The 122,085-nt window shown below is 38.4% G+C and overlaps 11 protein-coding genes across 21 annotated transcripts; 8 read left to right on the forward strand and 3 right to left on the reverse strand.

The window, feature by feature from the left end:
* The first annotated feature begins 7,041 nt into the window (after positions 1-7,041).
* LOC306902938 (uncharacterized protein) lies at positions 7,042-9,458 on the forward strand. The gene is made up of 3 exons (XM_079471863.1): positions 7,042-7,177; positions 7,983-8,014; positions 8,156-9,458. Exons 2-3 carry the CDS (start codon positions 8,007-8,009, stop codon positions 9,207-9,209), a joined length of 1,062 nt encoding a protein of 353 aa, XP_079327989.1. The 5' UTR covers positions 7,042-7,177; positions 7,983-8,006; the 3' UTR covers positions 9,210-9,458.
* A 2,381-nt stretch (positions 9,459-11,839) lies between these two features.
* Positions 11,840-22,424, forward strand: mfsd6a (major facilitator superfamily domain containing 6a). The gene is made up of 12 exons (XM_079471364.1): positions 11,840-12,185; positions 12,287-12,347; positions 12,438-12,632; positions 12,784-12,958; positions 13,650-14,092; positions 16,170-17,155; positions 17,726-18,336; positions 19,073-19,170; positions 20,346-20,507; positions 20,737-20,835; positions 21,249-21,532; positions 21,871-22,424. The coding sequence occupies exons 1-12, from the start codon at positions 11,982-11,984 to the stop codon at positions 21,949-21,951; spliced, it is 3,399 nt and encodes a 1,132-aa protein (XP_079327490.1). The 5' UTR covers positions 11,840-11,981; the 3' UTR covers positions 21,952-22,424.
* Positions 22,425-28,675: 6,251 nt separating this feature from the next.
* Positions 28,676-35,935, forward strand: nab1a (NGFI-A binding protein 1a (EGR1 binding protein 1)). 2 transcript variants are annotated; one of them, XM_079472082.1, is made up of 8 exons: positions 28,676-28,812; positions 30,114-30,898; positions 31,007-31,140; positions 31,421-31,472; positions 33,062-33,181; positions 33,875-34,034; positions 34,130-34,267; positions 35,123-35,935. In XM_079472082.1, exons 1-8 carry the CDS (start codon positions 28,710-28,712, stop codon positions 35,197-35,199), a joined length of 1,569 nt encoding a protein of 522 aa, XP_079328208.1. In that variant the 5' UTR covers positions 28,676-28,709; the 3' UTR covers positions 35,200-35,935. The 2 variants fall into 2 exon arrangements, with proteins under 2 accessions (XP_079328208.1, XP_079328207.1); XM_079472081.1 differs by having other exon boundaries at positions 28,679-28,812; positions 33,062-33,190.
* Positions 35,936-38,394: 2,459 nt separating this feature from the next.
* glsa (glutaminase a) lies at positions 38,395-53,072 on the forward strand. 7 transcript variants are annotated; one of them, XM_079471785.1, is made up of 18 exons: positions 38,404-38,781; positions 43,290-43,383; positions 43,849-43,967; positions 44,311-44,440; positions 44,564-44,643; positions 44,723-44,886; positions 45,013-45,071; positions 46,614-46,646; positions 46,741-46,799; positions 47,124-47,190; positions 47,277-47,327; positions 47,596-47,772; positions 47,864-47,995; positions 48,087-48,179; positions 50,763-50,824; positions 50,916-50,992; positions 51,076-51,139; positions 51,483-53,072. In XM_079471785.1, the coding sequence occupies exons 1-18, from the start codon at positions 38,537-38,539 to the stop codon at positions 51,634-51,636; spliced, it is 1,860 nt and encodes a 619-aa protein (XP_079327911.1). In that variant the 5' UTR covers positions 38,404-38,536; the 3' UTR covers positions 51,637-53,072. The 7 variants fall into 7 exon arrangements, with proteins under 7 accessions (XP_079327913.1, XP_079327915.1, XP_079327911.1 ...); XM_079471786.1 differs by having other exon boundaries at positions 43,293-43,383; XM_079471784.1 differs by having other exon boundaries at positions 38,415-38,781; positions 43,287-43,383; positions 51,483-53,071.
* Positions 52,488-61,435, reverse strand: stat1a (signal transducer and activator of transcription 1a). 2 transcript variants are annotated; one of them, XM_079471783.1, is made up of 25 exons: positions 61,269-61,435; positions 60,290-60,434; positions 59,990-60,140; positions 59,767-59,862; positions 59,564-59,653; positions 59,398-59,476; positions 58,592-58,683; positions 58,351-58,502; positions 58,113-58,271; positions 57,917-58,009; positions 57,774-57,833; positions 57,646-57,669; positions 57,200-57,287; positions 57,081-57,122; positions 56,895-56,978; positions 56,697-56,795; positions 56,360-56,495; positions 56,126-56,181; positions 55,908-55,999; positions 55,579-55,718; positions 55,194-55,382; positions 54,446-54,521; positions 54,223-54,292; positions 54,066-54,101; positions 52,488-53,932 (listed from the first exon to the last, which is right to left on the reverse strand). In XM_079471783.1, exons 2-25 carry the CDS (start codon positions 60,415-60,417, stop codon positions 53,924-53,926), a joined length of 2,241 nt encoding a protein of 746 aa, XP_079327909.1. In that variant the 5' UTR covers positions 60,418-60,434; positions 61,269-61,435; the 3' UTR covers positions 52,488-53,923. The 2 variants fall into 2 exon arrangements, with proteins under 2 accessions (XP_079327909.1, XP_079327908.1); XM_079471782.1 differs by lacking the exon at positions 61,269-61,435 and having other exon boundaries at positions 60,290-60,721.
* A 1,040-nt stretch (positions 61,436-62,475) lies between these two features.
* Positions 62,476-64,961, reverse strand: mstna (myostatin a). The gene is made up of 3 exons (XM_079472023.1): positions 64,470-64,961; positions 63,639-64,009; positions 62,476-63,415 (listed from the first exon to the last, which is right to left on the reverse strand). The coding sequence occupies exons 1-3, from the start codon at positions 64,819-64,821 to the stop codon at positions 63,047-63,049; spliced, it is 1,092 nt and encodes a 363-aa protein (XP_079328149.1). The 5' UTR covers positions 64,822-64,961; the 3' UTR covers positions 62,476-63,046.
* A 387-nt stretch (positions 64,962-65,348) lies between these two features.
* ftcd (formimidoyltransferase cyclodeaminase) lies at positions 65,349-70,472 on the reverse strand. The gene is made up of 14 exons (XM_079472022.1): positions 70,329-70,472; positions 69,891-70,074; positions 69,685-69,813; positions 69,494-69,582; positions 68,727-68,906; positions 68,492-68,629; positions 68,255-68,386; positions 68,118-68,179; positions 67,899-68,028; positions 67,661-67,822; positions 67,183-67,226; positions 66,754-66,892; positions 66,556-66,651; positions 65,349-66,400 (listed from the first exon to the last, which is right to left on the reverse strand). Exons 1-14 carry the CDS (start codon positions 70,380-70,382, stop codon positions 66,317-66,319), a joined length of 1,623 nt encoding a protein of 540 aa, XP_079328148.1. The 5' UTR covers positions 70,383-70,472; the 3' UTR covers positions 65,349-66,316.
* A 766-nt stretch (positions 70,473-71,238) lies between these two features.
* Positions 71,239-76,084, forward strand: cnot9 (CCR4-NOT transcription complex subunit 9). The gene is made up of 8 exons (XM_079471508.1): positions 71,239-71,568; positions 72,173-72,355; positions 72,562-72,677; positions 72,760-72,869; positions 72,947-73,056; positions 73,170-73,268; positions 73,372-73,463; positions 73,617-76,084. The coding sequence occupies exons 1-8, from the start codon at positions 71,551-71,553 to the stop codon at positions 73,783-73,785; spliced, it is 897 nt and encodes a 298-aa protein (XP_079327634.1). The 5' UTR covers positions 71,239-71,550; the 3' UTR covers positions 73,786-76,084.
* plcd4a (phospholipase C, delta 4a) lies at positions 75,937-86,572 on the forward strand. The gene is made up of 16 exons (XM_079471507.1): positions 75,937-76,084; positions 77,316-77,366; positions 78,070-78,228; positions 78,639-78,867; positions 79,161-79,290; positions 79,973-80,204; positions 80,311-80,512; positions 80,718-80,862; positions 81,172-81,324; positions 82,365-82,532; positions 84,103-84,259; positions 84,351-84,467; positions 84,603-84,781; positions 84,863-84,995; positions 85,237-85,386; positions 85,479-86,572. Exons 2-16 carry the CDS (start codon positions 77,327-77,329, stop codon positions 85,568-85,570), a joined length of 2,286 nt encoding a protein of 761 aa, XP_079327633.1. The 5' UTR covers positions 75,937-76,084; positions 77,316-77,326; the 3' UTR covers positions 85,571-86,572.
* A 618-nt stretch (positions 86,573-87,190) lies between these two features.
* slx9 (SLX9 ribosome biogenesis factor) lies at positions 87,191-98,090 on the forward strand. 2 transcript variants are annotated; one of them, XR_013787475.1, is made up of 7 exons: positions 87,191-87,529; positions 87,812-87,938; positions 94,148-94,216; positions 95,477-95,642; positions 96,369-96,437; positions 96,784-96,971; positions 97,035-97,503. XR_013787475.1 is itself a non-coding variant. In XM_079471602.1 (6 exons), the coding sequence occupies exons 1-6, from the start codon at positions 87,341-87,343 to the stop codon at positions 96,902-96,904; spliced, it is 741 nt and encodes a 246-aa protein (XP_079327728.1). In that variant the 5' UTR covers positions 87,191-87,340; the 3' UTR covers positions 96,905-98,090. The 2 variants fall into 2 exon arrangements, 1 of the variants encoding a protein (XP_079327728.1); XM_079471602.1 differs by having other exon boundaries at positions 96,784-98,090.
* adarb1a (adenosine deaminase RNA specific B1a) lies at positions 96,894-121,600 on the forward strand. 2 transcript variants are annotated; one of them, XM_079471600.1, is made up of 11 exons: positions 96,894-96,926; positions 110,195-110,221; positions 112,692-112,760; positions 113,654-114,579; positions 115,420-115,534; positions 115,629-115,797; positions 116,248-116,399; positions 116,478-116,646; positions 118,004-118,185; positions 119,072-119,250; positions 119,322-121,600. In XM_079471600.1, the coding sequence occupies exons 2-11, from the start codon at positions 110,212-110,214 to the stop codon at positions 119,496-119,498; spliced, it is 2,148 nt and encodes a 715-aa protein (XP_079327726.1). In that variant the 5' UTR covers positions 96,894-96,926; positions 110,195-110,211; the 3' UTR covers positions 119,499-121,600. The 2 variants fall into 2 exon arrangements, with proteins under 2 accessions (XP_079327726.1, XP_079327725.1); XM_079471599.1 differs by lacking the exon at positions 96,894-96,926 and adding an exon at positions 99,123-99,375.
* The last annotated feature ends 485 nt before the right edge of the window (positions 121,601-122,085 follow it).

Raw genomic sequence — 122,085 nt, forward strand, 5'->3', positions numbered from 1 at the left:
TCTCTCACTCTCTCTCTCTCCACATCTCTCTCTCTCTCTCTCTTTCTCTCTCTCTCTTTCTCTCTCTCTCTCTCTCTCTCTCTCTCTTTCTCTCCACATCTCTCTCTCTCTCTCCACATCTCTCTCTCTCTCTCTCTCTCTCTTTCTCTCTCTGACCCCAGACTTAGGTGTCCGCTCATGTTTGGAAGTGTGGATCAGTTCAGTCATCTCCTCTCCGGGAACCCGCGGGCGCCTGGTTACTGTCCGCAAGACTCTCACGCAAGGCTGTCTGTCACGTTTCCTCCCTGCACACCCCTTAACCCGAGCGAAGCGGGAGAGATTGCCACTGTTTTATGTCGCCCTGCGGTTCATTTACAGGGATGGAAAGTGATGTTTCTACTGAGCCTCTGCTTTCCCAGGCCTGGCATCACTTCATGACGAGTTAACAATCTTACACGGCTATTTATAGTTTTGTTGCCCTATAAATGTGCACACCACAAACCAGTTTCCCAGGCAGAGATTTAGTTTCGTTCTCGATTCTCTTTCGAAAATCCTTCTTGATACAGATCTAGTGTATCACAAATGAGTTGTTTTATCCGTCATGTCTTTCTTGAATTATATATACACGTGAATTAGACCTTCAGTCAACCCAACCCAAACAAACATCACAGAATGTTATTCTGAAATGGGTGTGTTGTGGATGTTTGTTTTCGTATGGAGGTCTCACAGGTAAACCGTTCTCCATTATGAAACCCAGAGGAGATACTAGACACAACTGTTGCTAAGGATTAAGTCATCGTTTAATGTAGCAGACGGTGACCTTATGTTTGTAAACATTTGTAAAACTGTAAGCAGTAAGTAAAGTTGGTTTGCAGGTTTGAACTTTATAACAAGCGGTCTCCAGAGCGACTTTATCGTGTATTTCGAGATGACCTGAAGCAGAATCGGTCGCAGACCAAATTACACGGATAGTAACGGATTGTAAAAAAAGGGATAGTTCACCTCAAAATGACTCTTTGTTCTGTGGAACACAGCAGAAGATATTTTGAGAAATGTTTAAGTGGTTTTGTGGGTTGGTTACCAGCGCTCTTCAAAATAACTTCTTTTGTGTTCTGCAGAGAAATGAAAGTCGTACAGGTTTGAAATGATGTGAACACACACATTTTTTTCATGAGATTCAAGTCTGAAACAACATGGCGGTGAGAATTTGTCAGCTTATGAAAGAACCTTCTACTTAGCAGGGGCTTGGCACAAACAAACACGCACGTAGATCTACACGTCTGTGCCAACCAGAAGAGTCCAGAAGCTGAAAATAACCTGCGATCAATGGAAGTCTCCATGCTGTGGTGTGCAAACCTAACCAAGGCTGGAAGAAACTCCTGCCCGGGCACAGAGAGAGAGAGAGATGTGTGGTGTTTGGAGAATGAAAGTAGAAGCTCAATATGAGAATTTTAGGTGCGTGAAAAGTGTAGAGCAAGTGTGTAAGTCTCTCTCTCTCTCTCTCTCTCTCTCTCACTCGTTGATGGCTTGTCTAGTATGGTACATTAGGGCCTCACTCTCACAGTATGGGGCATGACAGCAGAAGCGGGCGTGCGTGTATGTGGTACAGGGCAGATCTCAAGGGCAAGCCAGGACATTCTGCTCATAATTTGCCCCTACAATGTTTGGTGGTATATCATATCATTTGCGATCACATTAAAATCTACAAAATATACTAAATTAGTTTTTTTATATTTCTGAAAATTCACATAACATCTCAGACAACCCCGTAACGTTTACAATTTATCGGGTACGCTTCAACGGTTAACCCAATCTCTCCCTACTGTACGTTTAAAGGTCAAGCTGTGGATATACATTGACTTCTAAGGTCTCCTGAGATGATGTTATGACGTACATCAGGTGACTATTGGCTTCCAGCTCGTCTCCGTGCCACAACGGCTTCAGTCAGAATTACGGTCTGCCACGTTTCACAGGACACGGTGGAAAAAACGTATATGAAATATTAATCGCCCTACGTCCCAGAGGACATGCCACTCCCACTGACCTGAAAGCAGTTTCACTCCAATTCTTCTAGAAGACTCGGTTTGCTTTTAGGAAGAAAGGGCTGGTTCCAGATCAATGTGAGACCCAAATTTTAAAAAAGACCTTTTTCCAAAAAATGGAAGACAATCTTATATGCTCGATTTTTGTCTGATACAATCGAAATCTTTTGGCACAGTTGCTTTGCCGCGTTTATTCGGTGGTCTTTGCGGATTCCTAATTATGTTTAATAGGATTATTGGTTCCTTCAGTTTCGCCGTAATGAGCGTGTTTTAAACAATGCTGCTGTTCTTTAAAGTAAAGGATTTGAAGAACCCACAAGTTATTAACCTCCTATGGTGTCTGTAAGCAATGAAATGACCAGTTAACAATATACGGTTTAAAAACACTTCCATGAAGTCATGTAAACTTGCGGCCAACTATGTAAAAATAGCATTTTGATACTAGTGTTTCACATTTGTTTTCAGAACGCAAGCAATGACAAAAATCGCATTGATCAGAGCTTTTTTAACGTTGGTTTTTTGCTAGAACGTTTTTGAGAACGTTGAGAGAAGGCCAGAACAACCTGCAAAGAAACGCCCTGCCAATAAATTCAGAAAAAGTAACCATTTTCTCTTCCTTCCCTTTCTTAACTGATACACACAGCTGCACACAAAAGAAACAGTTGGGAAATATTGACATGTTCTGTCAGAGATTTGATTTACTCTCTGTTTACTTCCTTAATGGAGTGACCTGGACTCACCAGACGAGTGAAGCATCATTATTCCCCGAGTGCCCGAAGGACACAGACAAGGGAAGAAATGCGAAGGACTCACTCATAATATTTTGATGGAGCTTCTGGATGTTAACACTCGACTGCACGCATTCGTCCCGGGGACTCCTGGCTCTGTGCGTGTGGGTGGGTGCCCTTGTGTCCTGTACATGAGCAAGAATTGCCCTCTATAAAGATACACTTCATTAGCTAATACGAGATCATATTTTCAGTGATAGTTAACACCTTCACAATTATGGATTAATGAGTCATTTGACTTTTAATCACATAAAGGAGTAGTTCACTTCAAAATGTATCCCCATTGACTTTCCATAGTCATTTTTATTCCTATAATGGGAACGAACATACCCGATTATACAGCCCTTGTGTCCAAACTGATCACACGATAGCGTACAATGTCATCCAATGACGTGGGTGACATTGACAGGCTGCCATGAGAAGCCAAAAATAATGCTCCGATTATACTGTGATGCAGACGGAGTTCGTGCGTGTGTGGTTTATAACATTGAACCTCAAATGTAAAATAAATATCAGCAAAGTATCAATCAAAGGTAGATGGATAGTCTACCCAAAAAATAAAAATGATGTCATCATTTATTTGGCCTCATGTGTTTTAAAACCTGTGCATGACTTCTTCTTCTGTGGAACACAAAGATAGATATTTAGAGGAATGTCTCCGTGGTTTTGTGGGCATACAGTAATAATGTTGTTTTCTTACCATCGTTCTTAAAAAAATTCTTCTTTTGTGTTCTGCAGAAGAAAGAAAGTCATGCAGGTTCCACCACAGTTTCATTACAAATCATGTCCTTTCAGCATGCAACGCCCTTTTCGTTAGTTGTCCAGAATCATTCATCCTGACAAATCTCACCCACACCCTGCGCCGAACTAACCGAGGTCTATTTGTTCCAACTGAGCTCGATTTCTCTCTTAGTCATCTGTGCTGGATTGTCAGGGGGAAACTTTCTGCACAAAAAAACCATTTTGATGGAGAACCTTCCTTAATCGATCCAGCAAATTCCTTGCACAAAAGTAAGAGTTTAATTTCCATGATGATTCATGTTTCTTTTCCTTGTTCTCTGATCTTACTCTTGGGTTGACTGGGAGAAATATGATCTCTAAGTACTCGGCGTCTAGGGCCATGTTTATATAGAAGACAAACAATAGATGGCAAATAAAGGGAAAGCACCAAAATTCAAACAATTTGCGCAGAAATCTCCAGTAAAGATGCAAACTTATCATTTTAAACAAGACACTGCGGCACATAAATTGCGGATAAGCGAACTGATTCCGGCCCGGGCATGTCAAAGGCAAAATGATCAAAACAACAGCATTTAATAATGTTTTCTGCCGTTCATTTTTCAATTAACATGACATGGGAATGATCAAAGCTGTGCTATAAAACATTAAATCAAACTGAAGAAATTGTTTTGCTGTGGATCATCGAATGGCCAGTTGAGTCTCATTTTCTTTATTCGTTTTTTACATATTTATTTATATATATTTGTTTACTTTTATTATTTCTGTATATTAAATATATATTTTTATATATTTTTATAATATGTATTTTGATATATTTCATTATATTTATCAAAAGTTTTATAATTGTATTTATATATTTCGTCTGTTTGATTAGTTATTTTTTAATTTTAGTACATGTATTTATTTGTACTTTATTTGTATTTTTGCGAGGGCATTTCATGCATCTGAGACAAGTACAAAAAAATTACAAATACAACGTTTCATTTTTTCCTAATAAACCATCTCTCCTTTCCACTTGTATGTGTTTATATGGCAGTCAGGTGAAAATGAACTACCGATGGCCCTCGGTTCTCGCACACAGAAGCATTGTTAGCAGGGGCCGTTTCAGGACATCTTAAACCACAGAAATGTCGAGGCTCACGATGAAAACGAATCTCGACGACGTGACGTACTGTGACATCTCAATATGAGCTGCAGATGTAAACAAACGAATCACTGAAATAATGCAGAGGCCAGAAAAACAAGCTCTATCCTGTGAAGTAAACACAGACAGAAAATACCGTAGTTTCTGTTTTAGCCTCCAACCAAACAGATGGGCCGAGTTAGACTCATCGCTTCGTGATGTCACCGCGATGAATGCAGATGCGAGGGAGAGGAGGAAATATAAACATTTGCTCATGATTCATTCGGTCTTTTTCATGACCTTTCTTGCCACTTATTTTAGTCTGTTGTTTATGCATTTCTTACAGTTGTTTTTAGGACCTTCACTGTGGGATTTTCCTTATAAAGCTGATGCATATCATTTCTCTGCAGCAACTTTTGTGTGATCAGACAGGTTTCCCGAACTGTTAAAAAGCCTATATAATGTGTTTATTTTATTATTGATAGTTTTACGTTTTGCACTCGCAGTCACTCATAACTCACTTTGAGCTTGATTGACTTCTGTGTGGTGTGAATAAAAACCCAGATGTGTCCATAAAAGCAAATGAACGTGAGGAAGCAGTAGCCTGTGACGGAAGGTGTGTGTGAGAGAGAGAGAGAGAGAAAAAGAGAGTTGTTCATTGATATATTAAACACTTTATTTCATGACTTGCATGTTTAAAGTTTAAGATTAAAGATTAAAGTTTGATCAAATTATTTAGTGGACACGCTTCTTTGAAACAAAAGAGTTCACTGCTTAATTCTTTGAGTGTCCAATGAAGTGGTTCTCAAAATGGGGGCCGTGCCCCCCTGGGCGGACCCTTATAAACATATTACATCGCTTTATACATACAAACATAAATACAATATATATATATATATATATATATATGATAATCAAATGTCATTGTTATGCTACACTGTTAAAAAACCGGTATTGCATTCCAGTGATGCGCTGTAAGTGCTAAGTAAATGTTGAGCACTGTCTCTCTCTGCTGGTCAGAATATGAACCGCACAGTGACCCATGGGGACCCATGTAGGTTAAATAAGACCTACTATGGGACAACAGGTCAGTAGAATGAACATTTGTGAGCTTTCTTTCTTATTAGCACAAGGGGGACGGCAACATCTCGGCTATCGAGACTTATGTGATCCAGTGAATTCAGGTCAGGGATTGCAACTCTTTCACGCATGCTGCACTTCATTTTTTCACTTATAGATTGCGTGTTCCAACATACCACATCACTCGTGCCCGCATTACGAGCATTGCACATAGACTTGATTCAATTGTAGCTTGGACTGTAAAGATTCTGCACTACAACAAATGTAAGTATTCTACTTTTTTCTTTCTGTCTGACAGTCTATATGATAAAGGTTTGAACTTTTGGAAGAGATAATAGTCTGCTGTTTAACATTCTGTAAAATACACAATTTCGACGAACAGCTGCATATAGGTCAGAGATGTAGTTTATATCAGAGGTCCTAAATGAAACTTAATCCACATAGCCACACAGTTATATGATCTGAGGGACTCGGGTTATTAGAAAGACGGACCACCTGGTGTGTGTATTTACCTGCTATTGAAATGAGGAAGGCAAATTGTGTAAATACAATCGACGCAATACTGGCTGAATAGTTTCAAATGGATTTTAATCCCTAACAGAGATTAAAGACCTACAAAGCATTTTAAAAACACTTTAATACCGTGTTCATTTTAATCTCCAAAGAACCATACAGACGAACAGAAGACCCCTTTAGCTAAAAGATAAAAAAGGGAATGTTTGTTCAGCCTAAATGTTGCAAATTGTATTTGAATAATGTCTATTTTTGACAATAGCCTATTAAAAACACAGTAAAACATTTGTAGTCTGAGAGGAATAAAATAATGCAGGACAAATTGAAGGTTTGGAGAGCTTTTGAGCTTTAGACCTAATCTCACTGTGTTTGTGAAGATGAGTGGAGTAAGAAAGACCGACATGACTTTCCCGGTTTATCCGTCCTGTAATATCCCAGTCGTGAAGAAACAAGCTGGTTTTAACCTTTGATCTTATATGTCTGTCATAGGCATCTATACAGGGTGGACGTATAGACCGCAGTGATGTGTGCAGCTGAGATGGAGTTCTCAGATTAGTTTTTATAATGTGGGTTCAATAGAGAATTTTCGATGTGACCTGTATGTCAGACAGGCAAAAGTCAATATTATTTTCTACAAAAAAAATACTTTGTATATTATGTCATTATGTTCATTGTTGTACTCTCCACATCTGCACCAACTCATCCATACTGTCTGCATGGTCTCCGTGAAATATTTATCACTTTCCTCTTTATCTTTTGTCCTCTCTGCCAACAGCTGCCTCTTTACAATAGAACTTCCCTCCTGCTTTATACACACACACACAAACACACAAACACACAAACACACTCAGCACCTGCGGATGCGGATGCTCTGCAAAAAAACACAGCAGACCTGCTCACAACTAACACAGGTAAGGGTCGAGTTTACTTTACTCTCTGATGAGAACATGTATTTTCAGTGCCAACTGGGACTAAATTGTATGACCTTGCCATTTTATCTGCAAACTTTCAAAATTCTGGTTTGTTTTTGTTTTTATAAAACATTTTTTTTACTTTATGTGCATTAAAATTCGATTGTATATTAAATACATTCAATTCAATTAAAACTACCAATCCGTTATTGATTCTTTGCGGAGGTCTAGCGAAAGTTAACGTTTGTTTATGTTGTTGCTGCTGAAACATTCTATACGTATAAAACCTTGGCAGGGCATCATACATACATTTGTACTTGAAAGATCACAGTTTGTTTGTTTGTACAAAACAACGAATGAGCCGATAAACCCGTCATGGATGTACAACTTGGTACGATAATGATCTAGCCCACATTATGGAAAATACCTAATAGACAAACAATATGGTTTCTGTTACACTTACCTGGAAATCGTATTGTAATGTGGAATAATATCAATATTTTATATTTATTTATTCATAGTTTGATTAATTCAGTTTTTACATAACAAAAACAATTTTTTTTTAAAGATGAGCATTAGTGCAACTAAACGTAATTTTTGTTGAATTGTATGTGATATTGAAGATGCCTTCATATGTTCTTCACAAACATCAGCTGGAGCGACAGAAATATACCGTAGAAGATAAAAGGAAATAGTTTTCCGTTGTCTTGTAAATTTATGGACTTTTTTGCGATTTTACAACTCTTGACTGTATTTCAAAAATAAAATGTAAAAATCCTGTTTAAAAACTGATATTTTCTGGCAGCTGGGGGGCAGCTAAGGCGCCAGAATGAAACGGTAAGTTAACAGTTTTTCCCTGTAAAATGAAATGCTTCCCCCATTTTCTTATAAATTTGCGGTCATTCGGTCTTTGCTGTTTTTCAAAAATACATGAAAAATCTGTAATAAAATAATAATGATAATTTTTATTCTCCACAGAAGCTCCAGAATGCATCTGCTGTTGGTTCTTCCCTTTGTTCTAGAAGTCCAGTCTACAGTCCACAACATCAGCTGCGACTGTAATGTGGCGCTCAAAACCGCCAACTGTACCGGCAGGAATTTCAAGCACCTGCCCGTCTCCGTTCCACCATCTACTGAAGAATTGGACCTGTCCCACAACCACCTGAGTGACATCACGTCCCGATCTTTCCAGACCACACGAAGACTTCACTTACTTCTTCTGAACGACAACCTAATTCGGGTACTGGCCAATGGGGCCTTCTTCCTTCTGGAAGATCTACTAAAACTGGACCTAAGCAGAAACCTAATCTCCTCCTTGAGCGAAGGCTTTTCATTGAGTCTCGGCTCTCTCCGTGAGCTGTCGTTGGCCGAAAACAAGTTGACTGTCTTGGACAGCAATTGTTTTGTCCATTTGGACTCATTACAGAAACTCAACCTGAGCCACAACGGCATCGAGACCATCAAGACGAGAGCTTTCGGGTCCACAAGTACCCTACGGCAGATACAGCTGGACTGGAACAACATCACGGTCCTCACAAATGGGATCTTCTCGATGCTGCGCAATCTTGAGGTGCTGAATTTACGACACAACCAGATTCACTCTTTGGACGTTGGGGCTCTTTCACCGCTGACCAGTCTAGCCTTACTGGACCTGACCAACAACAATCTCTCCTCCATTCAGTTCAAGACCTTCTTGAGTCTAAATACGTACAGCACACACATCATTCTTCGAGGAAACCCGTGGAAGTGCGATTGTGATTTGCAGAGAGTATTTCGAAAGCTTTGTAATGTCGAGAGGTTGTTTTTAGACGACTACGATGACCTTAGCTGCTCCAATTTGGATGAGATACAGGGTTACTCCATGGGGTTCGATACTGAGCTCTGTGTTGTTGAGATGGTGACTGTACTTGTTATTACCCTCACCGTGTTTATTACCGTCGTGGCGGCCATCGTGATGGCAGAGAAAAAGAGGAAAAAGAAAAATCAAGAAAAACATTGGACTGAGGTCAGCAAGATGTCATGCATGTCGTAGGACTTATCGCATTTATGAACTAATATCATTGTCATTTGGACAACATCTGCACTTTTTGGTTATGAGCTGTTCAATTGCTGAAAGAAAATATTAGCTATAACTGGCAGAAATCACACACATTTGTTTTTATTTCTATTTTTAAATATTTATTCAACTGTACAAATAATCAGTTATTTTTAATCAAAACCTTCCAAGCTAAAATTTATTTTGCATGCCTTACCAATTGTTAAATAAAGAACACTACAAATCTAATGGTTTCTAATTTCTAAGGCGACGAAATGTAAAGCGGTCAAAATCAAACCAAATCAAAATATAATTAAATGCGGTTTGAGGCAAGTATAAACAGATGGAGAAGAACTGTACCCAGTGGAAAGATCCAGAACATCCGTTGTCTTAAACCACCAGCAAATGTAAATCTTTAGTATGCATTTTTGTGAAAATTTGCATACAAATAAAATAACTGTATTTTTAAGATTACTTGGAAGACTACATGGTAGAATACTCGGAAGACTACTTGGACGACTACTCGGAAGACTACTTGGGATACTACTTAGAAGACTACTTCAAAGACTGCTTCGAAGACCCCTTGAAAGACAAAGAAAGTAAGACTACTTTTAAAACTACTTCGTAGACAAATAAAACAAATGTATTTTTAAGACTAATTGGAAGACTACATGGTAAAATACTCGGAAGACTACTTGGGATGCTACTTTGAAGACTACTTCGAAGACCACTTGAAAGACAAATAAAGTAAGACTATACTTCGAAAACTACTTTGTAGACAAATAAAACAAATGTATTTTCAAGACTGCTTGGAAGACAAATAAAATAATAATATTTTTATGACAACTATTTGCTATTTTGTTTACACACATTGCTTTGCTTTATAAACACATGGTATAATGTAGGCTATCTTATCTTGTTTGTTGATGGGCTATAGGTCTACCGTAATTAAAACTTGTTCTCAAATTGCGACGAAATTTTAAAAAGCAATGTTTCAACATCATTTAAATAAACAAAATAATGAAACATTCGTTTTTAAGCTTTTAATGAATGGTTGTTTAGTGTAATAGACACACTTTTACTAACATTTAATTAAATAAAATTTGATTACTAAAAGATAATTGACTTAAGGTCATATAGGCTATATATTTAAAGCCCAGACACCAGCCAAAGCAAACAAATGTTCCTCATGTTACTTGCAGCTGCTAAACGATCAAGTCTGGGTTGGGTGCATCAGCAAATACACAATATTACTGATCATTACGTAAGGAACGTGGAACACAAATGCCTCTTTTAGCTTCATTAAAAATTGGATTTGACAGTTTAATTAATACATTATTTAGTCTTTAAAATGTAGGCTATTACATATGTCCTGCAAAGTCTTTTGACCGCCTTCTTCTTAGTTTTAGACTAGTCGACCACATGGTTACAAAACTTTCGTTTAAACGACTGTCAAATGAATCCACATCCTTCATTTATTTGGACACGTTTGCCAAGCTAGTGAAGTGTTTTTATTTAGCTGCTTTTCTTTTGGATGTTTAATTACTATTTGCACTTTAATTTTGAATTAGTGAACTTGTTGTTTTATTTTGCAATTGTTGCCCTGATGCTGCTTTTATAAATAATTCACTAAACTTGTGAACAATTTGTTTGTTATTTTGTTTAACGGGGTTAATCATTGTTTAAGTTGAGCCTGATGCCTTGCACGGTGCATAGAGTTGTTTGTTAAGTAATTCAGTAATTTTAGTATGAGATCAGTATCGGCCAATGCTGAATCTCAGGTATCGGAAGCAAAAATAGTGGATCGGAGCATCCCTAGTTTCTATTAAAAACATCAACATGAGCCATCGCTGTTGACCTTTAGAACCACTACAAATTGATGTTATGTTGTGTTTATTCAAGTAGGATTCAAAGGTGCTCACATCCATTACACTTTCTGTGATTTTTCTACAATGTGCTTTTTTTAGGGAAGAGATTTTACTCAGTTGATTTAATATTATCAGTAAATGTTCCAATGTGTTGTCTTCAGCACATCCAACCGGGGTGGCTCCTAGTGCAGGTACAACACAGTCCAATAGGGGGCAGCAGCTGTTTACAGATAGTCTATAATTAAAAATACCTTGAAATTAACAGTTGCCTAAAATATTGTAGTTATATCTCAAATTACTGAGGTTAAGGATTCTTACAACGGATTGTTAATTTACAACAATTAATCATTTTTATTTCTCATGTAGCCTAATGTCGTTGGTATGTATAATTCCTTAATAACACCGTTATAAAACCGTGATGTCTTGAAAAAATGCATTTGCTTTGTTTTGTGTATCAATAACTTGTAAATGATTTTATTTTACGTTTGGATTATGGCTTTTAAATTGAAAAATCTGTGAAATTACAGAGCGAATCTTACAAAATCGCTCCTTATTGCCTATACAATGCACAAGATAAGTAAATAAACACGTGAAAACATATGCGCAGGCTCAAGAGAAAACACGACCTTAAACACAAAATGTCATAGAAATAATTAACATATATATATATATATATATATAAATTCGGAACGGTCCTGTCACGTGACCGAGGCCCGTCGTTCTTGGACGTCATCAGTAGCGGACGGCGGCGCATTCACTCGGTCGCACAACAATGATGAAAGAATCATTAAATACACGCTTGCCTTTAGTCAACTTGTCCGACAGAAAGCGTTTGTTGATTTAGTTATTTAATGCACACCGAATATTTGACTTATTTTGATATACTATCGCGTGCTGCAGTATGTCGGATCTGCTGCTGGCGCTGGTTCGGGTCTCTGAGAAGGCAGCGAACATCGCCCGAGCCTGTCGACAGGAGGAGACCCTCTTCAGCCAGCTGATCCAAAAGAAGCGAGACGTGGAGAGGAACAATGCCTTTGTGGCGGACTTCAAGACCCTGGCAGATGTGCTGGTGCAGGAGGCCATCAAACATGACATTGGGAAGCAGGTGGATATACTAAAGAAGAAACAAAGCACTTCAGTCGTTTATAGATGCATAGGAGTATAACTGAACATAACACCCCTTGATCTGTCATTCCACCTTTGCAGTTCCCGGACCTTAAAGGTCATATTTACGGGGAAGAAACGAATGAGTTTAAGAACGAGTTAGGTAAAACATTTCACAGGCTTTCTGATTCACAACCAAATCTCATATCAGCATGGATATGCATGCATTTTAAAATATCTTTCTTGTTCTCAGGTGAGAAGATCCAGGTGAGGATGTTTGAAGACGTTGAGGACACTGCTAGGCTGCTGAGTAAAGTTTTAGGTGGCAACATGCGGGTCGCAGAAGTTCTGGCAGTAGCGGCGCATCAGGACGTGCCCATCACAGACCTGCAATGCAACCACGTAGACATCCCAATACGGGGCCTTGGGCTTTGGGTGGATCCCATTGGTAAGTCTAATTTCGGTGCTCTATAATATCACCGTTTCAAATGTTTAATTTTGGTTGACTTCTGTAAATTCTTGTAATTTGTTAGCTTTTAATGTAGTTCATTTTCCTTATCTATTAGGGTTTGTTGTTACTTCTCTTTTGTACATTTCAGATTCAACATACCAGTACATCAAAGGCATCAGTGATGCACATCCTGTTGGCGGATTGTACAGTCATGGTCTGCAATGTGTGACTGTCCTGATTGGTGTCTATGACTCACAGACTGGACTTCCTGTCATGGGCGTTATGAATCAACCATTTGTTACTCTGGATCCAATGACTAACAGGTGGGGTCTTTTTGGAGAACATTTTATTTTGATAAAGGATCCACCGATATGTACAATAACCGATAATTATTCATCATTGGAAGCCGATAAGGGATACATGGCCGATATACAGTATCTAAATATTAATATAAGAGAAACAAAAAGCAAAAAGTGGACAATTGCTTTCATTTGAAAACAAGGTAACCTTTTTTCCCCGTGAAATCATGTACTATTAACCTTCACATTTTTCAAACAAACTAATTATAGATGTTCTTCCAGAGCAACCCAGAATTTTCTTTATTTATAGTCACATGGTCTAAAAACAGACAGCATTCAGACAACAGTTTAATTCAAACAATATGCTTATGTTCCTATAATTTACACTTTTATAAATACTTTATCTACACACTATACCTACATCAAAAATATTTAGCTAATAGCGGAAATTAATGATCACGACAGAAAGAAAGTACTGTACTGTATTTTAACTGTGAGCAGCAAGCAGCTGAAGAAGTTTAACCATAGGAAATAATTGATCGGCTATAATATATCGGGCTAAATTTTTATTTTCAGCCGATATCGATAACATAAAACATTACCATTTATCGGCCGATATCGATATGGCCGATAATTTATCGTGCATCCCTAATTTTTATGCCACAATAAATAAATACGTTTATATTTAAGTATATGCATCTTGTATTATTTACAGATGGACGGGTCAGTATTTCTGGGGCATTTCGTCAGGCTCCATCAACCTCAGTTCTGTTACCCCAGCAGGAGGGGAGCAGAAAGTGTCTGCTCCGTCACGGGAGTCTGGCCTCTCTGCTGTTTTAAGCACGAGCGATTCTGAGCACGTTCGGACTCTCCTTCAACAGGGTTGTGAGGGACGAGTCATTTTCGCAGCAGGGGCTGGTTACAAGTGCCTGTGTGTGATATTGGGCCTTTCTGATGTGTACGTGTTCAGCCAGGACGCCACTTACAGGTGGGACTGTTGTGCACCCCATGCCATCCTCCGGTCACAAGGGGGTGGTATAGCCAATCTAAGAGAGTGCCAAAAAATGAAGCATACTGGGACAATGAAGGAATGGGTGGAGTTGGTGTACAATACCCCTGTGGAAGGTGTTTCAGGACCAGATAAATGGGCGAACAAAGGTGGACTTGTGGCATACAGATCTAAATCTGACCTGGAAATGGTTCTTTCTCTGCTGTCAACGATTAACTTATAAATGTGTAATATTGAATGTGCAGTTCAACCTCCAATTTTATTGTTCACTTTTTATTTATTGAGTATTGTTTGTCAGGTCAGTAATCATCACTCAGAACTCACACCACATAGCAATTCAAATGGCAATCTTAGAAAAATAAAAGTCTAGTTTTATTTTACATTAAGTCATTTTAATTGCTTCACATGATGTGCTGTTATTCGATTTACATGTTATGAAAAGTGGCTTTGAGTACGTCACGGTTACATTATGCAAAACTGACATAAGTTTTGAGTAATTTCGACTTGAGTAGGAAATGAGTTAGACTAGAGATTTTGCTCTAAATTGCACCATTCTAACAACGGGTTGAGATAAAATACTCTTTTGTTTTTTTTAAGAAGATGCACTATGATTAGGGAAACCATTTTGTTTGGGTCAAAGGGAAACTGCTTCATCTGCACTCTGAGAAGCTGAGGAACGGGTTATTTTAACCCGTTTTATTTCTTTTATCCATTTATATCCGCTTTATTTTGTCAAGTCATCAGTGTAAAGATGCGACTTCTTTGGTGTCTTAACAAACATTATTTCTATTTTATTGATCATATGAGAACATCAGTAGGCCATGTAAGCTTCCTTTAAACTAATGCAGTTTATTTTTACATATTTAATGACAAATATAATATGCTCTTCATAATACGTTGTATAGTGAAGGTTTTATTTCTATATTCATAAGGTTATTCCTTCTTATGAATTTAGTTTTGTGACAAAATAACGACACTTATCTAATACAACACGTATTATTCGTAGGCCCCGCCTTTGACGAAACGCGAGCGAGCAACGTCATCGCGTCTAATTAATATTCATAAGTCCAACATCCGCCTTTGTGCAGGTAAACGCTGGACTGTCGCCTCATGCAGTAAACATGTCTTTAGAAACATAAAATAAATAAGGAATTAGACTGACGGAAAAACATGAACACAAACTCAAGAAGCGAATCACACGGGATCGCTGGAAATGGAAGATCTAGTTTTTAATCGATACTTCCCTTCCGGGATAAACAAATAAAACACACACCTGGAAACTCCGAGGCAGGTAAGCGCACGGTTACTGTTTTCATCGTATGTGTATAATTCACAGAGAAAAGCTAGATCGTGTGGGGTTGACAGACTTCTATATATAATACCGGTTTACTAATACCATTTTTTAAAGGAACGATCTTTGATGTGTGAGTGTTTCCGGTTTACAAGACAAACAGAAATATACAAAATATAAAAAACACTAAAGTGAACCAAGAACATAAGTTGAAGTCAATAATATAGCCGCATTATAAAGGAAGCGCAGATACTTCCGCAAGACGCGCAATGAATCGCTGACGTCATTAACAAAACTTTAGGCTACAGTGCCTGAATTTAAGAGCTTTTATTGATGTGTGTAGAACGTATACTTTTTTATCATTTAGCATAATTTGTGCCTTCTTTTAAACGCTATAATGGCAAAGTTATCAATATTATATGTTAAAGCATCTATCATGATCTGGCACATGCTGTTTGCTCACTACGTCTCCGAGATGTCTGCTGTCAGATGTCATATGGACCTCTAGAAGACGTCTGTAAGATGTGTATGATTTAGAATGGATGTACAACCTCTCTTTCTAAGATGCTTAGCAGATGTTTTTACACCGCAGATGTTTTCCAGATCTTTAGCAGACATCTTACAGATGTAGCCGTGCTATCTTGGATAGATGTTTTTGATCGTTTCATCCATGACTTCTGTCTTGCACACGTATTGTTTTTCTGTGTTTGAGGTTTTCTTTTAAAATAAACATGAAATAAAATGTTTATTTTGTCACAAATGCCATGACCAGGCTGATGTTTCGTCTCACTCAAAAATACATACAATTTAAAAAAATAAAATGGACTGATAACTATATTAGTGTCCACACCTGTATTAACGTCCTTGGTGTGAAGAATTTTTTAATATAATTTTTTTACCGAACTGGCTTTTATATGTTTACATTTATCTTTCAGAAACATCAACCACCCCAACAACGATGGCCGACGACCGTGTGGCCATTTTAACAGACGATGAAGAGGAGCTGAAGAGTCAACATCTCGAGCCCTTCGACCGCCTGTCGCTCGAGATTCAGGCAGAACAGCCCGCTCCATCTTCAGAGGCCAATGTCCCGGACCAAACAGCCCCTCAACGCGACATGGGCTGCTGCGAACGCTTATTTCTCCGGGTCAACCCTCACCTTCTGGTCTCAAAAGTGTTTTATTTCTTTTTCTACTCTGCCTACGGTTCTCTTCACCCCCTCCTTGCTCTTTACTACAAGCAGCTGGGAATGAACCCTACCCAAAGTGGTCTCCTAGTAGGAATCCGGTATTTTATTGAATTCTGTAGCGCCCCCTTTTGGGGAATCGTGGCGGATCGTTTCAAAAAAGGCAAAGTAGTGTTATTGTTCTCTGTGTTTTGCTGGCTCATTTTTAATTCTGGAATCGGCATTGTGCCGCCGGCAGATATCAGCTGTAAAGAACAGAACCTTCAGATGACCACGGCTATGGTACCCACCATGCAGACTACCGCATCCAATGAGTCATTCAACCTTAACACCAGTTCCATCACGACAACTAATCGCATTAGACGACGAAGGAATCTGATTGGACGCTACCCTTTGCTTTCCTCAGATCTGTTTGCGGTCTATAGCTCCAGATACAGGTTTAAACGGGCTTCCAACACGAGTTACACTCTGGCGCCCGATGTGCCAACTAACACAACACAATCCAAACAAACATCCACTCTACCACCCACAGAAACAACATCTATCTCAACCTTAGCCCCCAACCGTACAAACACGACAATCGCAAGCACCGCAGGCCCCATAACAACCATTTCAAAGCCAAATTACAACGCGGTATATAACCCGGACCAGGTTCAAGGGATTTTCCTGCTCATTCTGCTGGTCATCATCGTTGGCGAGTTTTTCAGCGCTCCTGCAATTACAATCGTAGATACGGTACGTAACTCGCCTTCTGTAAACAAAGTACATTGTAAGCCTTGTTGTTTGTGTGGACCTATATGGAATTTTTTTAATCGCTTAAAACTCCTCTTTGATCATCAAAATGACATATTGAAACACGTTAATATGCAAGTTTAAAAAAAAAACTTGAAACGTTTGTCCCCGCCTCCATTAAATTACACTTGTGTGATTTAATCAGTTATGACACGCTTGGGGCGTAGAGAACAGTGATGATTTTAATCTGAGATTCTGTCTTTAGTAAATTTAAGGTGAAATTTGGAGAATTTTAAGAAATTGTACATGGTTTGTGTTAAAGCATATTAAAAACACCACACAGATATACAGGCAACGTTGTTTATTGTTCCTTTTTATAGTTATTGTAAAAGTAGTGATATTTTCTAGTTATCGTCAATGTTAGTGGACCACGTGGCAATGTGACAAAAACCTAGCAACTTTGTTTATGAGAATCAAAAAGTTTGACAAGCCTCATTTGGATTGGGTACTTTTTTCATAGTATTTAAACACAAACTTGAATTGTATTTTTCTTGTTGATTTGGATTTTTCTAGGTGACTCTACAATATCTCGGTTTGCACCGTGACCGCTACGGACTCCAGCGTATGTGGGGATCTCTCGGCTGGGCTATCGCCATGCTTTGCGTTGGCATCTGGATCGACCACACCAGTACAGAGCTTTTCATCGAGGACGGACAGGGATGCCTCATGCGCAATTACAAGAACTACAGTATCGCCTTTATAGTGTTCGGAGTTTTAATGGGATTCACTCTGTTTGTTGCCACCCAATTCAAGTTTGATGTTCAGCATCAAACTGAAGCAAAAAAAGATATACGAGAAGTTGGCGGCCAACAAGATGCCCAACCTGGAGGTTCTTCATCCGGTAGAACGGAAAACTCAGAGATGCAGACAAGCGTTCAAGTCGAGGAGTTCCACTTTTGGGACTTAATACGGATGTTTTGTGGGGTACGGTACAGTACCGTGTTGTTCGTAGCTTGGTTCATGGGCTTTGGATACGGTTTTGTTTTTACATTCCTTTACTGGCATTTGGAGGACTTGACTGGGACAACAACGTTGTTTGGTGTGTGTTCTGTTCTGAGTCACATATCGGAGCTCGCCGCCTATTTCACCAGCCACAAATTTATAGAACTGGTGGGACACATCAGGTGAGATGGCTGTCGCTCTGTTCACATTACACTTCACATTGCTTTAGTATTGTATCTGGATTTATCGTAACTTCACTATTTTATATTGCAGTTTTATTGAGTTTAAGTTGACTTGTAATATTTTGTCAATAATCCTGAATCTAATAAGTTAAGTCTGCCACTGTTAAGTCCAGTTCAAGAGCACAAACCTTTAAGTTAATAAACCTGGTAAAATTTCTTACTGAAAGTTGAATGAACTTAGTGAAGGCTTTGTGAATGAGTTACAGGTTCCTGCAGGAGGCAATGAAGTTTTATCATTTATAGATTCTTCCTTAAAACATGTTTTAAAGAAATATAAATGCAGAGATGTTAATGACACATCTGTTAAATCTCAAAGTTTGCCAAATAAGATCATTTTAAAAGTCCAAAGAGTTGGTTTTGGAGGATCTATTGTCAAAAATGCAATATCGTGAATTTAACAATGTCTTGAGAGGTGTATAAAGACCTTACAAAATCAAGCGATATGTTATATTGAGCGATTTATATCTACATACACCGCGGGTCCCCTTACATGGATTTCCCCATGTTGTTTCTACAGTAGCCCTTAACGGACAAACTGCTCTACAGAGAGCGGCAGAGTCGTTGGTTGCAATTTACACTTATGCTGGACCTTTCAAATGAGCCGTCTGAAGCATTTTTAGTATATATACAATTCATAAATGTAATAATTGTAAACTCTCTTTTATTTCTCTCTCAGGGTTCTGTACATTGGACTGGCTTGTAACACAGCACGTTACCTGTACATATCGTACCTGGAGAACGCCTGGACCGTGCTACCCATGGAAGTCCTACAAGGTAGCGGACAGGGGTCAAGTTTGGGAATCCTTAGGGAAATTACTATTAAAAGTATACTTATGTTAAATACACAATGTCAAATATTCTCTGTTCTCTGATTGGCTAAGATAGAAGGGGGCTGCTGGGAAGAGAGGCCACAGAGTTTATTATTGAACGGGAATTCGGTTCAACCACGAAACGATCAAATATATAAAAACGTGGTTGCAGGTGCACTGCTTCTGGAGCATATGTATATGTCTCGCAATGAGATTTAATGGAGAGCAAATGGAGACTCCTGTTTCTTACATTATTGGGCCAAGAGAAATCTCACGCGTCTCCTTTTGGAGTAAATCTAAATAATTTCTCGGACTGTGTTTACCAAAAAGTCTATTAATTAAACGCTAAAATGTATTCCAAACAAATTCCTCAAAAACGAACATAATTTCATAGCATTGTCCTGAAACTGTGAGCAAACTTCATGGGAAAACAAAGTAAATATGTCTGTTATTTCTCCTGAGCTATAACAGATCGATTGTGTTCCTTTGGGTGTGTATGTGTGAGAAGGAATGAAGTCCTCCATCAAGTCTGTTTACATTTTTTTTTATCTGTTTGAAAACATGTCGCTGCTGACGCCTGTTCTGTAAAATAAATGCTTGCAGACAAAACCCTTTATCACGCTCTGAGTAAACCTCTTTTATTATACTAAACAAAGCTGTCTGCAGTGGAAGAGCTTGTCATAGTTTGCACAGTACACTTGTTGTATATTTACTTAGTTTTTCGAAGGGTTCTGTTTGACCATGTGATGCAACGTGTGCATGAAGAGTATGAAATGTATTTCTATACCTTGAGGCTGAAATTGACAGTGTGTTTGGGTCCCTTTGAATGGTTTTGTTCACCTACATGTGGTTCAAAACCTGTATGAATCTTTGTGTTGTGGAACATAAAATATGATATTTTTGAGAAGTATCCAGTGTTTTTGTGTCCAAACAATGAAAGGCCAATTTTGTTTGGTTACACACATTTTTCAAAATATCTACTTTTGTGTTCTGCAAAATAAATAAAGTCATACAGTTAATGATGCAATCATTGTATCTTGGGGTAAACTATCTCTTTAAGATGCCTTAATGTATTTGTTGAAAAGCGATTTCTTTGTTTTTTTTTCTCTTAAATTGTGTTGCGTTTGTGCACCTGTGCAGGTTTGACGCACGCCTCTGTCTGGGCGGCGTGTATCTCGTACTTGAGCGCCGCCGTACCTCCATCACAACGGACGTCTGCCCAGGGCATCCTCCAGGGGGTTCACCTCGGGCTGGGCAGAGGCTGCGGAGCCATGATCGGAGGCATTTTTGTCAACTACTTCGGTATGAAAATGATAATTGCTTTGCTTATTGATGTTCCTATTTGCCCTGCTGAGTTAGCAGCACAAAGTTTGATTCACACAGATTGATAAAAAAAAGAAAGATATATATATATATATATATATATTTATATATATATATATATATACCACTTTGGGCCATCTACAAAATACATTCATATAAATATACGGCAAATGTTGATATTTTTAACAGGGGTTGTCTTGTTTCTCAGGTGTTGCCGAGACGTTCCGTGGATTAGGAATGGCCTCTCTTGTTATTTTACTCATTTTTTCGTTTATTATGTGGCTCACCAGTAAGGATGAGAGGAAGGGTGAGCATTGAAATCATGTTAATCTTTATACGCTGTGCTCCAAACAGAGTTGACTGGACAAATGTCTTCAAATCCTTTAGTCTTAATGTGTCATTTTTTGGGGACAAACTATTGACAGAAATGCAATATAATATGCAAAACTATGTGGAATGGAGTGAGCCATTGGTTGCAATTTGCAACCTCGCCTGTTGATCCTGCCAAATTTAATTCACTGGACCTTTAAAATGATGTGAAATGTTGAAAATATATTTAGGACAGTGCAAAACATATATTGAAACATATATTTAGGATATTGAAATGGATTGCTATAAAAGCATCAATTAATAAATGTAGTAATAATACTATATTAATAACTTCCCCTGTTAGGTTGTATTTTCTCAGTATTTATACGTTTATTGTATTTCTTCATTTAGAGCACAAGATGCTGGCGGAGAACATTCCAGTTCCATCCAGCCCGGTTCCCATAGCGACCATTGACCTTGTTCAGAACACGGCAGACGGGGCACCGCCCGCTCGACCCGAGCCCAAACTTCCCATCCGGAAAGTGCGGCACCAGGAGGAGCAGGAGGACCTGTGCAAGCCCGCCTGGGTCACCTCTGGATCGCCGTGGGTTACCGTTGCGCTCGCCTTTTATCAGATCAGAGAGAAGGTCATCATGGCATCGACAAGCCCACCTGTTGAGGTCCAGCCCCTTCAGGTAGCCAATTGCCAAAAATATGCCCTATATGGACATCAATGTTTTTGTATGATTGCATATTGAGTGTTTGTTGTTACTTTTTTTGGATGCATTCTATGGCAGAAAGGTAAGATAATATACTTGGTTTAATGAATAGAATAAATATTAAACCACATTTTTTTTTATATTTATGTGAAATATTTAAAACAGTGCACCAAAACTCGAAAATACTTTTTGTCATTACCTGATGAAAGTGTAAATCGCAACAGTACAACTAGGATGTGAAATAAAAATATGGATTAGGATAAAGAATTAGTTTTAAGAATTTCACTGACCTCAATGTCTGTGTCGAATAACAGGAAACAGATGAGATCTCTCCAGAATCCCCAGGAGAGGAACAATTACCTCCAGTCTTTGACCGCACCACCCAGCAGGACTGAAATCCCAGTGGACCCCCATCCTAGGAAGTCCCCAGGTCCCTAGAGACCGCTGGAATTTCCAACAGGGCACACGTAAGCCTGTATTACAGTCATGCAACTTTAGACCTCCATCGTGAATTCACAAACCGACCTTTATATAGAGTTTTATGACTTTGTTTGGTATTTTAATGAACTGTTTTACTTTTTAATGAAACTACATGGACATAAATAAGCCAATGAGAATTTTTTGTGGTTCAAGTGGGATATGTATTCATTTTTAAATTATTTTCAGAAGTCTTGCACAAGCTTTGAATAAAGCCTGCTGGTTTAAATGGATGTTTGTGTGTGTGTGTGTACCTTCTACTGCCCATAGAGGGAAGCAGTGTCTGACCAGTTTGTCTGTATACAATTAAGAGTTGTGATCCATGTAATGATTGTGTAAATATGTATATTTAACAAACAAAAAAACATTAAACTACATGCAACGTTTATTTAAATTGGGTTTCTGTATATATTTCAAGTAATTTAAATAATAAAATCATCATTAATTATAAATCATTATTAATTATTTTAATGAATAATGAATAAATAAAAATAAATAACAAACAACAAATAGAAATAAATAATCAAATTAAATAGCCCAATTTAAAATATTTATAAAATATTGACAATTATGAACTTCACATTTAATAATAAATGAAGCTGGTGTGTAAATAAGTAAAACAAATCATAGAATAAATTTGTGATACATTCACAATTGTTAACTTTACATTTAACATTAAATAAATATTACATATAAATAAGTATGAATAAATATACAGTATTTATAATAAATTGACAGTTATTAACATCACATTTAATAATACAAAATTAACATGAAACATTAATAATTCATATACAATAAATAACGTGAAATATGAATGATACATTGACAATTATTAACTTCAGATTTGATAATAAATTTACGATAAATATCAAATATAAGTTATTAAAGAATATGTATAATACATTTGCAATTGTTAACTTCACATATAATAATAAATAAATAAAAAACATAAATGAGTAATAAAGAATATTTATAATACATTTACACTTATTAGCTTCACATTTAAATGAATAAATTGCTAGGTTGCTGCTTGGCCCATATATCTTTATTATATTCAAGTCTGTATGACCCTCTTTTACATTTTTTTTAGATGTATATGAGATTTTAGGAATAAATTGTGAGTTAAACAGCTTTCAGGACATCTTTTCCTAACAAGCAGAAGAATTAAATGTAGGAATTTAAGAGACTCCTTTATTTTACATTTATTACACTTGTTTGCTTCAAAGAGCATATCATCCACCATCTTAAATCAACTCTAAATAATCACTTGATCCACCTGACCTGGTTGATATTTAGTCAACATAAGAGGGCAGACATCTCTCGTTCCTATGGAAACCGTATCATAATGCGTTGCTGGTGCGGGCGACTTCTCTGTAATATTTGACTAGATTGCGAGTTGGGACTTAAATTAGCTCCGGTGGAAACATATTTCCTCTTTCCCAGAATTAATTTCTTCCTTTGAAATCAAACACCTTATTTACAGCACACACCCACTCCTAGCACAGATTGCATCCCCGGTGAGACTCGCTGTCACTAACGCAATATGCCCCGCAACAATGCTTTGTTGGGATTCAATAAAACGCAATTGAAGATATCACAACTACATAACAATTCAAAACAAAACTTGCACTGGAGTGATTATGTTTTGGGTTTGCGGTTTGTGATTTGTTTAGTTTTGTCATAAAGAAAAAGGCTCTAGTTGATAGTATTGCTTTGACTATGTTAGCAGTAGAAAACAAAACAAATAACCCCTAACCACAACACAAAACATATATGATCACAGTGAAAGTTTGTTTTGGTTTCATCGATTTTTATCCTCGTGTCGCTTGAAGCCACACTCTTGCTCGTGAGAAAGGAAAAGAAGATATTTTGAGAAACGTATCAGTGGTTGTGTGACCATACGGAAGTCGATGAGGGCCAGTGTTGTTTGGTTATCAACGTTTTCAAAATATTTGTCTTTCGCCTCTTGGGTTTTTTTCCCGAATAGTAAAATAGGATTTCTGAATGCATACTGTTGTGATCCAAAGAATATTGTGTCGTTCTATGTGAAAAATTCTTCGTTTTTGACCGAGGAACCCACACGCCAGGCCGCGTGTGGGCAGTTAACGCCCATTCTGTAATTCCAAAACCAGATATCCAGCCAAACGACGGGGATGATTCGGGAAAACTAAGGCAAGTTTCCACAAGACAGAGGGGCTGAAGTTTGATATTTCTCAACAGCATTTAAAGTTGTAGTTCAACCACAAATAAACATCTTTCATCATTTACCCAACCTCGTGTTATTTCAAAGCTGAGTGACTTTATTTCTTCTGCAGAACACGAAAGGCGATAGGCCTACTTTGAAGAAAGATTGTGACCGAACAACATTGACTTCCATTGTATGAGCACAAAACCACTAAGACGTTTCTCAAAATATCTTCTTTTGTGTTCTGTTGTGATAAAGAAGTGATATTGCAAGTAAAACATATGTCTGTCTAAACATGCACTGATAAACACCAGGTCAATGTGTTAAATACGAAGTTATTGCAAACGCTTAACAACTGAAAACACTAAATGTGAGTCGTCCTCGCAACGCATTAGAACCGCACAGATCTGCTGCCGTACGGACTTGAGATGTTGTTCGAATAATCGTTGAGTAACATTTCAGTCTGTGGAGATCGAGCTTTATTTTAACACGATGTTCTTTTGAAATTGGTAGCAGTCTGGATTAGATGTTTTTAATACTTCACAGCTGTTGTGGGCTGACGTTGAGTCTCTGCGGAGATGCTTCCTGCATAAAAAAAAGCTTTCAGTTCATCGCCGTGTGGTGAATCACGTCAATTGTGCTGTTTATTTTTCTGCTATTTCGCCCTGATTAATCGACCCGGGAGTTTACCGTGCGGTGGGCGGGACTGTGGGCGGAGCCATTTCTCATGGGCCTCGTTTCTGGAAGCCGAAGGGCCAAACATCAAAGAGTCCTAATGATAATTATCGCACATGAATGTTTACCGCATTTCAGAGACGTGATTGAGTTTATTATCTCCGATCATGGCGCTGATGTGTAATGAGCCCTTTGTCTTGGTGATCTGAGAATTTCCATTGTTGCTTCGCGGATTTATTCATGAGGAAATGTCACATTGTTTGTGGCACGCACCAAAGCTTTCATGTCAAGATAAAACCTTGGATATATTTCAACCGTGGCAGGTTGCGATATTTTGCAGGTTATTAAAATCATTAATGTTGTTGGATGCTTGGATGTTTGTTTAGATTTTTTTAATGCTGCAGAAACGTTGTGAAAACGTTGTGTGAAAGGTTGGTTGTAAAATAACAAAAACATGTTATGGTACTTTGTTCTGGAAAGAATAGTAAAAAAAAAGTTTTTTAAGTTAAGTTCTTTAAACATTTTATATAAATGTACTTGATGAAAACCTGGTGCGTATTTTTAACAATTTTGCGTTTGTTTTGGGTAGTGACAGGGTCGCCAGATCTTTGTATTTCATGGTCTCTGGATTTATTTCTGCTCTTGTCATCATTTTCATTAAAAAAAGCAAAATCGTAATTTTGTTCATAAAAGTACAATCATGCGTGTCCATCGTACAAGGTTTCTGTGTCTATAAGGCCAGGGGTCAAGATCCAAGATACAAAACCTGTGAATATGAGCAATAGCAAAAGTAATGTTTTAGCAATGGTAAATCCCCTAAAAATGGAGAAGATGAGAACAGTCGGGCAATACAAACAGCAGTGGGCGGGCAATGTTGTAGCTTTGACAGTTCGGAGGGGAACAGTATGAGCGTCTCTCTCTGTCTGTCTGTCTCTCTCGCCCACAAACTCTCCCCCCATTGGTTGTAAGCGGGCAGTGAAGGTCACTGGAGGTGGTCTCGCATTTTGCCAGACATAGGGGGCTAATAACCAGGCGCGTGTGTATTTACGTTTGGGCGTATGCGTGTTAATTCCTGTCACCTAATCTGTAGTTAAAGCCCCAACCTGTAATCCATTTCACACCTCGGGCTAAATCACGCAACCTAATCCTGCCAAATAAAGCCATGGTGTTCAGGATACGCACGGCGTAGAGACGTTGACATCGCTGTGGTTATCGTTGACACGTCAGTCAGGGTGCATTTATGTTTGTGTGTTTTGTTTTGTGTGTAGAAATTCATGGAAAATTCATCTTTGTAAATGGCGATGCTATATACACAGTTCAAATCAAAACAAAGACACTTTTGGATGTTAATTGTACTGCAAAGTTTTTTTTTTTTACATATATGAGCGACATTACTAGCTGCGTGGCTTGATGTTTGCTATTATACTGTAAATGTTTATTTGATTATTTCTTATTTTGTTATACATCTTTTTTTTAATACGTGCAATTCCGAAGTTGGACATCACTTTTGACTGAGACTATAGGTCAGAAATGCAGAAAAGCAAAGCCTGAGTCATATTTATTTATATCATTTAGATTTGGAGGTGGAATCTTTTGCAACACCCTAGCAACCACATAGGCTCATATAGCAACACCCCGGTGACCACACTGTTAAAAAACATAATTTTACCAGAAATGTTTTTGAGAATGTTCACGTATATTATAATGTAAATGTCCAAAACTGGAATATATTTAATTTACAAGAAAACTAATCATCTTTAAAAAATCATGTTTATAAAAAACTTTTTTACAGTCTTCTTTTGAAATGCGGTTACAATTACAGTTGAAATTACATTAAAATGATTGCAAAAATTACAGTAAAAAAGTAAGGAAAAGTTTAATTTTACAGGAAAACTGTTATTTTACGCTATATTCCTGGTGCCCCAGCTGTCAGAAATGTTTTATTTTTGGGGGGATTTTTTTACAGTGTGCACTTGTGGGCGGTCGTGATGGTTAGAGAGTCGGACTCGTGACCAGAAGGTTGCTGATTTGATTCTCATGGCCGGCAGGTAACGACTGGATGGGTTAAACGTAGAGGTCACATTTCGGGTATGCGTACTCGGGTATCCGACAAATACGTCACTTTCGCTTTTCTCACTTTTTCCACTTTCATGTGGAAATAAAAATCCTTGAGACTTTTATGAAGAGTTTAAAATACTCCAACATATTTCAACTTTTTTTTGCAATATTAAAGTTGTTTATTAAACATGTAAACCTTTCTTGACATGTGTACCGAAGCAGGAACTTCGGTCTAGGTGTTCAAGCACATTTGTAATAACGAAATGCGCTATGTGAGTGTAAAGTATGCTAAAAGAGGAAGAAAGAGGATTTTCTGAGTAACTGTCGGCTTAACCATTAAAGACCGCAAGCCCACGCATACCCTGTCAACAGCCCTACCCTGTAATGGCAACACCCACTCTGAGCAGGGTGTCTACACACACACACACACACACACACCATTAAGACGTGTTTGCACGTCACAAAGCCTATCCATATATGTGTGTACGTGGGTGACCAAGTGTGTGTGGGCATGTTGCAGTAGGAAGACGTGTTTGGCTTGCATGGTCTCAGCAAATGAAAGGAATCTTACTTTTGTGTGTGCATCATTGTCTCACTTCTCAGGTCTTATTTATGAAGGAACATGCTCAAACACGGTGGGCAAACGTATAAATGGAGAAGCATTCCAGCTGGCATGAGCTGCAAGTTTGTGCAAAACCTCCTTTCCATGTTATCCAAGCATGACTGCTTATACACTAATAGGTACTGTATATTCTGCATGCATGTGACTGACAGCAAAACACTGACAGTGAGTGGCATTCGAGGATCCCTTATGAAACTTTAAGATTTGCTTCTGAGCCCTCGTCATTTTCATCTCACGAAGCGGAAACTAACTTGGAAAAGCTTTTGTTGTGAGTGAGAGAGCAACATGAAAGAGAAAATGACGGCACCCACCACGCACTTCCTCCCAGGAGCTGTATGGCTATGCCCGGCCTCCTACCCAAAATAGCTTGAGATGCTGAGACAGATGGGAGGTGGTCGATGCGGCCCTCTTATCTAAACATCCAGTTTGATTACATTTTGCTTTACAGTTGCACATTTTGAGTGCTATGTAAAGGCTTAAGTGTAAAAATAGATTCCGCTGTGCTGTTGGTTTTGGGGGGCTTATGATTAAACGGAAAGGCAGGACCCTTTTTTGCATTACAAAGTGCTGAAGAGATGAGTGATGATGATGCTCGAAAATGATTTTGCTGTCCACCGATGTCGGTCTGTTGCAGTGTCTTGAGTGGGCTTTGGGGGGATTTTGTCACCTAGTGAGGGTGGGTGCGTGAGCGCATTTACGCACCATCATGATGCAATGCGTACTCCAAACTATCTAAGCCATACGCGTTTCAAAAACTTGTTGTATTTCAATGACAAGAGTTTATTATTGCCACAGTTAGCTACAAAACACATTCACCACCGACGAAGGTCAAACGAAACATCCACCGTGAAAAAAACACGTTCGGTGAAGGTCGTGCGGTAAAAAACGAAAAAGGCACCGAACAACCAATTAATATTTCTCAATATGTCATGGATGTGCGTATCGGTTCAGGTCTCCCCGAGCAGCAGCATCACCGCCCGCGCGGGCTCTCGGTATTCCGTCCCACGCGCTCGATGCCGCCTACGCGAGGATTTGCGTCAAACCGGCGCGTGGGAGTGAGAGAGCAATGCAGCTTACATCGGAATATCCCATCAGAAGAGAGAGAGAAAGAGAGAGAGAGAGAGACGGCAAAGATGAACGTTCAGCGGACTTTCTCTCCGGCGCGAGAGGCGGAGCGCAGCCCCGAGACAACGGCGAGCACCGGGAGCAGTCGCGCGCACCAGCTGCGGAAGAGAGGTAGGTAAAGCGGAGCTGTAATATAAACATTGCATGTAATGTTAAAACAGTGAGAACTTAAATGGGTTTGGTTATAATGGGAATTGCATGGTTTCTTGGAAACTAACGGTCTCTTGTGCCTCTTCTGGGGATCTTGGGTTCTTTTGGTGGGATGTTACCAGTGGTGGATGGGAACCAACCGAGTCCTTCTGGAATAAGACCCAGACTACACAGTGCATTAAGGGTTTAACATCCAATGGTGCATTTGGTTTAATTTGAGTAATGGACATTGGTGTAGCAATATTTAGGGGACGGTAGTTTCCAAAAGAAAGCGGTTCGAGTCTAAAGTCTAAATCGGCATTGTCTGCAAGCATTGGTCTGTCAGAAAGTGCCAGGTGCATGCAAGTGCTAGATCAGGTAAGCTTGCAGGTTGGTACCTGTTCATACATGAACGGAGAGATCTAACAGATTTCGACAGGGCTTTCAATAGTATGATCTTTCAGAAGTTGCAGTTTGATGGTAGGGTGTAAACGTCGAAGGCAATTATTTAACAAGATATTAAAGATATTTAGTTGAAGACCAAACGGCAACTTTAGATGGCATCCCTAAAGTGTGCGAACCGGCACCAAGTTTATTGGTATAAATCTGTATATGTGGAAAGCATTTATACACCAGACCCGGTTTGTCGTAAAAAAGTGACTTAAAACTGTGATTTTCTTTTGTGTCGTGAATTATCATTTAAATTAATTTAGTTATGAGACGTTAAGTCAGTGTTTCTCAAACTTTTTCTGCCATTCCCCGCTTTGGAGGTAGGGGATAGCCAAATAGCCAAAAACAAAATGGTAATAAAATGTAGGTCCACTGTCTGTCTTGGTTTTCTCTGCTGGTGCCGAATCTCCAGTTTTCTTTTCATTCCATGTCACAAACCTCTGACATAAAATCATTCTTGCAATTTATTTGCAAATCTGATTTTTTTTAAGTAAGGCTTACATTAAAATGTCGTTGTTTTGTTTTGACTGTATGGTCAAATAATAAAGTAATTATTAGAGATAAATAAACACAAAAATGACTAAATGTCCACCCATTTGTCGCGCCCCACTTGTCACTATTCCCCACACTTTGAGAAACACTGAAACACTTACGTTAAAACATTAAATTGTGGCTCTGTGGCAAACGTGTGTGACTTTGGCAGTGAGACTTCCCGTTTACTCATTCGCTACAATTATTACAAACCGCGCCATTTAGGTGAAAAGACTATTCTGAATGAATGCCTTTACGATATTTTGTTCTTACTACTTCCTTGTTTTTTTCTGTTGGTGTAGCCATGTCGGTACTGTTGCCACGTTCTTTGGGTGAGCTACAACTGTACCGGATCCTTCAGAGGGCCAACCTGCTGTGCTACTATGAAGCATTCATCCAGCAGGGCGGCGACGATGTCCAGCAACTCTGTGAGGCCGGCGAGGAAGAATTCCTTGAGATCATGGCCCTCGTCGGCATGGCGACTAAACCACTCCACGTCCGACGACTCCAGAAAGCTCTTCGTGACTGGGTGACCAACCCTTCCCTCTTCAACCAACCTTTAACATCCCTTCCCGTTTGCAGTATACCGGTTTATAAGCTCCCCGAAAGCTCACCGGGGGTACAGAGCAACGGCCAACAGAACCAGCTGACGGTACCGAGAGCTATGTTACCCACAAGCCCAAGTCCAGGAAGACTTGACATCAGCAGGGACGGTACTCCAGGGTTCTCTCCGCTACAAGGCGCTAGCGAGAGTCGATTCTGGGGTAGCGAGAGTGAACAGAGCCTATCTCCGTCCGGAGCGTGTTCACCGTGTTCTCCTCACGACGCTCTTGATATCCTCGATGCAACCGCCGTCCAGTGCGTGACAGAGTGCGTCGAGAGACTAGCCCAAACGTTACACAAAAGTGACCCCAGTGAGATCAGAGAACAAGTCCGAGCCAACAAAAAGCTAAGCAAGATGATAGGCCACATTTGCGAGATGAGCGAAGATGACCCCCAGAAGGAAGCGGAGATTCGGAAATACAGCGCCATCTACGGGCGGTTTGATTCTAAGAGAAGGGACGGGCGACAGCTTACGATGCATGAGGTTTGTTTTGCGGACACAAAGATTCCTGTATTATTCATTAGAAATTTCAAGAGGAATGACATTTTGACCTAAAATACCTTTTAATTGTCATTTTACGTATATGTCCAGCTTACAGTAAACGAGGCGTCTGCCCAGCTATGCATGAAAGATCTGTCACTCCTGACCCGAAGGGACGAACTTTTCTCACTAGCTAGGCAGATTTCACGTGAGGTCACCTACAAATACACCCGCAGGAGCAACAGGTAAGACAGAAACCTTGTTTTTTACCTTTTTTAATAAAAAAATAGCTGGGACGTTTAATGTAAAGTTTTTATTAGATTTTGTTATTAGATTCAAATCAATCAATTAAATTGACATTGTTCAATAAACTACTAACTACATATTCTAATAACTATTCTAACAATGATTAATTATGGACTTATTAATATAAACATTTTCATTTGATATAATTGGTTTTCTTTAATGAAACGCATTTGACACAACGCATGTGACACATAGCCAATCCATCTATCTGTCTTTAAGGTCTAACTGCGGCGAAGAAGAGGAACCATCTCCCAAGAGAATCAAATCCGAAGTGAGTTCTTTAAATTCAGTTCACATTTATAATCTCCGCCGCTGCGACACATTACTTCATTTTCCAAGACGGCCACACCTCATCTTTCTAATCATTTTGAGCTCCGGGTGGTTTCTCGGGAGCTCTTTATTACTTTACTTGTTGTGACGTTTATTGCCCGTCGTCGTGTCTAAATTAGAGCGTGTCGCCCTGTTAATAATCTCGGGGGTGTAATTAACGTCATGATTCACTCCGAAATGTTGCCTTCACGTGGCTTCTCCCATGAGCAGAGCTCTGTGCCTCAAGGTGAACATCAAAAAGTAAATGATTGTGCTATCTCTATGGAGCTGTGAGTCAACAAGACTGAAGTCTCGGGAAGTTGAATCGCAGCTCTGCGTGATGAAACTTCAGCATTTAAAAGCTTTTCTATAAAAGGATAAAGAAAACACACAAGCGCACAGGCGGAGAAGTACACGGTGGACTCGAACATAATTTTTTTAATCACCCCGTGGGTGTGTGCAGAATTACCCACGCGTCGCTGCGGCTGTCTCTGCCTGAGTCTAACGTCATACGTGGACACACGCAGACACATAAGTAGTGACCTCAGAGGAAAATCTGGAGGATGTTAATGGGCGAACACAAGGTGACAATTCGTTCAGAGGTGACAAAGTCTGATCTGCTACAGTGACAACTGAAATAACACTGAGAAACGACTGGTAACTGCTACCATGACAAGGAATTGTTTACACTTTGTGGACATTTTCTCCTAAATTTGCTTGAGAGAAATAAAAATATATAAATGAGACATTTTATAAATGTATGTAAAGTGTACACTGTACAGATATTCGGTTTGCCAGTAACTTACTGTAGATTTACATTTATGTAATTTACTGCCAAAGGTCTATGTGGATTTCTGGTTCCCAGAATGCTTTGCACGAGGCTGTTATTTTATCGGTTTTCTTCTGTAAAGATAAAGACTTGTTAATGTTTCATATTCATTTATCTTTGAACAAACTGCCAATAAATGACATAAATATAAATTTGCAGTAAGTTACTGGAAACTAGCAGCATAATTACAGCAAAAAAACGTTGACAGTGTAGAGGTCAATTAAACTGGATGTGGGTTCATTTGAAGAGAAATGTTTGATTTCATGTTGAGATCTTCAGTAATATTGACTTTTGAATGCGGACTTGACAAATCCAATCTCGGTTTGAGACATTGTTGAGACCTCTTCTGAAACTCTCTCACGAGAAATGTCTAAAACACCGGAGACATATGCAAAGGTTTCTATCCGCTCTCCATTTAATCTCATTGGTGTCTAGGTGAAATGTTTAAAATATGAAAGAGATCTCATCTCCCAGTTGTCTGTCTTGGCATCCCTTTGTAATTTTGATCATTCATCTCTCACGAATTGATTTACCTCCACAGCCTCTCTGTGCCCTACAGCGATGAATCACTTTGTACCAACATCTTTCCCAAATGATGCAAATGTCACGTCTCCCCAGAGATGCAAAGAAATGAAGCCACCGTAGAGATATTAAACTCTGCCAGTTCAGCTTTAGTTTTTCATGTTAATCAGGTTTTCCATGATCTCATTTCTTTCTGTTAGGATGGCGTCTACGATCTGCAGGAGGCCCTGCATGTTCTTCACACGCGACAGGAGATGGTGAGAGAGCAGCTCGTGATGGCCAAATCTAAAGGGGATGAATCGATCCGACACAGTCTGCAGGTACGTAGTGTAAGTCTTGGTGACATCTTTTGTGAATCACAAAGTCTGTGTGGTTAAGGTTGAAAGCATGTTTCTTTGAAAATGAAGGTGTTTGAGAAAAGTGTCAAAAGTAAATGTAATTTATTACCAGATTACATTTAGTCATTTAGCAGACGCTTTTTTCCAAAGCGACTTACAGATGAGATCAAAATTGGAAGCAATTGGAACAGCATAAGGAAAACAAAAAGCACAAGTCTTTAAAAGCGCTGTTTTAAATACATTCTGAATGAGAAACATCTCACATCTTCTAAATGTCTATATGACATCTGACGTCTCAGAGACGAAAAATATACGTCTATTAGATGTAAAGGCAGAGATCAAATAGACATCTCCCAGATGGTACAGTATGCTATCAGGGTTTAGTTTGGAAGTCAATTTCACACTTTCCCCCGAAAACACGCATACATCTGGGAAAAGTCTATTTGATGTCTTCATTTACATCTGCAAGACGTATTTTTTGCTGTTTATGAGTTACAATGTATGCAAAACCGCCCTTTCTAACGGATGTTCCCAAACAGCAGATGTTTTTAGATCTCCAGATCTTTAGTGGACATCCTACCGACATACCTGTCCATCCTTGTTTTAATATTCTTTCAAAATGATTGTTTAAATAGTTTTAGACCTTCAATTCACATTCACCGTAACTGTGTGCAGGTTCAGCTTGATTCTCTGTTGGCCAAGCAGGTGGAGCTCTTGCGGGACGCTGCCATCCAGGAGAGACTGAAATCTTTGGACTGGCGGATTCCGACGGCGGCTCTGAAATACCTCACTCCCACACCTCAACACTGCAACAGCGGACTCTCGCAAGTCTCCGGTACGTCGTCTTGACCTTTCTTTCCATCTGCAGCGATGACTCCACCGTGAATCCAATAAAATACAAATGTGTTAATCCAACGTGTTTGAATGCAGGCGAAAGACCCTTGAACCTTCGTTTGACCGACGTTCCGCTGGGCAGGCAGTTGGCCAATGAGCTGAAGCGGCATCATAAACAGATCACGGAGGAAAGACAAAACCAACAGACCTCGGACGAGAGAAAAACGGCCACGGGTTAGTGCCCACAGTCAACAACCCAAAAAACACTTTACTGGTATGACGACATCAAGACCTTAATGTCGTCATGTACTTTTTGGACCTTTGGTGAGAGATCCAGGTTACCGTGTGTGCGTGACCTAGATTAGCACCTTTATCTGAGTATCATCCTCGATGCGTGAGAGCAACTAACATATCCATGAGAAATCTGAGAACTTTGTGTAATGTATGCAATCTGTCATGCAAATGTTATCTATGAAGGTACTGTAGCGTTTTCTCTCTGAAACTCCTACCTGCCTGTCCACACTGCGTTAGCGAGTAGGTGAGGATTTTACTCGTCTTTTTGACGCACTGGGTTTTTTTCTTTCACCACACTGTGGGCAGAACCAGATGTCAGTCGGTGTAATTTACTGATCGTCTTTTGAACGCCGCTTATTTAAATAGCTGAAATATACGTTAAAACATCCGCATTCTTGGTGACACTAAAATGTACACCCCAGATGACTTTTACAGTATCTGTTTGCTTACTGAAAATGCACCGAATGTTAAAAGTATTTCAGAAAAACATTCCAACTTTTTAAGCATTCGCTTATGTTGACCTTTGATAAAATTGACATGAAGTAAATTAAAACATCATACATAAAAAATATGGATTTAGCACAAACATTTCCCTTTTTTTTGCATGAAGAGAGCACAAAGTAGTCAAGGAAAAAGTATTTTCAAAATTCTGAAAATTGCTCCAAAATCTTAAACTGTTACCACCTACCCAAACTTATCTTGAAATCTTAAGATATGCAGAATTAAGTTTTCCTACCCATACAGAAAACTAAAGCATACACAAGTACAAATGTAACTGTTGTGTTTCAATCACAGAAAATGGGTCTTCTCAAAAAGATTCCTGCTTGTTGGACAAGACCACCATCAAATCCGAACCAGAAGACTCCAGATAACATCTTCAACCTCTCAATAAAACTTCTGTTCTGTTTTCTCAGTGGATATCTAGTGTCCACGCTATGTGGCCTTACAAACTGTAAATGCCTAGAGATTTATTTTTATTTTTAAGAATTACTTTGAATTTTAGAGAAACGCCTTGCAGTTTGTGTGCAAATAAAAACCTTAAAGGAGCATTCGTGTGACTGTTTCATTTTGTACATAATCTACGGTTTATTTTATTGCATGTTTTATTTCTAAAGTATTTTTATTTAAGCTATCAAAGGAAGCACTCTGCAGCTGAAGCACAACCTGAGGTTTCGTAGTAAACGGGTCTGTAGTCTACAGATTTGTTCAATGTTAGGTTGCATCGTTCCTTGCCATTTGTAATCGATGACATTCGTCTGTTCGTATTGATCTGTCAGCGTGGGTGTGATCTTTGTTAAATTATACTGAATATGTAGAGATAGCTTTGCCGACATTTTGTGATCTTCGGTACTTAAAAAAGTGTATTGTGCATTCGGTCCAGCTTTAGCCTGTATCATTATATAACAAGATTGTGTATCTTGCTGTCATAAGATGTTAAGTGTCTTTATGTGACTGTAGTTAAAAGTTTGTAAATGTTTTATCACATGTTAGTTGTCTGATGTGCTGGTCTGTTGTGTAACTTTAACTGGTTTTGCTAAACACATCTGTCACGGTTTTCACTTTTTGTATGTTGTCTTTGAAATTGTCGTACAAATAAAACTTAATTGGAAAATGGGGTTCAAGAATTGTTTTTGGCACAATATCCATAGAAAAAAACATTACTTTGCATTTTGAGACGGTACAAAGGCTCTGATGTATTTTAAGATATGTCAGTGCAAGCTGTTTTCAAGTCAAGTCAGCTTTATTTATATAGCGCTTTTTACAATTTTCATTGTTAAAAAGCAGCTGTACAAGAAAACCGTTCAGTTCGGACAGCTCTTACATTTATTTTAGTCTTGGTTTAGTCCCGGGCGGTTTCCCGGACAGGGATTAGTTTAAACCAGGATTAAGTCCTGGTTAAATTATGATATTTAAATAGTTTTTAAAAACATACTTTACAAAAAAAAACATTACTGGTAGCATCTTGAGACAAAACAATGGCACTGATATATTTTAAGATATGTTGTTTCGATTAAGACACCTCTAACATTTAAGGTACTCTGGGACTGGTCTTAACCCTTGTCTAGGAAACTGCCCCGTAGTATATTATATATATATATATATATATATATATATATATATATATATATATATATATATATATATATATATATATATATATATACATACATACATACATATATAATTATGTAAAAACAAACTTTTATTCTGGATGCGATCAATCACGATTAATCATTCAACAGCTCTAATGATAAAACATCACTTGCTTTGTTGCTTAGAATATTGCAATTTTAAAATGAGCCAAAATCACATCGAATCTCCTTGTGAGATAAAACGCAAAATCTTTTCTTAGATCTTTCAATTGCATTCCCAGTTCCACATAAAACCAAAGCACCTACTCACACATATCTTCTTAATCGTCATTAAACTTATCAAGCTATTTATTTATAGAGGCGCCCTGCAAAACAGCTCATAATCTGGAAGCGGTTCATAAATCATGCTGATCCAAGCAGCTTCCTCTTCTGTTTGTGTCACACTTGCGTTAATGCTAAACACCCACATACGCTCACACACACACAAAAGTGCGTTCATCGGTTCTTATATGTTCTGAAGCCCTATACGGGCCTTCCTCAGACAGACGTCACAACACCTACAGAATCTCTCAGTGTGATCACCGTGGTGACCCAGATGTGGGGGCGGTGCCTGAATGTGGGCGGAAACATGTCTCTCAGCGGTGCGGTACTGTGGCTTGCAGAAAACAATTGTATAGACTGTATCATAGAAGAAAGGGTTAAGGTTAGGGTAACCCTTACAAAAAGACAGCTCATGAAGTATACTTACAAATACACTTGAACTTAAGAATACGTAATCAAATCAACTTTTTGTTCATTTATTGTATTTGCTCGGCTGGAAATAGGAAGCAGGGATGAATTAAGTGTTAAAAGTTAGGGAAGTGACACATGTTGAAAGTATAATTCGTAACAGCCTCTTGAACTGTATTTTGGCTTGATGGCATGCTTTCCCACGAGGCCCCTCCTACGCGACTGGGGTTAACCTAAATGTGTGTTTCCTGATCTTAGTTAAACGCGACATGTAAACTTGTCTATATGGAAACATTGGGTATGAAGGTGTGTGTGTGGGTTCAGATGAGATCATCTGGACGTACTCTATAACTCAATTGAGATTGAAGCACTACGTTGATCTAAGGACTACAGTAATCACAACAGGGTAAGATGTTGACTTGAAGTCATCCAATGAACAAAACTAAGAAAGTTTGGTAATAATAAAGAGTGTGTGGGGGTCAAGACATGTCACTTCTCATGATGTCCACTAGGGGGCCAAACCACAAAAGACTGTTGGAGGTACTCGGTTGTTAACTCTGACGTCTGGTGGGTGAACTGCTGGTATTGTAAAGGTCAGAGATCTATTGTGCAATATAAAATTGCATTATAGACCATGCATTTGACTAACCTACAGTAAAACCCTACAACGCCTCGCTGACCATATGCACTGTTTTCATTGAGTATTATAATGTTTATAATTCCAGGTCAGTCAACCATGCAGTAAAACCCCACTTGTCTGTCATTTTAATGCCATTATTTTTGCATAAATTAAAACAAAGTCGGACATAACTGTCTATTTAACATCATAGGGGCTTAATACACCAACACATATTTAATGAATCTCTAACTGTATTATTATGATTATTTCTAAAATACGCAAGAAATAGAAATGCCGTCGAGCATCATTGGCTACTGATGCTGCGTCCTACTCTCGACGTAGAAATAGTGTGTATATTGTGTAAAGCACGCGACTTTTCTGTATCGATATAAAACTGACATCAGTCGCACTGTTTAATAAGGACTTTTCCACGTCGAATTAATAAGCAGATCTGACTGCGCAGATAGCCGCACGCACCGGTCGTTCATCGCGACACGGCCAGCCTCTCACCACCAGGAAGTGATGTAAGTCACAACGACGATTGATTGACGGACGAGCCAACCAGCGCTGAGAACTACGTCACGCGGGCCAATAGAACGCTATTATCGCTCCGAGGGGCGGGACTCGTTACGTTGCGCGAAAACACACCGAATAGGAGCAACGAGGGAAGACGCCGGCACGACTCTCGCGAAAAGACGATTTCTGCTGTTTTTCTTCAATTTAACGTTATCAGAACACCGCTCTTTATTTCACCCCTTTGAGTTTGAAATGTTCCAGTTTAGGTTCTCGGCGGCGTTAAAGGACTTTTATAAACCGAATCTGACGCGCATATTGAATAGCGGCAATACAGATAATAAAACAAAAGTCGCGTCTCGCTCCATCGGCGCCGTCGGTGCGCGGCCGGCGTCCTGGAGGCGCGTCTCCGGAGCGGGATGCGCGTCTCCGTTTAGACGCGCTCTGTGCACCCAGACGGACGCGGCCGACCAAGCCCAGAAAAATGCGGCCACGGAGAAGTGAGTACCGCGTTTGATGAATCAGACCCACGTATAGACGTCAAAGTGCAGTTTGCAAAAGCATCGTGGTTTCGCTTTAACAAATGTCATTCATTCATTCATTCGTAGTGGCCTAGCGTAGCCAACCGAGTCCCTACGTCATGAAAATGCAGTTTTTTTATCGTATAAATATCTATTATTGTATTTTTTGGATTGATTTCACAGCAAAGGTTGTAGATAGGGATGCGCGAAGGGATGGGGGTCAATTCCCAAGGGCCTTGGTCCTCTGTGATCTGTGCAAATAGCATCTTCATGTGGTCGTTTTTCAAAACAGGCTTGTAAAAGATTGTATTTTAATTATTACTTTTAGGCAGGAATTCATTTTACAGCTTTATAAACACTGACAACTATGTGAATGAAAATCTGGATACTTCTTCTTAATGGGTTTTGCTTTATCATCAACTTATACACAAGTCTTTATTGACCATTTGCATGGGATGAATGAGTCACAGACACGATTAATTTAACGAAACGCCCATTCAACCATCATTTTAGTTCATGTATTACCCACTTCCTGTTTCTGAAACGGAAGCTCTCTAGATTCAGTTGAAACCGATTTTTTCTTCCAGAAAACACGAAGGCCAGGGATGTTTTTATAAAAGATCTTACTGCTTTAGACTTGTTTTCGAGATTCCCATACCATCTGTCATGTTTTTATAACCTATTCATTCATTTGGTATGCGTGCCATGTGTATTTGTCCTTTAAGAGACCGGCAGGCCTCTCTCTCGTTCCCTCAATGACTTTTGAAGGTCACGCTCGGGTGATTATAAAATCTGTAAGATCCTGTCATCATCATCGTGTTTCTACGTCAGGTCTCTCATATTGTTGGTGAAATTGTCTGCCTTCATCCACCTGCCAACCTGGTTTCTTACTCCCGGTCTTTTTCCAGATGGCGTGCGCTACGACACCTTTAAAATGTTGTCTACATTGGCTCTGTTGACACATATAGTGAGGCGCCCATCTCTTGTACTAGTTTAGTGATGGAGGACTGCACAAGCCGGTTGTCAACGGCAACCTCACATCCAAAGATGCTGTGTTAAATCTGTGAACCCCCCACCCTCCCTTTTTAACACAGCCGATTGGTTTATTGATTGAAAACATCAACAGTTCACATGTAACACTAACGGATGTGAACCATATACACAAGGAGTAGTTCACCTTCAAAATGAAGACCTTTCAAACCTTTATTACTTTCTTTCTTACACAAAAGAAGATATTTCATTGGTTACCATCGAAGTGACGGGGGAGGCTGTGTTGTGCTGTTCTGTTACCAACGTTTTTCAAAATATCTTTTGTGTTCTGCAGAAAAAAAGAAGGTCATACAGGATTGAAATGAAAATTCATTTTTAATTTAAAGGTGAACTACTCCTTTAATCTCTCTCTCCATCTCTCTGTCCTTCTTTTAAATCAATCTCACTCTCTCTTGCATTGTGTCTGTGCATATCATATAATGCGCTTTGGCACAATAGCATAGCTTTGCTCTTGTTCTTCACAGTCTAATTTGTTGTGTCAGGTCTCGGAGGCAGATGCGCACAGTCATGAGGGCGACAAGCACATCGTATTCTAGCTTCATTCACACACCAAACCAACGTCTGTAAAAACCAGACTGGATGATAACATTTCTGATGATTTGCATCAAAGGAGAGGTTAGAATATCACAGCGAGGTTGATACAGGGTTGGGCTTATTTGACTTTAAAAGTAGTCGTGAAACATCTACTGCCACCAATAAAGTCTTCGCAACCATGTGATGTAGATACTGTTATGCAGAGATGATTTTGTAATGCTAAAGAACGCAAAACTCTAGCACGGGATATGAATGAATCCGCTCACTGCAAACTCGCTGACACGGGAGGTCTATCCGTCGTGATGCTACCAGTTGACATATGGATGCTTGTGTGTGATTCATGCTGGCACGGTTTGCATGGCGCAAGTTATGCCCGCAGCGAAAAATCAGACCCCTTTTTGATCAGCTTTAATGCCAAGCCTAATGAAAATACAATTGTTTTCTTGTCTAGTTTATATTGGAATATCAGAAATGTACTTTTATTATTTAGTGCGTGTGTGTGTTTATTTTAGAAATAGTTTAACGATAACTATAAAGATAAACATTTTAAACCACTATACAGAGAAACACTCACAAACTCCAAATAAACGACATTATCGTCTATAGGTTTGGATGCTAGTTATTGGTTTAGTTATCTTCGCAGCTTTTGTTATTTGTGAAAACGTTTTTTTCGCTTTCCGGTTCTGCAGACGATTGCTTGGAGGGTCTAGTGTTTATTTTCTCACTGTAGTCCGAATGCTTGTATGTTCGCAAGTTTGATCGATTCTCCTTGAGGCGGAAGAAAATAATGAAGACATTGTTATACTGTAGAATCATCTCACTTCCAGGTGAACAACCTCCTAACACACACCACTCCGTACCAATGCAATCTCTCCGCAAAAACATAACTATTTTACTAATTCGAATGAATTTTACGCATTTTAGCAGTTTAAGAGGTGCTTTTTTGCTAGAAATTGTCCAATTTTGTACAATTCGAAACCTATACGAATTAGACACCTCGTAAAATGGCTTCAATTTCCCATGTCATTGACACATGCTAACTTGGCTATATTTTATTTAACCAACTGTAAGGACTACAGATTAGCCCAAAATCGTAAATGAAAAAGCAAATATGTACGGTATATGATTTTAGTTTTTCAGTTTTCCCCAGATGTAGCTTTCTTCTGCGGATAAATTAGTCCCCAAAGTATTGCGAGAAATGTCATTCCCACAAGGACGAAAAAACCCTCCCCCATCTGGATTTCTGGTTCGTATAACATACAATTTCTATGGTACAAAAAAAGTGTTTGTGCATGTACCATAGAATTGTTTACGTACCATGGTGTTTTTATTTCCCCTTTGTGGTACACTTCAGATACAATTACTAGGAAAATAATTTATAGAAGTATAATTTCGCATTTTTAAGTATACAATTGTACTGTAAAATTAAGCATACCTCAAACCTATAATTTGTGTGCGTTTTTGTCGGTGTGTTTAGGTATAGTAATGTCATAGTGTTTTTTGTGTGGCGCCTGTGCATTAACAGGGATCCGTTGTTTGCTAGGAAGTGAAGGCTTAAATTCAGTCTGGGATAGCATACGTGTCCTAATATGACTTCTCACAGTAAACTGCAGGATAGATGCTGTTGGTAAAATGGTCGAGATCTGAGCTGTCTTTGGATTAGTGCGAGATGGTTTAGGAGTATTTTTGGTCCACTGATAATCTTTTTTTCAATAGTTCATGCTTGTAGTTCACCGATATATGCCATGTCAAGTATTTGACTATTTTGAGATTATTGGGTTCAAGCTTGTCTTAATAGTATTCGAAAATCAAAAATGGCTCATGTCAAGTTGGATGCACTTTCGTCGTATAATTTTTGTTATTCTCAAGATAGAACCTCTTTATAATCTTACAGTCTCAAAGTTAGCAGAAAGTCAGTGTTTTTTTGGCCTTGTAGAGCGAGCATCTGCTAAAGAAAGAGAATTTCCTATTTCACATGACACCTCATTAAAAACGCAAACCAAACAGGCCGCCATATGGTCATTACAAAAATATGTCAAAATAATCACACAAAGGTTGCTGATAATTCATCTGGCAAAAGAAATGTGCCGATTTAAATACTTTCTTGGCATATTTAAATTCGCTTTTATGCATTTAAATAGTCTGTTTTGTAATGTTATGAATGTATTGCCAAATTATTAAGTCATCGGTCAATACATGTCTATGCAGTTATGTGCCTTGTCTTATTTAAAATGTATATAAATTGTTTTAGATGTGTCATTCATTTCTGTTTTGTTTTCTTTCCCATCTGGTTGGACTGCTTGATTTGCATGTATTGTGTAAGTATGTGGTTTTTTTTGGGCCTTTTATTTTCCCTAAATGTATTTCTCTTTGCTTCGTTTCTTGCCTTTGTTGCAACTCCTGCAAACTGCATGCTTTTCTGTTCTGTGTTCAAGAACCACATTTAACTTCCATTTGTTCAAACCAATGAGATGCTCTTGAGATTTATGATAATTTCCAGAATTTGAGTGATGATTTCTGGGTTATTTACAGTCAGAATATACTTTACTTATCAAAGGCTGCTTTATGCCTGGTGTGGAATGCGGTAGCTATCCCACAATGCAATGTATTGTTTGGACTTCTATAATTCAGACTCATTTAGCATAAAGCGCAATTCAGGAGTTCTGTTTTTTAAGTCCTAACTAACCTTTTCTAGAGGAAAAATGTCTCACAATGTAATTCATTGGTTTGTCAGAGGGATTTATAGATGCTTTTATTTGATTACTTTGGATATTAAACATATTACTTTACAGTTCATGTAAACCTGACCTTTTAAGAGTAATGTGTTATGTTCCCCTTATAATACAATTGTAATTATTTGGTACGATCTCACCTGCTTTACGTATCTGTTTATGTCACAGAAGAAGGAAGGCAGGCATTTTGCCCAGCCTGGAAGATCTCCTGTTCTACACCATCGCAGAGGGTCAGGAGAAAATTCCAGCACACAAATTTACCACGGTAAAATCACACACACACACACACACACACACACACACTAAAAGGGGAAGGAGGACAAGGCCGTTGCTATCATATATCTCCCTGTTACCGCAAATATTGATCTTCCCACAGTTGGCTTTTCATGTAGTTGTGTCTATGTTATAAGAACGGTTTTGCCACAATCTCGATTAAATCCTAATAAGAGTTTTCAGACTTTTGCGGAATTTGACAAATGTTTGGCAGATATATAAGTGGAATCTTCCTCTCCTTGGAAGGCAGACGAAAAATCTTAATGACTCATCTTGCACTCAAGGGCGTTATACTATATAATCCACGACATTCTTCCGTCCTACTAATACAAACTGCTCGTGATTTACAAATAGTGAAACTATTTCTAAAAAAGTTCGATTTTTTTGTCACAAAATAAGTTTCATTTCTGATTGTAGGTTTGTATAAATGTTGTACATTTACGGTCATGTTTTTCAGGCGTTGAAAGCCACGGGTCTGCGTACCGGAGACCCTCGTCTTAAGGAGTGCATGGAGATGCTGAAGGTCACACTAAAAACCACGTCAGACGGCGCTCTGGATCGACACCTGTTTAAAAAGTAGATTTTTAAGTCGGATCAAACCCAGTGTCCAAATTTAAGAATTTAATCAAATGTTGTTGTTTTTGAAGAATGTTAAAATATTGGTTGTAGTTCCAACAGTAAGAAGGCATTTCGCATACACCTTCAATATCTACAGATGGCAGAAACTTAGAGTTTCTTCTTAAGCATGAGAAACAAGTTTTGTCCTGTTAGTAAGAACTGACTTGTTCTGAAGTTCCAGGGACAAAATCACAAGTCTTTTCTATATTTATCCTTGTAGTCCCGGCAGTAGCGTATGCATTATTTACGTTGCTTTGCTAAAGCTGTCGAATATTGTCTGACCTTTATTTTTACCCTGCAGGTGTGTGCAAAGCAATATCGTGCTGCTGACTCAGGCTTTCCGTAAGAAGTTTGTCATTCCCGACTTTCAGTCGTTCACCTCCCACATCGATCAAATGTACGAGAGCGCTAAATCGCTCTCAGGCGGCCAGGTGCGTGCTCGCTGTCCAACAACAATCGAAAACAGTTATTTCTTAGAAGACAATAAGATGAGCTGTTAAAGTTTTTTTTTTTTTAAAGAGTGATGTTTTCGTTTTGTTGCTTTTGCACCGTAGGTGGCGGACTACATTCCTCAGCTAGCAAAATTTAGTCCGAATCTTTGGGCGGTTTCACTATGCACTGTAGATGGCCAACGGTAAACTTTTGCCTTAAATTTTTTGTTGTCACTTTTAATTTTTCTTTGGAATAAAGAAAAACGTCTTTTCTATTCACAGATACACGGCAGGTGACACGAAAGTTCCATTTTGTCTGCAGTCGTGTGTGAAACCCTTAAAATATGCCATCGCGGTTCACGACCACGGCACAGATTACGTACACCGTTTTGTAGGAAAAGAGCCCAGCGGCCTTCGGTTCAACAAACTCTTCCTCGATGAAGATGGTGAGACGATCTCATTGTTGAAATCTCTTTCTGGTTATAGGTGTAGAAAACATTGGTACTATTAAATATTTGCAATTATAACATACATTGCACCCCGTATACTCGTTCATTTAATGTATTTTCCAGATAAACCTCACAATCCCATGGTTAACGCCGGCGCTATAGTGTGTACCTCCCTCCTCAAGGTAAATGGCATTTTTATCTTTTTAACCTTCTGTTGATCAATGCGACCTGTACCGCCTACAAAATGTGTCAAAAGTGCAACAAAATTCCAGTTTTTTTCCACATTTAATAACCTAAAATGTTTTTATGATGTGTTCGATAATGTTTGTAAGGATCAGAGAGACCGTGGAATTTAATCTGATTATATTCTCTCATCCGAGATTAAATTTATGAATAATCACTCTGAAAGGATTATACTGAAGCGAGAAAGAACAGGAAGTTGAGTGGGAAGAGATGGAGCCATGATGGTTATAAATTAAAGGGGGAAATGTGATGGAGATTTATCACAATGAAGACATGGACTCCGTTTGGAGATAAAGCTGTTTAAAACATAAATGTCTCCAGGATTAGATTATGGGGTTTATTTTCAGTTTATATGCGAAATAATTTTGTAGAGTTTAAGTTTCAAGTTGTGTCAATACCAAAAATGAACGGCGAACAATGCCAAATCCAGATTATAAAATGCAACTAGCAAAACTACTCGGGATAGCAAAATAAATAGATGTATGGGTGTTGTTTTGGTGCTAAATCCTACAATAAAATAAATTTCCACACAGGGCTTTGTTACACAAACAAGTTCAGATTTCTAAATTATTTGTGTGACAACGTTTTAAGGTAAATACTGTGCATGAAATGTTTCTCAGGCCTGTCGGGGTGGTAATGTATGATGTCTGTGTGAAGGATTTGTGTGGTTTTTATTGTTGTTGCGTATTTTACAGCATTAGGAACTGTGGGAAATTATGACCCTCCCAACAGGTCAATGACGTTGGTAATTTCCTTTTCATTTATTTTTCCTCATTGAACGAATTGAGTGAATTAAAGCTAATGCTAGGCTACATTAGCATCATCATAAACCTTTTTTGTTTAATGCCTGTGGGAAACAAAAATCAAGCTTTGTTTTGGTTTTAAAATGGTGTAATTTTGAATTCGAAAATGTTTTATTTTTTACTTTTTGATAACCTCTTGTCTTACGATATTTAGCAAGGCACAGTACTTTCAATATACATTTCTTCAATGTGGAAAAAACGTTTTGTTTGAATATCTTAAGTGCATTACACACTTCTAAAGTTTTGCATAATACTAAACTACTAAAACAAACTCGTAGAAAGCAAATGTTTAAATTTGAGTTAGTTTTAGCTGTTTTGTCTGACCCCCCCTTAACATTTTGTGATACCACAGCAATATCATTTACTCACACACAATCACCCTTTCCCTTTATTCTTTGAATGACACAAATTAAAGTTACTCAAATCAAAACAAGCAAAATTTTATCTTGCTTCATTTGAAATCGTCGGCCTCTTATTCTGTGAGCGTAACATGGCATAAACATAGCGTGCAAACTTAATTGCATAGCATTTCTGTTTCTAGTATATGTGTTCAGAATGCGGTAGTTTAATCATTTTTCTTTTAATTGTATGGCTATGCATTCAGACGGTTGTGCGTGTGAAAGCGTTCGTATCGCCCGTTAGATATTTGCATTCATACTATTTGTTTTTGACTTACAGCAGGGTGTTGGCAACGCTGAGAAATTTGACTATGTGAGTAAAATCGTCGCCGTTTCTTTTAAGCGTTCCCTAGTTTCATTTACGATTAGGACTTTGGTTGTGAATTACAGCAACTGTGTCGTTGTAGGTGTTGAACTTTATGAAGAAGTTGGCAGGAAACGAGTATGTTGGATTCAGCAATGCTACGTAAGTTTACTCATTTATACAATGAAATCAATATTTTACTTACATTGGTTAAGTTTTTTTTGTTTACAACAAATGAACATTTAAGTATATAAAATATGCAATGCTAACTTTTTGTCTCTACGTCGCCATCTGTGTTAAATGCAGGTTACTTTACGATCTTTCCTGTTTAAAAACATTTCCGACGAAATCCGACAGATTTAAGTTTCGTTGTGAATCATGCCATTGCATGACACTTTTGAACATTAATATAACTGATTTCTTAATAGCAGATTTCAATAAATTCATTTTATTAGTTACTTATGAGATTAAAATGAATTTGTGTAGGTTTCAGTCCGAGAGACTGTCAGGTGATAGAAACTTCGCAATTGGTTACTACCTGAAGGAAAAGAAGGTATGAAAGTATAGAAATTGTATAATTATTACATGGCGTTTAAAAATCACATGGGCATTAACTCTATAAGTTTTCCAAACCTACAGTGTTTTCCAGAGGGCACGGATATGACTGCCATCCTGGATCTTTACTTCCAGGTCAGTAAAAGACATTCCTTTTAAACTGTGTGTCTGCTTAGTTTTAGTTTTAGATACGCAGGATTTGACGGGCTTGTTGGCTACGTTATCAAGAGTGATGTATGGCACACGGGACAATATACACTGTATTTTAAATGTTGTTATATTATCAGTAAGATGGACAAAACTGTGTATCAATTGAAAATGTTAATACATTTTATTGCAAAGATTTAAGTTAACTGTTAGATATCAGAACATGACTGACCGTGTTATTGGCTCGCGTGTGCAGCTGTGCTCTATCGAAGTGACCTGTGAAAGCGCCAGCGTCATGGCGGCGACCCTAGCCAACGGCGGCTTCTGTCCAATCACGGGCGAGCGCGTGTTGAACCCGGAGGCCGTGAGAGACACACTGAGTCTTATGCACTCTTGCGGCATGTACGACTTCTCCGGACAATTTGCTTTCCATGTACGTTTTGGCACGAAAAAAAACCTACTTTAAAAATGTTAACGATAATTATCTTGTATTTTGATACGTGATTTGTCATACTTTATTGTAGGTTGGTCTTCCGGCCAAATCGGGCGTTGCTGGAGGCATCCTACTGGTAGTGCCCAATGTGATGGGTGTCATGTGTTGGTCTCCTCCTCTTGATAAACTGGGCAACAGCGTGCGTGGCATCCAATTCTGCACGGTACTACTTTATCATCTTTAAACTCAGCATTTAGAATGTCCTTCACTTATTGACTATTGACGTGATGCTCGATTTTTTTTTTTTCTCGCAGGATCTGGTCCAGCTGTTCAATTTCCACAACTATGACAATTTACGCCACTTTGCCAAGAAACTGGATCCGCGCAGAGAGGGTGGAGAACAACGGGTGAGTGACAGATATTTTCACCGGGTGCAACAAGGGTGTGTCATCTACTAAGCCCCGCCCCTAGGTTATCGTTTCCCAGATTTGCTGTTTTCTGCCACAGTCAAACATGGAAAGAGTATTAATCACCTTATCCAAACCGTTTTTAATGAATAAACATATAACATTATGATCTGGCATATATTGTCCACCCCTAGATTCAATAAAGCAAAATATTATCTTACATAGAAGTGTTGCGAGTGTGTGTGTGTACTAAAAAAAACAAATCACGCTACGAGTTTAACCTGCATTGTCACGTCTTCATTACTTTTAACAAGCGTACATTTTTCTTGCACTCCCCATGCTGGAGGACCAGGGTACTGCTTTTCTCTCTTTGCTTCTCACAACTTGCATCTTTGAATTTCGATGCTACACATTTTACTGCTCGCCCTGCATACATGTGCTTACAGGGATTGACGTTAATAAGTTTTTTGTGCGGTAACATTTACGCTTAACTGGGCCGTTTGTCAAATCGCTTTCTCCGTTTCTATATTTCTCTGCCATCCTTACTAATCCAAGCAGGAAATCCTGTGATGAAATGATCTAATCTGATAATCTGTCCGTGTCCGTGTTGGTTGAACCAGCAGCAACAGCACCAGCTCGGACCCATGGATTATACGAGCCTCCAGAAGGAGCTAGCGCTCGCTGAGAACGTGTGGAAAAAGGTTTGCCCCTCCGAAACGGACGAAGACAGTTCCACCACTTTAGTCTATAGGATGAAGACCTTAGCAGAAAGAAACTAGAAGAGACGACTTCACAGTCACACTTCTCTGGTTCATCCATTTGCCAATCATTTCCTCCGGATGAGAAGTATTTCCTGTTTGTGGAGTTAAAAAGGAAATTGGTCATTGGTGACTACTGCTGCTACAGCTATGAGATGTTTTTATTTATTTTGGTCAAATTGCAAACCGGTCAAAGGCCTGCCAAATAGTGTATGTTTGGGAAATAGGACCTGTATTAAAGTTTTGAGTAGTCGGTGGGTTTTTTCGGGACAGAGCATACCAAAAACCTTTGAGGCTCATGTTTTTTAATGTGTTTATTTAAAAACTATATAAATATAGAAAAAATATTGCCTGTAAGTGGCTGCGGCGTCTTATTGGATAGCCGATGACATACGTGGGATTGGTTGATGTTAACAATTGCGATCGTGTTTATTGCTGCTCGAGACAAAAACATGTTTCATAAATTCAGAAACCTCAGGAACATTCACTGTTTGATGTTTGCGTCTGTGGGACCTTTATTTTAAAAAATTGGATGCAATGAATCATTTCCAAGACTATTAGATTGATCAAGTTTAACGTTTTCCAACCACGTCGGATTTTTCTTCTTAATACTATTTGGCAAAAAGGCAACCTTATTTATAAGTATGCATTAGCAGAAGTTAATTTTCTTGCAATTGTATATGTATTTTTACATACATTAAGGCTGCAGACATCTAGTTACGAAATGAACACCATTCAAGGGTTGATAGTTGTTTTGCTGTATTGTGCCTTGTTTTATCGTAGACTTTTTTTCAAGCTCAATTGTTTCTTATTCTTAATTGAAGTACTGTCAGAAATGTTTAATGTAAACAATTGTTCGCTTATGGCTGGAATACACTACAAGAGATTTAAAATCTAGACATCATACACTTGACTTCTTGAGTCAGATAGAAACACACTAACTGATCAAATCTGCAGACCGGCACAGACTTTCTCAAAGTCTTATAGTGTATTTTAGCCATTGTGTCTAAAACAACCTTGCAGTATTCTGAATACAATTAAACAACCAAAATAGTCATTTTGTTTTAATTCAATATTTACTATTATTTATCTGTGAGTTAAAGACTTTTGCTGGAAACTTACTTGAAACTAGAGCGGGACCGCTTGACTGTGATTAGATAACACGGGAAGAAACATGTTATGATTGGTGGTTTTACACTGCAAAATTATCTTTCATCTAACTGTGAAAGCATGTGTTTGCGTTGCATTTTTTTTCAATCTGTCTTTTTTTATTTGACCATTTTCACAATATTGTCTGTTAAAAATATATCGCCATGTCTGAATGTACGGTGCCTCTTTGTGGTCAATATTGTCCATTGACACCAAAACCAAATTGTATTTTCAAGTTGAAACTCATTGAACAAGATTTTCTCTTGAAAACATATTTTCTGTTACCCAATTTGTTTACAGTGACGACTTTTAGAGAAGATTTGCTTTTTTAACATCTATGAAGTGTCATTGTTTACGTTTGCAAAATGTTTATAGAATATAAAGGAGACCGAAAGCTAAAATTTTCTCTTCTCTAAAATTCGGTTGCCGTTATATTTTCATTCTTTCCCGTTTTGATTTTTTTTCAGCATCAAATAAACAATTCGTAAACAAAACAATCTGCCACGTGTACTTTTTGATGTTTGCCTTTCACAAACATTTTGTCACATATTTCGTCTTTCTGTTGTATAACTTGACTGATGTCTTTTTCGGTGCATGGACTTAAATCTTTGGGATCCCATCAATGTCAATCTCACGTAGAAAATGTTGCACAAATGATTCTTGTGTTTTCTGTTAGGTCAAGTCCGTTATCAACTTGCTGTTTGCTGCCTACACCGGGGACGTGTCTGCGTTGAGGAGGTACTATGCTAAATAAATGTAGTTTTTTACAACGTTTAACACAGTCGATGGGGTCCTCATTTTGTTTGACATGTACGTGTGTTTTGTTCAGGTTTGCGCTGTCGTCAATGGATATGGAGCAACGTGACTATGACTCCAGGACGGCTCTTCATGTAGCAGCAGCTGAAGGTAGAAGTTGAACATCCAGAGGACAGCATCCGCTGAACCACAGTTTGATTTGGGTCACTTAGGACTTTTGTTTTGATTTTTAGGTCACTCTGAAGTTGTGCGTTTTCTCCTGGAGGCCTGTAAAGTAAATCCAGTACCCAGAGACAGGTGTGTATCCTAAATTAATACAAACCACAGAACTTGTTGTGGAACAACCACAACTGACGGACGAGGAAATAATCATGGTTGCCAGATTCCATTCAATCTTTTGCATATTTGTCATTTTTAAGAGTTGTAAGTCATTTGATGTTGTTTGTTTAAAAAATGATTAAAGGGAGTTGGAGCAAAGTACAGTAGTTATGACCAATGTAAACGCAAACTTTCATTCTGGATCCGATTGATCCCGATGACTCATTGAACAGACCTACATGCAACGTTTCATTCGAAGTTTTATCGTTAAACATTTTCAGTGAACTATTCACATTAAAATGCTTGTTTCTTTTCTGCACAGGTGGGGCAACACTCCGATGGACGAGGCCATTCACTTCGGACATCACGACGTGGTAACCATCCTGCAGGACTACCACAACACATACAGCCCCAAGGAGACCACGGCCAATGGAGAAAAAGAGATCGCCGAGAAGAATCTGGACGGGATGTTGTAGAGATGTTCTCCTCCTTTCAAACGGAACAAACACTTCAGATTTGATTTCCTGTGAGTCTGTGTGTCTGAGGTATGCGTTTTAAACAACAGATACTGTACAAAACAAACAATGTTTGGCCCTTTTGAACCCCGTTTTGTTTTTGTGTGCGTGCGTCCTCTGTAGTTTAGTTTAATTGTACACGATAAGTCTCTCAATGGTCTTATTTAGCCGTAACTCCACCTGACGGGCAATATCGATTTAATATACTCAAATATATTTAAGGTATAAGACCTTTATCTTTATATCTTCATATAATATATAAAAGTAAATGTACATTTATGTACATTGAGCTTCGTTTCATATACGTAAAGATGTCAAATAGATATTTCATCAAAAATATCTAAGAGAAGCCAGCATAGGTGAGATTTTAATTTATTTTATTTTTAATAATTTAACTAAATATCCTCTTCTTTATGTGTGTTGTCCTTATGGCGAGAATTTGTTCTTCGATTGTTAAGAAATATTTGCACTATTTAATTTGGCTTTTGGTGTTTGTTTGTTATTAATTTAATTCCACTTACATAGTTGTATGTTTGTTCTTAGAATTAATGTCGTTTTTAAAACCAACAAATCCAGGTCTTCACAACCTGTAAATCTAAAATTGTCATCGTCGGAATGAAGAATTATGTTAAATCAACACAAAAATTGTGTAGTTCTTGTATACCAAGATATTGAAATTGACAATTTAAGTAGTTTACAACACTAACACCGGTAAACATGTTCGCCTATAAGCAACCAACTCAATAACCCGTTGTCATGTGATTATATTGAACATGAATGTTCTGTATGCAAAAAACCACACAGCAACTTTTATAGATCTGTTTTATTCGCATTACATGGTCAAATTCCCAAAACATGCACTTGTATTAACAACAGCTATGGTCAGAAGTGTTGGTTGCGTAACTGCATTAAAGTCAGTCCCATAAGAGACTGTTGGTTTGTCTGTAAGCACACCTTGTATTCACACAATCACACCGATTGTTTTACTATAGTAACGGCAAAGTCTTAGAGATGTGCGAATACTTGAAAACCTCCGAAGCTGAGTTGATCTCAACTGTGTGAATATTTTTTTTGTGGGACACTATTGTTGCTGTTGAAGTATTGTAATTGTATTTTGTAAACGTGTGTCGTTGTACATGGTTAACTACAAGAAATATGTTATTTATTAAATTATAAAAAAGAGACGAGACAAAGACTCGATGATACAAAGTAAAGCAACTGTTGTATTGTTTCTTTGTTTTAATCATGTTTTACATGGTGAAAGATGAAATACTATTGCGCTATTTGTCATTTACTGCTACGAATGTACGGCACTGTGTTGTGGTTTCGTAGGTTTTCATTTAATATTACACATAAGAAACGCTAGATAAAAACAATAAAGACTTATAACAGATTCTAAACGCTCTTTTTGTTATGTTTTTCTTCCCTGATCTTAGGTCTTCAGTGTGTGTTGAATCTATAACAAAAGAACAATAATTACAAGAATTTGTACAAGAAACACGATTCCAGACAATATTTTCCTTGACAGACGAATAATAGTAATCGAACACAGCAGCACGATCCAGTGCAGAAAGAACGACATAAAAAGTGCAAACAAAATACAAATGAAAACTACCAGAAAACACGTGTTTGAGAAAACTAATACCCAACAGCTTAAAACCATCTCGTATACATGTCATTAAATTACAATCCGGTTCAATTATATTACAAAAATATATATTCCGGTTACATTTTAAATGGTTCGTCGTTTATCTCATCACTTGGCATATCGCCGAAAAAATAAGCATTTATAAAATGAAGTGCTATTTATAGACGAACTTCTCTGTCTTTTTGTAAGGTTGATAGATTAAGTGCTAAGAATACGGTAGCATTATTGTGAAGTTAAATAGATCCATTTAGTTTTTTTTTTCTTTCGTTCGTTTCTTTTCATTGAGATGACAGCGCATATACAGTTTTTTCCAAAGAAATCTGTTCGCTACACCGAATCGGACGGGAGCATTTGACGTCTATCTGTTCAATGATATTTTACATCAGATGACTTCAACTGATGTGTAACTTGCTTTCAAAATGATAATGCGTATATTGTTTGCATGCAAACACCAAAAACGTTGGTCTAACCTTTGCAAGTAAAATAAAGTTTGTTGAATCAAATGCTCAAACTTGTAACGTAAGTGCATAATAGTTAAAGACACCATTTCTGTAGTTTTTTAGCTAAAACCGCCATCGCAGTTTTTCCTTGAGGAGTGTTCTATGGCATCTGCAAAGTTAAAGAAAATGCATCAGTGTCTCGCTGTAAATGAATATCATTCATACACATCAAAATAAGTGATTTAAAAATAAATGACTGCAGTATATTGGATATAGTCAGAAATACACAAAATGTATTGTACCTCCAGTGACTCCATATCTGGTATGTACTGATGATTCTATAGAAAAAAAGGATAGTTAATGTTAGCTAATGTAAACAAATACAATCATAAAGTGTGACGTATATACTTTAGTTTGAACTTATATGTTAAATATACTTTTACTTGAATGTATACGTACTATTCGCTCAAGCTCGCAATAAACCTCAGGGGACATTGGCATGAGTTTACGGTCATAATCCTGTGGTTTCCTGAAATCACACAAAGCACGTTGGCCGTATATGTTTACTTATAAAAATCATTAAGGTACAGAAATGCCAGCATGGTATGCCAACTAGCTATTTAAATCTTCGCTTGATTTGGGGATTGTGGGAGTTTTCTTTGCTTCTGTAACACTGACTCACATTTCAGAGATGGAGATGAGAGTGGTCTTGATATAGCCTTCGTCGGACTTCGTATCAACATCCATTGGCTCTGGTTCTGGATAAACAAAAGGATAAAATCAACAGATTCTATCTGTGACTCCCACCAAATACGTGTGAACCCGAACCACATCCGGTGTCAAAAACATTTATATTTTGATATATTTACTACGCAGGGTAACACATTTTTGTATCACCCGCCCTTTTTATAGTTCTTGTACAATTCTGCGGTGATAATTATTGTGGTTATATTTATTTTCATGTAGCATCAATGTTTTAGGTTATATTTAGCTCAAGTACATTTTGAGCTTATATCATTGATTACGATATCTCGTATATTGCAAATAAACAAAAAACTGTACACTTTCACAACGTTATTTTCCAGACAATTCTAGAAATGTCTGTAGCACAGGTAAGGTGGGATGAAGCGATGATGGGAACTTGTTTCGCCAGGACCGTATTCGCCTTAAAAGACAAAAACGATCAAATGCACACTTCTGAAGTTTTGGACAACTTCTTTATAGTTAAGTTAAACTATAGTTTTTAGCTCGGCTTTTGAGTAATAATACCGAAATGTATAAACGTGTGAAAATATGTCAATGGTAAAAACATGTGTGATTTTCATATTCAGCATGTTAAACTTCATAAAGAAGTCATTGGGTGTAACACAACTTAAAAACAAATGTAATAAATAAATATTTTTTAATGGGTTAGTATGAAGGTTTCTTACTGTCTGTGGGTTTGGAGTAGTATTTCCTGAAGGCGTCTTCTTTAGGTATGTTGGGGAAGAGGAAGCGCAGCGGGTTTTCCGGCACATTGTCGGCCGCCATCACACGATAGTTCCGAATGATGTCGGGAAGCGAAACGGCCGAGAGCTCTTTTTTTGTGTAGGGCTCCACTGAGCGGACCTGTGGCTCTTCTACAAAAAACACCCCAAAATTGCACAACTCCCAATAAATTAACCAAAGCTACCAAAGTTGAACTTCGAACAATCGAAATGTTCCAAACCTCAGATAAAAGTTATTTTACGCCAACCAACGGCAAGGAAATTAATCGAGTTTCCCCCCCCCGCGTTTCATTCATAGGCAAATATTGTGAGTGAAGGAACGTCTCACCGTTAGCGTCATGTTCCACCCAGCTGAACGTGATGGCTCCATCACGGTTGCTTTCACTAAAGCGCAACAGAAATGTCCCGGGAGCTTTGTTGTGTAGCAGAGCTTTAGTGCGGTCCTTAGTCACAAACCCAACAATACACCTGAAAGCCAAACAACATTTATTGAGGTTTGCCTAAAAAACACACTTAAAACAAAACTAAAACCTTTTACTTTCACACTATTTCCACATATATTCTATTCAAACATTCAGTTTTGCTTCTAAATTCAATTACAATTTAAAGCTGCAATCCGTAACTTGGTGTAAGTAGCACTAGCATCATAAATCTTACCCATCATCCCACAGACTCAGCAGGTGTCTCTTTATCAGGTCCAATATTCCTTCAATCCACAGCCAGAATGTAAAGTTCTTCTCACTGCCGGACTACCCCACATACAAGACAAACAGCCCGTCAAATCTACGGTTTAAACTACGGTTAACTAATGAAATGTGTACTGCGTGCCCAACCAAAACGGATCATCTCGCAAAAAGTATGCAGTGAAGACCAACCTTACAAAATCTATTCCAAGGGATCTGAGCCTCGGGATCCATCACCCCTTTGGGACCTGTGGGTCAAAGTTCACACAGCTGTAAGATTCTTTTTTCGGATGCTCTTGAATGCTTCAATGCGATTGGTTGAGCGGAGCATTCTGCATTAAATATTGAATTATAACAAAAACGATGTGCGAATGTATTTTACAAGAATGCATAGGTAACGTTTTAGGTCAATGCAGATTTACTTACCCACAAGTTTAGCTCCCAGCATGCTTAGCTGTTCTTGATTTAGGCCCCTTTTGGTGATGGAGGAAAACTGCCAGCTCAGCACCTCCGCTAGATGCCCCCACGTAGAAGGCGGAGGACTCACAAAAAACGACAGATTCTGGTGAAAAAGCATGGATTAAAAAAGATTGAGTGATGGACCCCGGTAGACATCTAAAGACGTCGAGTTGTCCCCTCAGGAAAGATTCACGGTTGCCTCATTTAACAGGACATGATACGGACAGGAAGTCTTATTATGCCCCAACAGTAAAATAAACAAATGCACAACCCAATAGCAACCAGTATACAAATCCCGCTTTACCTTGGGCTCAGAGGTCTGCATGTTGTACCACAGGATGGACGCCCATCCACTGGGCAGCTGACTGACGTTGGAGATCACGACTAAAGGCAGAGAGGTGGACTGAAGAAAGAAAGTCGGGTTAACTCATTTAGCTTTTTATAGTTGGTGTATTATGAATAGCCACAAATGGGATTGACACGCTACGGTAATGTCTTCTACCTCAAAGTTCATAACCATTCCAGACCAGCAAAGCTCCGCCTCAAAAGTGATGGAGTGAAGTTCTTCTGAGACGATGAGCGGGCCCTGCCAAAAGTTTGAGGTATAGTTTACTGAATACGGTCACTGAACGTTTTACCAAAAACACGTAGTCTCATCCTTCGATGCGCTGATCACATCCGATCCTACCTCACTTGTTCTGTTCCCGGTGACTTTCCTTTCTTTCAGTTGCTGTGAAGTAACACATTTTGTTTAAAAACTTCATTTGACTCAATTTGTACTCTTTAAGAGTTCCTTTCTCGGCTTACCAGATGTCGGAATTCTGCCGCCATTCCGTTGGATTCCTCCATGTTCATCACCTTCATGGCTGTTCCCAAGATGTTAAACATACGATAACTAAAACAATAAATGGTGCTTATTTAAAAAAAAAACAGGAAGTAGCAGCAGGTAAATTGATTTCAAGTGAATTTTAGTACAATGTATTAAAGCTGCAGTCTAAAGTTAAAAACTCTCATCTCTTCGAAGTCTGTTTTTAGAAGCGTCTCCTTACATTACCCCGATTCAAAATGGGAAGCTTGATGTATTTATATCAAATATTAGTATTAATAGCATAAAAAAACATGTTAATATTCTTAATCTTAATGTTACATTACAATACACTAATATTAATATAATATGTACATAATAATAGCAAAAATATAAATGAGATTGCAGCTTTAAAACCACAGCATTAAAAATGATGTAAAATACTCGCCCTTTTCGCTTCTCAACAATATCCCTTTGAGACAAAAAGAGACAACGAAACATTAAAAACACTTTGAAGGGAAAGTTACATTTGTGTCGTCGTTTGACTTGGTTTAGTGTGGTTGGCATTACACGTACTTGTCGAAATGCACTTTCACACGAACGGTGTGGTTGAATTCCATGAGCTTTACAAGCAACCTGCAACGTAAACACAATGTTTCATCACGCTGAATGATATTATCGGGCCTGGAATGGCAAAGTGTGAAGTTGTTTAAACTAACCGGATTTTGACGGTGAACAAAACCCCCGTCTTAAGCACCAGCGGACGTTGGAGTTGGGTCGGCATGCAGGGTTGTCTCTCGACTACCAAGGAGCTAAACGCACAAAAGACAAAAGGTGAGCATTACGTCATGGTTTCGTCCGCAAGTAAACACGCACACTGATCAAATGTATAGTTAGACCTAATAGGACTCTCACTTTGTGATGAGGTTTTTGAGATTTGCCATAATCCTGTCTTCAAGCGTGGCTTTACTAAGGGTGATGGGGTCCTTGTCATACGTGAACTTCTGCTCCAGTTCCTGAAGTTTCTTCAGTTGCTGTCGGAGCTGAAGCAGGGACTCGCCGACAGAAGTAAACCTGAGAAAGAAACCCAAAAGAAGTCGTAAGACCGATACCGAATTAAAACAGTGTAGCTCCGCCCACGGTGAAACCTCACCAGTTCTGCAGCTGGTCCAAGCAGACGTTGGTCACGCCTCCGATGCAGAACATCTGCTGACGCCGTTTCCACTCGCTCAGTTCGGTGGAGATGACCTCGAACACCACCTGGTCCACGACGTTCAACATCTCCGACATCTGACTGATCACGTTCTGCACAGAAACCCAAAGCGGGTTAAACACGAGTGCACGGTCCTCACGGAGAGCGGTACCTTGTGGAAATTCATCGGAGATGTCCCCACCATTCTCATGTCGTTCAGTTTCATGAACATGGAGCGAATGATCAGTCGATCTCGATTCAGGTCCTCTTTGGAAATGGTGGTGTTCAGCTCCTCTGTTAAACAAATGAGCGTAAAAACAAACTTAAAGCAATACACAATTTAAAACATCTGAACATTATATAAATGTATATATTGTAGAAAGATATATACTGTATATATTTATTTTTAGGGGATATTCATATTTATTTGTATTCAAATATTTTATATACATTTTTTATTTGATATTTTCAGTTTGATTAAATGCAAATATTTTTTTTAATAAAATGAACAATATATGCACTTTTGCTTTCATGTGCCAATATTATAATTTGCAATAATATTTTATATATATTTTACAGTTATTATGAGTTAACATAATATGGTTTGATTATTTTTTAAATTTGCTTCTACTTTTAGATTTTTCGTTTTTCATGTTAATTTTAATTACTTTTTTTTATTTGGTTATATTCTTTTGTCATTTGATTATGAATTGTTTATTTTTTATGATGCTATATACGTTTCATTTATTTTCATTTAAGTTTTTGTTTATTTGTATTATTGTAGAGCCTTAACATATTTAATTTTCTTAAGGTCTTTAAAGAATCAACGTTCAACGTTTTAATTTCAGTAAACTAAAATAACCTTGATTTTTATGTTTTTTTTTCATTGCCTATATTTGTTTCATGATATTTATAATGGTTTGTTTGTCATTTGACTATATAATCAACATAAATCATACTTAAGGTTTATTGCCGATTTACAGAAAACTGCTAAATTAAGTGTATCACCTCGGCTTTGAAGAGTTTTGCTCTTGAAGTCGTATTCGTCTTGCAGGTCTTCAAGATTTTTGATGATTTGCTCGGTTCCCTGGTGGAAAGTTGTCAGATAATATCACACACAACGAATTTGATTGGGATAAAGAAGATGCCTATTTTGGGTAATCTTGGATATTACCTGCACTTTTAGCTTGATGTCTTTTACTTTCCCATCCATTTCTCGATGTTTCTCCACGATTGTGTCATTGTGGGAGGTCTCGGGGTGTTTCTGCAACAGAAAGCGTAACTTAAACCTTACAATCACAATAACGTAATACAAGCTATTTTATACACAGTCAATTTTACAGTTGTGGAGGTGGTTAAATTTTGTCTATAACTAACTTCTGACATTTGAGCAGATGCCAAAATCTTCCGTTCCTCGCTCAGGTTCCGACTGATGATCATCGCCATGGAAACGGGATTGTCTTGGAAGAGGGTCTAGGAAAAGGTAGGGTTTTTTTGCACATGTAAAATAATTCTGACATTATTTGTGTCTATTAAACATTTTTTGCCGATCTGTTTTTAGCATGACGGTAAAGGGATGTGGTCAGTTGCTGGCAGACACCTGCAAATTCCGCTTGATCTTGCGGATGTTGTGCTGGTTCAGGAAGTCTTTCTCCATCGCGAAGCGGCTGTGTTGATGGTCCAGCTGGGTCAAAAGGTCATGAAACCTCACCGTTGCCAGGGACTCGTTCTCTACATTGGCAACATGGTCCCTACAGGTGATAAGAATGAATGGTAAAATTCTATTTGTTTAGCATTAAAGCCACAATGAGTCATTTATTTTATTTACGAAACACAAATACACAAAATAAAAATAAATGTATTTTATTATTATAGTACTGGTATATAAAGTAATTCACACCAGTCATGACTCTCTATCCAGCTGCTAAGATACTGGCGAATGGCCATTGGGAAGTTGTCATCGTACAGTTGGTCGACTTGCTCCAAAAACTTTGAATTAAGTTGCTGCAGTTCCAACCACTGACTCATGTTGGTGACTCTGTGCGCTGTGGGATGGTAGAAAGATGTATTTGTTAATGGATGGAGAGAAAGAAGGTGGTGTGGGCAATGGCACAGTTTACAGCACCTGTATTGGACAAATGTGTTCACAACAGATAATAATAATAATAATGAGATGCTCCGACAAAAGTCCCTATAAGACGAGTGTGACATAACCTTTGTTTGGAATGTCCACAATTAAAAATGCATATTATTTCACTATTTCATATTCAAAAAATATTTAATACAAACATTGCTTAGTTAATAAAATAAAATATATGTCTATGGTATGTTCATATTAAAAAAAGCTTAATAAAATAAAATAAATGTCTATGGTACGTTCCTATTAAGTAGGAGTGGGTGTGTACATGTTGAAACGTGTAGGCAACACTGTAGTTTTATTAAAATGATAAATAACTATGAAAATGTACAGTGATCGCAAAAAAACATTGAATATGATATAATATAGCATAATATGACAATAGAAAATAAATAAATATCATAATATGTCAAATATTCTTGCCATTTTGTTTCACTTTAATACCGCTAGATGATCCACGATGTTTTGTTTACGAATCTAAAAGCAGCCTTGTGTTTGTTTTGCTTGCATTCGAGGTTGTTTTATAAACGATACGCATATTTACACGAGACATTAATTGTTGATGACGTCATTATTCATAAACATACATCGCACTGCGTGTTCAATCGTAAGAAATCACAGCGAATAAAGTCGTTTATTCATAGTTCTCATCGGTTATAATGCGACACGACTAACACTTCCTGGAAGGTTTTCACGGAGAAAACATGCTGCATGCGGAAATTATAATCATTTTGTCACTTACCCCAGTTGTCCGAACGCGATAATTAAAATGCACAGATATTATTGCACAAAACGTTACTAATAAAGAATAATACGTAAATCAGGCCGGTAAGCCGATAATGAGGATTTTCAGTAGTCTTCGCAGTATGTCGGTGTCTTACGGGAACGCGCTTGTGCGTGAGGACCCGCGTTTGCGTGACAGGTGAGCCGACCAATCAGAGCGCGGAGTCGCGAACGCCCCTTGATCGCCAGCCAACCAGCGAGCCCTGGCTCTCCTGTGACGTGAATGGAATTTTGGAAAACACGCCGCATCGCGAGCCACGTGATTTATAAGAAACTGAAAGTCGAAACGGGAGCGTTTTTCATCACGCGGAGAAAGAGAGTTTTGTTCTATTTTAAGCGTTATAGTGTCTTATATAAAAGCAACAAGTGTGTTTAAAAGTGAAAATAGTTGCTTTAGTGACAGGACTTTATGAATACGTGTGGTCGAACGTCTTTACGTTAGGTGAGACCGGGCGCAGTCATGAAGGAATAGTTCACCCAAAAAAGAAGATGGCGGCGTCTCTAGTTGTTATAAAGCTGTATGCGTTTCTTTGTTGTGCTGAACGCGAATGAACGAATTTTAATGAAAGTTTGTAACTAAGTCAAATGTTTTCTTATGTCCTGGAGTCAGTCCCAATGGTGACCCGGAGTTGATATCTATAATCTTTACGCATTTCTATAAAAGGACATCTATTTCTGTGTGTACTCATTGCCCTTAGGCTGGGGACAGACTTCTGTTTTTGCCTCAAGGGGCCTCTAACACAACGGGGGGCTTTCAGAGAACAAAATAACACAGGCGAAGGAAGTTTGACTTCCCTAGTATATGGGTTTGTTTCTTTTGAGCGGCCTTATGTGGGCCGCATGCTTGAAATGGTGCCAATGGTGTCGTCCTGTTAGGGGTCACGGGGGGACAACTTTGAAGAGGTCCTTCGAGGACGAACGCAAACCACTCGTTTTACTTGCTGCAACTACGACCAAATTGTATTTTTGAACGACGAAAAGGACATGTTTGGAAAAAAATCTAGCCTAGTCATTGGTCGGAAATCACTTTGTCCGCTTCTAGGTCGAAAGGGATTTATTGCATACAATGGCAATATGGATAGTGTTTTTTAAAACGTGAAATGTGTGCACGTGGGTAGCTGAAGTGGCGTCAATGCGGCGTCAAAAACATTCGCACTTCTAAGATTGAATTTGTCACAGAAGTATTTAATTGAACTGCATACAGATGATACTGAAACGTGTAGATTTGAACCTAAACTCATGAAAAAGTAAAACGTGCATGTTATTTGCCATCCATTGTCGTGCTGATATAAAGAAACAGAAGGAATGCCTTGAATCATCTGGGATAGTGTTGTTTGGACGTCATGTTGAGTCCGTTTCTGGGTCAATGTTCCTGTTTTTGGGTCGGTGGGGGATAAGTTTATATAAATAATCAACTGTACAGTCCCTTTGCAAGTCATTTGTACATTGTTATATCACGGTATCACCCTGGTAAAGCCCATTGGATCATCTCTGTGCTCAAATACATTGACAGAGGAAGCATGTAAACCTTCACAAACCAAGAAACCTGTCGTTTTGTGTGCAACAGTTGATGTGAACAAACTAACAAAATGGCTAGGTTGTTTTTATGGGTGGAATTGGTTTTGCATGGAACTATTTAAGCAAAGGTAATGTAGGCAAAGGTTGTTTTAACTTCCCTCCGTTCCAGAGCGATTTGGGCTTGGTGTTATGGCGACTCCGGAACCCACAGTTGAAGGTTCAGGAGCAACCGCAGAGGTCCACGACCATCGAGGGGATTTTTCCGTAGATGATTTGCTCGCGGTCGTTGAAGTACAGCATGTTTATCGGCGACATCTTGGTGGGCGTGCAGCACGGTCCCGCACTGCCCCGCGGGTTGGCTTTGCTCACGATGTGACTGTGGGGGTACTTCTGAACGCACTCGCCGGAGCAGTAGTTGGCTTTGTAGCGCTTGGGGGCGATTATCCAATCCCAACCGAAATCCTCGAAGTCGACGGTGAGCGGATACCGGCAGCAGCGGGACTCGGTGGAATGCTCGTCGCAGTCGAGGCCGGTGTCGCGCCTGGAGCGTTTGGCGGTGTCCGATATTTTGACCTCAAGGAAGGGTTGCTGTGAACGATAAGTAATGGTCAGCCATATTGGGTTTATAGCAAACATATCAATTGAAATATGTTATTAAAATGTCTTGTTTTGTGTTCCAGTCGTACGAGTTTGAAAAGACGCGAGGGCGAGTGAATTATTGTTTATTTTAACCAATTACTATTTTAACCACTGGGCTAATATCCTAGTTAAAAACACAACATTTAGTTTGTTTTGCATTTCCAACACTCACCAGTCCTTCTTCTCCCGATTCCGCAGAAGTTACAGCCAGGTCGTTTCCGTTCGCGTCAAATGCTTTAATCTCAACCCCGAAGGTAATCTCTGGTTGTTTCAGCCATGACTGTAGCAGCTGCTTCATATCAATATGTTGCCAGGAGTTCGTCTGAGCGTTGACGTCTATTTTTTGGGAGCGTAGTCTTGAACGACCGTTCCCCTCTGAAGGTATCTTCAGGCGTGATATCTGGATGAAAACTGTGGTCGGTTCCTCGGCTGGTCTCAGGTAGATCCAGAGCTGGGCCTTCAGAATGCTGTCGGGTAAAATCTTGGGGCTCAGCGAGAACATGCAACATTTTGGCATCCCCTCCCCTTGGGTGATAGCTTGAGCTGAAAGGATAAAGATGGACGTTTATTTTATGATTTATTCTTGTAGGCCCTAGTTTATTCGTACCAGAAAGATGTTGTATGTTTTCGTTTTGTGCAGAGTTGAGATGTTATTGTTGGACCTATTTCAACAACAGCTGAATGAAGGACTCTTATCTTAAAATGTTCTCCGGACAGTTCAAAGTACACACCATCAGCTAGTATTAAAAATAGGAAAAAAAACATTAAAAACATAAATGTTATTTTTTATAAAATGATATAACGTTTAATTGTAATTTATATATATATATTACAATTAAATAATTTTATAATATAAAAAACTAATCATGAAATACATCTCAGAAAAATGTTCACTTTAAAATAAAATAAATTCATATTTTGTTTTACAATGCAATGCATTCTTAAAAATGTCTTAAATACTTATCGAGAACAGTTGTATATTGCAATTAATCGCTGTACTCACGTTCCGTGGCCATCGTGATGATGGTCTCGCTGCTGCCCTGTTCTTCATCTTCACTTACTCCACCGTTTTGGTCATACTGGTCCAGGAGCTCCTGAAGCGGTGGTGCTTTGGGCAGGAGCAGCTTGACCGTGTCCCTGCTGATGTTGGGAGCCTGTTCCAGACGCAGGATGCTCAAAATTTGAGACTTTATGGAGTGCAGACGCATGAGCTTACTCTGCTGTCTGAACTGACAGGTCGTGCACTGCCCGTTGTCCTCTCCAGATGTCACAAAGGTTTGAGACGTTGTGCTGATCGTGCTCTGACCTTGCGGGCCCAGCACGCTCCACAGACTCAGATAGAGAAGGAACAACATGGTTTTGAGTGTTTGGAGAGGTTCGGGAATTTGGGTACGGATGGCAACCCAACAGCACTGGACAGAGGTTTAGAGTTCCAGGCCGTTTTATACTTCAGATTCCCTGCTGTTAGATATCTTATGATTGGTCAGCTGTGAAAGCCCAAGTAGGACAGAGAGTTTTGAAAGCAGTGCGTTTTAAGGAACCCCATATTTTGTTGTATAAATGTTTTATGATAAATAGATGTTTATGCTTTTGAAAGGAATTTTCATCACACTCAACCTCTTTAAAATGCATTAAAGATTTAACATTTTTTTATTAGTTTGTGTATTGTGTTGGATTCAAACCCATGGTATTGGTGTTGCTAGCATATTGCTTTTTTACAAGAAGTAGTATCAAATGTCCTATCAGTTTGTGGAATATTAGAAAGTAAAGCTTGTTCAATTAAATTTTAAAATAAATAAAGAATACTTTTAAATAAATTACATGTACATCAAAATATATATAATTTGTATTTATATATTTAGAAATTAACGGACACATTTTTGATTGATTTAATAATTGATCCATTTATTTGTATCATTTTGAGATGTTGAATTAAATTCAGGTGCATATCCTCAAATAATACTTAAAATATACATTTAAAATTGATCTTCCATATGAACCCTAAATATAGCTGCCGTCCTTCTGAAGCCTTGTATCTCCATATTTCTTGATTCTTTTCAGTAAATCATTTTTATTTTATTTTTTTCATTTACTAGTTCCTAAAAAACTGTCAATTTGGACATCCGAAGTTTTGGAAGGACAGCGACAATATGATCATCACCATCATTGGGTTCAAATTTACGTTTCAAGATTTAAATTTGCTTATTGTATTACAAGTTCAATTGTATTTAGAATATGTATTAATCTAGTAAACCTAATATGGTGATGTTCGTGCATTCTGGTACGTGCTTTGGAATAATGACTGAGGCCATTATTAGTACAGCTGTTCAGCGAAGACAGATGTCTTTTGGTTTCTCTGTCTCTCTTTCTCAGCAGTGCATCTTTTATAGATGCATAAATAACAACAGATGACCTGGGTGAGATGAGATAGTAAGGGTGGGTTTGGTGGGCCAGGCTGTTACAGCGCCTCCTGCTGGTGGACTATAAAGCTGGAACTATTTTAGCACAAACAGAAATGTGAACCACTTGACTGAGAGAGTTCCTATCGGTTGTTTTTTACCAAAATCTTAACATTGTGGTGCTTTTAAAACATCGCTCTGTCTGAATCCCAACCAGTGAGATACACCAACATGTACAACAGCTACTGTTATGTTAAAATACGAAGTTAACGTTTATTTAATAGAAATTGGATGAAATCACAAGAAAAAACTAAACCAGAGGACAAATCATAAATATTCTGTCATTGTTTTTTTGTTTGACCCTTTTTAAGATTTCTTAATGTTTTAGAGAGAGTTGATGGACCTTTTTTTAGCGAATACAGATTTATGGAACCACAGTTCAATTTTAATGTCATTTCCTGTTGTCTGCCATCTCCAGCGCTGCGTTGGCACTTTCTCTGGCTTCCTTTAACAGCTCGGACACTCTCGCTTCACTCTGTGAACCAACAAACCACACACATGGCACATAAACATGGAACATACTGTATGGCTGAATATGCGACATTTATGAGCTACATAAACAAGTTTCACATCAATATTTATTTGTTAATCTCATAAGAACGATCTTTCTTTGTTTATGTGAATACTCACAGCGGCCCTGAATGAAGTATCGGTTATGTCTTTAAGATTGATGATGACATTGTAGTATGCTCCAAACACTCCAGTTTCCAATGCTTTTGCAGCGACCTGTACATTAGAGGAATCGTGCATTTGAATAGATGAAGATATCAGCCATTTATAGATGGATGGATGATAGACAGATGATAGTGATGGATGGATAGATATTACCTGAATGTCTGATTTGCAGGCCACATTTCCATACTTGGCCATTTCTTTGAGCGAGGGCCACAGCGTGTTAATTGTTTCGGCCAGGGAGAGTGGCACGCTCACCGCCTGCTTCAAACCCTCCTGCATGGCCTCCTCTCGCCTGTACAACAACACCAGAACTCATTCAGTCCCTATAAACGTGTCTGTGCACAGCTTTCTGTGCATTCGATGGTGGAAGAAGTTTGCCTTAAAGGCAGATAAATACATTTCTTTACTCGTTTAACTTGTTAAGGAACATTATGTTTTCATCCGAAGCGACCTCACTAAACTGGTTTAGCATGATTTTGTATTTTCTTGCTGTACATATGATGCATATTGTTTGCGTTTTGATGGATTGATAGCACACGCCTGCTCCATTATGTTTGTTCAGACATTGCAGAACTGACGTACCTTTTATTCTCTTCTTCGGTGCCTTTGGGCAATTTCAGGGCAGTCTTATAAAAAAAGAGAGGTTTTATTAAACACTTATACTTCTAGGTAACAATTATGACATATTTGAGACCTTTCTGCACCTCACACAAACATGTTAGTATGCTAGCATGATGCCATATATAAGAGATCACCCAAATTGTATCATTTAGTCACTGTCATGCCATTCCATGACTTTCTTTCGTATCTTCTGAAGAATGTTCTGAAGAATATCTTCTGAAGAATGTTGGTAACCAAACAACACTAGACCCCATTGACTTTTATTATATGGAGACAAAACCATTTCTCAAAATATCTTCTTTTGTGTTCACAGAAGAAAGAGTCATATACAGGTTTTGAACCATAAAGGGTAAATAAATGATGACTGAATTTTTAGTTGAACTGTCCCTTTAACAAGCTAACTGTGGAGTAATGTATAATTTGTCGTTGGGTCATGTACCATGTAGCTATTAAAAGCACTTGAGTCCGCGTCCACTTTGAGCAACAAGTTGTTCGTGGCTTCATGGAAAGGAGGGATCAGTCTCCTCATTTCCGCATCCAAAGAATCGAACTGCCTCTTTCCGTACGTCATCTGGCCGACCATGCAGCCCAATGCTGCACCCTGAAGACAACCAAGTAGATGTTTGAAAAAAGGGCGAATTGACTAAAGAGTTGCATATTAAATGTGTTAAAATCACCATGGCAGCGATCGCAGCGGAGACGGATCCTCCACCAGGTGCGGCTGTTCTGGCCCCTACGTTGTGGACGAAATTCCATAGGGATAAAGACGCCAGCTGCCCGCCGCCCTGATTGGCCTCCACCATATATCTAAACTCAACGTCAACCAATCAGATAACACTGAATGTTTTAGGCTTCCCAGAGCAGAAAACGTTTTTAATTAATTGGTCAAAACTCACTCTATGATTCTTTCTTTTGGAATGAATGGACCCAACGAGTCGAGTCCTAGTATGCTGGTAACCTGATGAAAAGAAAGATTGGATTGAGTTGGACGAACATTATATGTTAGCCCTTTGAGCGTGTCGATCCAACCTACCAGACGGATTTTATGCTCCTCTTCCACTATGAAGAGCTTTTCTCGTTTTATGTAGAAGTCGGCACAGTCCAACATTGCCTTCAGTGGGATCAGACCCACAATCTGAGAGCCGACAACTTGCAGATTCAGATCCTAGATGGGGAAAGTTCAGTTTAGCAATCCGATTCATTTAAAAATGTTTATTGTGAATCAGATTTTATTCAATTTCATATTTGGATTGGTTGGACTAAAGCTCACTTTGGCGACTCGACAGATTTCTTTGTAAACAGTGTGCACGGGTGTCAGCTCGAAGTCCAGGATGTTGGTTGACACCTGAGCCAGGTTAGATTCCTCCAGATACCATCCCATACCCTGGACCTTTTTCAGAAGCCCGGGCTGCAGAATAAATATTGACATGACCAACAAGTGATGTTTTTAGATAGTCGTGATAATCAAGTCTTTGATGTTACAGGTTTTAAATTGGGTAACCAACTTTATCTTTTCCACGTCCCTGCTCTCTTATATCCAGGGCGATTCTGTGAGCCTGCTCCTTTGTGCTCAACAAGTTCACATTATAGGCGATGAGAAATTTTCGGGCACCGGTTACCGTGGCCCCCCATGAGGGGACAAAGGTGGCGTGGCCATAGTCAGGCAACCATTCGCTCTTTTTTAGCTTGGGAACAGGGAACACAACAGGGTAATGTTATTATTTGTAGTTTTGTATACATTTCAGGCTATTAATGTGACATTATAGCAACACAAGGTTTTTCATAGCACTTAGAAATTACGTCACGGCATGACATCTTATACCAGTCAAACGTTTTGACATAAGAAATGTTCATTACTGTTCTCCACATTTTAGAATAAAATAACAATGAAATTATATTATATAATTTTAAAATATTAATTGAGATAAAAGTATATAATTATTGTATTTTTTTAAATAAAAATAATAGAATAAAAAAAAAAGCTTAAATTCAAGATCTTTGTAACTTACTATTTAAACATTTTTAAATGTTTTCACATAAACATAAAAAAGTTAAGCAATTTTAATACGTTTTTATAAGATACTGCTCCAAAAACGAAATATTAATTTTAAAAAATGACGTAATGACTTGTAAAGCCAAAAGAAGGAAAAATGTTACAGTGTATTTATAAATACATACTGTTATGAAAAATACATTTTATTGCAATATTTATTAACAAAACAAATGCTTAGCATTAAAAGTTTTTAGAAGGATCTCAAAAGTCAAGACTGACCTTATCTGGTAAAGCTTCATACTCCCCTACACGGACAGATGGAAGAGACCTTCTGCTTTCATTTTGAGCCGCTTCTCCATAGAGATAGACTACAAGACCAGAGAGAGAGAGAGAGAGAATGAACATCATTTAGCAACTCCCAGACCACTGCAATGGTCAAAATCATCTGTCGTCTGTCTACAAAAATATACCTGGCACATTCAGCATGTCCGACAACCTCTGTCCAAATGCATTTGCACACTCTACACACTCCTCCATGGTGACGTTTTGCACCGGTATGAAAGGACACACATCCATGGCACCCATCCGAGGGTGCTCGCCTGTAAAAAACAAATCTTAAGTTCATAGTAGTTACACCTCTACTTCTACACTAATGGCTAAAATACAGATATCATACCTGAGTGTTTGCTCATGTCTATGAGTTTAAAGGCAACCCGGGCAGCATTCAGTGCACCCTCGATAACTGCCTCCGGTGAGCCCACAAATGTGTAGACCGTCCTATTGGTGGAAGACCCGGGATCAACATCCAACAGGCTGCACCCCTCTGTGTCCGAGATGGCATCGGCTATGGCATCAATTACCTGGATGTAAAAATTGTGGTCAAAATATTTTCATGTGTTAAAACCAACGTGAGGAACTGTTACGATTAGAAACTTCAGAAATGTTATTGTGTAGAAAAGTGCAAAGAACAAAATACAGATGATTGGCTTCATTCTGATTATGTTTCATTTCGTTATTTTCCTATTTTAGGAAATTTGCTGTCCTTTCACCCATCAGAAAGTCCCATTCTTTCCTGTTATTCTTAGTCAGTAAATTCCCTTTCTGTTATCCTTACCTCCTTGTTACGCCCCTCGGAGAAATTGGGGACGCATTCCACCAGCTTAGCCATGTCACTAACAGACCACAGATTTAGCTCACACACGGAATCTCTCACAGACTGACTTTACGTTACCCCAAACAGGGTTACTTTAAATCTTCCAATGTTAGCATTGCTCTAGAATAATTAACCCGACTCCATGTGGGTCAGCTGGTAATCATTCTCTTACCGTCCCAGATAACCATCCAGACTCGCAACTTTGGGGTGGCTTCTCAAGGCCAGATTTGTGGAAAAAGCTCCTAAAATTTGGAAAGTATATCGGCGTATTTGAATACACAGCATTTCTTAAAAAATGGATCTGGTGAAAAGTGTTATTTTGTACGTTTTCTTATTCTCGGTTTAAATTATATTGACATTTAGTCTTTAAGATAAGTTTAAACTGAGGTCAGCTTGTCACGACATCCAGATAAAATCGCTCGATAAGAACTCTTGAAATCTTCCCAAACAATTGCAAAACTCTCAAAAACAGAACTCAAAGATGAGTCGAGTTAATAAATGATCCAGCCGGGGGTCAACTTTTCCCCTCCTCAGCCACTGGATTTGACACAAATATGCTTTTTAACTCTGGCAATATGCACCCTGAGACCATATCAGAAAACACATAATAATGTTTTCCACTAAAGCATAGTTTGATTTAGTTTTTATAAAAAAGATGATGAATTTTCAGTAAGAACTGTTTAAATGCTTTATTTCCATAAGTTATAATAGGAATTGTATAGTTTAATTGGATGGTATCTGTGGGTGACGTCTTGGGTTTTATTGTTGAGGTTCTCATCTGGTGGATGGAGACTATAAACATATATAGGCCTACCACCATTCAATCCTACTGCAATGAGACCCAAATAACACTACATAAAGGAGTTGTGTAATGGTTTCAATGGTGCTGATGTTTCTTAACGATATTTGTAATAGAAACCATTTAAATTGTATTATTTTATTTTGTGCATGTTTCAAACTCCCGTATCAAAGTTTCTAGTAACCAAGTCAATAGGTTGCAGTAACGAGCGCTAGACCGTCATTATGCAAAGCAAGCCGGAAGTGACGGGTTAACGGAAGCGAGTCGCAGACGACGACGACGCAGGAGCGGAAGGCGCTCGTTTTCTCCGCTCATGTAAACGGGATTTATTTATTCTTATTTTTTAATACTGACTCTGGATAACACGGCAAAGCGATAGGGAGGATGTTGGCTACAGGAGCGGTGAGTTTGAGAGAGGTTTAAGCTGTTTACGCTTGCTTGTTTGCGCCGAGGCCTGCTAGAGCTAACGGCTAAAGCTAACGCAGTGTGTTACTATGGTGATGTATTAAAACGTAGGAACTGCTTCGTTTTTAGTTTTATTTATTGAATTTGCTTTATGTGTGTGAGAGCAGGTAAAGGTGTCGTTTATTGATCAAATAAGAAGTCTTGTGAGGTGTTTGCAGGTGGTGTTGAGACTTTCACGCGTGTGCTGTTTGTAAACACAGCATTAGTTAAATGGTTACAAATGTGCGTGAGATGGTTTAAACTTGCCTTGTGTTGACATCTAGTGTAAAGTAAGTCATTCGTTGTAAAACGAATTGTGAATTTAAATGACATTTCATAACAATTCTGTTTTAACTTGATTCTAATATAACTGGGCAGATTAATGTGTGTTATTGCAGTATGAACTGTAATATAAAGTGATTTATGAATAGGTTTAAGTTGACCAAAATGTTCCTAAAATAATATTGTAAAAATATAGATCGTATTAGTTCTATTGTTTTACTCTAATGTAAAAGGTTCGGCCTCCTGCATAGAACTCATTGTATTTACAATCTCTCTATAGGCTGTAACCACAGCAGGTCTGGCGCAGGTGGACCGTGAGAAGATCTATCAGTGGATCAATGAGCTCTCCAGCCCAGAAACACGTGAGAATGCCCTGTTGGAGCTCAGCAAGAAGCGAGAATCTGTGACTGACCTGGCACCGATGCTCTGGCACTCGTGCGGTACTATAGCGGCTCTCCTGCAGGTGCGTATCAACGAAAACAGACACAGAGCGAATTATAATGCAATGTCATTTGCTTTGGTACAGTGTTTCTATTATAATATTTTGAGATAAGTTTTCAAGATAAATCATAATTCAAAAATGAGTTTGTAGTGATACAAACGGAGTTTGTATTAATTTTGACCATATTAAGTATAATAACGTTTTTATAATTTGTCCTTGTTGTGTAGGAAATCGTGAACATCTACCCATCTATAAACCCCCCGACACTGACAGCCCACCAGTCTAATCGAGTGTGTAATGCTTTAGCACTTCTGCAATGTGTCGCCTCCCATGTAGAGACCCGGTAACTCACTTCCCAACACACCTTAAATGTCTCAAGTCACACAAAACCTGACTTTTCTCCTAACGCTTCCCTTTTCCTCCAGCTCTGCTTTCCTGGCAGCTCATATCCCTCTATTTCTATATCCTTTCCTGCACACGGTCAGTAAAACCAGACCCTTCGAATACCTGCGGCTCACAAGTCTCGGCGTTATTGGTAAGGAGACCGATCCGAGCAGAAAAACATATCTAACAATTTTGTAAGAATGCGAACTGAAGTCTTTGGTTTTGTAGGAGCGCTGGTGAAAACAGATGAACAGGAAGTGATCAACTTTCTGTTGACCACGGAAATCATACCGCTCTGCCTGCGCATCATGGAGTCGGGCAGCGAGCTCTCAAAAACTGTACGGCTATAAAATGTCTATTTTACATATATTAATATTTTTGCAGCATGAATCCATTTTTTTTGCTTTGTCTGTTTTAGATTCTGTTGCTTAAATGTATGTTCCTCTTTCAGGTGGCCACATTTATACTGCAGAAGATCCTCTTGGATGACACAGGCCTGGCTTATATTTGCCAGACCTATGAACGCTTCTCACATGTCGCGATGATACTGGTGATTAAAAGCTTTTTATGCTTCTATGGACATTATGTTCAATATGATCTTTGTATAAATATCTGCATGGACGTTTAGGGATCAAATGTTTTTGCTCCCTCAGGGTAAAATGGTCCTTCAGTTGTCGAAGGAGCCCTCCGCTCGTCTGCTGAAGCATGTTGTGCGCTGTTATTTACGTCTATCTGACAACTCCAGGTATTTACAACACACTTGTACGATAAGTAGTAACAATTTCTCTCCTATTTCGGATGCTGGCCCCTTTTTAGCCTGTAGGGGGTGTGGTTAACCATAATTTAGACCAATTGGCACTTTACAATAATGTTTAATCTTTTTCTTTCTGTCTTTCAGAGCAAGAGAAGCTCTTCGTCAGTGCCTGCCCGACCAGCTGAAGGACACCACTTTCGCACAAGTGCTAAAAGACGACTCTACCACCAAGCGCTGGCTCGCCCAGCTCGTGAAGAACCTGCAGGAGGGGCAAGTCACTGACCCCCGTGGCATCCCATTGCCCCCTCAGTAAACCCACACAAACGCCTATATGCTCGCACTCATCCAAGCACCTCTAGGACGACTAGGATGAAAAACTTACCCAGCATCCCATCACCCAGTAAACCACACAGACTGTTTTTACATTCAAGGGCACTTACAAAAAGTATTTTTTTTGCCAAGAAGTTCATAAACGGTGCTCAGCATTCACGGTTCGTTTTTCTGAGATGCTAAAGAAATTGACTTGGGAGACCGAGGGAGAGTCAGCCTCGGGGATTATCAGTTTGTTTTGTCGTTACTTTCTTTCCTTGTCACCTTTTTTGACGAAGCCAAGAGGAGTTTAAGGACTCGTCTGTCGTGTATTTTCCTCGCACAAAAGGAAACGTGTATGTTATTTTCAAAGCTGTAAAATAAACTGTCAACGTAAATGTCAAGCGAATTCGTCATCACTGCACTGCCTTTGTGCTGTTGTTACGGTGTTGTTTTTCACTATTTTTAACTATACAAGACCGGCAGTCTATGTCTATATACAAATCTATGCATGACTTAAATCAATCTTATTCTTCATAAACAAAAATATATAGACCTCAAATATTGTCATTTAGCCCCAATTATATTAACCAATCATAAATCCATCAACATAATGGCCGGTTCAGTTTGTCCACTAATCACCACCGTGTAATGAACTTAGCTGATATGTCGTAAAACGGCAGAAGAGAGAGTTTCATTGAGCTGATGTCTGTAATGGAAAGTGTTTGTGCGGGTGTGTGTATAGGAGTCTGGAAACACTCCAAGCATTGACTCGATGCTATAGCGAGCAGGCAGGGACCCCCTTATAAAGGCGGCCGGAGCCGTACGTGTAAGCCGAGCCAAGAAACTGAACTCTGCCGTGTTTTATTCATGAAGAGAAACACGAGGAAGGAACAGAGGGGAAGAATTCCTAATGGCCAAAGACGACCCAAATCAACCAGTGTGACCCCCCCCCTAAACGGTTATAGTTTTAATGCCTTTCAAAGAATACAAAATAGAACATCAATAAAAAATAACATCAGATCATACAGCATTGATTGAAGATATGAAATGTAAATTCATGCCATCTGTTTGTAGTTCTAGGCAGTTTTTCTTTGTATTGTAGGTCATGTTTAGTTTTTCTGCTCCCTGTTTTTTGTTAACAGAAATATGCTGTTCTGCATCTTTATAGTTTTTATATATAAATATAACTTTACACCCAACAAAAAAACATTTCAAAGGTCTCTGCAAACAGTTGAATGAACTTTATATTGTTTCTCAGGCTTCATATTTTTGTGTTCTTACTGGTCTCGCTTACCCTTTCTAAATGCCTTCTAGTAACTTGATCTAAGTATCTCTGCTCGCCGGTAAAGGGCCCCAATAATAGAGGCCAAGCATAGACAATAGGCTCTTGAGCTGTGCTCCACAAACGTACATTAAACTCCTCGACATGTGTTTTTCAAAGCCGGCGCTGCCTGATGTACGGCACACAACACGCAATGAAGATGTTTTAATATTTCATCATCCTAATGGCTGCTTATTTGTGTGCATATGCATTACGCCTTTCTGGCTTAAAATCAACTTTAAAATCAAACACCACAAAAGATGATATTGTGAGACATGTTTACAATGGGGGTCCATGTTGTTTGGTTACAACATTCTTAAATTTTTCAATAAGTTTGGAATGACATCGGTGTGAATAAATGATGAAAATGTTTTGGGTGATCTATCCCCTGCAAACCACCCACAACGTTTTATCATTACGACAACAATACTTACAAGTCTAATCATAAATGTTCTGTACAGTATAATATGCAAATAGTTACGACAACAGTAGTTATGACCTTAGGGATTACTCATTTCCATTCCTATATAATTACTTAACAATTTGCAAAAATATGTTCATCTTTGCATCTCAATTAATTTATTCACTGCTCTTTAAACCTCAGCTGTCACACCGCAGGCTCGAATCGTTACATAATCCACAGGATTGGGTTTCCACCCTAAAACCGTCAACGTCAAACCCTTGTTTTATTTGCGCAGAGGGTTCGAGAGATGACACAAGGGAACGGGGAGGAGAGACAAAACCTGGACATTAAAAACTAGAAAGTGCATTTTCTTAGAAAGTGTGTTTCTATGTGAGCGTGCAGATCTGTGGGTGTGTGTTGTGCGTCATAGGGGAGGTGTTTTGTGGCACGATCAGCTGTGGCGAGATGTGGAGAGTCAGTTCGGCTCTGCAGCGTAAAGGCCCACATGACTCTGGCTTTTCTTGAATTGTGCTTTTCTTAAAAACTCAAGCAGATCCGACTATGAACCTGCAGATGGTAAGTGCACGTGAAGTGTAATATGAAGATAGTTAATTATTCAAATTAGAGATGTGTATGCGGCTTGTTTTTGGATAGTTTGCTAGTTATGGTATATGGTGTGGCACTTCTTTTTTCTTTTAATACTTAAACATGAAAACGTATAGATAATAATTTTTGCAATAGTTACTTCTTTTTGTAATGTTGGTTTAGAATGTCACAATAATAGTGTGGGTTTGTCTTTTTGCCTTTGTCTTTTATTTAATACAATACTGTTGTTGATGATGATGTTGCCATTGCTTTTTGCCGTTGCCAACTTTATGGTGATTATTATAAACGTGTTATTTATAAATATCAAAACATAACCTGAAAGGTTTTTCTTTATTTGGGGATTCCGGCAATATGCTTGTATTTTATTAATAACTTGTTAGTATTGTTGGTCATTTTGACCGCCATGCTGGAGCCGACTGTCTGCTGCCTCATGTGTAACCTCCATCACCATGGCAACCATAGCCAGGAGTTACAACACATCTAAATGCGCTCACGTGGAGATGCTGCCATGCTTTAAATGATCTCAATTTATTTATATAGTATAAACTAATATAGGTTCTACAAGCGAAGTTGAGCTTTAATACAATTCCTATCTAGTAACCGCTATCTTTCCCATGCATTTTTGTGTCTGTGTGAGATTATTGACTTTGCATGACTCTGTGGTCTCTGAGGTGAGTTTGCTTTAACAAAGAACGGATCAGTACAAATGCCCAATGGCTTAAGGGTCCAGTAATAGTGTTCAATCCTCTATTAATGCCCTCTATTCAGGGTTTTGCAGTAACCGCTGTGACTCGTACGCCGGTGTTTGCATGTATTGTGAGTCGAATGAATGCCAACTGCTGAAATGAGGTTTATAAACGGGTCAAAGGTGGGAGCTAAATCTGTATACTTCTGTGCGCGTTTTGACATTGAATTTAAACTGTGACGAATTTGTATTTTCAGGCACGTTCTGCAATGAATAGACATTGCCTCATAATACACATTTTGTGTATGTAATCTTTTCTTAAATAACTAAACACAGTTGTAATACACAATCAAACACAATATATTATCTATTGTAACGTTATAACTGAGGTTACATTATAGAAAAAAGGACATTGCTCTGTGTCCAAGGATCGATTTGCGGTAAAAATGATTTTCTTTGAATTCCATCTTCAGTTATGCAACTTTTCTTTTCCTTTATCTTTAAAAAAACTAACAGATGCGTGTAGAATGACAGAACGGCAGATGGCTTCTACTGAAAGGAGCCTACGTAAGTTACATATTTGGTATTATTTTATATATAATATATTTTTGATTGGTTAACAATATAGTAATCTTTCGGTCATCTTTCTACATAGAAACTGACTACAATCGTTTACACAATTAGTTTACAGTATTACTGACATTCTTTAGATACACAGCCTTTTTTAGCAATAAAATCAGACAATTATTTTTGTTTTTTGTTTCAATTTTAGTTTGATCAACGTATATTTAAAAAAAACATAGTATCATTTATAGTATCTGAGGTTAAAAAAAGTGCACTAAGTACACCTTTTTAGTGCACATTTAAGTACACTTAAATGTTCTTAAGTTTATCTTTTTTTTCTACATTAAGTACAAATATAGAGCACTTTAAGAGCATTTTAGTATATCCAAATCTGCATCATTTATATGCACGTAAAACTATTTGCAGCCATGCAAAATTGTGAAAAGTGCCATAGAAATAAAACTGAATTGAATATTATACTATTTATGGTAAGTCTAGGTATCTCCCGGTATGTGTACAGTTAACAGTTTGTAAGTAAAGCATCAAGATAATATTCAGAAGTACTCATTATTGGCATTAGGGTGAAATATGGTCTTGGCCATGTTGTTTATGTTGACTTGATGTGTTGAGTATCTGGGTCAGGTACGTTACCTCTCCTCTGACCCCATCCCGACCTCTTCCCCTTCCGTACTGTCTTGCCGATCAGGTATCCAAGCTGATGACGACCTGAAGTCTATGATCGTGGGTACGGTGATGAGAAAAATCAAGTCTCGCACTTGGAAGAAACAGCGTTACTTCAGGCTACAAGATGACTGCATGACGATCTGGTACAAGAGCAAGAAGGCAGGGAATGCTCACTCCACCTGTAAGTAGCCAGAAATCGTCAATTACTCAGATAGACACAGATACTGAAAATCTTGTAATCCGTATTCAGAACAGTAATATACGGAAGATTTTTTTATAATTATAGACTGGAAGTGTTTTAAGATTACGACATGCTGATAGCATAAGTGAACAATTAGAACCTTTAAAAAAGCCCAAAATTACTTTTAAAAATGTAATTTCTTGACGCCTCTTAAATGTTTTAAATATGTATTAGCCTTGGTGTTCTAATCTTCTTGTCTTGATATCTTTTTTACTCTGTGTCTTTGAGTTATGTCATTGTCTGGAATTGGCCTAAAGTGGATCTAGTATTTAGCCGTTATACTGAGGTTTATTAAAGAACAATATAAGTCAACAGGACATCACAATTTTAATTTCTATTTGTGTTTTTAGTTTCTGTGAGCGATGTGGAGGCCGTACGAGAAGGGCACCAATCAGAGGTTCTTCTCAGTATCGCCGATGAGTTCCCACCCGACCGCTGCTTCACGCTGGTTTTTCGTGGTCGTCGGGGCAACTTAGACCTTGTGGCCGAATCAGCCGAAGAGGCGCAATCTTGGATTAAAGGGATACGCAAACTCATCGATAACCTAGAGAACATGGGGCAGAGAGAGAAACTGGACCAGTATCCTTTACTCTGTCTCTCTCTTTCTTTATCTACCGGTCTATCATTCCCTTCTCTGTCTTTTATAAACACGCAAGGGTTCACAAAATGTAAAAGACATTTCAGGATAACTATAATATACCAGAACAGCAGGTCCCATTTATCTGCTTGTGAATGTAATTTACAAATTAAATAAAACTTTAACCTCAAAATTAGGAGAGGATAACTTGCTTGTCCTACTTGGATAAATCATGCAATTTCAGTCAACATTTGTCCAACTGGATGTATGGTTTTCACTTAAGCGCTACCTCCAGATGGATCTGCGATTGGTTCAAAAAAGCAGACAAAAACAGAGACGGGCAAATGAACTTTAAGGAGGTCCGAGATCTGTTGAAGATGATGAACGTTGACATGAACGAGCATCACGCCTTGCGCCTCTTTACGGTAACTGCACAGCATCCTTCAATCAGGATTAAGTTTTACTTCAAAGATGTTTTTTCTTAGGTTACTTGATTGTCTGTTTTTACTCAAGTTGATTTGTTTAAAGGGATCATATGACACGGCTAAAACGAATATTATCGATTGTTTTAGCTGTAATGCAACGTGTATACATGATTTAAGGTTAAAAAACACTGTATTTTCCACATACCGTGCATGTTTGTATCTCCTCTTTTCCCCGGCTCTCTGAAACGTGCAGATTTTTTACAAAACTCTTCGCTCTGAAAAGAGAGGTGTGCTGAGATTGGCCAGTTAACCAGTGCTTAGTGATTGCTCGAATATTATAAGCGTGTGACTGAAATGTAACGGCTCCTAACATATTTCGAACATCAGGTTCCAAAGCAATTGTGCTGACAGGTACACCCACCTTACTTGCGGATACATTTGGGCGGTCTTAGTCAAAGCATACCACGAACTGACGTAGATTTGTGGGGGTGTGGTTACACGAGGCATTCACTTTAAGATAGAATGGATATTTTATTCCGACACTTTAATTTGTGCAATTGTACGTGTCTAAAACATGCATTGGGCAATACCATACCAATGACACAGAAAAATACGTATTCGCACCATATGAGCCCTTTTATGTTTTAAGCTCATATTGTAACAATGATTTTGTGTTCTGCAGATGGCAGACAAGTCTCAGTCAGGTACGCTCGGAGACGACGAGTTTGTACTGTTCTATAAGATGTTAACTCAGCGAGAAGACGTCCTGCAAGTGTTTAAGGAATATTCAGGTGACGGGCAAAAACTCACGCTCCAAGATCTGGTAGCCTTCCTTCGGGAGGAACAGCTACACGAGGATGGTGTTCAACAGTACGCCCTTGAACTCATCAAACGCTATGAACCATCGGACACTGGTAACTAAGTTTTGCTAAACTTTTAACTTTGTGTCACTATCATCAATGCCATTGACATTTTACGTTTAGGTTCTATTTCTTGACCTATTAAACTCCCTTCCCGTAGCTAAAATGTTCCATGTAATGACAATCGATGGTTTCCTGATGTATTTGAGCTTAACGGAAGGGTCCATCTTCAACCCTGCTATGTTGGAACTCAACCAGGACATGACCCAACCTCTCTCCCATTACTTCATATCTTCTTCTCATAACACGTACCTCCTGGAAGACCAAATCAGAGGACAAAGCAGTGTGGAAGGCTATATACGGTACATGTTTTTTACAGCCCAGTTCTGCAAACACATCAATGTGTGTAGATCATTAAATACCACAAATTTAAAAGAGGCATTTCCAAACCTATAAAACAACAGTGGTGTGTGCATGCCCTTATCATGCATGTCCTTAATAGTTTCAGTAGTAACACTGTATGAAAAGCTTAATATAGCCAATTTGAACTGTGTTTGTGTGTTACAGAGCACTAAAACGTGGCTGTCGGTGTGTGGAGGTGGACTGCTGGGACGGCCCAAATGGAGAGCCAATTGTCTACCACGGTCACACGTTCACTTCGAAGATCTTCTTCAAGGATGTGGTCTCCGTGCTGGGCAACTATGCGTTTAAAGTACATCATGAGCTAGAAACTTTGTTGACTGACCTCTTTCTTTCCTTTTTCTTTACAAGAACATAATTTTACTGTCCATGTGTCTTTCTGTAAAACTGTGTTGGAGTACTGTGTAAAGTTTAATCTGTGTGTGTGTCATAGACTAGGTCCCTGGTTCAGTCTAAGAAAGGCATTATGTCTTTTGGGTATGTGCGTAAAGCGATCTGGAGCAGTCGACCCCTGGCTGGCAGCGTGTTGGCCACTGTTGTGTGTCGAGTGTTCCATTTCACCCCATCACTTATTCACACAGACTCACTCTCCCCTCCGCAGACATCACAATACCCTGTCATCCTGTCCATTGAGAACCACTGCAGTGTAGAGCAGCAGAAAGTCATGGCCCAACACCTCACTCAGATCCTGGGAGACCAGCTGCTAACAAGCACCTTAGATGGAATGACTCCCATCAGCCTCCCGTCCCCTGAGGTAAGCATGCGGTTGAACAAGTACTTAATGATTCCACTTGACAAGTCGACTTAAAGGTCTTAATGAGAAGTAACTGGTCGTTTCACGTCATTTGTCTTGTTCACGACAAAGATCTTAAAAGTTTCCACCCCGTAACTAGAAGGGTATTAGTTTAGAGTATGATGACCTCTCTACATATCTAGCAATATGATCTATGTCTATGCAATCCAGCCATGTTGAATTATTAAAGCAAACAATAATATCCCCCCCACCACACATGCTCAACCCTACTGAAAAGACCAGCTTAATCCTGTGCAAATTTCCAAGATGGCCCTTACTGGTTAAAGATTAAGTAACATGCGCAGTTTCTGCCAATCTAATATTAATCTTGAGTACCTATACAGTAGTATTGCATACTTCGTATCCTCAAAGAGTATTTAGTTTGATCAAATTTATAACAATTATAAAAATGTATATCCATCGTTTATATAACATTCATCATTTACATCCAGTGAGCAAACAAACACAGCTAAACTTCCGTCAGCTGAGTGAAGCAGCTGGTTGGCGCGCGTACTCTTTCTCTAACGTTTGCGCATACTCTTATACTAATTGGGAGGCTTCTTTCTCTCTCTTTTGCTCGCTGTATAAAGGTGGGTATGTTTTTCCGGGAGAATTGTCCAATAAGGGACTAAGAACCCTTGTTACGAAATGGGAATCCATGCTCGAAAAAAAACTTTCCGAAACCTGTACGATGTCTGGCGGAGTGAATCGAGCACAGAACTACTAGATCATATGTCCTACTCATTTTTTGACAAGTAGACCATGTTATGTTTGAGAAGCCAGCATGTTTAACTATGAAAAGAAGTCAGTATGCATGAAATAGCATGTAAGCTCGATTTAATGTTGGCTAGTGCTAGTCTAGCTAGTGGACCAGCATAGCCATAACCAACAAATCTGACCCGGTGAAGTTGCACAGAGGGGAGTCCAAATATGTTAGTCAATGTGAGTTTAGTGTCTAGTAGCTGCAGTTAAATGTGATTTATTTTCATGTGTGTGTGTAGGATCTGAAAGGGAAGATTTTGTTGAAAGGAAAGAAGATAGGAGGATTAGAGGACAAAATGAATGGGATGGTGGACGATCCTTTGACAGGAGAGGTGAGCGAAGAAGAGGAGTCGGCTGAAATTGATGACGAGCATCATCGCAACGACAGCATACGACACAGAAGCAAGGTGAAAACCCTATTATTTTCAGCTCTATTGGAAAATCTGTTTTAAGATGGCAGTTGTGTTTTATGGTATCTGGCTGGGGAACATCTGTCTTTACTGTTCTGTTCTTAGCTGGTCATTGGGTGGTCAACAAGACATGGAAAAGTGGTTGCTGGTCCAATCAAACCTATGTATGTACTGCAAAATTTTGCCAAGTAAGCAATAGGAAAGAGTCAGTTTCTTTTGCTACGGTCCAACAATTGTCCAAGCCCCAACCAGGTTATAAAATATTGAAAGGTGCTCAGCCCTCAAGCAACAGTTTCACTCTATCTGCCACGGCTTTTACAGTACATACCATCTGTGGAAAAATTTCACACATAGTCAGTTGCGTTACGGTGCACCAACTTAAGACGTAAATTTCCTAAACATTTTACCAGAGCTGGAATGGATTTTCTAGAGAGAGGTAGCAAAATATTCTGGCAGGTGAGATGCACTTGGAGGCCACTGGAAATGTATGTGCAAAGTGCTTATGAAAATTTAAATGGGGTGAAACTGAATGAGTGTTTGAGATAAATGAACAGTTGGGAAGTAGCGAGTAAGTATGAGGAAAGCCTTGACATAAACAGAAATAGATTAGGGCAAGTGAACTACATTATTTTTATGCTAGGCTAAATGTTTATAAGATAATACATCACATAACATAACTAGTGAATAGTTTTGAGTAATAGTGCTTCCAACCCTTAAATGGAGAACCAAGATCTACAAAATTCGTGGAATGTGCCACATAATAATTAATTCAGAGAGCAAGAACGCAAGAAAGACAAAACAAGGAAGAAAGAGAGCATGCTAGGAAAGAAACAGCATATCCTCTGTTGTCTTCTGCCATGCGATAGGCGGCCACTGCTGGCACTGCTGTTACCATGCGACACTTGATTCTTTGAACTTTGATTCGCAGCAGTCAGGGATCACCCCTCTTGGCTTCCAAGATACAGTCATCTCATTGACTCATCAACCGGCAAAGTTTGGCATGGAACGTTTAGCGTAACTAATTACTAAATAGACATTTAGCCTTTATCCGAAGTGTATTACAGTAACCTTACGACAGGGATAGTCCGCGGAGTTGGGTATGATAGTTGCTAGTTATAAGATCTTGTTGTCCTCTCACCTTCAACTTTTGGTTACCAGCCCAGATCTGGGTTACACAAACGGAATATCATCTTTAGGTGGCACAGCATGTTGGCCAGGGAAAACTTAACAGATGAGAGTGTAAGGTGAAGCCAGGTGGATGCCTCATTATCCAAGAGTTGTCTGTCATGGCACAGTCTAAGTAGCCCTGGGTTCAATGGATTGGGTAGCTGAACTAGATATTTGCAGTGAAACCACATTGCACAGTCAAACTATGGTCAAACACCACAACCTTGCTGGTTCGATACTTATTCGGCTATACAAAGAAGTTGAAGCTCAGAAACCAAGTTGTTTGGCCAACTGGTTTCTAAGACAGTCCATGTAAAGTGCTCAGAACACCTTTGGAACCATCAAAACATACCAATGGAAACCAGTGTGACCAGTACATTTCTTTTAAATATCTTTGTAGAAATCCAAGCAGAGTCTGTCTAAGGAGCTCTCTGACTGTGTGGTGTACTGCAAGAGCGTCCACTTCAGCGGCTTTAAACATTCACGAATCCACTCCAAGTTTTACGAGATCTCCTCCTTCACAGAGTCCAAAGCCCGGAAACACATGCGGGAGGCAGGTAAAGAAATCTTGATTCTGACAGCTTGTGAAAGCTCATAGATTTTTTTTAGAGAGTTAAATTGTGCTTCTTTGTTTTCATGGTACTACAGGAACTGAATTTGTTCTTCATAATGCTCGTCAGTTGAGTCGGGTTTACCCCAGCGGCCTAAGGACTGACTCGTCCAACTTTAACCCACAGGACATGTGGAATGTAGGGTGCCAAATCGGTAAGTCTTCCTGTAACTTGAATGGTTTTGGTAATCTGTAAAATTCTGGTTAAGACTGCTGATGCTATTTCCACCATTAATCTCTTATTCATCATTCTGTTTCTTTTCTTCCTTTCTTGTTTCATTTCTTCCCAGTTGCTTTGAACTTTCAGACTGCAGGGGTGGAGATGGATCTAAACGACGGTTTGTTCAGTCAGAATGGGCGCTGTGGCTACGTGCAGAAACCGGCGTTCATGTGCAACACCGAAAAGCGGTTTGACCCCGAATCCCCACAAAACCGAGACGGATACCAACCGCTTAGTTTGTACATAAAGGTACGAAAACGTCCATTTCTAAGCCTTGCTTCCATAACGTTGGTATTTGTTAAAAGGGTCCATTTTGTGTCTTAAACTCAGATAATAAGCGGCCAGCAACTGCCCAAAGTGAATATCAAGGAGGGCTCGATAGTTGACCCGCTCGTTCGGGTAGAAATTCACGGCGTGCCACTGGACCAGGCCAAGCAGGAAACCAGATACATCGACAACAACGGTCAGTTGTATATAGGCTGGATATGAGTCTAGACTGAGAAAGTCTAGACGCAGTTAAAACTGAGATCTAGTTGCATTCAAGAGCCTAAACATAATTCGTTTGATTTACTAATGGGTTAGCTCTTAGCTGAGCTGGAAGATTCACACAGTAAACAAGTAATTATGTGTAATATTGTTTAATAAAAAATAAGCATGCACCATCAATGATTTAAATTTCATGTCAACTTCCGATTTGTCTGCAGGTTTTAATCCAGTATGGTACGACACCCTCCAGTTTAACATTCATGTGCCTGAGCTTGCTCTGATGAGGTTTGTCGTGGAAGACTACGATAAAACGTCAAAGAATGACTTTGTGGGCCAATTCACGCTCCCTTTCACCTGCATTCAGCCAGGTACGCAGACGAAAGCATTTTTAAATAAAAAAATGTATCCCGCATTGAACTGATGTAAATATCTAATAGAATCTGTAAATGTTTCCCTGCAGGATACCGTCACATCCATCTCCTTTCTAAAGATGGCACGAGCATCGCTCCCGCATCCCTGTTTGTTCACATCCGGATAACGAAAGTGGCGTAAAACGAATGTCACTTTTTTACGTTAAGCTTCTTAAAGTGATGCCCAAAATGTTAAAAAATCAATAATGGAGCAATATCAAGTCTTCCCAGTTGCACAATCACGTATTTCAGAACGCTAGTCATATTCAATTAATTTGTTTAAAAACTACACAGTTAACGCTAACACTAACACTTGTGCTAAAGTTGTGTTTTTGTTTCTGTTCATTTAGTTGAATTCCATGCCAAATATTGTTTTTGTTATTTAACAACTTTTATTGTTCGGTATTAAGATTTCTGTGAAGTAGAGCCGCGTACCCTACGACGCAGCCTGATGCCCACCTCTCCAAAAGACCTGAAGCACTGTGATTGGTTTGCTTGTTTTATCATTCCTTTCTGCCTTAATAGATAAATTCTTGAGTAAATAATCGATCGTTCCTGTTTGACTTTTTAGTGATGTTAGTATAAGATTAAAGCTTATCTTCATTTTGGTTTCTTACTCCTTAGACAATTTCAGTTTGGCGATAGATAGACTTTGGTGAAATCAAGAAGAATTATTATTAGTTACAGTACAGCGTGTGTGAGCTTTATACAAGTTTGGAATTGAGTAAAGCGATAATGAGCACCAGCACAATGGCTCAATTACAATCTTACCTTGGCCTTGCAGAACCTTAGGGGCCCAACTCAGTTACACAGAGATAATGAAGGAGGGCTGTGAAAATGTACCCTGTCTGTTACCACCCCTATCTTCCGTAACACATACACCACTGTTTATGTAACAAAATACATAATAATCAGTGTTTCAAAATCACAATTTACATACAGCAAGGTTGTCTGTCTGATCGCTGTGTTAAAAAAATATGCTGCTAGTATAATAGTGTTATGTATATTTTTATATTTCTATGCTCTTTATGAGCCAATTCGAACACTGTTTTTGTAATATGACTACCCTTGTTTGCTTTGCCTGTATATACTGTATGTATTTTCTTGCCATATCCATCAGTTAATAAAGATCATTTTGAAGATTATTTCAGTTTCTCTTGTTAAAAGTTAACGTGAAGATAACTTGATGATAATAATAACATTTATTTTACGTTACAATTTGTAACAGTTTTAAAATGTGAAAAACAGAACTGCGCAGAAGAGGTGAAATTGCATGTAATTAAAGATTAAGCATGGTTTTTTATAGGGAAAGTGTAACCTTGGAAAAACAAAGATTTATGGAAATAAACTGAAAAACATAAAATATTCAATATTATATCATATCAATTTGACATGCTTTTATTTTAAAATATGTGAAGAGCAGCAAACATTATTGATTCATATGTATTAACGCATTGTTTTAAAGGTTATATTTTTTAAATCTAAGTTATGTGAGATGATTTCATATATTGACAGTAATATATGAGATAATATAAGTTAATATTTTATTATACTATTGTGTTGTTAAATGATTAGTGTCTGAACTTTTCGTTTGTTTTTGTGCTTAGCGGCACGTGCACGAGATATGGCAGTAAGTATTTTAGAAGTCAGATATTATTATTATTTAATATTTTTACGATAATTTTAGCTGTAAAAACATCAATATCGTATCACGTTTTCCAATAATTGTATCTGTAAAAACAAACGTTCCCTCTCCGTTAGCGAAAAGAATGAGGCCGGAACCGATTTCATGTTACATTTCGACTCGGACCCTTTCGGACGCTACACCAAACATTGTCAAAGTCAACACGTGTGGGATTTGTGAATTTTATATCGTATTTACACAGATAAAATACACATCTGCTGAGGTAAAATGGTGGGGAAGATTAAACGCGTCCGTCAAAAGCTTCACCACGGCGCCGTGAGACTTGAAAATGAAAACCGGAAAGAGCACGCGCTGGGGAATCTAGAGAAAGCGCCGATACACTCAACACATGTGCACAGCATTGAACTCGCAAAAACAGATTTAACACAGATCAAAATAAACAGATTTGATGCAAAGGTAAGACTGTTTGTTTGTACCTGCCCCACAAATACAGTAATTCAGTTGACATGTTTTCGTTATGTACCATGGAGACAACTTGGATATAAATGTATGTAATTGGATTTTATTCCGGGTTTGTATGTTAATCATTCATTATCTAGTCAAATGTAACACCTGATATACTTACGTCATGGTATAATGCTTATGCTTTCTAAGAGAAATGTCTGCCTACTGTTAATATATCCCCACGTGACCTGTTGTGAACTTGTGAATGACATCATTCACGTGTTTTCTATGTAGGCTGTTCATTTTCCTAGAGGAGTGTTTGCCGGGACAAAAATCTCTGCTGAGTCTTTAATTCAAACTCTGAAGTTTGATGAACCGTCAAATGTGACTGTAACCACACAGCCAGATGTTGAACCCAAAGGTGAGTGATGTCTGTCACACAATTTCAACTGTTTTAACAGAGATTTCAGAGATATGCATTGAAGGATAGAATCGCTTACTCGTTCTTTATTCACATTTATCACATTTGAGATGATCAGCCGAACTTTAAGGGATAGTCCACCCAAAAATGTAAATTCTGTCATCATTTCTTAGGTTGTTTCAAACCTAAATGTCTTCGTCTGTTAAAGACAATGAACGATAAATCTATGAATGTTATAAGTTCTGTGACATCATCCACAACCGTAATAGGAAACAAATGTTCTATATTTTGGTGAGATATTTTGAAGAATTTAGGAACACACACAGTTCTGGTGCACCTTTGACTACCATTTCATTTTTCCTACTATGATGTCGCAGAATAGAAAGATATTTGAAAGAATCTTATTTTCACTGTGTTTTTACGCAGGTATGTAATAACTTGCGGGTGATTAAATGATGACGGAAATGTCATTTTTGGGTGAACTGTCAATTTAAGTCAATGTATTTGTGCTGTTTTTAAATCGTAAGTTAACTTCTGTTCTTCTGACCTCCGATTGGCTGCCATTTCTTTATTATTTTTGTCATTTAAAAAAACTAAACGTTTTGGGGAACAACCAATTTTCTTTGGCACAACTATTTAAAGATTTGTACGTTTTTACGCAATTATATTTTTGGCTCATTTGAAATATTTACACCTTAAGACAATTAAGACATTTACACATTTCAGTTACTTGACTGTGTTAACTAGAAAAAGCTTTTATCCTTAAATAAAAAAACGTGAGTAATCGTAATACTTTTATTTTTTAAATGCCACAGTGTTTGAAGGCTGCAATGCATGCAAGCATATGACCACTAGATGGCACAATGTAGCATTTTTATTTGAGTTCTGATCAATTCTTATGTGAAGAATGTACAGATGCTGGTGCAGTTAGTACTTAAACATTTGTGCAGCTTTGTGAAAGGTTTTAGGGCTGGTCCCCATTGTGATCACCATGCTGGGTTCAAAGATGTAGCTTTAGGTTGCTCCACTAAGTAAGTTAAGTACTCTACTGTAAAGTACGTCTATTATTGGCTTTCAAGCATTGACTTTTAATTAAAAGTATAAGTTAAGTATATGCTAAGTATAAAAAATATCATTTATTGAAAGTAAGGTGGTGTTTTTATTTCTCACTTTGGATAAAAGCGTCTCCCCAACGAATGCATGTAAATGTACTATGCATGTCTTTGGTTTTTCTATTTTGAATGTCCAACGTGTGCGAGTATTGAGGTTAAGTGAGGAGAGCTGTCCTATTTTTGCCTCTCTGCAGTAAAAAATTACTCGTGCATGAAGATCACAGTGGCTGCATCAATGCACTAACTGTATGTGACAGCTGCCTGTCTGCGCGTTAGCATGTAAATGAATGCGCGTGTCCGTGGAGGAGATCTCGCAGATTGTCAGTTAAGTGTCCCACATGCCTCTCATACAAGATCACCTTTTATTTCAGTGAATGAGAGAGAGAGAGAGAGAGAGGGTGACCAAGCTCCTGATTTTTATCATAAACTATGTTTGGATGTGTTTTAGAGAATTATATCAATTATATTTTATAGTTTAGCATCATCTTTTTGCCTGATATAGATGAAGGATGTAGTTCTCTTTCAATACGCCTCAGTCCAGGCAGCACTCGAGAGAGGTTGACATTAAGAATCGATGCGGTCTCGACTTTGCTTTGACAGAGCGAGAACTTTGGGCTCTTTAATTGGAGGTATTGGTGTCTCCACAGGACCTCGGAAATTGACCTCCTTCACCTCTAGCTCAGCTCCCTCGAGTCGAGGTGCAGGGAGTAGATGGCAGGCTGGGTGTTCTGTCCGCTGCTAATTGGCGGTGTCCGTTTCAGCCAGCTCTCGGAACATGATGCTCTCCCCGGGATGGATGTGGTGGGAATCATGGATTTCCCCCTCCCGTTCCACGGAGGCAGAGGAGAGATTGAGTTTCTAGCGTTCAGAGTAATGCGTGGAGAAATCAGCAGGTCAGAGATCCCTATCGGGCAGATACAGCGCAAAAACACGACTGTTGATATTTCTGTGGTGGCTATCGGTCAGATTGATTCACTGTCGAGTTTTCAACCACCCGTGGCTGATCTGAAAGCAGTTTAATGACAGCTTTCAATGGTTTAAATTAAGATTTGAGGGTGAACACTAGGGGTGGGCGATATATCGTCTGCGATAATATCGGGATTGTTGTGTTAACGATGTGCAAATTCTCATTATCGAGTATTTTAATTACTCCGAAAAAACACTCCAAAACACGCATTAAAACTCCACACATTCAGAGGCTGCAGCAGGGCGTCACCTGATTGCTGTTGTATGCATACACGTCGTCATCTCTCTCACAGGTTAGCGCATGGCCGCACGCATGTTCAACACCGGTTAACGAATGTGGTTATGCTAAACATTTGACAGGAGGAGACAACATGCAGACACCCAGAGCCTCGCAATCTACTTCAGATGACTTAGTTGCTAAACATGGCTCAACCTCACTTGCATCGAAGTGGTTCGGTTTTGAGAAAACTGATGTTGCGCAAAAGACGGCACTCTGCAAAGTGTGTAGGAAACATTTTGCTGTTAAAAGCAGCTCGACGACCAACCATAAGGAATACCAAGAGTATAAAAAGTTCAGAGACTCCGCTGCCCGAGAAAAGCAGACATCGGCTAAGGTACCTGCTGCACAACATACGCAGCAAACTTTAGTCGTTTAGTGGAAATGAGCCTTACGATAAGAAAAGCAACAGTGGCGAGACATTACAAATGCTATCACCAAGTTTATAGAAAAATAAATGCTGCCGATTCAGTAGGTGGGGAAAGTCGAAATTATTTCAGCTCAACTGCCCTCCCCAACTTATTTCATGTATTATAATTTCATCTTGCTTGTATGCTGTACAATTTACATTATAGCAGAGGTGTACAACTGAATGTTTACTCAGAGTTCGATGTTCTTACACTTATTCAATTAGTGTTTTGTATGTCTTTGAATTGTTTTTACTTGAATACTTACATGTTAAAGAAAATAAATAAGCACTGTTTTCATTCAACATGGTGCCCATTATTATCATCAGTGAATAAGTAACTTAGACTTTTAAAAACACATTTTTAATGGAAATCGTCTAATTATCGTTATCGTTAAAATCGCCAAAATTATCTAGATATAATGTTTTGTCCATATCGCCCACCCCTAGTGAACACTGGTTTTTCACTTAAATTTAAATTAAAGCGTACATTTGGGTGTCATGTCTTTGAAGTTTGAAGCTAAATCGGATGCATAAAGTTGATCAAATTAAAGTATATTTTAATTTATTTGACAGTAGTTTGAAGCTTAACGTTAATAAGAAAGACTACATGAAGCAAGGTTATTTTAGTTTACTATAATTAACATTTTTGTATATTGCATAAACTTAAACTAAATGAAAAATCGATATGTTTCCTCAGAATACACTGAAAAACGTTTAAGGCACTAAAATGTAAAAGCAGACAAATAATAAAATGACAAAATAAAATTAACATGAAATATAAAAATAAAAGCTTTAATAAATACATATATTTACATTTATTTAATATGAAATGCTAATTAAGTTTCTGTCACAAATAAAAAATATTTTTCTAATTAAAAAATAATAATTTTATCGTCTTGTCGATCCAAATAATTGCTTTGTCGTCAATGTAAAATTATTTGTCAAATTATTTACATGCATATTTACATAAATATCACCCCAATCCCACCCTTTATGACCTCATTGTTTACCTTTGCATGGCATTGTGTAAAAAGCTGATTCGGCTCATTGCGTCATTTTCTGGAGTTTTACGTTGTGTTCTTTCCTTTATATATCGCAGTCTGTTCGATATCTTATCGAAACGCCTCTGTGTGTCTTTATTCAGAGCGAACTGTGCAGGTTTTCCTCGGGCCGCTGTAGTTTTTTCCATCATTTAAATGGACGTATATAGACATGTATAGAAATGCATTTAGAACGCCTGTGCGTGGTTTTCTGGGACTGGTTTTGATGTGTACATGACACGCGATCGTTCGTGGCTAGTAAATACCTCTCTGGTTCCTCCCATGGGTCTCCTGCAAGGAACCAGCATCAGATCTGTCTGAGATTCAGCTTTCTCTCGCAGGAAGACGATGGATATTTAAGATGTGCCTAACACACCAGCACACACACGCCTCTTAAACGATTGACACCAATCAAATAGCAGATGCAGAGATGAAGAAATGATGTGCAGCAGTTGCCTTTGAAGTGGATAACAAAATACGATCCCCTGTCGGAAAAGAATAAAAGTGCTTTTTGCCGTTTCAATAAAGGACGTATTATACACAATAAAATTTCCAGATGCTGCTGTGACACACATGGATTTTTTCCAATTAAAAGGATTAAAATCACGTTTATAAAAACAAAAAAAATGTGTGTGGATGTTCATATACAGGTTTTTTTTCATATAGTTTTTACTAATATATTTACAATTTCTGTAGCTGAATATCTTAAAACTTGTCAGTAACATGTCGGTTCAATTTTGAACTATGAAATAATAAAAAATAATAAGCCTGTTCTTGTTATGAAGCATTTTATGAGCGTTTTCTTGTTTTATAAAAAAAAGCGCTTAACAAATTGATTAGACATAATAAAGAAAAAACATAAATATTTTATGAACAAGTCAAAAGAAAATTCTCATTTATAAGGCAAATAACACACAAAAGCAACTAAATAGTCTTTATTCACATTTTAATATCTACACTTGTACTGACACATTTTCTCAGAAGTCAGAAATTAGTCAAGCTTCACATTCAATCATTAAAACGTATTTTTCATAAGACAAAAAGGACCAGTGTGGGTCATCTCACAGTCTTGATGTCTTTTTTTAGCGACCAAGGATTTTACCCAAACGTTTCTTTTCTTCGCAGCGTTGCTTGGCAACCGAAAGCTCCATTTAGGATCATAATCGCAGAGGTCAAGAGGTCATTTTCATTCTTTTCTCTTTATAGAACTGCATTCATTAAGCATCACGTTATTTTCAGGGAACATTTGAATCAATGACCATTGTTGCAGTAACGGTGATCAGATGCAACTGCATTTTAGTGGCATTTTCGATATGTTATAAATTTATATTATCAATCTAAAATTGCCGTTTCCTATGTGGGAGAAACGTTTAACCTCTGTGTGTCTGTGGTGGATGAATGAATCTCTTTCTCTCTCTCTATCTCTCTCTGTCACACACATACACACAGGTACATATAGTTTCCACTCGCTTTGTTCCCTGGAGTTTAGCATTATCATTAAACACACACCGTGTGGTTCCCCTGATTAGACAGACATTTCCAGCAACAGGAAGTGACGTGCATTTAAAACAACTGACATCCTGCTTTAATCTACACACAACACAAATCCCTTCTGTTTCACCAGACAAACACACATTATTATCTCCCATTACACACAGGATCCCACAGCTGGGCAATGTGAACGTCAGATTTAAGTAGTTTGTCATTTGCTTTTCATTATTGTTGTATTTGTACTGTTGTATATCACTGTTGTATTTTTACGCAGCCGTGTTTCATGTTAATATTTTAAACTTTATTATTTAATCGGAATTGACTTTAATAACAAATAAGTCAAAACTCTTTTCGCTTATTTATTAAATGTCTAGGTTCACATGAGCCACGTTATTGTTGCGTTATCCGCACATTATCCTTTAGGAAAATGTACATTTATATTTGCATGTGTTTTTTTTCATGCATGTTCAAATGTAGATTTTAACGTTCATTTTGTTAACATGTGATTCTTCTCTTCGCCCGTGAATTCAGTGCAATGTGGGCCGAAATACGATTTTGTGTTTTATTTGGCAGAAGCTTATATTCAATTCCACTGTTTAAGGTGATTGTGTGATTTCTTTTTAAGCATAATTTAACAGTTTTGGTCTTGACAGATGATAAAATATCCCATAGATTTGCATTAAAAGAGAGACCTGAACCATACTGTATCTAGACATCAGAACATCATAGAGGTTTAGTGTTTGTCTCCTTTAAACCAAACAGATTTGACCTATCAATAAGCTTAGCACGATCTCTGCAACCAATCACAGAACCCCTAGCATTTCTTCAGAAAATGTAGTTCTGTTGTTTGGTTTATGTATTAAAATTCTCTATTTACAGCGAATCTGAGTGTTGTATGATTGATTTTTTTTCAGGTTCAGAAGAACAAAAACAACAGTCCAAGAAATCCAAAATGAAGGACCGTAGAGAACGATGGCTTAACAGTAAGTTGTTTCATCTTCAGTTTTCAACGTTTCTTTCCTAAATCCCTCAAAGAGAAACGATGTGCATGTGTCTGTTTTCGCATTAAGTTCTTAAGCCGGCCTACGGTTGTTCTCTTGGGCCGACGGGAACTTCAGCGATGGATATGGCAGGATTGTTAACGCTATACTTTGATTCTGACGCCTGTAAATGTTTCATCCGATCGATGCGTCGTGTAACACAAGCTTGCACCGAGGTTATTATAATTAGCATCTAATGAGGCCTCAGCTGTAACCCAAGATTGCGGACATGTCAGATTTACAGGAAATGAAAAAGAGGAGGAAAAATAAGACGTCGACGGACATTGGCTTGAATAAAAATTTATTTGAAGAAAATATCTTTATAATAAATTGCGTAATAACCCGTCAAAATAAATGTTTGGTGGAATTATCACACGCATGTACATCGTCTACTTTAGATTCATTTATTTTTGCAAACCCTTATCTTGACCCAAACCCTTATCTCATTTTGAGTTGTATGTCAGATTGGTTAATATTTGGTTTAGACAACCATATTCAAGCATCTATACTGTACATTGAGAAGTCTGGATAGCATCACGTTCTATTTGTTTTTGCAAACAGTTCAACCATAGGTTTCTTAAAAAATGCTGGTCAATTTGTTATGCAGTTACAAAAAAATTTAATAAGGAATGACATAAAAAGGAATTATTGTATTAAACGTAATCTTCTAAAACTCCCATAATGCATCTGAGATCCCATTCCAAGATGAAATATGACGCGTTCTTTGTGTTTGTGAAATGATGTAGACAAAACGACATGCCACGCTTTATGAAGACGGTATTTTCCCATCCAACATTTTTAAACAAAGTTGTTCTTCAAACCTGTTCTTTCTTCCCTATATGTATTTGTTGTTTTTGGATGGGAGTCACCTTGTGTGGACTGGTTTCTGTCACTGACGTTTGCTCGTAGATGGGTGACATCATTCAGTTCCCTCAGTAGTTATTTTTTGGCTTAGACATGAGAACATGCTACATGCATTTAAAACCTACCATTTCATTAAATAACAATTGAATTATTAACTATTAGAAATGAAAACGACAGAGGCCCTTTTAAGAACCATTTAGATTTTCAATAATTGAACGAAGTAGTTTTTAAATGGGGAATACTGCAAATTTGTATAGCTATAGTTAGGTAATATGTTTAGACTCAAAATCGTAACCCAGGACCTGTTTTTGATGAAGTTTGTTTGTTTGTCGTGTCTAGAGATTAGCACGATTAAACAGGAGCGTGAGCAGCAGGTGGCGCGAGCGCGGAGAAAAGCCACACCCGTCGTGGGAGACATGAGACCGCTGGCCGACGCCCTTCCTGAACTCTCCCAGCTCCTCCCATCCCTGAAACACCCTGCGGGCATACAGCGGAAAAATAAAACGTAAGTAAATCCTGCGTCAGATCAGAAAAATCGGGCATTATTAAGTAGATCATTATTTAACATGAAAGCACGCACATGCATTACTATGTAACAATGCATTTGCGTTTGTTAATCTCTTTACACTGCACACTTTAGGCTTTTTTGCCTTGCCTTTATCTAAAAAAAATATTTCTTTTGAGTTTCTGCCACCCGTGCATATTCTTTCACCTAGTGCCATATGAAGTTCTGCCTTGGTCCATCTATACAGCAAACTTAATAGTTATGGTATAATTTAATTCTGAATTATTACAACGTAATACGGTTACAGGTAAAATGGCAAATGTAACAGCATCCAACGTTATCGTCCCTCATGACGTTTTTATTTATAAATGTGATTAAACCTGCGTTACCGTACGTGTCCTGATGTAAACCTTAAGCAGTATGTGCAAAACAGAAAGTTTATTAACATTTTTTGTACATTGTTTGCCTGTTTACACAAGCGGATGAAACTTTGACAGCCGGTCTCATTTGTCTGATGTGTGAATGCTGTGATCCAGGACACAATTGTCTGTTTATTGCTAGTTTGTCTGTTGTGAAATATTTTTGTTGTATTAGTATTGCTTGAGGAACTCGGAAATAAACAAAACAAAAACAAAGTTTTTATGCCATTAGGTTTATATATATTGAGCAGATTTTACTTTGTGTTTATTTTATATGTTTAACATGTTTGTTATTGTTTCGTCTCAGTTTGATTAAGAGAAAGCCGGAACCTACAGACTACAGTGTGATGAAACCGGCCCAGAAACGAAAGCTACTGTAAGATTATACCAGTCCTTTAATGTAAAAAAGAATACAAATATGCATAAAGAAATAGATTTTTGTGCATTGTTATTTGATGTGAAAATCTAACTTTAAAAAAAAAAAACTTTAAATATATAAAAATATACAATCATTATATAATTATACTTTATTTTTTATTTTTGGGTTAAACATGATAATTGTTTCTTAATATTTAATTTTGTTACACAGTTAAATGGAGTTTAATTATATACTTTCAAATACAAATTTATAAGCTACTCTATACATATAAACACATTATTGCTTTTGAGATGTAATTGTTGAATTTAAACATTAAAACGTTATTATTTTGTTCTGGCTGTAGCGAGGCCGAGGCGTCCAACTTCAGTGAAGCCATGAAGAATCCCGCTTTCAAAACCAACCCCTTTGCTGCGATTGGCGAACATCTACGGAAAAGACTAAAACAGGAAGACGAACAGAGTTAAACTCAAAAACTATACCTCAAATGTACGTTGATCGTACTCCAAAACAAACAAATTAGAATTTCATATTGTAATGTAAAGAAATATGGCAACATGCAGCATTGGTTAAAGTTGCCATATTTCTTTCCATTAGAATATGAAATTGATAATGCAATTCCTGGCACTACAGTACGGAAAACACCATATTTGACAGCTTTGCTTGAGATCGGAGCGTAATTTAATAAATGAGTCTTCAAGCGTTGAATGAATTATCTGCTTCTCTGGTTTTCTGATTGAATTATCATGTTAGCAGATGTGTAATTGGCATTTTCATGACAATCTGGTCCGCATGCTCATGGCTTATATGCTTCAGTATTAGTAACGTTTGCTGATGCAACAAATTCTGTTATTAGATTTTAACTAATAATTATTTAAAATATTTTTATCAAATGGGCAAGATATATCTACTAGATAAGGTTATAACTAGGGACCATAATATCTTCCAGAGACTTTGATGTGAACTCTTTCATTTGGGCTGGTTAGCTTCTCCATTATTTCTAGCTTTAGTTTAGTCAAATTAGATTTTTGGTAAAATCTGCTAATAAAGTTACTTTTACGTACTGTACCGTATTATGTAATATCTGTTCAGATACCAACCTTCAATTAAACAGAGATCACACTGTATTTCCATGGCAACTCATCACAAATCTCTGAGAATATCGCTAAAGAGATAAAGGCCAAACAGGAAACGCAGCTTTATCATTAAAATGACATGTCTTTAATCAGTCATGATGTCAGACGGTCGCTTCCATGATCTTTAATGTCTGATATCTAAGAGAAACCTCTTGTTCACTTTTATCACACCAAAAAAGGTGACCAAAAGGACGTAAAAAGCACATGATATTTAGAAATATACCCTAACTGCAGTTTTCTGGATCTCTGAAGTTATCCAGAGAAAAGACTGATGTAGGTGTAGATTTCAGATGCTGTGTTCACCCACGCAATATTATCTCAGTGTGATTCTGCTGTTTGTCCTTAATCCGGTTATTAAAGCTACAGGGTAGGATGTGCTGGAGTGTTGGATGTTTTAAAGTAAAACAATTCTGCCTTAACAGGTCCTATTTTTATTACATAATCCAGAACCATTATTAATGCGTAATTACAAGTACAATTCTCAATAATCCAATGCAAATAAAGAATTGATATTCACAAAATGCTTCAGAATTCAAGGAAGTTGATGGCACAATGCAAAAAAAGGTTACAATATTATGCAAAACACATTTTATATAATTGGTCAATTGTTTTGTTTCTATAATCCTATATAGCCCACGTCCCTTTCATCATAAGTTTCTAACTCATAAATATAAAATCAAACAGCTCGTGAGCAAAACGAGTTGCTTTCATCTCAAATGTGTTTCTAAAACACTGCACTGCCTGTTATATAAACCAATATGCATCAGTATATGGGGGCGGCCTGCGCTCGCGTGCCGCACTGTGATAACTCCTCGTCTCATCCGTCAGTGGGACGTATGCTTATCCACCCCAATTCACATGAATCACACTAGTGCCCACCCTCCGTATGATTCACACGCAAGGTCAGAAGCAGCAGTGCCTCTTCATGACAATAGATGGTCTGAGGGGGGCCGGCTGACTCAGGGGCCCGCCGGGGCCGTCAATGCACGCTGTGGAAATCAAGGACACGTTGACCTTCCGAGACAATAAAGTCTTATGCTATTATTTTTAGTTGGCATTTTTTTCTTTGACAAAGTAATAAATCTGGCAATTATAGTATAATATATATTTGCTGTATTTATAATTTAGCATGTATTAAGCATTTAACATCAGTTTTATGCTTCCATTATATACGTAATAGTAACGTTATAGTGTATATCATTTAAAACCTCAAGACGAAACCTAAAATTATTTAATTACTTCACGCTTAAAAAAAGTGTACCGTTCTTTTAAATGGCACGTGACACGTTGTAATACAGTCGTCGCGTTCATACAGTTTTCTTTTAAAACGTGGGCTTATTAGTCGTACATCGTTTCATAATTAAATGTAATAATTAATAATTAATAAAAATAAATATGCTAACATTTTATCAGGTCATTTTAAGTTTGTCCACGTTCATGATGTCAAACCGTTCAACCAATCAGCGCGATCATCTTGCCCGTCAAGCCTCGGTGCACCAATCACACGTCGCAGTGTAGATCATCCCGCCCACTCCCTGGCCAATCCCATGGCGTCTGCGGTCAGTGCTCCTCTACATCCATTGCATTATCTGTAGCGCAGATGAAAACACGTTAATTCAATGATTCATTGCACGATATGCAGCGATGCGCTGCTTGCGTTAACACATCCGCTACGTGTTCGTGTTTTTGCCACCGACTGCGATAGATCTTTCCTCACGTTTTATTTCTTTTTTCATATCGTTTTGTTTATTGGAGGCATTTGGTCCGCCCGCATCCCTCTCATATAAACCGGACAATCTACTGTAAGTATTATTCATCTTTCTTCACATACGCGTTCGTTTCATTAGCTGTTTTATCCATATGTGTGAATGAAAGGCAGAATTGAATGTAGTGAATGGTCCACTATACGTGGTTCAGCATCGTGTGGTAACCTGCGTCTGGAGGCAGAAGATGCCAATGACAATTATCCGAAATCCTGGTCCTGAAATCTTGATCCTGAAATCTTATTGAAATAATCGCAAACTAGTTTTTTCCCCTTGGCTTTTAAACACGTGCTGTGAAAATCAACAGTTTATGGAAACTGATCGCTGGTGAATGGAGCTGCTGTCCTGACTGTCCCATGTATGATGTTTTAAGTCCTCATTTAAGATCAAAAGGGTATTCTGGGCTTTAAGAACGTATCAAGTGATAAAATCTTGGTTTAATATTATGTCTCATTATTATATTAATATAAAGATAAATATGTCCAACCTTTGCTGTGTCTCAGGAGGTTGTTAGTAATTCAAAGTTCAAAGGTTCAGGTTTATTTTTATGAATTATTTTTTATTTGTTCATATATATATATAAATATAAATGTTTACATATATATACATACGTACGTACGTACATAGATATATACATTTATAGTATTTGTGTGTGTGTGTGTATATATATATATATATAGAGAGAGAGAGAGAGAGAGACTGATTTTAAGTTTGTCTGTATAAATATATATATATGTTTACATATATATATACGTACATACATAGATATATACATTTATAGTATTTGTGTGTGTGTATATAATTATATAAATATATATAGAGAGAGAGAGACTGATTATAAGTTTGTCTGTATATATATATATATATATATATATATATATATATATATATATACATACATACGTACCTACATACATAGATATATACATTTATAGTATTTGTGTGTGTATATATATATCGCATGGATGTGGAACTGAGTATGCACGCACATAAGTCACACTGTGAAACGCAGAACTTGGTATACCTAGACATTTCTTTAGAAATTATCAGTATAAATAACAAAAGTGTTACTTTTCCGCAGTACGGTAACAAAGTTGACTTCAGTTGTCTAAATGGAAAAATCCATGACTTTGGCCAGATATTTTGTCACATCTAAACGATAAAATAAATGATTTTGGTTTATTAAATTGATCAATAAAAAAATCTATTAAATCAAGCTGATTAATCTTTTATTTTGAAATGGAATCCGTGACTTTTATTTGAGAGAATAGTTTTTTATGTTTCTGGCCTGTTTGTCAATGAGTGTTTTAGTATATTTTTTCTTGCTCGTAGTGTTTCGTCAAGGTTGTATGAACGTGTGTTGTTTAAATTATTCTTTTGTCACATTTCCAATAAATCTATGCTTAGTCATGAATGTGCTGAACAATCTTTTGAATGCACCAAATTTGCAGATTTTAGCCAATTTTAGAACCCAACAATAAATTTACGGTGGAATAACATCATAATTCTCAGACTATTGTTGTAGCATGCATACTTCAAAGTATGCTCATTTTCTGTACGTTTTGAGCACTCAGAAAAACATTCTACATCGACCCAAATGTTCTGTATATAGCATCAGAGTGCACTACATTGGATAGGCCTACTATATCCCACAATGCAACATGCTTGACCTTCAGTTGCCCATGTGGTGAATGAATCTGGGACAACTTGAAGGGAGATTGAAGGAGTAAAGATTATAAAAACGAGGCGTTTCTATAGCTGCACAAACCTGTGTTTAAGTTTTGTCATTTGTAGATTGGTTTTCCCAAAAGTGTGTGTCGTGTTTGAGCGTCCCATCCACGGCCTTTCACATGGCGTCGTCGGCTTTACCTCATATACAAGACGAGTTTTTATTTTATCTGACAGGTGTTGTTTAATCTGTAGCTTGGATTGTCCAAAATATTAGTCATGGTTTTTGACACCAAACTCAACAAGTGTTGATCTCGCTGAATAAAATTTGATCTTTCTGCACATTTACATTTCAAAGACAACTAGAAGCCATTTGTGTCTTGATATTTCTATTTTGGATGGTTGATATTTAGCATTTCCGTGCAGATTTTCCTTTGATAAAACTTGTAGGTCATTATGGCGTTGGACCCCATTTGCTTACTCAATGGGAACATTTTAATTAGATTTCCTCATAACCGGGCTGACCGCTCATTAAGACGCTTGTTTGTTATGGATTTTCTTTCTTTTGACATTCATTTTCAAGTTTATTTCCCCTGATAAAACTAGTTATTAGTGTGGTTGATAACACATTCATACACACAAAACTATTTATGAAACGCTAGTACGTTTTGGCATTACTCTAATGTTGTGAAGGACTTTTCATATATTTTCAAAATATACAATTGTATCTTTTTTGAATGTAGCTCAATTGGTAGAGTCATGGATTTAATTCCCAGATACTGATAAAATGTATAGCTTGTATAGACTATTACTTTGAATAAAAGTGCCTGCAGTGCCAAACGCTTAAAGTAAAATGTGTGCGGATTACAGCACCGAACCGTTAAAGATGATCAGGGCTTTCAGTTTTGGATGAATATGTTTATGCATACAGGAGCACTAAGTGGTAAAGAGAAATTGTTACTCATCCTATGTTTCTACACATCCTATCATTTTTATATGTGGATAGAAATGATTATAAACATCTATTCCAATGCGCTTTGTTAAATAAAGAGATATTTGAACAGAGCCCTTCAATAGAATAATGTCTGTATCAATGAAAAATAATGAATTCATTTTTTTATAATATTTAGTAATTGTCCTCAGTTTTATGGACGGGCTGTGCTATATCAAAGAAAAATGTGATATGCCATAGCAGGCTAAATAATGCATACTCCGTTATGCGAGACAATAATTATCTATCTTAAAATCTATTTCTTAAGAAATTATATAACCTTGCACTACACAACATTTGGCTTAATAATGCAATGTGCAATAGAATAGAAATAGAAATATAATGGAAATTATATAACCAACATACATATTTGACATGATTTCTGATTATTGAACGTCTTCCACACAAGTCTCTCTGCTATCTGCGTTAACTTAAAACTTATAGACTATAGACCCCATCGCGAGATGTAAACACTGGTCTAGAAGCACTTCCGGTTCTCACAAATCTCACATATATAAATTTTAATTCGGTAATAAATGTTCTATTAGTTGCATTTTGTTCAACCATTGTGTTGTGTTAAAAACGTTTGTTTACCTCGTCCAAAGTGGTCTATATGTAACTTTGAATTTTTTAAATAATTCAGTTATCGCAAAATATTGCGATATGCATATATGTATATATGCAAACAGGCATTTCTTACGTGTATAGTTTTATATTAAATGAAATGCTAAATTCCATAAGAGTAGAAAAGGCACGTCAGGACAGGATCTATGTGTGTGTTTTTGTGTGTGTATGGGGGTCTTATCGCAGCAGGTGGTGTTTTATTGTGTGTGAGATATGTGATGTGCTCTCACTTAAAGGCTGTGATGTGTTTGGAAGTTTCAAAGCGGCATGTCATTAATTTGCATTGTTTCTGTAAGACTTTTCGCCTTCACAGATTTCCCAGTGTAACCTTATAAATGAGCATCATAGATCGGTTCTATGGCAGCTGTAAGTTAGGGCTATAAGAGTTTGGAAAACACGCTTACAACTTACAATATCAGGAAACACAATTTTGCACAACATATCAGTGTCGAAGGACACCTGGATCCTTTGTTAGTCGTAAGGATCACCATCGAGTCCAACTGCTTTTAATTTTAAATGATTGCGTGTTTTAGCCCTGGCTTCTTTGTTTTTTTCTATCGAAAGCAGACATTTCTGCGTGTTTTACCAGTCAAGAGAACGTGTCCTGGCACTCAAGGGGTCGTGTCCCGGCGTGTTCATGCGGGAAAGTGACGTCAATGCACACCCTTTATTTCACTTTAAAAGATCATTTTGATCCAATTTGTCTTAGATAAGACATGAGAAAATATATTGGAATTTAGAAAATGCTAAAGCATGGAAAGGTCAACATGGTGGTTGATGACAAAAAATCTATAATTTTGTATTATACATTTTTGATATATATGTATTTAGATAAAAATATTTTTATCACATTTTATTCCTAGTTGCAGTAGAAGTTCAACATGACGGAATGATTTCATTTATTATTTCTTTTTCCTCTTTTCTACCTTTCTTTACTTTCTTTTATTTTGTCTTTTCTTTCCCTTTTGTAAAATAACACCACTGACACCACTGTCACCTCTAAGCCAAACTTTCTTCAGTTTAATGGTTTTGTCATTAACATCTTATAATATATATTGACTCACTCCTGGCACGGTCACGCTGTAATCCGGCTGAGATGAAGTCGGGGCCAGCGTCACTTTAACAGATTGATTAATGTTTTCTATCTCAAATCATTCCTCAAGCAGCTTTTGTTATACCGAGTGTAAAACGATCTGTAATAATATCTTTGCTCTGACGTTTTAATACACGGACAGATATATGATCTTTAACCGTGTGTTTTCTCTATGATAATGATTTCATAATGTGTTGTTAAAGTTGACAAGCTCTTTTTAGTACTTTTTATTGGTTAGATATTTGCAAAACCCGATGACAAACATAAAGAGTGGCTAATAATAATGATTTATGACCAAAATTTAACATCATGCAATATGAAGATATAAGGTTTCAGAAGGACAGCAGCCATATCGTGGTATTTTCAAAGTATATAAAAGCCTCATATCGATTCGTATTAAACTCTTTAAAGTAACAGAGACATTTACGTGTTAAAATATGAGTTTAAAAGACTACATTTCTTTAAAAGACTACATAGTTCTTTCTCTCTCTCTCTTTATTTCTATGTGTCCCCAAAACAACTGAAATTGAAAATAACGAAAGGCCCAGAAAAAGTTAAGTTAGTTTAGTTGCTCATATTTAGTTTCGTCCATGCAGTTTTTTCCAATAATAAAAACAAAGACTTACGTCGTATGTGTGCCTTTTATTCGGAAGATATTTATATTTAGACTTTTGTTTGTAAAGCTCTGAATTAACCATCTTCACCTAATTTGACATCAATGATTTGCTCAGACTACACTGCCATCTACTGGCTGTTTATAGCTGTTGCTATACTATTTAGTGTAAGTGTACACGGTCACATACTGGCGGTTTCAGAATAGTGAATTACAGCCCTGGTCTTGTTTGTCCCTTCAAATTCCTGAAACAAAACATGGTCTCACGTGTTTTGATTTGTTTTCATCTTAATGCATATTCAGAAAGTGGATTCTTCTTATCTTCTGTGGATGGTTAAAACCTCTCATTTTATTATCATTTATGTATTACAGGAACAGGTAAAGAACAGGTGTGTATCATGCTCTGACAAACACACAGAGACATGTTAAACATGTGATTTTGGGCTCCTATAGTGTCCACTAGAGGGAGCCAGAGTGTTAGAAATAAAATCTAGTGCATTACTTACATTTATTTCATCAGTTGAGGGATCATGCTTACCCAAAATACCCCAAATGAAAGGATTGGTCATTATGAAGTGTCATTGCCGGCTCTTATTTAACTCATTCAAGCTACTGTGTTTTGGAATCAAACCCATAGCCTATGCGGTGCTAACGCAACGCTCTACCAATTGAGCTCCAGGAATCGTTTTTTGTGTTTGTCTGTATGAGGGTGGGTTTAGTACACTTCACGCGTGGTTGCATCCCACCAGACACCCCCACCTCTCTCTTCACAAACACACAACACCTTCCTCCTCCCTTTATTTCCTCCTGTCTTTCGTTCTCGTTCCTCACTCCTGAAGTGTACAACAGATCAGCAGAGAGAGTTGGAGACTTGCTTGTGGTTTTGCACTTTATGGCTCAGTCGCAGAGCTGCTCTCAAAACATGGGCACTTATTACTCCCTCATACGTAGGAGATTTAAGAGGAGACGCAAAAAACGGTCCGAACGCAAAGGTAAACTATGTGCGTTTCATACTATTTTTAAGTAAACAATTTAGATGTAGCTGCTAAACGTCTGCCAAATGTTATGTCAACGTTGTTGACATTGTTTGTCTTTTAACAATTAAACGATTTTGAGAAGCTAAAGGTGTAACATTTGTTTTGAAGACTTCGTTTTAGTGTGAATGAGTGTGTTTGTAAATATCTGTGTTAGTATTATTTCCGACACTTGTATTTGTTTCGTTTCGTTCATACCTGGAATGCTTATTAAAAAGTTTGGTAATTTTATAGTAAAAATGCATATTGTTGCACATAGCTCATGTTTGATATTCTAGCAATTGTTTTGTCTATTAAGATGAGTCACCACAGAGTTGCAAGTGTCAAAATTCTAAACAAGTTTGTTTTGAGAAATTTTCGTGGACGATCTTACGAATAGGGTGGATGAGCTCCCTCTCTCTCTCTCTCTCTCTCAAGATTCAAGATTCAAAAAAGCTTTATTGGCATGATAAATAAATTGTACATTGTCAAAGCAAATCTGTACAAAATAAAATAAAACTATCCAATATAAGCAACTATATGTAACAATTGAGACATAAAAGGGGCAGGGCGAATATTGACAAAAGTTCTTAGTGAAAGTGACAGGATCCTATCATAAGTGTCAGTGTTGTGTCAGTGTTGTGTCAGTGTTGTGTTGTGTCAGTGTTGTGTTGTGTTGTGTCAGTGTTGTGTCAGTGTTGTGTTGTATCAGTGTTGTGTTGTGTTGTGTCAGTGTTGTGTCAGTGTTGTGTTGTGTTGTGTTGTGTTGTGTTGTGTCAGTGTTGTGTTGTGTCAGTGTTGTGTCAGTGTCAGTGTTGTGTCAGTGTTGTGTTGTGTTGTGTTGTGTTGTGTTGTGTCAGTGTTGTGTTGTGTCAGTGTTGTGTCAGTGTTGTGTTGTATCAGTGTTGTGTGAGTGTTGTGTGAGTGTTGTGTTGTGTTGTGTCAGTGTTGTGTCAGTGTTGTGTTGTGTTGTGTCAGTGTTGTGTCAGTGTTGTGTCAGTGTTGTGTTGTGTTGTGTCAGTGTTGTGTCAGTGTTGTGTTGTGTTGTGTTGTGTTGTGTTGTGTTGTGTTGTGTTGTGTTGTGTCAGTGTTGTGTTGTGTTGTGTCAGTGTTGTGTCAGTGTTGTGTTGTGTCAGTGTTGTGTCAGTGTTGTGTTGTGTTGTGTTGTGTTGTGTCAGTGTCAGTGTTGTGTCAGTGTTGTGTCAGTGTTGTGTTGTGTTGTGTTGTGTTGTGTTGTGTTGTGTTGTGTCAGTGTTGTGTGGTGTCAGTGTTGTGTCAGTGTTGTGTTGTATCAGTGTTGTGTTGTATCAGTGTTGTGTCAGTGTTGTGTGAGTGTTGTGTGAGTGTTGTGTTGTGTTGTGTCAGTGTTGTGTCAGTGTTGTGTTGTGTTGTGTCAGTGTTGTGTCAGTGTTGTGTCAGTGTTGTGTTGTGTTGTGTCAGTGTTGTGTTGTGTCAGTGTTGTGTCAGTGTTGTGTTGTGTTGTGTTGTGTTGTGTTGTGTCAGTGTTGTGTTGTGTCAGTGTTGTGTCAGTGTTGTGTCAGTGTCAGTGTTGTGTCAGTGTTGTGTCAGTGTTGTGTCAGTGTTGTGTCAGTGTTGTGTCAGTGTTGTGTTGTGTCAGTGTTGTGTCAGTGTTGTGTTGTGTTGTGTTGTGTCAGTGTTGTGTTGTGTCAGTGTTGTGTCAGTGTTGTGTCAGTGTCAGTGTTGTGTCAGTGTTGTGTCAGTGTTGTGTCAGTGTTGTGTTGTGTTGTGTTGTGTTGTGTCAGTGTTGTGTTGTGTCAGTGTTGTGTTGTGTCAGTGTTGTGTCAGTGTTGTGTTGTATCAGTGTTGTGTCAGTGTTGTGTCAGTGTTGTGTGAGTGTTGTGTGAGTGTTGTGTTGTGTTGTATCAGTGTTGTGTCAGTGTTGTGTTGTGTCAGTGTTGTGTTGTGTTGTCTCAGTGTTGTGTTGTGTCAGTGTTGTGTCAGTGTTGTGTCAGTGTTGTGTTGTGTCAGTGTTGTGTCAGTGTTGTGTTGTGTCAGTGTTGTGTCAGTGTTGTGTCAGTGTTGTGTCAGTGTTGTGTTGTGTTGTGTTGTGTTGTGTCAGTGTTGTGTTGTGTCAGTGTTGTGTTGTGTCAGTGTTGTGTTGTATCAGTGTTGTGTCAGTGTTGTGTCAGTGTTGTGTGAGTGTTGTGTTGTGTTGTATCAGTGTTGTGTCAGTGTTGTGTTGTGTCAGTGTTGTGTTGTGTTGTCTCAGTGTTGTGTTGTATCAGTGTTGTGTCAGTGTTGTGTCAGTGTTGTGTCAGTGCTGTGTCAGTGTTGTGTCTGTGTTGTGTCAGTGTTGTGTTGTGTCAGTGTTGTGTTGTGTCAGTGTTGTGTCAGTGTTGTGTCAGTGTTGTGTCAGTGTTGTGTTGTGTCAGTGTTGTGTCAGTGTTGTGTTGTGTCAGTGTTGTGTCAGTATTGTGTGAGTGTTGTATTGTATCAGTGTTGTGTCAGTGTTGTGTCAGTGTTGTGTTGTGTTGTGTCAGTGTTGTGTCAGTGTTGTGTCAGTGTTGTGTCAGTGTTGTGTTGTGTTGTGTCAGTGTTGTGTCAGTGTTGTGTTGTATCAGTGTTGTGTCAGTGTTGTGTTGTGTTTTGTGTCAGTGTTGTGTTGTATCAGTGTTGTGTCAGTGTTGTGTCAGTGTCTCTCTCTCTCTCTCTCTCTCTCTCTCTCTCTCTCTCTCTCTCTCTCTCTCTCTCTCTCTGTCTCTCTCTCTCTCTCTCTCTCTCTCTCTCTCTCTCTCTCTCTCTCTCTCTCTCTCTCTCTCTCTCTCTCTCTCTCTCTCTCTCTCTCTCTCTCTCTCTCTCTCTCTCTCTCTCTCTCGGGTCGTGGGTCTGTGCTGAAGGCAGCAGATAGCAGGTTCAATTCAGCCAGCTCTTCATGTGTGAAGTTTAATCCTCTCATTAGAACGGCCACTTCACGCCACTAATCTCTCACCATGGTTACACCTGCAGTCCGAGAGTCGCCCAACCTGTGTAGTGTTCACCAGTTGAAGCATTTTGTTAACATTTAGGGATGTATATTCCTACCTAGTCTCTAAAACTACCGAATATGTTATTTAAACCGATCTCAAAGGAATAGTTCACCTTCAAAATGAATCCCTTTTGTCTTTTTAAACCTGTTTCACTTTATTCTGCACATGTTTTTCTGCACAATGTCAGTAACAGAAAACCATTGACCCCATTACATTGGTTTTGAGTCCATACAATTTAAGTCAACGGGAGCAACGTTGTTTGAACATTTTTCACAATATCTTTATTTGTGTTTTACAAAAGAAAGAAAATCTCACAAGTTTAAAATGACGACAGGGTGAGGAAACAATGACAACGTTGTCATTTTATAGGTAAACAATTCCTTTAAGGACCTGTTTGTTCAGCAAACTTTCCGGACACTGATGTCCATCTCAACGAAGGTGCTAAAAGTTGTTTTTTGCAGCAGCAAACCATTTCTGGTTTCAAAATCGTTCTTGAGAGAACCATTTCTTACCTTTATATTGTCTAAGGAACCCTTTTCGAGCCTGTGTGCAGATGTAGATATGTGATTGTTTTCCAATAATAGAGTCGGAACAGACACCTCCTCTTAGCAAAGTCTTTGTTCGCATAATCCCCTTATGCAAAGTAAACAATGGGCGACCTCTTTGTGTTCATTTTCCCGCTTTCAGTCTGCTGAAGGGATCTCAAGGGTGCTTGCACACTAGGCAAGATCTTGTCAGTGTATCTTTTTAACTTTTTTTTGTAGAGTTAGTTGACTGACACATTGTTGTGTTAAGGTATGTAGTTTATAAGCTCAACAGTTGGGTTAAAATATACGATAAAAACACTAAACCAACAAGTTATTTAAATGGTTGGTTGCAAATATTGCACTTTCATAGAAAATGGGGCACAGCAAATGAGATGCACCCTGTGTCACTCCAGCTCTTACACCGAGATAAAAAAGTGGACTGAAGCTCTGTTAGACGAACTGTAAGGGGGGAATGAATTCGTCGGTTTGACCAGTCGAGACCAGCCCACCTGTCTCATGTTCTGGCTCTCCCCCCGTCTCTACCTGTTCTGATGTACTGAGAGATAGATCCGTCTCAGTGGCATGTGGTCCGGTCTGGAGCTTTGCTGATAAAACGCATGATTCGTCAGCCAACTGCTCCTGCCTGGGAGATCAGTGGCACCAGTGATGCTTTTAAAGACACTTCACACCTTTAGAATGGAATTTGGCTTATGCTCGATTCTGGGAATTTGACCCATTGCTAGAGTATTTTGTTATAAATGTTGTTTGAGTGTTAAATAAGCAAATACATTTTTTTCTTAAAATGCTAATTCTTTGAATTTACCATTATAATTTGGTATAAAATCCAAATATAGTATAAACATCTATTAGCGTTTAGTTCCTTCTGTTTTTTTATAAATGTGTATCTGCAAATTTTGTTTTTAAACGCCAACAATTCATTAGCTTTCTAAAATTACACAAATCTGCCGTTGCCCGAGTCCCCGGGTAGTTTGCGGTAAATGAAGGCTGTCATAAAAATGTCACAGGTCCTGCGGTGAATGCATGTAACACTAAAAAGCTGGCGAGACCTACGTATTTGATAATACCAGCATGGCTTGGTGGTAGCTTAGTAACCTAACATCTCAGAACCATGACACGTTCATTATTGTTCGATGCCTTCTGAAAGAGTGTTTCCCAAACACTCCTTATCTGCAATACTTCAACAAATGATGCAGTTGAATTACCATTATTAGCATATACACAAATTTTTCAACATTTCAATGATTATTGTGAATAACATGAATGTTTTATTTATAATGTTCAAATAAGATTGCTTTTTAATGGCAGATGTTTCTATCCACAGGGATTATCGGCAAAGCCATGAATGAAGGTAGGAACAATATCTTATTTGTATTCGCATGATTTACTATTAACAAAAGATATACTAAATATACCAATTCTAAACATGTAAGTTTGTCAGATTTTCCCATTTTGACATACTATCCTTGATTAAAAACTTTTTGCAGTTAGCTGACACTTGGAGAGAATCGAGCCAAATGTTTTCCCCCGTGTGCAGAGAATCAGATTAAAAGTATCTCTCTCTCTCTCTCTCTCTCTCTCTCTCTCTCTGTGTGTAGTATTTCCTGAAGGGCTTTAGATCTGAGCTATTGCTTGTGTTCGGGCTGCGTCTTTTGATCGTATGTCTACCCTTCACTCACAGACCTGCTGTGCATTTTAAGCCGGCTGCTCTCCGTGGTGCTGAATTAGTCTCTCTTAGCTCGCAGCTCTCCATGGTGCTGAACTGAAAACGTCTGCATTTATTACATCTCGTGCTGTTTTCAGAAACCCATATGCCGCTTCGTACACCCTAAATGCGTCCGTATAAGCCTCCACGCCATTTTGGCTCGAGAATGTGTTTAGCTAATAGCTGTGATATGCGAAACGAACAGTGAAGTTAAAGAGTTTCTTTTTTTTAAGTGCAATCTCTACCTACTTTAGTTTCTTGTTAGATTCCTGGTTGTGAAGTATAGACTACTAAATGGGTGTTTTAAAAGGGATATGCTTCCACTGTTCAACTTCCGGTTTACGGGAAATTACACAGGGATAGGGTGATTAAAAGTATGTAAAAGTATGATTAAAAACACGCTGCAAACATGTAACAGCATTGCATCGGTATGTGTTGCTTGGCAAGAAATACATTCCTTGGAAGAAATAATATTTTTATTAGGTTCAGATTTGAAATCTTGTTACTTTGTCCTCACGGGAGAGACTCCTCGAAAATATTACTTCTCTACAGGCCGTGTCTAATTTGTTTTTTATCTGTCACTGACTGACAACCACAAGCCACAGACGAAAGGACAAAAGGTTGTGGCTAACTCGCAGACGCTGCATAGCCGGAATCTGCGTCTGCGTGCGCGCTCACTTTATAAAAGCCCTAATGTGTCAGGTGTCATGCTGCGAGAAGTACCCTAAATTATGCCACACTCTTTCCTTTTCAAGCGGATAAACCTTCCTTCTAAGTCATTTTGCGTAGTCAACATCAATTGTTGATCGCCATCGATGAGCAGGTGCACTTATCCCGGACGCGCGCATAACCATGTCAAGTTCACCAGAGAAATGCTCACCTCAGTTTAGCAGCGTGTTTTGAAGTGCTTGAGAACTTTTGATGACGGGAAATGAAACGGTGTCAGTGCCTCGAAAAGCTCGCGCTAATAGCTTTCGTGATTTATCGAGCCTTACTGGCGTGTTTATCACGGACTCTCTTATCAACTGTATCCACTTCAGTCAGCTTTTCAAAGCCTCATTCAAGCTTATCCGTACAGAGGCTTCAGTATAGATTGAGAACGCACTTTATTCGGTCCTGCTTAATGTTTGTGGGCAAAGTTTTCTTTAATGTTGGTTTCAGTAACGCGGTGACTTGAAAACCAACCTTCAACGACTCTGTTTTCTGTTTAATAGCTCTGGCGATTTATGTATCATTATGTCTGTGTGATTTATGCTCAGGTGGTCAATTTAAGTATCCATTTATGCTGCGTTCAATACAACTCGAAGTTAGGATTGACACTTCGGATTTCCCATCTCAAAGCGGATATTACGTCTGGATTTAGTCACGTTAACATGTATAAGATTAAAACATGCTTGCTATTGAATTAATAACATTATATCAACATTAAACAGTATATATTAACATTGAAGCTTTTCCAGATTTTTTTTTGGATTGAGGTAGGAACTATATTGTAGGTCTAGTAGATGGTTTCATCAGACACACGCGCAGGCCTGAAGTTAACTTCCGGTCTGTGTTTGATCATAATATAACAATTTATTTCATATTTAATTTAAAGTAATATTTTAATCTATATTAATTGTATCAAATAAATTTAAAACTACTCAACAGTTATTGATTCTTTGGATGTTTTGGCCACATAACCATAACAAAATCCCCCCCAAAAAGTATCAAAAGTAACAACCCCCCCAAAAACGACTCAGACTTTCGACAGAGAAACGACTCGCTTAATTTCATTGAACGACTAAAACAAAACCAATAAAAAACACAAAGCCGTTCCTCCCCAGCAGGCCTCTAATTCTTCCAGACTTGTTTCTGTTCACACTCCAGCAGAAGTGGGAATGCTGGAATGAGATGAATGTTTTCCGGGACGCTCGTCTCATTAAGGGAATGTTAGCGTTTAATTGGGCAATAATTGCACCTGCACATCAGTTCCCCCCGTCATTAAAACTGGTTAATTATCCTCATTAACAGAGCAGGCGGAGGGCGTAAGTGGGAACAGATGACTTCAGTAAGCACAAATCGTGATCACTGATGATCTGAGATGAATTTAAATCTTTGGTTTTCGCTGTGGCAGGAGCTGGTGGGCGGCCCAGAGGGCAGCAGAAGTTCTTCGGGCTGGATGGAGATGAAGAGGAACACATCAGTGAGTCTTGCGTTTGTCATCTACGTTTCTCCATCCTTCGGGTAGAATCCAACCGCTGAACAAGTGTACTTTTTCACCTTTGTATTGAACGTGTGCATTCAAGTAAATGAGAACAAGATATGTTTTTCATGGTATGCCAATATAGAAAATAAAGGCCAGTCTGTCTCTACACTTCAGTTTTTTCATGTATGGAGTATAATGTGTCTCTTCTGAGCTCTGATCATTCATTTGATCTTTTCAATTTGCTTCCTTGTTAACTGTTTTGTTTACTGAAAGGTTTAAACAGATGAGGTCGTACCTCAACATTGACCTTTGATTTCCGACCTTCCGAACAATCGAGTTTTAGAGTACCAAATTGAGTAACTTACTAATCTTTCACTGCGGGATGTTATAAATGAGAATTTATGCTCATTTTCATCGCCTTTGGCAACTGGTTGTCACAATGTTTCTTTTTGATTTGGTAGTCTGGTAGGTATTTTTGCAAAAAAAGGCCATTATAGGCTATTGAGTAATAAAAATAAAAAATATATTTTGTTCGTTATTATATAAAATATAATATCATACATAGAACAAATATAATAGGACTGATGTTTTTCAATTAAATATAAAAATATATTTAATTTACCAAGTATATAAATTATTAAATACAATTTATAAAATAAATAATTTGAGATGATTCATTGTTTATATATTTTAACATTTCAGTTTAACTTATAATTTACTTAAATTGTATTAGTTAGAAACATTTAAAATGTATTATTTACCATAATATAATCATCTTTACAAAACAATACATTATTTCAATCCAGTTCCAAGAGATGAAAGTCTGCAATTTTACATTTACAAGGTCCTGCACCGAAGGCGTTGTAAGTTATTCTCTCTGGGCATCGCAGGTTCGTGTCGAATGGACGTTAAAGAAAACCGCAACCTGGACAACCTCTCCTCGAAGGAGGGGCATCACATAGCCAATGGAAGCGCACGGGGATTAGGCAGGAAACGCCCTCTGGAAGAGGGCAACAGAGGTCACGGGCACTCCAAATTCCGCCCCAAGAAACGCAGGAAAGTGCAAGGTCCGGTCTTGCCCAAGAACGCTCTCATGCAGCTAAACGAAATCAAACCAGGACTGCAATACAAGCTGATGTCACAGACTGGTCCCGTGCACGCGCCCGTCTTCATTATGACAGTCGAAGTCAACGGACAGTTGTTTGAAGGCTCGGGGCCGACTAAGAAGAAAGCCAAACTGAACGCTGCTGAAAAAGCACTACGCTCTTTTGTTCAGTTTCCTAACGCGTCTGAAGCACACCTCGCCATGGGCCGTACGCTAACGGTCAATGCAGACTTTACGTCAGACCAGGCAGATTTCCCAGACATGCTGTTTAACGGATTTGAAACTCCAGCGCCACCAGATGACCTGTTCTGTTTGAGTCTGAGCAGCAATAGAGCTCTCCAGGCCATAAGCGAATACCCGCTTCCCGTGACCCTTAACAACAACAGACTGGCGAGTCAATCCCTCGCACCACCTGCGCCTCTAACAGCACCCCCTATAGGCAGCGGCAAAAACGCAGTGATGATCTTAAATGAGCTTCGGCCGGGACTGAAGTACGAGTTTGTGGCGGAGAGCGGCGAGAGCCATGCCAAGAACTTTGTTATGTCGGTCACCGTGGACACGCAAATCTTTCAAGGTTCTGGGAGGAATAAGAAGCTGGCGAAGGCGAGGGCGGCCCAGGCGGCGTTATCGGGACTGTTTAACATGCAGCTAGACCAGACACCATCTCGGCAGCCAATCCCAAGGGAGGGACTGCAGCTACACCTGCCTCAGGTGAGGAACTTAATAGTACGTTACTTTCGATGTGATCACGTTTTATAGATAGTTTACCCAAAAAGGAAAATTCTTTCATCTTTTATTCATGCTCATGTCATTCCAAACCTGTATGAGTTTCTTTCTTCTGCAGAACACAAAAGAAGATATTTTGAAGAACGTCGGTAACCAAACAACATTGACACCCATTGACTTCCATTGTATGGACACAAAACCACTATCGTTTTTTGTGCAAACCATAAGAATTGTACGATTTTACAGTTTAAATGTATACTTAGCTTCACGTAACCGGTTACGCCTATAGATTCGACCTTTGTCTCATTCATCATGCTTGATATTATAAAAAAAGTTTAATGCCATTAAACTCTATGCATCGGTGGCTTTGCTTAACTATCATTTGTCCTCATAAAGCCGCTGCCAGTCTTCATTGAACGGTTTTAATTAAATCAGAATCAAGACACGAATGTTTCGGTTGGCTTTGAAAGGAAGTCAAGCATTAAACCTTTAATCGCGGCGCTAGTGTACACGGCATTATTTACACATCCTGTTCATAATCCCTCCCATCCCCCCCGATAACAACACAATCAACACAATCTTAATTAAATCAGATACAGGAGCCGTTCTTAAACGGGATACCGCATTTAGTTTCCCGTCCAACGCCATTCTTGCATGTCGCTGTCGACTCTTTTGTCAGTGGAGCACAAGAGAAGATATTTTGAGAAATGTCTCGGCGGTTTTGTATCAACAGATTGGGGTTCAATGTTGTTCGGTTACCAGAGTTCTTCAAAGTATCTTCTGCCGAAGAAACCGGTTTTCATTTTGGGGTTGTTTGTTTTGAAGGTACTCGCAGACGCCGTCTCTCGTTTAGTTGTGGAAAAGTTCAGCGAGCTGACAGACAACTTCAGCTCCCCGCACGCACGCCGGAAAGTCCTGGCGGGCGTGGTCATGACAACCGGTACGCGCCACACAAGAATGACCCTGTGGTCATTTTACCGTATGATTCTGTTCTCTTTAATAGTTCTGCTTTTGAGCCGTGTTGTTATGTGCAGGCACGGACGTAAAGGATGCTCAGGTTATTTGCGTTTCTACGGGAACCAAGTGTATAAATGGAGAGTACATGAGCGATAGGGGTCTGGCCCTCAACGACTGCCACGCCGAGATCATCGCGCGGCGATCGCTCATCAGGTACCTCTACGGTCAGCTGGAGTACTTTCTTAGGTGAGACAAACACGTCTAAAATTCTTCTTAGGTCCCTCTCAAAGTTTACACTCATTTTGGGAGCGTTTCTTGGTCCAAAATATGTCTGGTACAGGAGGAGTCATCAATGTTTTTCAATGTCAGACATGAAGGAAAAGCTAAACAGCTCTTTTATCGGTTTCTCTTTTCTTAATCTCACAATTACGCCCAAATGTTTTAGTTCGAAATGTGACAAATCATTCACATCAGCTGCAGATATGAAAAACTATTTTTGGATATATTTTCAGATGCGGATAATGAATTAATATGACACGGCCATGTGTGTAAAACCGCTCACTCGCGGCCTTTATTCACCGTGAAATAATAAATGACGGATTTGATGAATTGTGTGACAGGCCGTGGACCTCTTTTCAATTATTTGAAAGCCCTCTTAGCCCAGATCACATCTTAATGTGCGTGGTTTCTCTGTAGCGACAGACCCGAGGAACATGAGAAATCCATATTCAGATGGTGCAGCCAACGCGGCTACCGGCTAAAAGACAACATTCAGTTTCATCTATATATCAGCACGTCACCCTGCGGAGACGCCCGGATATTCTCACCCCACGAGGCTGGCACTGAGGGTACGTAACGTTTTTGAGATCGATAGATTGTGGATTCATCTGTTGTGTTGTTGTAAGCCTATACAAGCTCCTTTTTAGACCAGGGTGACCGGCATCCAAACCGCAAGGCACGCGGACAGCTGCGGACCAAGATCGAGTCCGGAGAGGGGACGATACCGGTTCGCACGAGTAACACTATTCAGACCTGGGATGGAGTCCTGCAGGGAGAGAGACTGCTGACTATGTCGTGCAGCGACAAGATCGCAAGGTACGATGTCACTCCTGGAGGAAATGTGATGATGTCATCAATAGCTGGGGACGGGTTTTCCACGATTGTCTGCGATTGTATTCTTTTGTATTTTGGGTGAATTGTTTTCTATTTTAATTCTTCACATTTTTTTAAAGTAAATATCTTTATTTAGTTAACGGTAATTCTCCAGTACACTACATATGTTTTTATATACATCTATTTATTAAGCAGATGTAAAACAACTTATAAAAGATGAAACATTTCACTTTTTTTCAGTCAAAAATAAACAAAAAAGTAATGGTTTATAGGTAAATGGTTTATAATTTGATCTGTCGGATCGTCATTTGACATAAGTCAAGTATCCTGCAATTTTATGATCTAAAGATAGATGGCGCTATTGAGGTAATGTGAAAAAGAAGGGCAAACAAGACTTGAAGATTTTAGAGGTGGTTGGAGGAGAGGAGTTTAAAAATAAGAAGGCTTGGTGATGGCTACTTTGATTGGCTAACACTTTAATTCGAAAAATTACGAAGATTTCTACCCCCCAAGACAGTAATCATTTGTTTCGGTCAATTTTGATTTGAAACCTATTTTTGTTGATTCACATTTTGTGATCCGAGATCTCGTAAACATCTTTCTTTGATTGCGCTATAAAATATGACTTTAGACCGTGATTGATGACTGATGATGCGTATTAAGAAGACCGCTGGCGTTAGGTGGCCCACTTTTGGGAGTCATTCACATGTCAACCGCTTCCCGTGACTTACCTTTCTTCGCACCCCCAACCACCTTTACCGATTTCCCCGCATTAGCATTCTATCCCACTCAGGCACTCAGAAAGCAGCTGATTGGCTGTCGCATTGGTTCTGAAACCCCAATCACTTCAGCTCTCTCCGGAGCGGGCGGCACCCTGGAGCCGGGGCATTGGGTCCCTGATTAGGGCTCTGATTATGGCCTCCAGAAAACAGCCATCCTGCTGAGGGAAGCCTAGCGCCGCAAACACACAACCCCCAACTAGGCACACACGTCGCACGCTTGGAAACCCACTCCAGTTAAATGTCGTCGTTACGATCCAGCTGCTTGCTGAGACTTTTAGAGCGCGCTCATGCATGACCCCACCCTGAAGGACTCGGAGAAATCACAGTGATTGGGTTTATACACCCAGGTGTTATTTTGCTTATGGCGTAAATTCGGCCGCATGCGAGCAAGTTTGAAACGTCGCATGTTCTGTGCCGGGCGTTTCTCTACGACATAACAATCGTGCCGTATGGTCACATCCTGACCTGGTGAAATTAAAGGTGTTCAGAGTTCACATCTGTGTCTTTTTTCAGTTAACACCTCTTTTGATTTTTATCATCATGTGTCGTCCCCATAGATGGAACGTGATCGGAGTGCAGGGGTCTCTTCTGAGCTATTTCACCGAACCCATCTACTTCTCCAGTTTAATTCTGGGTAGCTTGTACCACGCTGACCACCTGTCCAGAGCCATGTACCAACGGATCGCTGATATTGATGACCTGCCCCAACCTTTTCATATCAACAAACCTCTGCTCAGTGGTAAGATAGATAGATAGATGGATGGATGGATGGATGGATGGATGGATGGATGGATGGATGGATAGAGAGATAGAGAGATAGAGAGATAGAGAGATAGAGAGATAGATAGATAGATAGATAGATAGATAGATAGATAGATAGATAGATAGATAGATAGATAGATAGATAGATAGATAGATAGATAGATAGATGGATACAGTGGATGGATGGATGGATGGATGGATACAGTGGATGGATGGATAGATGGATACAGTGGATGGATGGATAGATGGATACAGTGGATGGATGGATGGATACAGTGGATGGATGGATGGATGGATACAGTGGATGGATGGATGGATACAGTGGATGGATACAGTAGATGGATACAGTGGATGGATGGATGGATACAGTGGATGTATGGATGTATGGATGTATGGATGGATACAGTGGATGGATACAGTAGATGGATACAGTGGATGGATACAGTGGATGGATGGATACAGTGGATGGATGAATACAGTGGATGGATGGATGGATGGATAGATGGATACAGTGGATGGATGGATGGATACAGTGGATGGATGGATACAGTGGATGGATGAATACAGTGGATGGATGGATGGATGGATAGATGGATACAGTGGATGGATGGATGGATACAGTGGATGGATGGATAGATAGATGGATACAGTGGATGGATGGATGGATACAGTGGATGGATGGATGGATGGATGGATGGATGAATGGATGGATAGATGGATACAGTGGATGGATGGATGAATGGATGGATAGATAGATGGATACAGTGGATGAATGGATGGATGGATGAATGGATGGATAGATAGATGGATACAGTGGATGGATGGATGGATGAAATGTTGTATTCCTTTGTCTCCATCTCCAGGCATCAGTAACACAGAAGCGAGGCAACCTGGAAAAGCTCCCAACTTTAGCGTCAACTGGACTGTTGGTGATCAGGGTTTGGAGATCATTAACGCCACCACAGGGAAAGACGACGTCGGGCGACCATCACACCTCTGTAAACACACCCTGTACAGTCGATGGGTCTGTCTGCATGCCAAGGTAAACACAAACCTCCACTTTAGTATGTTCTGAAAAAATCGATATCTCAAACATCTCTTTACCTCTATCAGCTCACTGAGACTCTAAGGATACGAGGATCTCGGCCGACCTCATACCACGAGGCAAAGGAGGCGGCCCTGGAGTATCACACAGCCAAACAAAATCTCTTCAAAGCGTTCTATAAAGCAGGACTGGGCGTGTGGGTAGATAAACCCATCGAACAAGACCAGTTTTCCCTCAACCCCTGAGAGAGAAAAGCATGGATGGCTAGTGACTTTCATACACTTACATGGGCCATTCTGTCACCCTTTGTTATTATTGCAAGTCGCTCTGATAATATCCTGTTTTTAATGACATGGTGAGCTTCATCTTAAAAATATCTCAAAAAAACTTTTTCTAGGTTAAACTCTGCAAGGCGGGTTGAAAGTGTTACCCAAATGCTATTTTATACTTAAAAAATGGCTATTTAATTTATTATATATGCATTGCTGTAAGTTGTTATCATATTATTTAAAGATTCAATTATGGGGTGTTTTCCCGGACAGGTCATCTTGAACCAGGACTAGGCCTATTTTATCAGTTTTTACATATTATGCAAAAAACAAAACATTACTGTTTGCATCTTGAGACAAAAACTAAAATTTGAGTTAATCTGGAACTGGTCTTAAACCCTTTTCGGGTAACCGGCCCAAAAAAAAGCATACGTCATAACATACAAAGATGTACACTTAATAAATGGTTGGGTAAAATATGGATAAATCCAAACTGTTTATATTTTAGCCGACCATGGGTTGAACCAGCCCAGGATTTTGTAGAGTTTAAGATAAGACAAGCCGACCAGAAAAGGTGTTTATTTTAAACATTTATTTAATGTTTTAGCATGAATTTTATAATGCACCCACTTTTCAATTCAGTAGTATTTCATGTACATTTTTAATGTTTTCCTTGTCACATAATTGTTAGTTTCATGTTAAGAATGCATTTTCTCACGAAACAATAAAAACGGCATCTTTTTACATGCAGGAATCCAAAACTTATGTGTAAGATTTCTGAACAAAACAGAACATGTTTTCAAAAACATCCGTTTGCATGATTTAGACATTATTAAGTCAATATTTTGCTTAAATGAAAAGTTTGTCTCAAAATCTAAATGTTGTTATTTCACCTGAGACTAAAAGACCCACTTTTAATTTGATAAAAGTATACTTTTAAATATACAGCACTAGTAAAGAACTAGTTTTAACTACTGAGAAGTACATAAAGGTAAAGAAGTATGCAAGAATCCTTTCTTATTTATAGTTTAAAGGATGTGTAGCACACAAATACAATTTTGTAAGCGTTTTTAATCCTTAGCTTATCAAAGCACTTTTAAATATAGGTTTGTTTTAAGATTTCGTGCACATTCTATAATCTTTGGCTTGGAAAATGTTCATGATGCTGCGATTCTGGATGCTTTTAATAATCTTTCCCCTTTGGACTGGTTGCGATCTGCTTCTGCCGGGGAGAAATCTGAACATTTTCACTTTGAACCTGTGCATCCAAACAAAGACAAAGAAGAAAATAAATGAGAAGAAATCTTCAAGAAAATAAAACTCCTACAATATTTTGTGGTTTATGTCATTCACGCACTCTTATCGGAATCGATATGTCATCCAAACGTTCACTGCTCGTGTTTCTCTCATAATCCTGAAAGTCACATTTCATGGATGACTACTAAGACTTTGGAAAGCACTTAAGTATTCAACAGACAAAAGGATTTAAGACAAATTATTATAAAAGTGTTCGGTGTGTTTTTACGAACAAAAGGTAGTGGATTTGTTTTTGAAAATACTAGTTCCATCAAATTATGACTTTTTTTGTTTGTCCGCAAAACAGGCCGGTCTAATAAAGCGATTAGCAGTGCTGTAATCGCGACGACTGGCGGGAAATTGTGTTTATCGCTGCTCGCGGCTCTTCCAACAATGCCACTTTTGGTTTTAAGATGCTTTTATCTCCAACTCTGTTTATTCACATTCGAGAGCGTTCTCTGCCTCTTATTTCTTTGTGCATTGGCATTCATCAGATTGGAGGGCCGAAGTCTCTAAAGCACTTTTTTGTGTCTGACATAATGTTTACAGGGTTCCTTTGTGATGTGTTTTCCAGTATTTTGCGATTGGCTAGACTTCACCAACAAAGAGTCGTGAAAAACAAGCTGGTGGTGAAAGTAGAAAGAATATATTTACCATTTATGCTTTTATTATTATTTTCTTTTTATTGTCACTTTGCCAGGTCTGGAAATGACCTGAATTCCGGTTGACCTCGGGAACCTTCTATGTTACAACGTTATTGTACATTTTAATAAAGGTTGTATAAACGATATAGCTATATATTTGATATGATTATTTATGTTAATCCGCTGATCAAGGTTATTATAGTTTACTACAAGTAGCCTACTGAAAACTTTCTGTTTATTGAAATGAAATCAAATATTTGCCTAAAAATTGTTATAAAAAAGTTCATGGAAATACAAATGTTGCCTCCGACATAAACTAAAATAAGTTTAAGGCACTAAAATTATAATTATAAACAAAAACTACAATGAAATAATACAGTAAATTAATCTTATTAGGCATCATACAACAAAATAAACAAATGAATAATAAAATGACAAAAGTAGGTTACAGAATTGAAAATATGTAACTAAAACGTACACAAAAATGTGTAATAAAAATGTATATTTTCTCATGAGAGTTGTCAGATGCCAAATTCTGCATATTTTTTCCAATTCTACCCATGATGCGTCTGTGCATGGCATGCCGGTCCGGCTCATATCAGCTCTTCACACCTGTGTGAGGT

The sequence above is a fragment of the Barbatula barbatula genome (genome assembly GCF_947034865.1).
Source record: "Barbatula barbatula genome assembly, chromosome: 13".
NCBI lineage: Eukaryota > Metazoa > Chordata > Actinopteri > Cypriniformes > Nemacheilidae > Barbatula > Barbatula barbatula.

Coding starts and splice junctions, on each gene's coding strand:
- mfsd6a (XM_079471364.1), top strand. CDS start 11,982: ATGTCGGATCTGCTGCTGGCGCTGGTTCGGGTCTCTGAGAAGGCAGCG. Junction 12,186..12,286: donor AACATGACATTGGGAAGCAG/GTGGATATACTA, acceptor CCACCTTTGCAG/TTCCCGGACCTTAAAGGTCA. Junction 14,093..16,169: donor AGATAAATGGGCGAACAAAG/GTGGACTTGTGG, acceptor TTTATCTTTCAG/AAACATCAACCACCCCAACA.
- nab1a (XM_079472081.1), top strand. CDS start 28,710: ATGAACGTTCAGCGGACTTTCTCTCCGGCGCGAGAGGCGGAGCGCAGC. Junction 33,191..33,874: donor ACAGTCTGCAGGTACGTAGT/GTAAGTCTTGGT, acceptor AACTGTGTGCAG/GTTCAGCTTGATTCTCTGTT. Junction 34,268..35,122: donor CGAGAGAAAAACGGCCACGG/GTTAGTGCCCAC, acceptor TTTCAATCACAG/AAAATGGGTCTTCTCAAAAA.
- glsa (XM_079471784.1), top strand. CDS start 38,537: ATGTTCCAGTTTAGGTTCTCGGCGGCGTTAAAGGACTTTTATAAACCG. Junction 44,644..44,722: donor TGCACTGTAGATGGCCAACG/GTAAACTTTTGC, acceptor TTCTATTCACAG/ATACACGGCAGGTGACACGA. Junction 47,773..47,863: donor CCGGACAATTTGCTTTCCAT/GTACGTTTTGGC, acceptor ACTTTATTGTAG/GTTGGTCTTCCGGCCAAATC.
- stat1a (XM_079471782.1), bottom strand. CDS start 60,600: ATGTCACACTCGTCTTATAGGGACTTTTGTCGGAGCATCTCATTATTA. Junction 59,863..59,989: donor AGATCAAGCGGAATTTGCAG/GTGTCTGCCAGC, acceptor ACCTTTTCCTAG/ACCCTCTTCCAAGACAATCC. Junction 57,288..57,645: donor ATTGTTGAGAAGCGAAAAGG/GCGAGTATTTTA, acceptor TTATTGTTTTAG/TTATCGTATGTTTAACATCT.
- mstna (XM_079472023.1), bottom strand. CDS start 64,821: ATGTTGTTCCTTCTCTATCTGAGTCTGTGGAGCGTGCTGGGCCCGCAA. Junction 64,010..64,469: donor CATCACGATGGCCACGGAAC/GTGAGTACAGCG, acceptor TTATCCTTTCAG/CTCAAGCTATCACCCAAGGG. Junction 63,416..63,638: donor AATCGGGAGAAGAAGGACTG/GTGAGTGTTGGA, acceptor TATCGTTCACAG/CAACCCTTCCTTGAGGTCAA.
- ftcd (XM_079472022.1), bottom strand. CDS start 70,382: ATGGCTAAGCTGGTGGAATGCGTCCCCAATTTCTCCGAGGGGCGTAAC. Junction 68,387..68,491: donor AAATCTGTCGAGTCGCCAAA/GTGAGCTTTAGT, acceptor TTCCCCATCTAG/GATCTGAATCTGCAAGTTGT. Junction 66,401..66,555: donor ATACTTCATTCAGGGCCGCT/GTGAGTATTCAC, acceptor GTTGGTTCACAG/AGTGAAGCGAGAGTGTCCGA.
- cnot9 (XM_079471508.1), top strand. Junction 72,356..72,561: donor CTATAGCGGCTCTCCTGCAG/GTGCGTATCAAC, acceptor CTTGTTGTGTAG/GAAATCGTGAACATCTACCC. Junction 72,678..72,759: donor GCCTCCCATGTAGAGACCCG/GTAACTCACTTC, acceptor CTTTTCCTCCAG/CTCTGCTTTCCTGGCAGCTC.
- plcd4a (XM_079471507.1), top strand. CDS start 77,327: ATGACAGAACGGCAGATGGCTTCTACTGAAAGGAGCCTAC. Junction 80,863..81,171: donor TGGGCAACTATGCGTTTAAA/GTACATCATGAG, acceptor TCCCCTCCGCAG/ACATCACAATACCCTGTCAT. Junction 84,782..84,862: donor CGCTTAGTTTGTACATAAAG/GTACGAAAACGT, acceptor TCTTAAACTCAG/ATAATAAGCGGCCAGCAACT.
- slx9 (XM_079471602.1), top strand. CDS start 87,341: ATGGTGGGGAAGATTAAACGCGTCCGTCAAAAGCTTCACCACGGCGCC. Junction 87,530..87,811: donor TAAACAGATTTGATGCAAAG/GTAAGACTGTTT, acceptor TTTTCTATGTAG/GCTGTTCATTTTCCTAGAGG. Junction 96,438..96,783: donor GCCCAGAAACGAAAGCTACT/GTAAGATTATAC, acceptor TTCTGGCTGTAG/CGAGGCCGAGGCGTCCAACT.
- adarb1a (XM_079471600.1), top strand. Junction 112,761..113,653: donor AGATGAAGAGGAACACATCA/GTGAGTCTTGCG, acceptor TGGGCATCGCAG/GTTCGTGTCGAATGGACGTT. Junction 115,535..115,628: donor GGGCGTGGTCATGACAACCG/GTACGCGCCACA, acceptor TGTTATGTGCAG/GCACGGACGTAAAGGATGCT.